The 144,179-nt window shown below is 41.9% G+C and overlaps 3 protein-coding genes and 3 non-coding genes across 8 annotated transcripts; 3 read left to right on the top strand and 3 right to left on the bottom strand.

The window, feature by feature from the left end:
* Positions 1 to 7,425: 7,425 nt before the first annotated feature.
* On the top strand, positions 7,426 to 10,295 carry LOC133461353 (nuclear factor 7, ovary-like). Its single transcript, XM_061742240.1, has one exon. It carries the CDS (start codon positions 7,563 to 7,565, stop codon positions 8,985 to 8,987), a length of 1,425 nt encoding a protein of 474 aa, XP_061598224.1. The 5' UTR covers positions 7,426 to 7,562; the 3' UTR covers positions 8,988 to 10,295.
* An 8,583-nt stretch (positions 10,296 to 18,878) lies between these two features.
* LOC133461352 (hepatic lectin-like) lies at positions 18,879 to 35,165 on the bottom strand. Of its 3 annotated transcripts, XR_009784185.1 has the most exons (8): positions 34,987 to 35,165; positions 34,585 to 34,695; positions 21,573 to 21,620; positions 20,731 to 20,859; positions 20,380 to 20,504; positions 20,046 to 20,161; positions 19,674 to 19,805; positions 18,879 to 19,555 (listed from the first exon to the last, which is right to left on the bottom strand). XR_009784185.1 is itself a non-coding variant. In XM_061742239.1 (7 exons), the coding sequence occupies exons 1-7, from the start codon at positions 35,129 to 35,131 to the stop codon at positions 19,399 to 19,401; spliced, it is 831 nt and encodes a 276-aa protein (XP_061598223.1). In that variant the 5' UTR covers positions 35,132 to 35,165; the 3' UTR covers positions 18,879 to 19,398. The 3 variants fall into 3 exon arrangements, 1 of the variants encoding a protein (XP_061598223.1); XR_009784186.1 differs by having other exon boundaries at positions 19,674 to 20,161; XM_061742239.1 differs by lacking the exon at positions 19,674 to 19,805.
* A 45,692-nt stretch (positions 35,166 to 80,857) lies between these two features.
* Positions 80,858 to 143,936, bottom strand: LOC133460963 (zinc finger protein 665-like). The gene is made up of 5 exons (XM_061741674.1): positions 143,910 to 143,936; positions 142,355 to 142,453; positions 122,991 to 124,684; positions 82,374 to 82,976; positions 80,858 to 81,061 (listed from the first exon to the last, which is right to left on the bottom strand). Exons 1-5 carry the CDS (start codon positions 143,934 to 143,936, stop codon positions 81,040 to 81,042), a joined length of 2,445 nt encoding a protein of 814 aa, XP_061597658.1. The 3' UTR covers positions 80,858 to 81,039.
* trnaw-cca (transfer RNA tryptophan (anticodon CCA)) lies at positions 113,400 to 113,471 on the top strand. Its single transcript has one exon. It is a non-coding gene; the product is annotated as a tRNA-Trp (tRNA).
* trnas-uga (transfer RNA serine (anticodon UGA)) lies at positions 113,829 to 113,910 on the top strand. Its single transcript has one exon. It is a non-coding gene; the product is annotated as a tRNA-Ser (tRNA).
* trnai-aau (transfer RNA isoleucine (anticodon AAU)) lies at positions 116,343 to 116,416 on the bottom strand. Its single transcript has one exon. It is a non-coding gene; the product is annotated as a tRNA-Ile (tRNA).
* Positions 143,937 to 144,179: the final 243 nt, after the last annotated feature.

The raw sequence follows: 144,179 nt of genomic DNA, 5'->3' as shown, positions 1-144,179 counted from the left end.
TAATTAAATGCTGAAATAATAAATATATTTTTTTGCTTAAAATGAATTATATTTTAATTAATTAATGACATATTGAATTCTAGTTTTAATTAATTAATGACACATTTAATTAATTAATGATATATTTCATTCCCATTTTAATTAATTAATGATGTATTTATTTATTTAATTTTGGCACAAAAAATCCTCCATAAATGTAAGCTCCTCCTGCTCTATTATACCCTCCTCTCTGTCACCGGATCTTGGGTTACTGAAAACTGGTTTTAAATAATAAATGATCAAATGAAATCACCAATGAATAAAAAAATAAATATAACAAAAATGCTTTCCAAAAAGAAGGAAAGAAATCCTCTACTTGATGTTTTGAAAACAATCTTATCATTTTTATTAAAAAAATAAAAATTAATTTTAAACTAATTTTAAGGAAAAATAAATAAAAAGATGTTTTTATGAAATAAAATGAACAAAAATGAGTTTTAAAAGAGAGATGTTGTTGCTCCGAATGCCAGAAGCAGAATGAGCCTCCTGGTGGCTCCGCCTTTTATACCCTCTGTTTTTAACCGTCTTTACCGGCTGTTTTACCAGCAACTTTACACAGAAATCATTTACTGTCTTAACCCCTTGAATACTGAATATGAAATAGAATTTTATTATTTTAAACCTTTTAACCTTGTTTTTAATAAAATGTATGTAATGTTTATTTTAATTATTTCAAAATAAAGAACTTTTAACCTTGAATAAGACTAAAAAAAATATTAATGCCATACCTTTTTTAAGATTAAAATCTTTTTAACCCTGTTTTTTAAATTAAATAAATCTAAGACTTGAATTTTAGATGAATGAGATTAAGGTTAGGGTTAGGAAAAGGAACCCGTCCCCCATAGACAGGAGGTGTCCGGTCTGTCCGGGCAGCTCCCAATGATGGTTGTTCACTCATTCATCACCATTAGGATTTATTTATATAAGGAAAAAATAATTAGGAAAATGAAAAGTTATTAATAATCAATAAAACAAATGTGTTCCAACTCAAATATGTTTGCCTCAACGCAACCTTTCGACTCGTTCAGTCTTCTTCAGGCAAAGGCACAAAGAAACAGTCTTAGAAACTATTAATGTAAGCTCCCCCTGCTCTATTTACACCCTCCTGCTCTCTGTCACTGGATCTTGGGTTACTGAAAATTGGTTTTAAATAATAACGTCTAGTAAAATGAAATGAAAACATTCTATTTTAAGGTTTTCTAAACCTAGACTTTTTTTCTTTTTTATTGAGACTTTTTTTGTTTGTATTTATCCAGATTTAAAAGAAAAAAAAATTAACTAAGTTTCAATGTATTCTTGAGTTTTAATGTATGAATTTGTTTTAACCATGAATGTGTAGGGTTAGGGTTAGGGTTGGTTATGTGAAGGAAAATAAACCAGTCCTTCCAGAGGAAGACCGGAAATGCACGGTCCATCCGACCGTATGCTACTCAGCCCCTCCTCTTCCTCAGGCTTATTTATAGTTTTTTTACTTTCTGACTTTCCCTTACGTCATTCTAATTAGTGTTTTTTTCTTGTCTTTATTTGTCCCATTATTTTTTCTTTCTCTTGGGTTTGGGCACGTCATTTCGGCTTATTTTAGCCTTCATCAGGTGTCTTTGCCTGTATTTCTTCTTTAATTTAGTTAGGCACCAACTGTTCTTTTCCCTCCATTTCTGTTATTGGGTTTGGGTTAAAAGAACCTTCTTCAGCTTGTAGGGTTTTGGAAGGTTTGAGTAGCTGAGAGGTCCATGCTTGGTTGCTGTGTTTCTTGCTCTCTTGTTTATAGGGGAGGGGGAGCGTCCAGTTGGTCCGGTAGAAAAAAATAAGATAATATAAAATAAAGAATAAAAGGAAGCCTGGTCATGGTGGCTTATTTTAGCCTTCCAGGTGTCTGTTGCAGTTAATCCTGTTTCAAACATCCCGGCATGACTCGCTGTGGGTGCTCTGATATATACAGGACTGTCTCAGAAAATTAGAATATTGTGATTTTCTGTAATGCAATTACAAAAACAAGAATGTCATACATTCTGGATTCATTACAAATCAACTGAAATATTGCAAGCCTTTTATTATTTTAATATTGCTGATCATGGTTTACAGCTTAAGAAAACTCAAATATCCTATCACAAAAAAATAGAATATTCTGGGATTCTTAATCTTAAACTGTAATCCATAATCAGTAATATTAAAATAATAAAAGGCTTGCAATATTTCAGTTGATTTGTAATGAATTCAGAATGTATGACTTTTTTGTTTTTTTAATTGCATTACAGAAAATAAAGAACTTCATCACAATATTCAAATTTTCTGACACAGTCCTGTATATATGTATATATATTAGGGCTGGGACTTTATCGCGTTAATTCAGTTAATTAATTAGAGAAACATAACGCAACAAAAAAAAACGCATTTAATCGCAATTTACTTTTGCACTCCAAACAGTGCAGAACGTTTCTCATTGCACGAGTTCCCTGTATAAATTACCCGTAATACTGATGCACAGAACTCAACACCAGAAACAACAATGGAAACCCAAACCGATGGGAAGTTGTTGCTGGTTCGGTGGACGGAAATTTTAGTTTTAAAAAACTAGAGTGAAAACCTGGATAAAAGAACAGTTGTGTACAAATTGTGCAAGAAAGAATTTGCCTACTCACAGACAAAAAAACATTTGTAAATCAGGTTATATTTGTGTGTGCATCAAAAATACATTTGTGTATCTTGTCCTACGCACGTGTGAATTGTTCTGTGCATGTGTGAAACTGTGTGTGTATTTGCAAATCGGTCTGTGCATTTGTAAAACTTGTCCTGTGCATTTGTGAATTATGAGACTGTTCTAGCTCCATATTTAGCTGCTTCCTTGAATTGTCCATCTCTCTCCTGGATGCGTCTTTTTTCCGTGGGCATTTCAAATTGTCTTCATTTTAACAAAACATACAAGATTAGATTGCTGTTTAATCACATTGAGTGAATTATTTGAATGGTGCATTATTTTCATCATGCATCTTGCATGATAAAACGAAATCAGCAGCTGGCTGTCAGATTATTTAGGCTCACTAAACGTCCCAAACTCAACATTGGATTTTAGAGGAGTTGATTGTGATCATTTGGTATACTGTGTAGGCTACATTTCAAGCTCACCTTTTCAGACCTGTCAGGGCGTCCCCCCCCCCCAACCCTCCCTTCTGCCTGTCTCTCAAGGAGGTGTCTGGTGGATCTGAATAAGTGACTCTGATGACTTTATTTTAGAAAAATTATCAAAATTACGAATAAAAAAGAAAATCATGTTGAAATATGAAATCATATTATTTTCCCCCTCCCTCGGAAGGGCAACATCAGCCAAGGACGGCATGAGGAAGGTTGCCAAGACACGTCTCTGCAGGCGTGTTTCATTGTGATCCCAGTGAGTTAAAAATATCTCAACCGGTGAAACTGGTTCAACCGTTGTTGCAGTTTCCTCCAAAACCTCATTAAGTGCTTTTGTCTTACTGCTTTCTCACTTATTTTTTTCTATTAATTTTGTTTTATCAATAATTTTGTGTCAAATGCCAAGTAATGTGTCATTTCATGCTTTTGCTCATTTAAAGAGATTTTTTTTTTCTGACATGGTTTTTTTATTTTTTATTATTTGTTTATTAACTCACACTCTTTACTTTCAGTTATGGATAAAACATGTAAATAGTGTTTTTATTTTGAAATTGAAACATGTTTTCCTGTTAATAAAAACAACTAAACGATTGTTTCTGGAACATTTATTCACGTTTTCATTTGTGTTTGGGACAGTAAAATGTTCTGAAACCTGTAAGTTTATACAAAACATATGCTTGGAGAGTAATTGCTGTGTTTTTTTACTCTCCTGTTTATAGGGGAGGGGAAGCGTCCGGTTGGTCCGGTAGAAAAAAGATAATATAAAATAAAGAATAAAAGGAAGCCTGGTCATGTTGGCTTATTTTAGCCTTTATTTTAGACTTTATCACGTTAATTACGATTAATTAATTAGAGAAAAACAACGCGACAAAAAAAAAACGAAACGCATTTAATCGCAATTTACTTTTGCACTCCAAACAGTGCGGAACGTTTCTCATTGCACGAGTTCCCTGTATAAGTTACCCGTAATACTGATGCACAGAACTCGACACGAGAAACAACAATGGAAACCCAAACCGATGGGAAGTCGTTGTTGGTTCGGTGGGCGGAAATTTTTGTTTTAAAAAACTACAGAGTGAAAACCTGGATAAAAGAACAGTTGTGTACAAACTGTGCAAGAAAGAATTTGCCTATCACCGCGGCCGGCTCTACGCAGGGGCAACTCAAACAGATGTCCTGCCCCCTCAAATCAAACATTTAGAAGTGAAAAATCCGCTGATAGAAACACACGTTAATCAAACCCTCTCTTCTCTCATGTCAGTGCAGTGTGTGTCCTCACACAGCCTGCTGTCAGGCCTCCATGCCTCCGTAAACATCCGATAGATGACAGTAGCAAATTAGGCCACGCCCACATTCCGGTGAAAACAAACATACATTATGTCGTTGCCGACCAATGATCGGCAACGTTACATGGAAAAAATTAAAGAAATAGGAGATGTATATTGTCCATACAGCCTCCCGGAGGAGAGGTGGGTAAACGAGCCCACTCAGTGGCCAGAGGTTCATACCCACATATTTATTGCTACCTCATTGAATCTATGTAATGTAATGTATGACATCTATCACTTTCTATATCAATATATATATACAGTATATGTGTGTGTGTGTGTGTGTGTGTGTGTATGTGTGTGTGTGTGTGTGTGTGTGTGTGTGTGTGTATAAAGTTGGAATACAATATTTTTTACCTCTTTCCATGAAATGATTGACAATGTAATTTATTCTTGATAGATAAAGATATATTCTGAAAATTGTATTGATCAATCTCATTGCACCTGCCCCAGTGAAGGAGATTCAGTTCTACACGGAGAAGACTAAAAGCAAGCAAGCAGTGAGGAGAAAGGAGAGGGCCATTCCAATGGCAAACCATGCCCCCACAACAGCAGTTCCTGGAAATGTTGTCTGCCACTGAAAAAATGCCAATTGGTCTAAACATTTTGCAGAGCCTTTTAAGCCAAAGTTATGGTTTCAAAATCCATCAGAATTCTCTGATGAGCAAGTGTTGGCGATCGAGCAGGCAGCATGTGCAAGATGGCATGAGGAAAGAGTGGGGAGGGTGACGGGTTCATCAGCGCACAAGGTGCTTCATACCTCTCTTGAGAATCCTTCATAAGCCCTGCTGAAAGAAATAATGAAGAAAGGATCTCCAAAAAACAACCTGAATGCTGATCCCATCATTTGGGGTAGAATTCATGAAAAGGCCATGAGTGTGAGGGCCCGTTCATCTTATTTTATTTTTTAAAAACGATATAATTTACATTAAAATGTATTTGAAATAGTTAAATGGATTCTCTTACTTATATTATAGAAATTTGGAGGGGTTTAAAACACATATAATTCATCGATATGGGGGTTAAAACAATTGTAAATTGAGTCATTTTTAAATAAAGCTCTCAGTTGACTGCTGGAGCTTGACGAGTGAACTCTCTCGGCCTTCTCACCCAGCAGAATCTGTGTGTTTATTTCAGCTACTTTTTTCTTTTATTTCTTTACTTTTTGGACATGAAGAAGACCATACTATAAGGTCGAAACGTCGTCCACCTTTTCTTTTTCTTTTCTTTTTTTAAGTACACCTTCCTAAGTAGTTGAATACAATTTGTGTCTTGTATTATTATTATTTTTTATCTTTTTAAGAAAACAAAGAAAAAAATCATAAAAATTGAAAATATTAAAAAACTGTTTCTTAATAGCCCATTATGGGGGACGCTGACTGGACTCCGGTCCACAGGGGGCGCTGGAGGAACCAGCAGAACCGGGACTGGGACGGCCCGTGCTCCTCCTGCCTTCTTTGATAGGCACGTTTATTGTTCTAATTCTAACCATAACCCTAACCCCCACCCCTAACCCTAACCCCTAACCCCAACCCCTAACCCTAACCCAAACCCTAACCCCAAACCCTAATCTAACCCAAACCATAACCCTAACCCCTAACCCAAACCCCAAACCCTAACCCTAACCCTAAGAGAAAACTAGGCTAAAATATGAGGATAATTAATCAGTTAGCCCACTGTGTCATCTTTATAATCCTGCAAAGTCTCTGCCTCACCTGTTGCTTTTTGCAGCCAACTCTGCAGAGATGTGCTTCCTTTAGCTGCTTCCTTGAATTGTCCGTCTCTCTCCTGGATGCGTCTTTTTTCCGTGGGCATTTCGAATTGTCTTCATTTTAACAAAACATACAAGATTAGATTGCTGTTTAATCACATTGAGTGAATTATTTGAATGGTGCATTATTTTCATCATGCATCTTGCTTGATAAAACGAAATCAGCAGCTGGCTGTCGGATTATTTAGGCTCACTAAACGTCCCAAACTCAACATTGGATTTTAGAGGAGTTGATTGTGATCATTTGGTATACTGTGTAGGCTACATTTCAAGCTCACCTTTTCAGACGTGTCAGGCCGTCCCCCCCCAACCCTCCCTTCTGCCCATCTCTCAAGGAGGTGTCTGGTGAATCTGAATAAGTGACTCTGATGACTTTATTTTAGAAAAATTATCAAAATTACGAATGAAAAAGAAAATCATGTTGAAATATGATATCATATTATTTTCCCTCGGAAGGGCAACATCAGCCAAGGACGGCATGAGGAAAGTTGCCAAGACACGTCTCTGCAGGCGTGTTTCATTGTGATCCCAGCGAGTTAAAAATATCTCAACCGGTGAAACCGGTTCAACCGTTGTTGCAGTTTCCTCCAAAACCTCATTAAATGCTTTTGTCTTACTGCTTTCTCACTTATTTTTTTCTATTCATTTTGTTTTATCAATAATTTTGTGTCAAATGCCAAGTAATGTGTCATTTCATGCTTTTGCTCATTTAAAGAGAACATTTTTTTTTCTGACCTGGATTTTTTTCTTTTTTTATTATTTGTTTATTAACTCACACTCTTTACTTTCAGTTATGGATAAAACATGTAAATAGTGTTTTTATTATGAAATTGAAACATGTTTTCCTGTTAAAAAAAAACAACTAAACGATTGTTTCTGGAACATTTATTCACGTTTTAATTTTGTGTTTGGGACAGTAAAATGTTCTGAAACCAGTAAGTTTATACAAAACATATGCTTGGAGAGTCAGACTGTTAATTACTGAAAAAAGAAACAATACAATAATACAGTATAAGTAAGAGACTATTTAAGTGTTTTTATGAACAGCTCCAGTGTCGCCTCCTACTCATAGGAATATTGAAATGTACCTGGTGACTCGTGAGAAGAACAGGTCTTTCAGGTTTAACTGAAAGATCATTGGAACATTTTTGACAGGACTGAACGGAGCTGAGACGCCATTTCAGGGTGGAGGTTATGAACTAAAAACCTGAAATAAAAGGACTTAAATCTGTGATACAGAGGGACATTTAACTGGTGAGTCTACCGATTGAAGGATATTTCAAAGATTTGAAAAAATGGATGAAAAAACTCTTTTTAAAAATTACCTGAGCTGCCACGTTTGTTTAGAGATTTTCAAAGATCCGGTGTCTCTGGGCTGCAGCCACAACTTCTGTTCAAGCTGCCTGAAAACGTTCTGGGAAGAAGCTAAAAACAGAAACTGTCCCATCTGTAAAAGAAAATCTTCTAAAGACCTTGTTGTGAGCTTTTCACTGAAGGAACTTGCCGACTCTTTTGCTGGAAAACAGGCAGGTGGATCGTCTGAGACTGAAAAAGAAGAAAAGAGGCTGGAGGAAGTTTGTAAGAAACACCCAGAAAAACCTCCACTGTTCTGTATAGACGAACAGAGAGCTGTGTGTTCTGTCTGTGAGCTTTTTCTGCACCAGAACCACAAAGTGGTTCCTGTAGAAGAAGCAGTCGGTGAGCTGAAGGAGCTGCTGAAATCTGACTTAAAGTCTCTGCAGGACAAGAGGAACAAATACAAACAAGTGGAGAAAACATATGATGATCTGGTTCAACACTCGGAGAAGCAGCTGCTGTCCACAGAGAAGCAGATCAGAGCAGAGTTCAACAAACTCCAGCAGTTCCTGAAGGAGGAAGAGGAGTCCAGACTGGCAGCTCTGAGGGAGGAAGAGGAGCAGAAGGGGAGGAGAATCAGCGGGGAGATAAAGAGGATCCAGGAGCAGATCTCCTCTCTGTCAGACAGCATCTCTGCTGTGGAAGAAGAGCTGCAGAAAGACAACATGACGTTCCTCAGCAGGTTTAAACCCACCCGGGACAGAGCCAGAGAGCAGAGCTCAGTGTCAGATCCACGGCTGCTCTCAGGAACTCTGGTAGACGAGGCCAAACACCTGGGAAACCTGGCCTTCAGAGTCTGGGAGAGGATGGGGGACCAGGTCCACTTCAGCCCGGTGGTTCTGGACCCAAACACTGCACACACCTGTCTCTATCTGTCTGCTGATCTGACCAGTGTGAGACGTGGAGATACAAAGCAGCAGCTTCCTGATAATCCTGAGAGAAATGTCAAGTATGCCGATGTTTTTGGTTCTGAGGGTTTTACCTCAGGGAAACACAGCTGGGAGGTGGAGGTGGGAGATTATCCCGGCTGGATTATAGGTTTGGTTAAAGACTCCGTTGACAGGAAGGGAGAGTTGCTTCCTTCACCTGAATATGGAATCTGGTGTTTATGGCATGGTGATGGAAAATACATCAATGGTGTTAGTGAGTTCATCACGATGAAGACGAGTCTCCGGAGGATCAGAGTCCAGCTGGACTATGACGGGGGGAAGGTTTCCTTCTACAACGCTGAAGACAAGAAACACATCTACACTTACAGAGACACTTTCACTGAGAAACTCTTCCCTTATTTTGGGATTGGAAAGTCTGGTGATGCAAAAACTTCTGAGATCAGAATCTGTCAGACAAAGAATAGATTAACCTGAGTTTTGATGGAATAACTTTTCCAAGATCGGATTATTTTAAGTAAAAAGTTCACATGTACAAACAAATGAATCTCAAAACTTTGAAAATACAACACATTTAAAACATTCAGCGTATTTGTTCAGCGATGAATAAGATACCAAAATATAAAGGTTTGTAAAGTTGTGATTCTGTTTATCCAAGTTTGTATTAATGTTATAAATGTGCTGGAATCACTGAGATTAGATTTTATGTTTTACTTTCAAACTTTACTGTTTAAATAAATGTAGTAAACAGTTAAATATGACTTAAAAATCCACCATGTTCCTAAATCTGAGAGCTATTTTTAATCAACCTGCTGATTTTATAACATTTGAAGAGGAAAAGTCAAATAAAATCATTCTGTGTAAATGTTTTAAGTGTTCAAATGTCAGAGTTTATAAGTTGCTCCTCAAGTTTCATTACAAAGATCAGAGTTTTTAAACAAACTGGAACTAAAAGATACTAAAACATGAAAAACTGTTTAAACGTCTAAAAACACAGCTGGTTCTCATGTGAGCAAATGTTTTATAATTGTTGCTTCATATCTTTTTAAACCTTTTTTAAATGTATCATGTATGTTAATTTCATAATTTTTGACTGTGGTTCTTAAAACCTTCATATATGAAACATTGATTTTGTTTAAGTTTCTTTCAATCAAACATCTGTGTTAACCTGGTAAACAAACATGATCATGATTTATTTTAATCATTTGATATCGTGACATAATAAACTGCATGTAATTTCTTTTAGGGGAAAATAAAACATTAATGAAGTGAATTGACTTCAGTTTAATGAGTCTGTAAAAACAGGGAGAGACAGGTTTCTATTTAAATGGTCATTTTCTTGATAACAGCTGAACTGTTAGGGTTTGGAACACCCTTCCTCCACCAAAGGGCGACAAAGCACCGCAGCTGATCCCTATCATCGTCCCCACATCTGACACCACTCAGCCTCGTCACCCAGTCTGCTCTTAAGCATGCCTCCCACAAGCTGCAGTGTCGGATTATTCTCTCCAGCTCAGTATGTATGCTGCCTGTTTTCTTGGTCTTCCATGGTCTCCTGTTCGTGGACCTCAGATTCAGAGAAACTTTATTCATCCCCGAGGGGCAATTCAGGACAACTGAGCAGCATCCGCTCAGCTGCCGGCCGGTCGACCACAACGAGCACCGACCCTCCCTTCCTGGGTCCTTTGGATTACTTTTTCCAGCCGTGAGTAGCCCTCCGGTCTGCGCCTTTTGTTTGGACTTTCCAGCCGCGTTTTTTCGGTCTGTGATTTTGTGTTTGTATTCCTTCCCTCCTTTTGGAGCGCCTTTTGTTAAATAAACTTTGTTATACCTGAACCTTGTACGTGTTGTCCTGCATTTCGGTCTGCCCTCCTTCCCTCGAGCCTAACATGAACACATTTTCTTGAAGTTAGAGAAACACGTGTAGCACGTAAAGCCAACGCAGCAACAATCCCAAGAATCAGAGAAGTAGAGGATTAATATTATAATACAGAATGAAAGCCAAACTGACAAAAAGAGACAAGTGAAACCTAGAAAGAGAGGAGTGACTGAAGAAGGTTGGAAACAGACAGAGCAGCAGAAAGAGTCTCCTCTCTCGTAGGACGTCTTTCACTCTTTCTGCTATCTCTCCAGCTTTCAGGCCGCTCGGAGACATGTTTCCATCAAACTATCACTGGTTACACACCAGCACAGGTGCTTTATAGGTAAAACCTGAGGGCGTGACCGGACAAGCGTGTCTTAAAGAAATAACCACGTACTTTGACAGCAGGGGGTTCATTCCCCGTACACATGAAATATGTAACGGAGTGGAGAGAGAGTCTCTTCACTCAGAGAACCAAGGTTACCAAGTAACCAAACGATCTAACTTGAGACGACATGGCGGGTCCTGGGTGGGATTTGTTGATGACAATACAGGGATGTCTGCGAGCTCCTCATCTTCAGAGTACTGGATGTCATAAATGTGCAAATTACAGAACCATAATCTACAACTGAGTAGTAAAGTAAATAAAATGTATGTAATGTTTATTTTAATTCTTTCAAAATAAAGAACTTTTAACCTTGAATAAGACTATAACAATATTAATGCCATACCTTTTTTAAGATTAAAATCTTTTTAACCCTGTTCTTAAATTAAATAAATCTAAGACTTGAATTTTAGATGAATGGGATTAAGGTTAGGGTTAGGAAAAGGAACCCGTCCCCCTTAGACAGGAGGTGTCCGGTCTGTCCGGGCAGCTCCCAATGACGGTGCTTCAGTCATCATTCATCACCATTAGGATTTTTTTTTATATAATGAAAAAATAATTAGGAAAATGAAAAAAGTGATTAATAAGCAATAAAACAAATGTGTGCCAACTCAAATATATGTGTGCCTCAACGCAACGTTTCGACTCGTTCAGTCTTCTTCAGGAAAGGGCACAAAGAAACACTGGATCAGAGCTGTGAAGCACGTCTGCACTGTCCGAGGAGCGAGAGCAGAATGAATATAATATATATTAATATAATAATATATCAACGTAAGCTCCTCCTGCTCTATTTATACCCTCCTCTCTGTCACTGGATCTTGGGTTATGTTGTGATCGAATTGATCACCCTGGGTTTGTTGATTGAGCTGGAAAAGTTAAATAAAGACACAAGACTGGGATACAATTAAATATTTTACCTCTGCAGAGGGAGACCAGCAGGGCAGGCTCCGCAGCCATCCTAACAGATCTGCCAGCTTTGCGTGTGTGAGGGATATTTATCACTCTTAGAGAAAGGGGGAGAGGGGTGGCCCAAGTTTATGGCTCGCGGCCCCCTCCTTATCTGTATCTGGTACAGCATGGTACTTTCAGTGAAAGTCAGAGGAATGCACATTACTTTCACATACAGAAACATTTAGTTAATCAGCACATGGAGTTTACATATTCAGTTTGATTTTAAATTATTTTTTATTCAACAAATTGATTAATAATCAAAAAAACTAATGTGTGCCAACTCAAATAAATGTCCATTTATACCCTCCTCTCTGTCACCGGATCTTGGGTTACTGAAAATTGGTTTTAACTAATAAATGTTCCAATTAAATCACCAATGAATAAAAAAATAAATATAACAAAAATGCTTTCCATTTTTATAAAAAATAAAAGGAATTTTAAACTAATTTTAAGGAAAAATAAATAAAAAAGATTTTTCTATGAAATAAAATAAAACAAAAAAGGAGTTTTAAAATCGAAAACAACTAAGGAAGTTGTGCCAAATGAAAAGGTTTGGAGCGTCTCTGGGTCTTCCTCAGGCTGGAAACAGTAAAACTGTGAACAGGTTTCTGGGGAGAGAGATGTTGTTGCTCTGAATGCCAGAAGCAGAATGAGCCTCCTGGTGGCTCCGCCTTTTATACCCTCTGTTTTTAACCGTCTTTACCGGCTCTTTTACCAGCAACTTTACACACAAATCATTTACTGTCTTACCCTTCAATACTGAGTGAAATAGAATGTTATTATTTTAAACCTTTTAACCTTGCTTTTAATAAAATGTATGTAATGTTTATTTTAATTCTTTCAAAATAGAACAAAATAGAAAATAGAACTAGCCTTGAATAAGACTATAAAAAATATTAATTAAATTAAATAAATCTAAGATGTTAGGATTTTGTGAAATTATTGAAGCCCAAAACTGTCTGGGCTCTCTCTTCAAAGTAATCTCATTCTGATTAAGAGCAAAAGGTTTAGATTAGATTAGAAGTTAAATACAAATACACATTGTTGTAGAGGAGACGGGGGAAAGGTGACACCTTAAGGTGATTTCCCCTTGATAGCAATACACATACAATTTGTTGAGAGACGACAATGGGCAGAAACAGATGTTTAGCATTGGGGGGTCTGGTCTGCGGTCTGGTTTGACACCTCAGATGGGAGACAGTTAAAGGAAATGTAGAGCTGGAAGTGACAAAGTTCGGGGTTTTTTTCCCGTAGCTGACTCCCTCCACCAATGAAATTCACTTGCAAAGAACATCCTCCTTTTCAGTATAAATTCAACTGGACTCATGAAAACGTCGTGCATTTCTCTCGGACCCACGCGGTCTGAAGAAGTGTACCCCGGCCGGAGACAAATGTATCTCCGGCCGGAAAAACCTTGTGCTTGACATGATTAAAAGTTGTTAACCTGTGATTCTTTCCACTAGTCTTTCTTGATTCACCAGACAAACGAACTGAATATCTTTCAAAGACTTGAATTTTAGACGAATGAGATTAAGGTTAGGGTTAGGAAAAGGAATCCGTCCCCCATAGACAGGAGGTGTCCGGTTTGTCCGGGCAGCTCCCAATGACGCTTGTTCAGTCGTCATTCATCACCATTAGGATTTATTTATATAATGAAAAAATAATTAGGAAAATGAAAAGTGATTAATAATCAAAAAAACAAATGTGTACCTCAACGCAACGTTTCGACTCGTTCAGTCTTCTTCAGGCAAAGGCACAAAGAAACAGTGTTAGAAACACTATTAATGTAAGCTTCTCCTGCTCTATTTACACCCTCCTGCTCTGTCACTGGATCTTGGGTTACTGAAAATTGGTTTTAAATAATAACGTCTAGTAAAATGAAATGAAAACATTCTATTTTAAGGTTTTCTAAACCTAGACTTTTTTTTCTTTTTTATTGAGACTTTTTTTGTTTGTATTTATCCAGATTTAAAAGAAAAAAAAATTAACTAAGTTTCAATGTATTCTTGAGTTTTAATGTATGAATTTGTTTTAACCATGAATGTGTAGGGTTAGGGTTAGGATTGGTTAGGTGAAGGAAAATAAACCAGTCCTCCAGGAAGAAGACCGGAAATGCACATGCCGACCGTATGCTACTCAGCCCCTCCTCTTCCTCAGGCTTATTTATAGTTTTTTTACTTTCTGACTTTCCCTTACGTCCTTCTAATTAGTGCTTTTTTCTTGTCTTTATTTGTCCCATTATTTTGTTCTTTCTCTTGGGTTTGTGCACGTCATTTCGGCTTATTTTAGCCTTCATCAGGTGTCTTTGCCTGTATTTCTTCTTTAATTTAGTTAGGCACCAACTGTTCTTTTCCCTCCATTTCTGTTATTGGGTTTGGGTTAAAAGAACCTTCTTCAGACTTGTAGGGTTTTGGAAAGTTTAAGTAGCTGAGAGGTCCATGCCTGGCTTCTGTGTTTTTTACTCTCCTGTTTGTAGGGGAGGGGGAGCGTCCGGTTGGTCCGGTAGAAAAAAAATAAGATAATATAAAATAAAGAATAAAAGGAAGCCTGGTTTTGGTGGCTTATTTTAGCCTTCCAGCTGTCTGTTGCAGTTAATCCTGTTTCCAACATCCCTGACTCGCTGTGGGTGCTCTGAGATATATATATATATATATATATATATATATATATATATATATATATATATATATATATATATATATATATATATATATATATATATATATATGTATTAGGGATGGGACTTTATCGTGTTAATTACGATTAATTAATTAGAGAAAAATAACGCAACAAAAAAAAAATTACGCATTTAATCGCAATTTACTTTTGCAGTCCAAACAGTGCAGAACGTTTCTCATTGCACGAGTTCCCGGTATAAGTTACCCGTAATACTGATGCACAGAACTCAACACCAGAAACAACAATGGAAACCCAAACCGATGGGAAGTCGTTGCTGGGTTCGGTGGGCGGAAATTTTAGTTTTAAAAAACTACCGAGTGGAAACCTGGATAAAAGCACAGTTGTGTACAAATTGTGCAAGAAAGAAATGGCCTATCACCGGAGCTCTTCCAGCCTCCGCTAGCACCTCAATGCAATCATATTCCTATTATTCATATTGCACTTTATGTTAATACTCAGTTATCAAAATAAACACAATTTTGTTGTTTAAGCTCATTTATGTGTCAATTCAATAATTCAGTCATATACCAAAATCAATTTAAATTGAAAAATGTTGCTTCTAGTGTCAAATATTGATATGTGATTCATTAATTACAAAGCCTCTCAATATTAATAATATTATCTATAAATATATATATTTATTAGGGTAGGGCAATGATTAAAATTTGTAATCGCGATTAATCGCATGATTTCCCTGATTTATCACGATTAATCACATTGTATGCAAAATCAAATAATGAATTCAAAAGTCGTGTAAAGTGCACTTTTATTTATAAAAGTATGAACAAAAGTGCCTTAACATTTGTTGTGAAAACATTTAACATCAGCACTTGTCAGTAACACATATCTAGTGTAAAACTGTAAAATAAAATACAGCTTATTGCCACTGCCAGGGCATTAATGTCATCCTGTTTTTTTATGAAAAATAAAAAAAAGTCTACAGTACAAAATCCTGATCCATGATCATGACATTAAAACAGGCCATTCCTGAGGAAACAGCAGAAACTTTTAACGGGGAGCAGCATTACCGTCCATATTCACCACCAAATGTCCCTGTTAGAAAGTGTGAAGCATAAAATCACTATTGAAATTTCCTTTACAGGGGTCGAATCCGCCGCCTGGGAGAACTTTAAAATGAAAATGTCCATGTAACCGTTCCGTAATTTTACCGCTCGCTCTCCATGTCTGTTTTAGCTTTCCGCATGTTTTTCCGCCAACTCTCTTCCGGTTCCGCAGCTGCTGGCAAAAGACTTTTCAAAACAAAAGCATGTGAGCAACATGCGTTAATGCGCCGACATTTTAAATATATGTCGACATTAATAAATGAATGAGTTAACGCAATAATAACGCATTAATTATTGCCCAGCCCTAATATTTATAGACAGCTGCTAGTATCTGGTGAAAATGGTTTATTGATGTTTCTGCGGAGAATACCCTCAATTTGCTTGAGGCCCTGGATTCCTCTAGTAACATTAAGGAATTCATCCATAATGGAGACCTCCGGATTCCAGTCTTCCGCTCCGCCTACTCCGAGGAAGGTGGGTTCTGTTGAGGCATTGTCACACCATTGTGACGTGAAGCTCCAGCTTCCTACCCCCTGCAGGGCTCACACCTTTGAACTGGCCTCACCACAGACTTGAACCACGGGAATGCCATATGACGAAGTTCCTCGCTATTGATATGAAGTCATTTGGCCACAGACTTGAATCACGAGAACACCCTATGGGGTAATTTACAACTTACTGACATTCAGGCCGAATATGTCAGGAATCGGGCGGGCGAGGTTTTCTTCCCCAGCCCGGCTGGTGCTGAGTGGCACTCTGAGCGCACACCTGCAGCTCGTCCGCCTCATCAGGAGGAGAGCTTAAAGAGCGGGGGCTGTGAGTTGTTGGGTGTGGGTTTGTCTTGTAACGTTGGTTAACTTTGGAAGGCGATTAGTTAGTGCTTTACTTATGTTCTGAGCCTGTTTATTTTCCAATTCCTGTGAGGAAGGTTTTTGTGTTCTTTTTATAAGTGAGGTTTTTTGTCGTTCCACTTTCTGTGGATTCCCTGTGGGGGTTCTTTTGGTTCAAGATTAAACCACGCCGTGATTTTTGGCTAAAATTACTCCTGTTTTGTGTCGTGCAATTGGGTTCGAAGAAAACGATCCATAACAGAATATCCGATAACGGCATTTGGCCAAAGATCACATCTGACTCTAAATTGCTTTTTGTCTCTCACCTTTGGCTCGTTTATTTCTTCCTTTTGTGCTTTGATCTTACTGTATAAAAGTCATGATTTCAAACCATTCGTGGTCGGCACACCAACCCAGACACGCTCTGCGTAGGTCTGCTCACCGCCGGCTTACTGAATAAAACTCACTACACCACAGCAGACTTCTGAACTGGATGTTATATTATTCTTCAACACTTCCTCTCCCTGGAGTACGACATAGACGGTCTGCTCGTGGAGATGAAGCATTTGGCTGGTATAAAAGCCTACTTTCCCTACCTGACTCTGCTTCCTTGGGGCAACTTGAAGCCCCACTATCATATGCTTAAAAAGCATGTCCCCTTGAAAACTTTCAGCAAGGATAACATAGTGAGGTTCAAGTAAGTGCTCCTCGCCTGTCCAAGGTTCCTGCCTTGGACAGGCGAGTGGCGGGATGTCAACCCGTCCCGATACAACGTCCTAAAGCAGGACCAAGGTTTTGTTCTGGGACTGCTGGACCAACACAGTCTCACTCCCGACTCGTCAAAAACTGACGCTTAAGTTTTTAAAATATATAAATACATCTCCCAAAAATGTCAGTTGTAGAATATATAGGAATTGTAAACGCATGCATGCAATGCATTAAACTAAAAATATATTTTTTAAAAAGGCTGCTGTTGGTGCCGAACATCCCCATTTCACTCTGGCCAAATCCGAAGTGGAAAAATGCTTCTTAATAACTGATAAACCATACATGATATACACTCACTGAAGAGAGATTGTGGGGAAAAAATGCAAATTTCTTGCTAGAAATGTCATCAAACCACACTTTTAAATTGAAGTATATGCATTTTTTATAAAGAGGAATGAGGAAATCGCTCGCAGTGATCACCTGCTCTGAGCGTCACATATAGCCGCAGACGGGATTACATTGGAGTCAATTGTATTCTACTTGCGTCTGAGAGAGACGCAGATGGATACCTTTTGCGTCAGTATGTGTCGCTAAAGGGTCCTCCTGACCAAGCATCGGTTTTTGACGAGTCAAGAGTGAGACTGTGTTGGCTGGACAGGGCCATCACGGCTGTGGACAATGACCCGGGATTGACATTCTTGCTGTCCCTGTCCTTGTTTGGACAACATGGAGGATGTGTTTTTTTTTTAATGATCTTAGGATAAAAAAAACATTAACAATTACATGGGATGCCTTGTTCTGCATAATTTAACGTATACACAGTGGGAACAGGAATGGCAATGCTTTAGACATCATACAGCCTCTTCATTACCCCTTTGCACTGCATAAAGACCAAAAGCCACATGAGACAGCCTGCGAAGAGCACAAGAAGCATTCACAGTAAAGGAAAATAGGAAGGAGGATAGGATGGAGGGCTGGGAGAGCAAAAGATGAGGATAGGGTGTGTGTGTGTGTGGGGGGGGGGGGGGGGGGTGAAACAAAGTGACTTTAGCACTGGCCTTGGTTTAGACAGGAGAAGGAGCAGCAGAGTCCTAGTATTTCTTTCTAACTTCTCCCACACTTCAACTCCCGTCTCCTGATTGTGGTACTCTTTCCATTGTCTTTGACACAAAAGTTTGTTTATATACGCATGTGTATATATATATATATATATATATATATATATATATATATATATATATATATATATATATATATAGATATAGATATAGAATAAGCAGTGCAGATTATGCATAGTGATGCTGCTTGATTCCACCTGTCTGTACTAATGTCTGTTGGATATCTGCAGACATCCAGCCTGCAGTCCCCCCTCTGACCACCTCAGTGTCTGAACCTGTTCATAAAGTCATCCCTGTAGTACAACCGTTGTGTCTGTGTCTCCTCTCTCTGTTCTTCATTCTCTCTGTCTGAAGTTGGACATTTTAGTGAACTCCAGAAACTCCAGTTTTCTTATTTCCTCTTTAGCTTTAGCTCAACCTAGAAGTTGGATTGTTGGTGTTTGGATCCAACTGGACCTGGAAAGTCTGAACGATCTGTTTCCAACATCCTGGTAGCAGACACTGCAGGACTCCCTCAGGTCTCTGTTCAGATCCTGACTGGTTGGAGGTGTTTTAGGACCACGAGGACCTGATCCATAACGGAGAAACTGGACGAGTGTCTGTGATGTTCTGGCTGATCATTTCCAGTTTCAACCTCAGAAACTTTCTAAGAAACTGAAAAAATAAAACAGATAACACACTTAAGTTGAAGACAAGATCTTTATTTACAAATCTTTGAAAACTACAAGTTAACATAATATAAACTTGATGTCAAACTGACAAAAAACACGTTAAAAAAAGATCCAGGTCTGTTTTCTCATCCTCATGTTCTTGTATTTCAGTATCTTTAATCTAAACACTTTCATGTTAAAAACAACTAAATTGTAACTTCAGACTTTGTGTCCAAAACATTTAATCCAACGACTATTGTCAAGTTTCCTTGTTTATTGATGTTTTTTTCTCTGTTCCTGAAATACACTTTGCATTTTGTTGATATCATTTCTGATGGTTTTTGGGAAAATGAAGCAAGAGGACAAATGTTTATGTACATTTAGCAGAATAAACAATTATTTTAACTGACAACTCTTAATTCCTCACACATCAAATTAAAACAACACATTACACAAAGTGAAGGAAAAACTGCATTTATACTTATTTACAATCATTCTATTTTACTTCAGTATTATCAAGTTCTCCTGTAGTTCTGATGACGGCTTCACTAGCCTGTACACATGATGAAGTTCAGAATAAACACATTTATAAATGACATGAAACACAATAAATGAAAGTGACCAAATGTTTTCTGAAGTTAATCAGGATTCAACAATGAAAACGTGTATTTTCTTCTCACAGATCCAGTTTTTATAGTAAGTGTGATATGAAAATGTCCATTTCCCTTCATTATTACAACACACTGCAGCATATTCAACTTGGTTATCCTGATGTGGAGACGATCCTGCAGCCCAGAACCTGTGAAGTATTAAAACAACATGTTCAACTGAGATGAAAATCAAGATTATTTTCATTTTCTGATAAAACTGACACTTTCTTTCATTGTTTTACACAAATGTTCACTGTTTAAAGGAACTTTTGTTCTGATTCCAGATGTTGGATGAGGTCTTCATTAAATCCTCCAACATGGTATCCATTCATTTATTCCAGTGAAAGCAGCTCCGTCTGCACATCTTCCACAAATCTCTTCTCTCCTGCTGATCACAAACTAAATACACTATTTAAAAACTATTGATAATGAAAGTTTGAAGTCTCTTTCATCACCCTTATTGTTGAGTTTTTATGAAAAAAATTAATCACAGATCTGCAGAAGAAGAGTTCACACAGCTGTTCATTCAAATAAATGTGTTAAAGAAATAAATACAGTTTTTAACATGTTCTGCTGTTTTACCTGTTAACAATTTGAAACAATGACTTTGATGAAATTATAAAAGAAACACTGTCTCACGTTGTTGTCACTGGTGATCCGTCCACCCATTTCCATTCATGTCCCTGTTCCCATGACCATTCAGCTTTCAGACCAATCCAGGAGTTTTTATTCGTGTTCAGTCGTCTCACAAAATCCTAAATGACGAGACAAAAGTATTTTCTGTCGTCATGAATCTGATATCTGTCTCAGTATCCTGATGATTGTGTTTAAAAACAATCTGAATGATTTAAAAATACATTTCTAACTGAAATCCATGAGGATGGAGACAGAAGCAGCACAGACTGACAGCAGGAGGAGAACACAAGTAACAGAAAACTGCAGTAACATCAGATAACTGATATCAAACACCCACCTGCTCCTCTTTGCTGTTAATGATCACCAGATCAGCTCCTCTTTCCTCACACTCCCTCCTGCTCTCTGACCAAGTTTTACTCTCCGGGAATCTTTTGTAAAAACTGGATCCAAATCTTCTCCATCCTTCAGAAAACACTTCTATTATATCTAGATTTCATGTTACTGAGCATCACATGTATGAGTGTTCTTTCAATATTCAGAAATCTCCTTCAGGTGTCACTTTTACCTTTCACATTATTTGTAAAAACATTTTAGCTCTAGCTTTCCATCTTATTTATTTTAATTAAATCACACTAATAGAAATAAGAAGTTATGGGGGCAAGTTTATTTGGTAATAAATCTTTCTTACCACCAAGGTAATCATCTTTGAGCTGATTATAAGTGTTATTCAGTTGGTCGTGTTTGGCCTCCAGCCGACTGTAACTGGTATTTAGTTGGTCGTGTTCCGTCTGCAGCTGGTTTTTGTCCAAAGTCATTTCTGGTTAGAAGTATAACATGAAAAACAACTCAGTAAAATATCAAAACTTGTTTCATCCTGTAGGTTAAATATGTGATAACATTTGTGGTGGTTGAGGAGCAGCTGGTAGAGAGACTGGATGGTGGAAGGCTGGTAAAAAACTAAAATAAAACTGGTCAAACAGACATTCTGTTGAAAAAAATGAATAGATTATAAAAAACAAAAATGGACACAAACTATTATTCATTACTGAAGTACAGAACATCTAAAACCTGAAGGGAAGTGGAGTCCTGAGGACCTGGATTTAAGAAAACTGATCTATGAAGGAGAATAATGGGAAAGCCGCAGCGTTGTAACTGAATACACTCGGTTTCAGCCTCCTGGACATGTGCTCGCCTACATGTGCGTGTGACCGCGCACACATTCAGAAAGTGAGAGAGGCAACAACTGAACTTATTTCTTTATTACTACCACTCACTTTCAGATCTTTTTTTACATTATCCTCTGATTGTCTATATTTCTCAAGTGTTTTCATCGTGTGGGAAACACAAACATCACATTTAAATGTGTCATTCAGTCCGTTTTCTGACTCTTTTTTCTGCTGTGTCTCTTTCGCTGGAGAAACTGCTCATAATTACCATGACACTTTGTTTAAAAAATTAATGAAAGTTGAAAGCATTTTAGGTGGTGATTGTGTAGCTTGAGTTTGTTGCTCATTTTAAAAGTTTTCTTACCGTTAAATCTGCTCTTCAGCTGGTTGACTTCCAAGGAGACTAAAAGAGCTGTAACACACAATCACTTTGCTTTAAATCAACAGAAATCATTTACTTTAAGGCTGTTATTAGATAATGCTGTACTGTTACAAACTGTAGTTATATATTTTTAATCAACAAGCGGTGCAGCGTAAAGTCAGTAAACCTGACGTGCTGTGGAAATTATTAGGAATGGACATTTTTATAACTGATTATTATCATCACTGGGATGTAAAGGTGTTTGTATGTATATATATATATATATATATATATATATATATATATTAGTGCTGGCCAACGATTATAATGTTTAATCTTAATTCATCCATGATTTCTGTAATTAACTATGCGATTAATTGCGATTAATTTATTCACACATTTTGTGCTGTTCTAAATTACCTCAAGGTATTTTTTAAAATGTTTTTAATACTGTTAACAACCTGAGAAAGGGCAAATATGCTGCTTTATGCCAATGTTTATTCAACTTTCCACAAAAAAGGCTTTTGACGTGAATGTAACATTCCTTCATAAATACAAACACAATGTAGTCCCCAACATTACACTTGTAAAGACTAACTTAAGATTCCTTGTTTTTTTAAGCAGCTAAATGTAAAACAATGAACCGTAGGCATCATAAACATATGGAGGAAAATAAAAGGCTCAAAAAATATCCCCTTCTCCTAAGCGGGATCAAAACAGGGAGATACAAAAACTAAATTACAAACAAATAAAGTGCACATGTAACAGCAGGGAGTAACTCAACCTATAAAGTGCAGCCATTTCCTCACCTGATCCTCAGTGCTCAGCCATAAACTTATGTGAATCGCAGTGTGCGTGTGCCCGTCTGTGCGTGTGTGTGTGTGTGCGCACGGGGGGGGGCATTATAGACCCTTTTTCAGCCTGTGTCACATGTAGTGGGGTCGTTTAAGGCTCAGTCATTTCAAATTGGTGTTAAAGTTTGGTTTTCACTTCCAAGTTGAAGTTTATAGTAGGGGGGCCTACTACTTTTGGCAATTTTGGAATGTTAATTTTTGTAAACTTATATATCTTGTTTCTTTATGTTCCCAGGATGCCAAAAAAACATGTTTACAATTTTTTTGGTCGGGTTTAGCATGTGTAATTAGCATAATCAGCCAATTAATTGCCAAAAACGGAAATGACGATAACGTCGCTTCTAGGTAACTTATAAAAGTGATCTAAGAGACAAAGTCCATGTTTGTGATGACCAGAAATTCAACTATTACCACTGTGAGGTCATACAACCTTTCTTAATTAGCATAATTAGCATAGATTATGCAAAAACTAAGTGGAAATCAGCAAATTGCTGTATTTATTATGTTTAGTAAGCCTCTCACAGACTCTTAAGGATTGTTATACTCCTATAAATAAATCATACACCATATGACTATGTAATAATTGTTATAATCACACCAAAACCATAAACAGCTACATGTTTTAGCTTTATGTTAATTATTAAACCGTTTATAAAATAACAAACATGACAAATGGTCACAGAATTATCAAATCATTTTAATATTTACACAATGATTTCAAACACATTCACATCAAAGGGTCTCCATCTTCATCATCATCATCATCATCAATTCCCAACAGTGCCTTACTGACATTATCACCGACCTCTTCATCTGCCCCACACATGCACAACTCAGAGCAGGTCAAATGTTGCGATCTACAAGAACAATGTGACATACACTTGGATTTCTTGCAGCCACATTTGATCAGTTGAGTAATTGTTCCTGGGGCTGGGGGATCCCTTGTCGTGACTGGGACCAGGTGATCTCCATCAGTCTCCCATCCATACTCGGTTGCTGCGGGAATCTGTGGGTTAGGGATGTGGTCCTGATCCCATACCATCGCCTGGTAATGTGCACAGGCAATTGCTTGGTGCAATGCTCTTTTTGTAGGTGGAAGCTTCCCTGACTCTAACTGTTTTCTTGTAAATAACCTCCATCTTAGCTCACTAACGTCCACAAGATTTGTTCCAGGCTCATATAGCTGGCAAACAAATGCTTCAATCTTTTTTTCAGTATCAAGACTGAGCTTTGTTGTAACTCCGAGAGCAGCAAATGCAGATATTACCTCCTCAGGACACCTGTTTAGGGCTTGCCAACAGGTTAACTTCCCCTTTCCAGCAAAATGACCTGTCTGGTCTGCTCCAGAGAAGGCATGGAAACCTGGTAAGGCTGAAGTCCTAGTTTTGCCCAGTGCCTGCCCTACTGGCTCTAGTGAGATGATGCGTTTTTTGTTCCCCACACCTGTGACAAAATAGCTGTCCTTGCAGAGCTGATGGTACCGTCGGATTGCAAGAACAAATACATCAGTGTCAGGGGACTCAATGTAGAGCTGTGTTGCTCCTCCTCGTGCAGCATCCAGGCTGTGCAGGATTATCCGTGTGTCGGCCTCTTCCTGTGAGCTGTGGAGATGTTTAACATCTATAGAGTTGGAGCTGACATCCTGCCTTGACGTGATTATGAAAACATTCGGTTTCCCCTGGAAGTGTTCAAGGGCTTTCTTAGCAAGGTAGACTGTCAGCTCATCCTTGGTGCTGGTCGGTGTGTTGTCTTCCACATGATAAGGGGTACAAGTCTTGCCACCCTGACGTCGCTTGCGTGTTGCCTCCTTCAGTGAACATACAATATCATAGCGGTCAAACACTACATGAATCTCACTATGGTCCTTGGTCTTCCTGTCCAGTGTGGCTATGAAGTGGTCAGCCCACTGGGAACATGTCTTGATCCATGGTGGCTTTCCCATTGCCTGTACAAGTGCCATTCCATCTATGACAGTTACACTCTTAGCTGGCAGGGGACAACTGTCAGTGATAGCATTCTGTGGTTGCTGATCAACACCAACATCACCAGTCATCTTCTCATTCGGCAGCCCCTCGAGAATGGTCATGAGCTTGCTCTTGTCTGTGCAGGGCCGCAGGTCACCAGTCACTGTAAAGAGGGCACGTGGTTTGGCAGTGAATTCGTGCTGGCCAATGGCTTCATTGAGATTGATCTCTGGCCGCGATCGAGCCACAATCAGCATTCAAGCAAACAGTGACCTGTCATCCTTCAATTCCACCACCTGGTCAGCGAGCTTGTGCTTCACCACTTTTCCTGCACTCTTCCACGTCTTCAGTTGAACCTTTTTCATTCTGGCCCAGACACTAACTTCATTTTTGTTAATCCGATCATTCACAAAAGCAACATAGTTCTGCTGGCCAATTTCTTCTTGGCTACATACATCTTTCTCCACATGGGGTGGCATCACAACTTTTATGATGATATTGGGTAGGTCTTTGCCATCATATGTGAAAGGATTCAAAGATGACTTGATCACATGCTTCAATCGAAGGACATTTTTCCTGCCTTGTCCAGACAGCCATAGACAGGTCATGGTGTTCCTTTCGTGTAGCTGTTTGTCTGCCTGCCATCAGGTGTGCTTCTTCAGCAAGCCTACTCATCTCTGGTGCTGTCAGGAAGAACTTATCCCTAGCACTGGCATTCTAGTTCGAGTAATCCCCCACAAGGCCTCCAGTGACCTTCATGATGCGATTGATGTGCTCAAGTGCATGATCAACACCAATGGCACAGAATCAATAATTCCATAACCATATCATAACTAAGCAATAATAATTAGTTACTGCTACATCTTATGCTACATATTGAGAACACTGACCCTTTGTATGAAGTTGAAATCAGAGTGTTGTTTTTACAATGTGGAATCGTTCGGTGGTGGAGTCTTTACTCTCTTTCACACTCTCTTTCACACGTGCATATTCAGATTATGAAAGGTGGTATGACTTCACAGTGGTAACAGTTGAATTCCTGGTCATTACAAACATGGATTTAGACTCTTAGAACATCTGTATATGTTACCTAGAAGCAAAGATACTGTCATTTCCGTTTTTGGCAATTAATTAGCTAATTATGCTAATTACACATGCTAAACTTGATCTAAAAAATTGTAAACATGTTTTTTTGGCATCCTGAGACCCCCAAGAATAAAGATATGCAAGTTTACAAAAATTAACATTCCAAAATCACCAGCATCAGAATCTGATGAGTAGGCCCCCCTACTATTAGGGTCTATAGAACAATTTGAGTCCGAGTGTCAAACACATAGATAAAAAATGGCCTCTAGGGGGCGCCGTAAAATATGTAAACTGCTACAACTTTTGATTAGATTATCCAATTTTAACATATGAGGTATGTATGGATTCAGAATTAAAAGGAGAAACAGGTATACCAAGCATTTGGTGACCAGATTAAAAATAAATACACTTTTAGCCCAATATATTAAATGGACACAAGCAAATTGTGCTTTTTTTGAAGATAAAGTCTGGGAATGTCCTCAAAGTTGCTATGAAACATGATTTTTAAAGTTATTGTAAATAAATGCTGTGTAATGACTCAACTGGCTTTAAGATTGGTGCTCAGAATATCCCTATAGCACAAAGATAGCTAGGATACCCATACACAAATATGGCTACATATATCCTACGTGATATGAAGCACCCAAATTGCAGGCCTTTTGTTATTGTTGCACTTCTTAATTATTTTACTGTTTTCATACATATAGATAATACTGTGATTTTTCAAAAATAAGGTTATGGTAGAGTTATGCCATCTACTGCCACAAGAGCGCAGACTAGCAGACACATTTCCCTTCATTTGAAAACACGCAAGAAGACTAAACTGAGAATGCAGTACTTCAAACATCATGCAGAGCTTTATGGAAAAGCTTTCATTGTGCTGGAAAGCCGGAGCGGGAATTTGGAAGAGTTTTTTCGTCACGAGTCTTCTCCATACCTACCTGCATTATCATGTGAAGGGTCCCTCAACTCCTGTACCAAGTCAGATTTGTTGTTTTACATCCTGGGAAATCCTATGAGTGGAGAATTATCTGACAATGAGGAGATAGTTGCACCAGATCTTTATGATTTCATTGTTATTGACGGTGGAGCACTTATCCATTCAGTGCCTGGTGTTGTGCTCGCCCATATGCCCATCTGAACTCCTGGAGTTTATGGCCCTGCTGCTATCTTCTCGCTCAGGCCAATTTATGACCCTGGTGGCCTGGTTCGAGATGGCCTGTATGTGACCCACGATACGGCCCCAGATCAAAGCAGGACAGGAAAGTTTCTGCCAGGGAAACAGACTCCCTGGGGATTTACGACACCCCCTGGGGGAAGCCGGATGCAGCGGAGCCCCAAAACCAGACCTCAAAATGGTACTGCTTCTTTGAACCCCCCCTTTTCCGCTTTAATGTGCCTCATAAAATGGCGACTGTGCCATGAACTACAATTCCAGCATGCCTTGCGGGATGGGGCGGCGCCTACAAGCGGCGCGCATCCAATCACAAACGAGGCACCGCTGACGTCATCGCAGCGCGCGGAGATACAAAACTCCGTGCTGCACCGAGACTTTCTCTCTTCTCTTCTCAACTTCATCTCATCGGCGCTGGATCTTTGGCTCCACCAAAAGATCCCACCTCTCTCTCCCCCCGGGCTGGGGGGAGGCAGGAGGCCCGCACCGGACCGGGCCCTGCGGGGTCCGGCCGTTGAAGCCGCGGTTCCCCGGGAGGCTCCGATTTCTCACTAAACTCTGTTCCTCTTTAAGTTTCTGCAGATCCGAGCTTCCGACGCCCACGCGCTCCCGGCAACCAGATCGGGACACAGCTGCGATTGAGTGCTCAGACTGAACCCCCCCTCCCCGCTCCGAGCCCCTGTCTGCGAACCGGCGCAGGGATCGGGGACGGACGGCCGGCGTCTCGCCCGGCGTGAGCTCTCCCGGGGCCCGGACGGCCGCGCGTCGGCGACCGGCGCAGAGAGGGAAGCACGGCAGGAGAGACCGGTCCCCCCGCCGCGCCTAGGAATGCGTGTGAGCCTCCGTTTTGGTCCGGAACCACGGCCCGGCACGAGGCGGCCCCGCCGCTGTCTAATCCGTTTCAGGGGAAGGGACGGGACGCGATAGCCTGACTGCGAAACCCCAGCAGGACCGCGAACCCAGTCGACAAACCCGCAGGCACCCGATTCCGGATCCCAGAGGAGACGTGAGCCCGCGTAGCAGTGATCAGTAGGATTTAAGAGTGTTCAGAACTGTGTGTGAGATTGTGAGACCTGGGTTATCAGTAACTTAAGAGTGTTACAGAGCTAAATCTGTGTTCAGAGCTGAGATTACATCATCATTGTTATCATTATCATGGTTGATTATTTGGTAGTCGTTGTTTTCTGCCGTAGGCACGTTTTAAATGCTGCGTTCGCCATCCGGTCCGATTGCACGTGGCCCAGAGGGCGCGCCCATCTTTAAAAGACCACAGGAGCCCCGTTTGAACTGTAGATGTTCTGTATCTTCGTTATTATTGCTTGATTTCTTTTTTGTTTTCATTCCATGCATTTAACGTTTATGTTTCATTTTATTGATTGTTGTTTTTCTTGTTAGTTAATGGTTTTATAATAATGTCGTGTGCCATCAGATTTATTCGGGTATTTATTTACATCCCTTTGATACCCGTATGTAAATAAATTCTGATTGATTCTTAATGAGTGGTTGTGTTATTTCATGCAAGATTTGGTCACAAATTGATTTGTTTAAGCAGAGCCTAGTGTTCGGATATCACGCCTTCACTTCATCCTGTAAGTGGTAGTAGGATTTGCTGTTATGCAGGATAAACCATAATCATATGAGACTGATTTTCTGCTGTTTTAGTTATCGAATCCCACCGGAAGTAAGGCCCGGCGGTGGTGCCCCGAGAATTATCATTTTGATAATATGATTTGATAAATAGTCAACTTTATTAATTATTAATAATTATTAATAATATTCATTAATAGCCTTGAATAACTAATCAGCCAAGCTACCCCGAGTCGCACAACACTGGCACGACTGTCCAAGGGAAGACCTTTGAGTCCTACTTTGACGAGGTCTTCTGCCCAAGAGTTCAACGTGACTTGAAAAGATCAACACGAGTGGACATCGTCTGGGACCAGTATCGTGCTTTGACAATCAAAGGAGGAACAAGAGAAAAACGAGGGACATGCACCTGACAACGCATCTCTGGCACTGCCAAAGTCCCAAGAGATTGGCAGGCATTTCTGGCAAATGGGGATAATAAGACAGAACTGTTTTCATTCCTTTCAACTGTGCTCGTAACAAATGGACAGTTCCCAGATGACAAAGATGTCTTCATAACAGCAGATGATTGCGTCCACCATGTTGGAAACAGTCCTCCAATGGATCGCTGCAACCACGATGAAGTTGACTCTCGTGTCCTAGTGCATCTTCTCCATGCCCTCCATACAGCATCAGTTGGGATGGTCTATACTGGAGACACAGATGTTGTCGTAATCCTGCTGAGTAATTTCCATCATATCAAGGCTTTGAATGCAACTGCAGAAATCTGGATCTGCTTCAAAACTGGAAAGACATCAAGAATGATTTACCTGAACACTCATTCCACAAAACTGGGCACAGAAACATGTAAAGCCATGTCTTTCATCCACGCATTCACTGGATCAGACAGCACATCTTCTTCAGGCAGCACAAGTTCAGGGGTAAGCGATCCTGCTGCTGCAATTGATGCACGAAGTTCCTCACTTGACAGAGGAGTTCGCAACTATCGTTGAGACCATTCCCAACCTCTCCAAGGCTGAAAGAAGTTGCAATAAACTTTGTCTGTAGGCTGTACTCCAGTGAATCAAATGAGGAAAATGATGTTGATCTTCTTCGAATGAGACTATTCTCACAGAAGACAAGGGATGTTGAAATAATTCCCCCAACAATGGATGCTTTGTATCTACATCTCAACAGGAGTGTCTTCCAAGCAAGCATCTGGACGACAGCCCACATGTAAGTATGCACCTGTATAGATTTGAGTATTGTACTATATAATCACAAAAAAATTATGCATTTATTTATTTATTCTTTCATTTAGGTTAACAATGCCTGTCAAAAACCCCACTGACCATGGGTGGAAAGAAGAGGACAGCAAACTTCTTCCCATTTGGACTACGCTACTACTTGCCAAAGACGTATTCCAACTAGATGTTAAGTGCGGTTGTAGAAGTACTTGTACAAGTCGACCTGCCAGTTCTCGGTGCAAGTGCATGAAGGCAAAGTTAAAGTGCACACATCTGTGCAAGTGCACATGTCAGAACTTCTAAGACTGACATAGAATAAATCAAAGAAGTAAACCATAGTTATCATTGTAGAGTTAAGTTCTCGGAATATATGTTAGCCCTATGGTCCTCTGTTCATTTTTGAATGCCAGAAAAACTATTGTTTCTCTTCTTATTGTTATTGATTTACTTTCTTCCAGATATAAAGTTCTTTAGTGGAAATTTCTTGTGTATAAAATGATGGCGTGATGGCTTGATTGATTGGTTGGTTGATTGGTTGGTTGGTTGGTTGGTTGGTTGGTTGATTAATTGGTTGGTTGGTTGGTTGGTTGGTTGAAAAAAGTTGGGACTCCTGATCCTAAATCCATACATACAAAGATTATGGCTGTTACTACATTTTGGGCATAGAATAGAAGAGTGAGGAGCATTTCAATTTCAGTTTAATCGCCACACAGTATTGACTTAATGAAATAACATTAAAAAGTAAAATTCCTTAGCAACTGTAAGGATATTTTCAGACTTTATCTTTAAAAAAGCATCATTTCGCTTGTGTCCATTTCATATTTTGGGCTAAAACTGTATTTATTTTTAATCTGGTCGCCAAATGCTTAGTATACCAGTTTCTCCTTTTAATTCTGAATGCATACATACCTCATATGTTAAATTTGGTTAATCTAATCAAAAGTTGTAGCAGTTTACATATTGTGCAGCGCCCCCCTAGAGGCCATTTTTTATCTGTGTGTTTGACAAATTACATATGCATCCAACCCCACTAATGATGTTGCGCGCGCAGCCTGGCCACAGAAGTGGCGTTGTTCTCCAGCAGTTCTGACTGAAACCATGGATGTATTATTTATTAACAAACTGTTCCCAGCTTCAACATGTCTGGTTGTTGCGTATACGGTTGTACGAATCGCTATTCCACCGGCGGACTAAAGTTTTATAGGATTCTGACAGGATCACGGCCATTTCAGAGCAACCGGTGCTCCTGCGGCGGCTCGTACCTTCAGGGACAGCGGGACATCGAAGTCTCAGGCCCGCAGGAACTTGAGGAGGAAGCAGTCGGAGAAGCCGGCGGGGTCCCCGGACCCGGGGGGGTTCCCGGGGACCCCTCCGGACCCGGGGACCCCGCACACCCGCTCTGCCCGCCACCGCCGGCTCTCCAGGGCCGGCCGGAGCCGCTCCGGACGCTCCGGCAGCCGCTCCGGGAGCTCGGGGATCCGCTGGCCGCTCATGACCCTCTCAGTCCGGGTTTGAGGTGACGGGGGAGGGACCGCCCCGGGACGACAACCCATTTGGCCACTTGCTAACGTCTTCAACCCACTCATTCACTCACCCACCCACCCTTTGATGCATGACCCATGATATATTGAGTTAAAAAAATGTTACTAAGTGTTTTTATGTGTTTTTAGACATAAAAATAAGAACGGATTTGGTTCTGTTTTTATACACCAACTTTTCAAGGAGTTATGAACATGTCCACTCAGGTGGACAGCATGTGTTTGTGGATTTTAACTAAAATAATACAAAATCAACAAAGATCAAGTGATATAACATTCAATGTTTATTGAACTATGCAGAAACAATCAAATATACTTTTCAAAATATTTGAAAAGTATTTATTTATTTTTTTTATTTTTTTTTGGAGAGGTTTAGGCTTTGCGGTCCGGGGTAGGGTTAAAATTTATGGTAAAGCTTTAGGTTGGATTTAGGGTTTAGTTTTAAGTTTAGGGTTTGGGGTGAGGGTTAGGGTTAGGGTTAGGATTAGGGTTAAGGTTAAGGTTAGGATTTGGGCTATGGGTTAGGTTAGGGTTAGGATTAAGGGTTAGGGTTAGGATTTGGGCTAAGGGTTAGGGTTAAGGGTTTGAGATAGGGTTAGGATTTCTGGCTAAGGGTTAGGTTAAGGGTCAGGGTTATGGTTAAGGTTAGGGGTTAGGATTTGGGCTAAGGGTTAGGTTAAGGGTTAGGATTTGGGCTAAGGGTTAGGTTAAGGGTTAGGATTTGGGCTAAGGGTTAGGGTAAGGGTTAGGTGTTAGGGTTAGGATTTGGGCTAAGGGTTAGGTTTAAGGGTTAGGGTTAAAGGTTCGGGTTAGGGTTAGGATTTGGGATAAGGGTTAGGGTTAAGGGTTAGGGTTAGGATTTGGGCTAAGGGTTAGGTTAAGGGTTAGGTTAAGGGTTAAGTGTTAGGGTTAGGATTTGGGCTAAGGGTTAGGTTAAGGGTTAGGTTAAGGGTTAAGGGTTAGGGTTAGGATTTGGGCTAAGGGTTAGGTTAAGGGTTAGGGTTAAGGGTTAGTTTTAGGGGTTAGGGGTTAGGGTTTAGGGTCCGCTGTCTTCTGTTGCCTAGCTGCGCGTGCATACGTTCTACGTCATCATTGTTTACAAACAGAAAAAGGGTCTATAGAGTTTTATGTTTTATGTAAAGGGCTTTGCGTTGCATTTTTTATTTTGTAAGAAAAGCGCTTAACAAATAAAGTTTGATTTGATCGTGCTCTCTGTTCGTGTGTTTGGCTGCAAGTGGTAGGCTATTTGAGACTCGACGTACTTGGATGGCAATTCATTTCAAATCGACATGCAAATAACTTTAGTCTTGTCCAGCGAACCATCTGCATCTTTTTGAAAGTGAACTAGCCGTTCAAAAGTCCCTTTTCATTCTCCATCTTTCAATCCACCATACGTTTCCTCAGGCTACGGGTGCCGACGAGCGCCAGAAATGTTGCGCCTTTTTTTTTTTAATCGTGCGTTAAAAAAATTGTCGGCGTTAAGAGCATTAACTCAACGCGTCGTTAACTCGTTAACTTGGACAGCCCTAATATATATATATATATATATATATATGTATATATATATACATATATATGTATATATGTATATATATATACATATACACATATATTGTTGTCTGGGGGAATTTCCACTTGATCTGTCTCTCAAGGCAAACTGGTTCTAGAGGAAGGATCAGTTTATTGTGGTTTTTCTGACTCTGATGGTTATTTGAAGATCAACAGCTCGATGTTCGTCCCCCAGACAAGCGGTTCTGCGGCTGCTGCTTGGAACCAAGGGAGTATGCACGGTTTAGTTATAAGTGTGAATTGTTGTGGTGTACGAACGTGTCACACCACCTCATCAGCTTCATGTCATCCACCATTTTAGCTGCACTGAGGCCTCATATGTGGTCAAGTTTTCTTTGCAGCTTGCATGACTTTCCGGCATCATTTGCAGATTGATGGCTTGGTTTAGATTTCAGATCGTTCCTGACCAGGGGCCTCATTTAAAATGGACTGTGTAGGATTCATACTAAAAGTGCACGTACACTCAAAAGCCGAAAATGCCGGGCTCAAAAAAAAATCCGGATCAATAAAACCATGTGCACGCAGATTTGCACGCAATTTTCGGTTTATAAATCACAATCCAGCTGGAAGGCTGCGCTGTCCCCGTCTTTTCAAAATCTTGTTTTTGTCCCCCCCACTTTTTACAGTTTAAAAACTAACGGTAGGATCAGCCATTAATAAACGTCTGTGCGAAGACGATGTGAGAACCATATGTCTATGGCGAGAATGGCCTGGCAGCCCCGCACCCCCTCCTCCCCTCCCGTCTCCCCTCAGAGCTGCTCAAGGCTGATTTATGGTTCCGCGTCACCAACACAGAGCCTACGGCGTAGGTGCGCGTCACCGCGTACCCTACGCCGTAGGCTCTGCGTCGTTTTAACGCGGGACTATAATTTAGGCTTAAACCCGCACCTAAAGGTTTCACGCGCGCGTAAAACTCATTATATATATAAAAAAATCTGTGTCCCTTGAAATTTCAAATGAGCCCCTCATTTCCCCAAGGGAAATGAGAGGCTCCGTGGAGTCCCTAAACGCTCTACGAATCCCCTCATTTGTTCTGTCCTAAAGTGGTGGGTGAAGGAGGTTCCCGGCGTGTCACCGCGGCTGCAGCAGCAGCAGCAGCAGCAGCAGCACCAGAGTCCTGACTGTCGCTGAGCTTCACACACAGAGGGTGACGATCAGCGCTATTTTATTTTAAGTCTGATATATTTTGTGATATGTGATGACATTATTAAGAGTATGACATGAATCTGGCTTCATTTCACCACCTCACAGCCTGCGTCGCCAGTTCCCCGTGTCTTAAGTAAATTCTTACGGGAGGGTCCTGGTTGCCGTAAAGATAAGCAGATTTTTCGGTTAGTTTTTTCTTTTTAGATCCGAGGCTTTGCGTAGATGGCTTTCAGGTGCTTTTTCTGCGCAAGCAAGCTTTATAGATGAGGCCCCGGGTCTTCTTCTCTTTGCTCCGACCTTCTGTCCGCCTTCAAAAAGTGTTTCGTCTTCTCTCTCTGGATGGAGTTAACCCTGCTGATCAACTCTCTGCCCGTCCACCACAATCCTTCTGCCTTGAACCTCTGGACTTTGTTTGCCCCACTGATGGACTGCCAGGTTTTGATACTGTTTCTGTCTCAATCAATAGAATCACTTAATCTACGAACTACTGTACCTTGGTTCGCCTCAGTCTCTTATTTCCATCATTACTTTGATTCAGTCAAAGAAACTCTGAAAGCTGCAGAGCTGAACAGAGAACAGACACTAATCTGTCCTTTTAACACTTTTGTTCCAGTTTTTTCCACCTGATGGTTTGAGTGTCTCCCAATGACCTGGCAAGTGCTACGTGTACAGTCTTTCTCTATTTGCTTTTTAATCTCATCCCTAAAAGGTCCATGGGAAACGTCATCATGTAATTGCTTCAGATTTAAACTGAAATTTCTAATAGATAAGGAACCAAACAAATGCTGTAAAAAAGCATCAATTTATTTCACTTTAAGTGCATTTATTGTGGGATAAAACACATCAGACATATTAAGATACAAATACTCACAGCGTATGATGAATCCAACCAGAACCAGAAGATAAAACACTCCCAGAAACACTTTGAAAACTCTGAAACTCTTTCTTTTCACAGCTCGGAGCTTCTTCTGGTTGTTTTTTTCTACAAAAGCAAAAAACAGAATCCACCAATAAGCTCTTGTGAAGCTTTGTCTTGTTATTAAACCAATGTAGAACATCTGTAAGTTTTAAATCACATTTGAAAGTAATACAAACTTTTTTAAATAAGTCTTTGAATAATCTTGTTCACGTTGTAGTTACAGAAACTGAAATGGATGATGATTTCATCTGTTAGTGGTAATGACTGATAATGGTTTATGTTTTAAAACAATTCACCAGAAACTACATTTTAGCATCAAGTTTTACTGAGACAAGTTCATGAGTTGCTGCTTACCAGTTTGTTGTAAGTCCAGATCAGAGAGTTGGTTTCCTTCGTCCAACGTCTGTATTTCACATTGATCTTTGTCTCTTCCATATCTATGAACCTCTTTACTGAATTTTACCCTCAAATCTGGTGCAGTTTGAATTTCTGTTGACATCTTGAGAGGCAATCTGTAACTGACCTGACTACACTTGTTTCTTTGTTGGTTAGTTCACTTTAATAGAAAACCGTCAGGAAGTAACAGCATAAAAACCACAACCACCTCTAAAATGTTTCATGCATCACCTTCTGTGAGCAGTGGGAGGAAACCTGCAAACTATCGACTGGAAAAAAGTTTCATGAAGTTTATATTTTTGTGACTTTTACAATGTTTGTACCTTAGTTAAATTCTGAGAGTTAAGTATTTGGTAATTGACAAATATATAAGTCAGTTTAAGATTGTATTGTTCTTTTCTAAGAGCAAGGAACAAGTAAAAGTGTGTGAGAAAGCAGATTCAGCTGCAACACCTGCTTTAACAGAGAGATGCTCAAACATCAGCTCAACGTGTTTCTATATAAAAACACAAATACAAGACGTGAAGGTCCAAGCTTCAGTCTACTGTTTTAGATACTTTACACAAACTAGACCTGCTCCAAGTTTAGGACTCGTTTACACACGTCCTGACAGTCATTTATGTGGCATATAATTTTCTATATTGATTAAATTTGTATCCGTGTTCATGTTTCATTTGGAACAACTAGAAGACATTGTAGTCATTTTAAACTAGGGCTTGAGTACAATTTACCTTGCAATTGTCACGACAAAATCACAAATATATTAACTTTGGTTCACCCACCACCGTAATCACAGTTACTCTGCTGAGAATAGTCAGTCATGATGAGCTTGTTCAAGTGAAATGCTGCATAAACAGACATTTATTTCTGAAGCTGAATGGTGAAATCCATCCATATTGATTTTAAACCTGCAACCTTGCACTCTTCCAACTGATCCATCACAATCACACTGCACCCTCTACTGGACATAAAAGGAAATTACAGTAGAAAAAAAAACATCCTTGCATTTCATTTACTATAATAAAAAGAGAAAAGTAAAAAAAAAAACACGTACATAAAAAACTGAAAAACACAAGTATTACATGGACAATTACAATTACCATCATAACAAGACATATTGTCTCTAAAACACGAGTTAATGGGTGTTAATCCACACATTTCATCATATGTTCATCATTTAAGTTATTATCTTATCAAAATGTTTGCACTTTATAAAGCAAATTGTGATTTTATCTGTGAAAAGTGTTATTACAATAAAGTTTACTTCCTGTTTCCAGGTCACTGATGCTACTAAACGGTAAACGGTTATTCCGGGTTTGTGTTTGTTTCACATGGAATGTTCCCATGATGCATTCCTTTTTATAAAATTGTTAAATCTATGAACTTTTGGAATATAAACACATTTCAAACACTAACACCGTTCTTATATATCGTACAACAATGAGTGTGTATATAAATGGAGCCTAGAATGATCAAAGAGAGCAACATCTCATGCCGGTGTCCAGCTGGGGGAAGAACGCGCCACCATGAGAAGTATTTCCTGCCATAAACACACCATAAATACCACTGGGAGTTATTAGTTATGTTGTGGGTGGAAGGTTCTGAACGTGGTCAGTTGTCCAGTTTAATCTCAGTGCAGTGACCAGCCGAGGATAGCGTAGAAATGATAGCATAGCAAGACACATAGCAGCTAAAAAGAGGAAAAAAGAGATGCACGTTGTTACATGTCAGTGGTTGACATTTCCCCCAGTTTGTGTTTCTGTTCTGCCCCGCCTGTCTTCCATCTGCCCTGATTGTTCACACCTGTGTCTCGTTACCCCCTTGTGAATATCTGGTATTGTCTTTCCCTTGCTCCTTGTGGTTCCGTACTGTTTCCTTCCTCCATGTGTCCTGCCAAGTTTTCGGGTTTTGCTCTGGTGTTTTTTGTTAATCCTGCTCTGCAGCGTTTTTGGTTCTTGCCTTTTCTTAAATAAACCCTGTTTTTTCTGAACTCCTGCCTCGCTCTCCTGCATTTGGGTCCTCAACCACACCAGCCTGACAGAACAGAACCACCAGTATGGACCCAGCGGGAGAGAGTTTTGCCTTCTGGGACATCGTGTACCGGGAGGCGGAACTCTCTATTCCTGGTTGGCGGCACCCGGAGGAGCTGGAATCCCCGGACGAGCTGGAATCCCCCTTCTGGGGAACACGCCTGGCTCGGGGAGGGCCCAGGAGCATTCAGGCTCTGGAGCCGGCGTCGGCGCCAGCCCCAGCTAGCCCCTGCTCCGGTGATGGTCTCAGACCCCCCGCAGCCAGCGCCCCGGACCCGGGTTCTCCCTCAGCCAGCGCCTCATATCCTGTGTTCCCCGCCAAGTCAAAGTTCCCCGCCAAGTCGTCCAAGTTCCCCACCAAGTCAAGGTTCAAGCCCCACGCCAAGTCGTCCAAGCCTAGGCCTCGAGGACGACCCCCCGAGCTGTCTCGCCGGTCTGCCCGGTCCCGAGGACGGCCCCCGGAACTTTGGCCATGTGTTGCCTTTTTTTAAATAAACACTTTTTGCATAATACCTGCCACTCGCTCTCCTGCATCTGGGTCCTCATCCAACCACTCCGTGACATTCTGCACGACTTTAAGGCCTTAACAGCGGACAGAAAGAATAAAATGAAATTCAAACTGCGCCACATGATCTATGAGGAAACCTGCCAACAGGCAAAAGAGCAGCAGGGCTAATGTTTTGTTTATAAAAATTGTTCTCCCATGTTTTTTTTTTCAGGAAGTTCATGAATGTTAAAATGTTGAAAAATAGTTCTATGTTCAACACTTAATGCTTCCTTTTTTCATGGATGAACTGAATGATTAAAGCAGCACAATGTAACTTTCAGCTTTTGTTGATTTTGGCTCCTTTGGACAAAAGCGGTAGTGCTTTACCAGAAAGAAACTACATTTCCCATGAGCACCAGCGCGTACTGCCGAATAATTCCTGTCCCCGTCACATGCATTTGTTTTGAGAGAAGACGGGACATACTTTCAAAACTACTTTTCTGTTTCACCAAGTGAACAGACGGAACGCAAAAAAAAGATGTTAAACTGCTGGAAAGGAACTGGAATTTACCTGGATAGAATAGACTTTATTGTCATTGTGCTCAGGTTACAATGAGATTGGTTGGGATGTTCCCACCAAAGTGCAAAGGAAGCAAAAATAAGAGGAATAAATAAGTATGAAAAGTACAGAATAAAAACATAAAAGCAATACAAACAATGTCTGGATAAAGTGCAACAAACTGTGACCTAGACATCACTCCCACATCATTCAAAAAAAATACACCTGTTCTGTTTTGTTATGTTTGGTTGTGTATTATTTAACAGTCTGATGGCACAGGGATAGTAGGTATTTTTGAGTCTGTTTGTCCGCTGATTCAGGACTCTGTACCTCCTGCCGGAGGGCAGCAGGTCAAAAAGACTGTGCCCGGGATGAGATGGGTCCTGCAAAATCATTTTTGCCCTTTTCAGCCCCTGAGACGCTGCAATGTCATTTAGAGAGGGCAGGGGGTGGCCGACGATCTTCTGGGCCGCTTTTATGACCCCCTGCAGAGCTGTCTTGTTCTTCACAGTGAGGCCGGCATACCACACTGTGATGCCAAGAGTCAGCACACTCTTCACTGTCGACCGGTAGAAGCACCGCATGAGCTCGGGCTGCACGTTGCACTTCCTGAGCAATCTCAGGAAATGCAGTCTCTGCTGGGCTTTGCTGACCACCGCTGCTGTGTTGGTGTGCCATGTCAGGTCATCAGACACATGGACTCCCAGGAACCAGAAGGAGAAACTCTGTCCACTCACACCCCGTTGATCTGCAGCGGGACGTGGTCAGCTCTCTTCTTCCTCCAGTCCATTAACATCTCCTTGGTTTTGCTAGTGTTCAGCAAGAGGTTGTTCGCTGAACACCAGGTCACCAGGTCACCAGTCTCTGGACCTCCTCCCTGTACGCTGTCTCGTCACCACCAGAGATGAGACCCACCACTGTTGTGTCATCGGCGAACTTGACAATGACGTTGGAGTGGTGGAGGGGGGCACAATCGTGTGTGTACAAAGTGAACAGGAAGGGGCTGAGCACGCAGCCCTGGGGAGAGTCAGTGCTGAGTGTTCGAGCGGGTGAAATGGAGATTTAATTCCTCGGCCAGTGAGGCGTCTGCACTAGCAGCCTCCGATGTCCTGCTCTTGTTGTTGGTCAGATGTTGTAAGCCCTGCCACACTTGCCTTGGGTTGCCGTCTGCCAGATGGTTTCCCACCTTCCTCTTATAGTCCCTTTTGGCTGCCTTAATGCCCCTCTTTAGGTTTGCTCTGGCTACGCTGTAGGCGTCCTGGTCACCAGTTTTGAAGGCAGAATTTCGGGCCCTCAGCAGGGACCGCACTTCTACTGTCATCCAGGGTTTCTGGTTGTGAAACACACTGATCTGTTTATTCACTGTGACGTTGTCAATGCAGGTCTTAATAAAAACAAAACAGTTTCAGTGTATTCATTTAATACATCGTTAGTAGCTCCAGCTCATCCATCTTGTTGACAACAGATCTGGCGTTGATCAAAAAAATGCTAGGGAGCGCCGGTCTGAAGGGTTGCTTCCGTAGCCTGGCTAGTATGCCCGCTCTGCAGCCACGCTTCTGCCTCCGCTCCCTACGCTGTCGGCGCCGCCTCTTCGGTGGGACAATAAACCATGGAGAGCCCGGTGGTCTCGCTATGTCCGGCGGTATGTGGTGAGATTGAAACCCACTTGTGATGTTGATGCGACACGCTAACCCGATGCTTTGCAACTCCGCACGGGTATATCTGAGTCCATACGTTGTATCACACACACATACATGCCCACAGATCCACACATACAAAATGCAGATCCACACATACAAAATGCAGATCCACGCATACAAAGTGCACTGAGGTCGGGAGCTCCGAGCCGCCGCGTCCATGCACGCCGCCATCCTAAAGCCATACTGAACACTAACTAGAGGTTTACTAAACACTAACTAGAGTTTTACTAAACACTAACTATAGCCTGGTTCCCAATGCGGGGACAGCGCGCCGCATCCCCGGGGCAGATCCGGCTGAAATGCCGGTGGTCTTTCCCCGGGAGCCTCTGCTACCAGTCCGCAGCGATCTCGGGCTAAATTTTCCTGGTTCCCGGCTGCTTTGGGAGCTGGGATTTCTGGACTCCGTCCCAGGTCGGATCAGCTTCACCCTCCGAGATTTTCAGCGATATCTGTCGGTTACTGTGATGGCTGGAGGAGTCTTTGCAGCCAGTTCATCAGCCAGCTCGTCAGGCTGATGAATGGCACCTGGTGGGGTGTGGCTTGGCCGGAGCAGAAAGGCTCAGCACTGGAACATTCAGGGTCGCTCGAGACTCCGGCTGGGGTGGAAGTCCGGCTCCACCTGTGGACTTTTTTGTTTCTTTGTTTTGTTTTGTCTTGGTTGGAGTGGTTTTTAAGCTAATTAATACATTCTTTTTGTTAAAATTGCAAAACTCAGTTGTCTCTCCACCTTTTGTCCAGTTCCTGGAACATGGAACGTGACAGTTACAAACCCCGGTACCGGATCCCCGACATGCGTGTGTGTGTGTTTCGCGGCACGAAAGACGGGACCCGCGCCGGGGAGAGACGGGACCAGCACGGTGGAGATCCACACAACGGGTATGAAAAGTCGTCATTTATTGTTGTGCTTGCCTGCCACTCTGATGGACAGAAACGCCTATGGTGATTTTTAAAAGAAAAACTTTGCAGAAGACGTTTCCAGCCGGAGTCATTATAAAGGCGAATGAAAAGGGGTGGCTGGATGAAGGGATGATGATCAAGTGGCTGAGACAGGTCTATGTGCGGCGACCCAGTGTTTTTTTTCACATATCATGCGAGGGTTAACGTGTCTGCTGGGACTGTTGTTCGGGCTTTTGCAAAAGCCGGCATTTCCGAGGGGCCGCACGGCACAGAAAGTGACTGACACCGAGGAAATTCGGACTGGCACAGCTGAATTAGCGGAACTTTTTAATGTAGAAACAGAGGATGAGGACTTTGAAGGGTTTGATAAATGTAAAAACTGAAATAAAGTACAATCAAACAAAGTTTTGCTCCCGCTCTATTTTTAAATAAGCACACTTGCGTGGTTGTGTGTGTGTGTTCTGCAGCGCACGTGTGTGTTTTGCCGCGCCCGTGTGTGCAGCTTCGTGTCTGTAGACTGCGCCTTTTGCGTTGGTGCGCCGTATGTGTGTTTTAAAACCAAAAATTACACACAAAACTGAGGGTGCGCCTTTTCACACGGTGCGCCGTATGGTCGTGAAAATACGGTAAGGCACTATCAGGTCTTGCAAATATCGCTGAGCTAAACTGTTTTGGGTTTTGTACGCAAGTAGTAAAATTCTGAATTTTACAGGTAGCCATTGGAGCGACGCTAACACTGGAGAGACGTGGTCTCTCCTGCTGATTCCTGTCAGTACTCGTGCTGCTGCATTTTGGATCAGCTGGAGCCTATTCAGCAAATTACTTGGACATCCTGCTAATAACACATTACAGTAATCTAGTCTTGAAGATAGAAACGCATTAATTAGTGTTTACACGTCACTCTGCAAGAGGACGTTCCTAATCTTTGTGACATTATGGAGATGGAAAATGCTATTTTACAAACGTGATTATTATAGGCATGAGACTATCAGGAATAAAGACATGAGAGATGATCCCAGTTTAGGAGATTTAATATATCGTTAGCATGCAAGTGGGTAAAACATACATCAGGCAGGAGTGACACCGAGTAAAAGCTGCATAGTATTTTTGAAGATCACCAAATGATGAAGACTAAACACTAGGATTCTCATAAACAGCCCCGGTGACCCCAGAGCTGAGCTTTCAAAGACAAAACATGCGTCTGCTGCTCTGTACCCAGGCTAAGGCTAATGTTTCCATCACACACAGCTGATTTATTGATCTGTGGATCGGACAGAAGCAGGCAGGTCTTCATCGTTGTCATAGTTCACCTCATCATTATCATCTTCATCCCTGTTCACCTGTGGAAACAACAGAGTTCATGGGTCATGAGCAGGGGCGATTTTAGCATCAGAACTTTGGGGGGGCTCAGCCTCCCCAAAGTTCACAGACCACAGAACCCCTAGGGGGGTCCGGGGTCATGCCCCCCCGGAAGAAAAATTTGTAGATTTTAAGTAAAAATGGATCAATCTGGTGCACTTTGAGGTCAACATGAAGAGACTAGATCTATGAAGACCTATACACATCAATATCTTCTTTACTGTTCTGTGGTTTTACAGCGATGAAAAAATAATTGTTTCCCTATATATATTCTGCATACAGGTTATGGTAGAATTTTGCTTGCATAAATAATACCAAAATCACTTCAGGGGAGACTCAAGTAAAGTAACATTTGGCTTTGTAGGCAAAACAAAAGTAAAATTAAATCGAATCAAATGGAACTTCCTAACTTATTGGCTGGAATAATATTCCGACAAGATAATAATATACTTTTTGGATTCACTCAAAATCTTGTGTGTGAATCAGCTTATATAGCAATCAATCATACACATTTTCTACAAATCTGACTGGTTAGAAGTTGGTAGGCTTCAAAATAGGGAAAGAAAGAAAGAAAGAAAGAAAGAAAGAAAGAAAGAAAGAAAGAAAGAAAGAAAGAAAGAAAGAAAGAAAGAAAGAAAGAAAGAAAGAAAGAAAGAAAGAAAGAAAGAAAGAAAGAAAGAAAGAAAGAAAGAAAGAAAGAAAGAAAACCCTAAGAACATAGAGGGGGGAACTCACACACAGCGCATTGAGTGTAATCAGAAACTGCTAGTAATGACCACCAGAGGGGGGGGGGGGGGGGGGGGGGGGGGGAAATAAAAAATTGTCTCTCTATTTTTTTGGGGGGCTGAGACTTCTTTTGGGGGGGCTCAAGCCCCCCCAAAAAGGGCCTAGTGGCGCCCCTGGTCATGAGACAACACTGCTCCTCCCTCCTTGTCTTGTGTCTCCCGTCTCTTGTGAGGCTGCTCTGCTGTTTCTGGTTAGGAGGTGTGTTACCGTGGCAACGGCTGACACACCTGAGCAGTTACCGGGGCAACGGCTGACACACCTGATATATACACACACACACACACACACACACACACACACACACACACACACACACACACGTACGTTGCGCCTCGCCCATATGAACTCTGAACTTATAAATGTATGAACATTTTGTGAATGTGTATATTCAACTTTGAAACTGCTCAGCCGAAAATCGGCTGTAATGTGCCTCCTAAAATGGCCGCCTTGCCATGAACTACAACCCCCAGCATGCCTTGCGTGGGGGGGGCGGCACCTACAAGCGGCGCACATCCAATCGCAAAAGAGGCACTGATGAAGTCACCGCAGCGCGCGTAGGATCAAAACCCTGCAGCTGCTCCTTTTTCGCTCTCTTCCCCACAACATCTCGTCCTGGAACAGCTGGATCTTTGGCTCCGGGCCAAGATCCCATCTTTCTCTCCCCCCCGGGCTGGGGGGAGGCAGGAGGACGGGGCCCGCGGGGTCCGGCCGTTGAAGCGGCGGTCTCCGGGAGGCTCCGGCTCCCACTAAACTCTGTCCTCTTTAAGTTTTACAGATCCGAGCTCACGACGCCCACGCGCTCCCAGCCATCAGATTGGGACACCGCTGTGACTGAACGCTCCGACTGAAGCCCCCTTCCCCGCTCCGAGCCCCTGTCTGCTGATCGCGCAGGAATCGGCACGGTCTCCTGGTCGGACGGCCGGTGTCTCGCCCGGTTGTGAGCTTTCCCGGGGCCCGGACGGCCGCGCGTCGGCGACCAGCGAGCAGGGAAGCACGGCAAGGAATGACCGGTCCCTCCGCCGCGCCTAGGAATGCGTGAGAGCCTCCGTTGGTCCGGAAGCACGGCCCGGCACGAGGCGGCCCCGCCGCTGTCTAATCCGTTTCAGGGGAAGGGACGGAACGCGAGAGCAGTGCCGATCCTGGCTCCCAGGGGGCCCTAAGCAGGAATTCCCGCGGCGATTTGGGCCAATTTGGGCACGATTTGGACTGATTTTGGCCAGTGTTTTTGCAGGGTTTCTCTCACCTTAAAAACAGTTAAAATCCATATTCAGAGTAGGTAGACAAACACATCAGAATGAGGTAGAAACATTTATTGAATATTACACCAAAACTCCAGAGAATGTGGTGCAAATCTTTCTCAGCAAACTTTCTTTTTTTTTTTTTTTTTTGCTTCTGGGGAGGTTCCTGGAACAACATATTCTGAGATTGGAGTATGTGGCCAAATACAGATATATGTAATACTGAGGCTCTCGGTCATAGTTTGAGAACCACTGACACTGACATAAATAATAAACTGTTAACCTCTAATATCTGTTCACAGTGCACAGAGAACACCCCAGATAATTATATGCATGCTTTATGGTTCTGTACACCGGTACAGAGGTTCTGGAAGGAGATTTGTGAGGATTTATCCACATGGATCAACTACAGAATCCCAGTGTGCCCCACGGTATGTATATTAGGTCACCTGGGAGACACTCAAATAGATCCTAATTGGACACACCGGGTTCTCACTGCCTTATGTATCGCAAAGAAAACCATTCTAGTAAATTGGAATCAAAAATCCAGTTTATGTATCAACCATTTTAGGAATCTTTTATCAGACCATATTAGTAGTGAGATAATGTCTGCCTCCACTGAACAACACTCGGCTGAATTGCACTCTCTGTGGTCCCCGATTATTGGCCTTGTTACCTAGTGGGGGCGGGGGGGTGATCTCGTAGCCCTTGGGGTTGGGGGTCGGCTTGGGGGGTCTGGGGCGCGGGCCTCTGGTGGCCCCTGGGGGGCGGTGGGTGGGGCCGCGGGGTCCTGTCCCTGGCCGGTGGGGGCCTTGGGGGCCTGTGGGGGGGGGTACCTCATGGCGGTGGGGGGGGTGGCTGGGGAGGGCTCGGGCGGGGGGCTGTGGCTTGGGCGTCTCCGGGCCTCCCAGGGGGGGCTGGGCCGTGGACGTGGGGGTCCCACCCGGAGGGCCCGGTCCTGCCTGGGTGGGGGGTGGCTGTCTGCGCTGGGGGGGCATTGCTGCCTTGGTCCTCCGTCGCTGGGCGGGGGCCAAGTGCCCCTGCGGATGTGGGGACTCCGTGACCCTTGGGGTGTCCGCCGGGGTGGCCTCGGGGGGGGGTGGGGCCGGGTCCGGAGATCGGGCCTCCCCTGACCGGGGGGTGCACGGGCGGGCGCGGCGGCGGGGTGGCACCATTCCCAGGTATAGAAAAAAAAAATAAATAAATAAAAAAAAAATAAATAAATAAAAAATAAAAAATAAATAAACTGTTAATAAGCCTACAGGCTGACTGCACATAGCTCTTAAAATAAAGTAGTAACAGTAAACAAATACAAATAAAATAACACAGCTCCGAAACATGAAATTAGCTTTTTCAGCTACAAAAATTGTAAACACAAGCCTAAAGGCTATGAATGTCTCAGGACAGTAGAGTATATCTATCTCTCTCTCTCTATATATATATATTAAAAAAAACTCACAGCTGTGTGAATAGCTAAACTTTGGTTCTCTATAGCATGCATGGACTTTTCTGCATCAGGCCCACACGATTCATGTGTAGAACATAAATGTTTACACTGGAAAGGTTTTTTCCTCAGTGTGGGTATGTTTTTGCCTCTTTAGGTCAGATGACTTAATGAATGAAAATGTTTACATTTTGAAAGGTTTTTCTTTTTCAGGTCAGATGACTCATGGCTGCATTAAACTCTAGTCACAACGTTTACAGTGGAAAGACTTCTCTCCAGTGTGGATAGTTCGGACACCAGTCTATCTGGAATGCCTGGAATAAATTGTGAAAAATGTCACAGTTAAGCAAATGCACACACATTTATATATACAATCCTAATTGTCTTAATCTGTTATTAATTAAAGTGTGAAAAACATTTGGATGTTTGAGTCAAAAACCCACCTCAAAATGTTGCTCTTCTGCACTTTCTGGAGGCAAAATCATCAATGAGGTCATCATAGGACAGACCGTTTCCCACTTCATGATTTATGCTCATGATGGCCAGACCACTCAAACGTTCCTGTGACATGGTGGATCTCAGGTAGGTTTTGTTTAGCTTTAATTTTGAGAAGCTCCTCTCTGCTGATGCTACAGTTACTGGTAGGGTGACTGCAGTTCTTAGGGCTATCCAAAGGTTAGGATAAATATCATCCAGGTTTTTCTCACTGAGAAATGAAAGTAGCTGAAAGGCAGTCATGTCTTTTGATGGCAGATCTGGTAGATCCTGAATCTCTTGTGCGAGGTCCCGTCCACTGATGTCACAGTCATCTTGAAAGCTTAGGGACTTTTCAAGTTCCATGCAGTGGGCCTTTAAAGATTCACTGGACATCTCAGAGGCAGCTGTGAAGTTCAGCAGCACCCCATATTTGTCTCTCACCTGGTTGAGTGTTTCAAATCTCTCACCCATGGATGTCACAGCAGAGTCGACCACCTTGTTGAAGAAGTTGACTTCCAGTTTTTTCAGTGCATGAGTGAATGGTTCATCAGGAGCCTCATAGCTGAGATGCCTCTTGGTGCTTTTTAGTCGCTTCGCTTTCAGCACAGCGGCGACATTCATTTCTTCACAAAGATCTTTGGCTGTCGTCTGGGCGCAAGTGAATCCGTTTTGCCGGTATGCAGAGAGGGAAGCCTTTGCTTTTGAAATTGAACTCATTGCCACATCGAGCTGCATCAAGGCTTTCTGGAGATGCTTGTTCACAGTGTGTGTCATGAACAGTATGTCATACCATACGACACAGCAAATCAAGAAACGGTAGGACCCAACTTCTTCTGCAAGGGCTTGTGCCTCGATCTTGGCTGCAGAATCACTGGTGGTCTCTCTGGCTTCCAGTAACGCCTCCCGGACCTCAGAAGCCTGATACCTGACTGCCTCCACACTTTTGATCCTACTCTCCCACCTGGTGTCACTCCAAGACTTCACAGTTATCTTCACATGTTTCTTCAAAACACTCCATCTTTGTGTGCCAGCTGCAAAGAAGGTGAAGATCTTTTGCAGGTACCCAAAGAAACCATTTGCATCTTCTGAAGATTTGGCAGCATCTGCAATTACAAGGTTTAGTGTATGTGCTCCACAAGGCACAAATACAGCTCTGGGGTTGATTCGGAGCAGTCTGGCTTGTACTCCTTGGTGCCTGCCCTTCATGTTAGCTCCATTGTCATAGGACTGGCCTCTGCAATCTGCAAAAGGAATCTTCAGCTCCTCCAGTCTGTTTAGGATGACATTAGAGAGATTCAAGCCTGTGGTTTCCACCACATTCACAAAGCCGAGGAAGTGCTCCTTGATCTGTGGCTTCATGTCTGTCTTTTCCTCTTTTTCCTTTTTTTCAGGAATGCTGACAATTCTCAGAATAATAGACATCTGCTCCTGGTGGCTAATGTCTGGTGTACAGTCCAAGATAATGGAGAAGTATTTTGATTGTCTTATTTGAGCCACAATTGTCTCCAGTATTTTCCCACTCACAATCTGGATGAGCTCATTTTGTATTCTGCACCCAAGGTAATGATTGTGCGTCTTTCCATCTTTAATTTTGCCCAGATGGGTTTGTAGAACAGGGTCAACTGCTGCCATTAACTCAACCTCTTTCAAAAAGTTTCCATTATCTGGCTGGTATAATTGTTGTGATGAACCCCTGAATGCAATGTTTCTTTGGGCCAGAGACTGGGTGATAACTAGTAACCTTTTAAGGACATCTCGCCATCTCTTTCTTTCAGCCTCCAGAAGTGTTATTTGAATATGGTCAAGTGTCTTTCCCTGACGTAGGCGTGTATCAAGTTCTCTCCACTTGATCATGTTATTTATGTGCTCAGAACTTCCCTCATGGCTTTGTAGAACAGAATTTATGCTTGACCAGTCATTCACACCCCGATTTATTATGTTGTAGTCTTTTGTAGAAAAGAGCTTACAGCAAAAGCAATACACTGCATTGTTTTTAGTGGAGTATGAAAGCCAACACCGAGTCACTTGTTCCCCATTTGCCAGTCGTCGCTTTAATAAGCCTGTATGAAATGCTCTTTTTGGCTCTTTTTGGTGTCTGGGGTAAGTAAAATCTGGTCCTGGATTGATTGGACCTCTGCGCACTAATTCAGTCCTAGTAGCGTCTGTTAAGACTGGGGGCCAATCTGCTGGGTCAGTTGATGGCGTGACAACTGGATCTGAGGCAGTGGCCGTGGATGCCTCTGTGGCATTTCCCTCTGCCTCTTCTGCAACACTAATATCTGACTCAGAGTCAGGACTGCTGTCATGTGATGCATGCTGTATAGACTCTGCCTCTTCACTCACAGGCTCTACATCCTCTCTCAGATCAGGGTCTGTGCCTCCCTCTGTCTCTGCAACACTAATATCTGACTCAGAGTCAGGACTGCTGTCATCTGATGCATGCTGTACAGACTGTGCCTCTTCTTCACTCACATGCTCTGCCTCACCATCACTCACATCTGACTCACTTGTATCTGGCTGTGGCTGTTTTGTGGCTTTAGTCACAAACTTAAGCATAGCTCCTGGAAATTATAGATACAAAAAGAGAGCGACAAACAAACAATAAGATAACTGAACTGTTAAAAGGAACCCTGGCTATTAAGACATGTAGTCCCTAATTAGCCACAATTGTTCTCTTATACTAAAATATGTTGTTAGAAACACATAAAATAATCTAATTGCTTTAAAAATCTACAATGTTTATCACATATTTTGACCTGCGGGAGGCGCCATGTTTTACTTGCGCAATGCATTCTGGGGGCGATGACGTAGAGCGGTGGCTCTGGGAAGATAAGCCGCGTTAGTTTAACTGGGACAGGTATCCAAAACATAGATGAGCAGCATCTCCCGGCCGTGGAGGCTGACGAGGGAGCCCATAAGACGTCTCGGTTCAGGCAAACTGGATCAAAGTTCTGTGATGCACGGGAGATCTGCAAAAATGATCAAAGTCGTGCGCATCTTACCAGTGCATTAGGCTACGGCGTCAACGGCGTAGGCTCCTGCGTAGACGGCGTAGGCTATGCCGTCTACGCAGGAGCCTACGTAGCCGTAGTCGGCGTAGCCGTGGCTCTATGAGCCTGCAGCGCTCCGCCATCCGCTCTCCGCTCTCCGCTCTCGCCGGGATGGAGCAGCGGTGGGGAGGATGCAGGTTTGGGTGGGCATAGCCCACCCTTGCCCCCCCTAAAAACCGGCCTCGGTGCTGGTTTACCGTTTGATGACAGACCAGAGGCTGAGGGGACTGGCCCGGGACTTTGACGAAACGGGAGGCGCAGACTTCGCTTCAAATAGGCAAGAACATCTTTATTTTATTTAATGACGCCAGATCCAGCTGGGGTTTTTATTGTAGCATCGGCTATCTGCTAGTTGAAACGTGTGATCTGTTAGTCTGTCTGAGTTTTATGGTGTTTGTATAGTTCATGCTTTATGGTGCGGCACTTTTTTTTTATTTTATTTTACTTTTTTGTAGGTGCGCCGTCACCTTAATGTTCAGCTGTGTTTTCATCTGTGTTTCTGGTGCGCCGTCACCTGTTTAGCTGTGTTTTGATCTGTTTCTGGGTGTCAAAACAGTGGACGGGGGTTAGCAGGAACCACCGTCTGACGTCACTACCCAGAATGTAAACAACAATGGCGACCTACATGTTAAATTATATTTTCAAATTTTATAAAAACGAAGACATCAAAAAGGTTTTTTATATCACATTGTTATAATTGATACCAACATTTATCTTTTAAGACCTACATGTCTTAATAGCCAGGGTTCCTTTTAAATCCACTACCCCCACCCGCTCTGCCCGGGCCCACTCCACACACACACACACACACACACACACACACACACACACACACACACACACACACACACACACACACACACACACACACACACACACACACACACACACACTTGGCATAGTAACAGAATGCAAGCTAATTTTATGCAAATTTGAAATTTATAATATAATATATTATAATATATTATATATATATATATATATATATATATATATTATATTATTATATATTAGCTAGGTTAATCCAAGTATAAAAATATCCGCCTAGGATAAAAACTGTATATGGCCCACTGGGATAGGTACCCCAAGGCTCTGGTCATAGTCATACAGATACAACTAACAAAGTTACAGCAAAACGACAAAAAATCATGCTGTAGATTGTGCATGATTTTCTTGTGTACAACACTGTGGCAAGTTCACCACAACAATGGGGAATTCCACCCATTTTCATTCATACCTCCATGGTGTCCCCCCACAGATTGGAGGTATGTCACTGTTTTATTATTATTTCCACAATTCAACTTCCAAAGTTCCACACCACCACACAACATCATTCTCTAAGCCAATATCTACCGTATCTTAATTACATGATGACATAGTAAAATATAAGAAAATGGTGGAATTCCTCTTTAAAAACAAAAACACGACATTGACGTTACTAGTCTGCAACACTGCAAGTTGCATGGAAGTCACGTTGGCTGGTTACCTGACTGTTGTTGACGCAGCTCATCATTCCGTTGCTTCTTTTACTTTTTTTCGCACCCTGAAGGATATATCCTTTTCATTTTGTTTTCTTTTTAGCGCCGGCTCGGTCGCCGGCTCGTAAACGTAAACAAACAGCTGCTGCACCGTGCACGTGAGATTGAACGTCAAGTTACGTTTTTGGATTCACAACGCACCACTGCGCAAATACCGTAGCAGCAGCTGTGGCGAGGGGTCTGTCTGTAGTACTCAGATAGTGGGAGGATCCTATAGTACGTTCTTTGCCTAAACTCCGCAAATTCGCTCAGGCAATTGGGGGCCCCTGGCCGTCGGGGGCCTTACGCAATGTGCGTACTCTGCGTATAGGAAGGGGCGGGGCTGCGCGAGAGCCTGACTGGGAAGTTCCCCAGCAGGACCGCGACCCGCAGTCGACAAAGCCCGCAGGCACCCGATCCGGATCCCGAGGAGACGTGAGCTCATGAGCCCCGGTGATCAGTAGGACTTAAGAGCGGTTCAGAACTGTGTGAAGTCGTGATCCCTGGTTATCAGTAAATTGGAGCGTTTCAGAGCTAAATCTGTGTTCCGAACTGAGATTACTGCATACGCCATCATCATTGTTATCATTATCGTGTTGATTATTTGGTAGTCGTTGTTTTCTGCCATAGGCACGTTTTAAATGCTGCGTTCACCATCCGGTCCGATTGCACGTGGCGAGGGCGCGTCCATCTTTAAATACCACAGAGTCCTGCCGTCTTTAAACACCGCAGCCATCTTTGTGCAGCCACAATGTTTTAAACCGTAGATGTTCGTTGATATCATCTTTATTATTGCTTTGATTTCTTTTTCATTCCATGCATTTAAGTTCCATTTCATTTTTATTGATTGTTGTTTTTCTTAATTAATGGTTTTATAATGATGTAGTGTGCCATCAGGATTTATTTGGGTATTTATTTACATCTGCTTTGATACCCGTATGTAAATAAATTCTGATTGATTTTTAATGAGTGGGTTCTGTTGTTTCATGCAATTTGGTCACATTCCGATTGTTTGAGCAGAGCCAGTGCTCGAATCTCACCCTTCAATTATATTATACTATACTTAAACCTTAATCATCTGAGACTAATTTTCTGCTGTTAAGTTATCATTTTTCCCTGGATTAAGGCCCCGGGGTGGTGCCCCATACGAGAAATATTATCATTTTGATAATTCAATTTGATAAATAGTCAACTTCATTAATTATTACTAATTATTAATAAAATTATTAATAGCCTTCGATAACTGATCAGCTTAGCTACCTGTGTGGCACAACACACACACACACACACACATATATATATATAAAAAATATCAAATATTAGTGAAGATACTCACATTCTGCTGCATTGGCAACTGAACACCTGGAACAAAGAATGTTAAATTCTTAGTTGACAAGATAACACATTTATTATCTTTATTATGTCATCATTATTAATAATAATATAACTTCTGATTAACTTGTTCATTAATAAGTCACTTATGTTACATTTCCAGTGATGCTGGAGGGAAGAAATAGTTTCTACTTCCTCTTTTCTCTACATGTGCAGCTTTGACGTCTTCTCTTCAAGTCTAGTTTAGATCATTTTATCCTGCAGTAGTTCTTTCAAAACCAGCAGTTGAAATCCAACATCTCAGACTCTCACTGACTCTCAGATCCAAAGGACGTCGCCCACCAGTCTCCCGCCATTTTCACAAACAATAACATCCTAAACTGCTTTATTCCAGTTTGAGAAAATGCTGTTTGTTGATTTTGTTTCAGAGTTTAACTCAATCTAACTTCAGAAATTAAATAACAACCTGACAGGCAGGTCAAACACACCTGTTTGATTTTTGGGATTGTTCCTTTTCACTTTCATCCTGTAAATGATAAACATCACGATGCTGACCAGAACCACCATCAGCCCCCTGACCACCCATCCAATGATCAATCCGGTATTGATCAGACTGGAATCTGGAATCAAATGATTCAACAAAATGGCCAGAAAGTCAATATTAACACTTTAACTGGTTAAAAGTGTAAAGTCTGAATGATGACATCCAGTTTTTATTATCTCTATGATTTCAGGGTCTTACCTGTAAAGTCCAGCGTGTATTCAGCATCTATCTTCACTCTCCTTCAACAACCTGGCAGGTGAATCTTCTCTTGGAGTCTCTCTGATGTTTCACCATCAGATCAGAAACACAGTTGTTCTGTCCTCCAGACACAAACCCATCCCCTTCACCAAGCAGCACACTTCCTGTCTCATCCACCCAGATGATGCTGTTCTGCTCACAGGGACCGAAGTAACTGTTTCTCAACAGAGAACAGCGTAATGTCACATCTCCATCCCTTCCTGGATCCACATCTGGTGGAGATGGAGAGACTGGAAGGAGACAAAAAATTGTTATTTCAGCCACTTGAATACGAGAAACTCCTAATTTTACTGATCCACTTTTACTGAGTGATTCTCTGACGGAAACATCAAATATTTCAACGTGTAAATAAACGTCAGGTGTTTGTGGTCCAGTTCCTCTGAGAGGATCCATCAAGTTGAGGATGATCACAATTTAAAATTGTATTACTTGCGTATAAAGCCCAAAACGGCTTAGCTCCGCATTATTTGAAAGACCTGATAGTGCCTTATGTTCCTGGCAGAGCTCTCCGTTCTCAGAGTGCAGGTTTACTCGTAGTTCCTAGAGTATCTAAATGTAGATTTGGAGGGCGGGCGTTCTGCTATCAGGCACCATTACTATGGAACCAACTTCCAATCTGGGTTAAGGAGGCTGACACCACCTCCACCTTTAAAACTAAACTTAAAACCTTTCTGTTTAGTAAAGCCTATAGTTAGTGTTTAGTAAACCTCAAGTCAGTAGTCATAGTTGCAGCTATAGAACAAGACTATAATAGTTAGTCTCAAACATAGCTTCATGGTAGATATGCTGCTATAGGCCTATGCTGCAGGGGGCACCGACATGATCCGCTGGGCGGTGCCTCTCACCCTTCTTCTCCTCTCCTCTTCCCTTCCTCTTTTCTCCATTTCCATTTTTATTTATTATAAATATCTCATAGCTATCATTTTTGTCCATCGTTCCTGTAGTTTCTTGTGCCGGCCCCCCTTTTTTCTCTTTTGTGCATGTTTGCAGGCCGGAGCCTCGGGAGCTGCGTTCTGGCCTGCGGTCCCGGCACCCCCCCTCCTCTGGTCATCCCGTTGCTGCTTCCACCTGCCTGCTGTGCTGCTGACGTCCCCGACCCCCCAGTCTGGCCCTCGGCCGCAGGGTCCCCCCTTATGATCCAGGTCCTGGTCCAGGTTTCTTCCTCCTAAAGGGGAGTTTTTCTTGCCACTGTTTAGCTTAAGGCTTTTATCCCACTATGGGAGTTTTTACCTGCCATTGTTTATGTAATAACTGCTCGGCGGTTTATGTTCATGTTCTGGGTCTCTGGAAAGCGTCTAGAGACAACATCTGTTGTATTAGACGCTATATAAATAAAATTGAATTGAATTGAATCCCAAACAGACCAGACGTTCATGTCGCTGACAAATCCACACAAGCTTCTAACAGCGTTTCACTCAGAGTTGATGAGGAGGATTCAAACTGACAGTGTGGATGTTATTAAGTCAAAACACTCACCTGTTAAAACAATCAGATACACAGATGCTTGGGAGTAACCACGATCATTTTTAATCCCACGGGTGTAAGAACCAGCATCTTCAGCAGTGATGTTGTTGATGATCAGAGAGCAGTTTCTGCTCAAACTCATCCTGTCAACTCCAGGTGACGTCTTCACAGTATTTCCATTTTGAACCTTGATGTCTTCCTCTGGATTTTGAATCTTGTAATAAATCCAGTCAACATTAGAACATGGGTAATATGAAGAATCAATGTTAGATGGTAAAACGACGTCATCTCCAGCTCTGTGATGGAGAACGATTTCATCACTGATTCCCGCTGCAGAGAAAAACACTTCACACATCAACCTGACCCAAGAAACATATTTAACCTGCATATTTATGTTTGTCAGCACAGAGAAGAGACTTCAACACATACAATTTCTCGTGAAACATTCAGAGTTATGTAATGTTGTCTTTAACTGGTGTTGTAACAAAGATGAGTTTTATTAAAGAAAACACATTTAGTGAAAAAGCAACGTTCAACGGTACACGACAACTTCAGAGTGGTTTTGACAGTCTTTTTAAATCAAATTAAACCCTAAAACAGGAGTCAGAGTTGATCTTTACCTTCAAAGTGAAGCAGTAAAGTGATGAAGAGCTGCAGTCGTGGTGTCATTCTGTCTCTGCTGGATGAAATGATGCTTCTCTGCTGCAGGTCTGTACGTGAAGAAGGAACTTCCTGTTTCTGGGTGACTTAACCACTAAAACCATCATCAAAGTATCCCCTCAGCCCCTGACGTGTCTTTGTTCGCTGGAATACGTGACAACGAGCCAAAGTTACAGGAAACAACCCGGAATTGTTTAAAAGTGAACATGCAAAGGTGTTTCTGTTGAATATTTACTTTCTTACACTTCAGTTGACCCTGAAGGTGGATTTGTTGTAGAAGAGTGATAGATTTGGTTTCCAATAAAATAATAATAATTTTAAAAAAGAGCAAAACTTTCTTGTTTGAACGAACTGAAATCAGTGACCTGAGGGCGTGAACTTGGTTCTCCAATGACCCGGTCTTTCACTGAAAAACGTAAAAATAACCACATGTTCTGGTGGTTTTCTCTGCTGCAGGTGTGTGATGCTGTTATTTCCTCTTTGTGGGTCACAAAAGACTAAAACTGTCTTTGGAAAAACACAGAAACAAATGAAATGTCTGTAAAAGCAGCATTTAAAAGATCCTTGTTTTTAAGTTTAATTGTATTAGACTGAACATTCAGTTTTTGTCTTTTCTTTGTTGCAGTTCAACTTAAAATATGTTCTTGTTGTTTCTGAGACGTCATTGTTCACCTGGGAAACAAAACATGTACCTTTTCATGTTTGTCCTGTTAGAGGTTTATTTGAAGATGAACTTGTATTTCGTGATGTTTGTATTTCGTGATGTTTGTGCTAGTATTGCACTGGTACAGCTAGTACCAGTGCAATACCAGTTTAATACAAGCTTAAAACCAATTCAGTACCAGTGCGACACCAGTTAAATACCTGTACAATACCAGTCCAGTACCAGTGGAGTACCATTGCAGTACCAGTTATGTACCAGCGCAACACCAGTGCAATAACAGTCCAGTACCAGTGCAATGCCAATTTAACCCCAGTGCAATACCAGTGAAATACCAGTTTAATGCCAGTTCAGTACCAGTGCAATACCAGGGCAATACCAGAACTCAGCTAAACAGTCTTAACAGTCACACTCATGAAAGCCGGGAGGTGGTCCTGCCCTGACAGGAACCACCAGTGTAGAATCTCATAGAAAAATCCTTCAGACCTTTAAACTATTTCATAACATCCTAACACCAGGAACAAGTTTGTAGAAAGATGGTAATGCTGCAGAGAAGAGGTCCGTCCACTAGGTGGTGCTGCAGAGCGATTGTTCTGGTCCTGAACCTCACAACATCTAAAGATGGAGCTTCTTTAAAGCCTGAATTATGGTTCTGCGCTACACCAACGCAGAGCACACACCGTTGCCGTGACGCCGTCCTGACAAAACATCCGTCTGCTGCTCTGTACCCAGGCTAATGCTAATGTTTCCATCACACACAGCTGATTTATTGATCCATGGGTTGGACAGAAGCAGGCAGGTCTTCATCGTTGTCATAGTTCACCACATCATCATCATCATCTTCATCCCTGTTCACCTGTGGAAACATCAGAGTTCATGTGTCATGAGACAACACTGCTCATAGACACTGACTGTCCGAGTTCTGTGATTTGGTATGGAGATTGTGAAGGGGGTGCTGAAGAGAACATATTGGGCAGGACTTCAGAGCAGTCATTAGAGAGGACAGGCAGTTTGTGTGCCCAGTTGAACTCAGTAAAGTAATGGCTGAAGCCAGTGGCGGTTTTAGACCCTTTTTGGTGGGGCTGAAGCCCCCCCAAAATTTGATCTCAGCCCCCCCAAAATTAAGAGGACATTTTTCCTTTTCCAACGATACCAATATTGTGTTTGTACAATTTAAAACTGCATTATTTTGGGGATGATGCAGCCGCCCCTCTCTGCCTGCAGTCACTGCACTGTGTCCAGCAAACACAGAGACAGGCACGGGAAACAGCCAATCAGCGGTGAAGGCTGTGCATGCTCTGTGCTCACACAAACAGAGGAGGGGAGAATAAGTTTAGCCGGGTAGAGAAGCTCCGGAGAGGATATCTATGTTTCCAAGGTAAGTTAAGGGAGCAGACTCTCCCGAAATTGTAATAAACATCCCAGTCCTCTACAACTCACAACTACTAGTAACTGTGTGCCCAGTAACGTTATGTAACGTGTCTGTTAATCACCTGAAACAAGGTTGCTGATAATATTGACATGAAAATAGTCCGTGATAGTAGAAGTGATCGGATTTGATGTCTTTCTTCACTGGAAATCGTCATATGTGTAACATGGGCACTTTCTGGACAGTCGCTGCGGATTAAATGGTGACTTTTTCATTATTTTAATAATCAACCTAAGCTTGACCCCGTCACACATGTGTTGCTAAAACAACACATGTGTGGCTGTTTTAGCAACATATCTGTTGAGCATGTGCAAAACTGCTTAAAAAGGCCTTATAGTGCCTGGGTGCCTCTGTTTTACACTTGTAAATGATTTAGTCTGCATTTATTGCACGTTTCACTCACGTTTGGTGTTTTTATCAACACGGCAACACATCTGTGGACGTTCGGCGACGGATGTGTTGATTTTTACGTAACACTAATTTCTGGCCGGTCTGAACGGTGAATGTTTTACTGTTTGTATTCTCTTCATTTTAATCCACTGTAAACTGCACATTGATGAAATACTGATCAGATTTGATGTCTTTCTTCACTGGAAATCGTCATATGTGTAACATGGGCACTTTCTGGACAGTCGCTGCAGATTAAATGTTGACTCTTTCATTATTTTATTAAGCAACCTTTTAGTCTTTAAGATCTTATTTATGCTCTTCAAAAGAAGACTGCAAATTACTGCTCCCTTGTATTTTTTTCCCATAGTTCACTAACGCTTTCAGCTAGGAGGCTGAAATTCTAGACTTTGCATCAGCAGGTGATTGTCATCCACTGTCCCCAGTTTCAGATTCGTGTGACCTTCGCAAGTGCCATAGGTCACCATGTCTGGTGTCTTTTTGGGGCTTTTTTTGTGTGTTTTCTGATTAATTCACCAACGCTTTCAGCTAGGAGGCTGAAATTCTAGACTCTGTATCAGCAGGTGAGTGTCATCCACTATAATAATTATAGACCTGTTAGCATCCTCCCTGCCACCTCAAATGTGATTGAGAAACGGGTACTTACCCAACTTACCGACCATCTAAATTTAGGTCATACTCCACTACACCCCGCACAATTTGGTTTCCGGAAACATCACTCGACGGAGACAGCCATTAATCTTTTTTTTAGAGAAAACCAGGCATTATCTGGACAGGACGTCATATGTTGGAGCGGTTTTTTTAGATCTAAAAAGGGCATTTGACACGGTAAATCATACGGTTCTGATAGACAAACTTTCTTCTTTTAACTTCTCAGAAAAGGCCACCATGTGGGTAAAATCTTACTTAGAGGACAGAAAACAGTCTGTGGCAGTGGAAGGGACTAAATCCCCACACCTTAAGTGTAAAATGGGGGTCCCACAAGGGTCGATACTAGGGCCACTGCTCTTTTCGCTCTATATCAATGATATGCCACTTGCGTGCAAAAATACTCATCTACAACTTTATGCAGACGATGCAGTAATATTAACATCTTCGAAATCTGTCCAAGAGGCCGCCAATATTTTAACAACAGAATTATCCCACATCTATAGTTGGCTCAAGAAATCATGTCTCACCCTAAACACCAAGAAAACGGTCTGCATGTACTTCTCAAAAACACCGAAGGTCATATCCCACTCTGGTATTTTCTTAGGAGGAGAGGAGCTTGAAGTCGTAAAGGAGTTCAAGTATTTAGGAGTCATCCTAGACTTTACCCTCTCCTTCAAGAGACACGTAAACAAAATTACAAAAACAGTGAAATTTAACCTCGCAAATTTTAAATCAATTAGACCCTCATTAACAACTGAGGCAGCCAGAGTCTTTATGCACGCAATGGTGTTATCCCATATTGAATATGGCTTCACGAACTGGTCTTTTACCAACAAAACCATGCTCAACCAGGCGGAATCTTTGTATAAGAGAGCGATAAAAATACTGGACAAAAAACCCGTAACACATCATCACTGTCAGATACTTAAAAGATATCAACTCCTTAGTTTTGACAACCTCACTACTTTTAAATATGCCTGTGCTACATTCAAGATCCTAAAAGGTTTAGCACCGCCCCCACTGTCTGTCTACATAAGACAAAAACGAAAACGCTAGCCATACAACCAGGGCAACCTCCAGAGGTGATTGCATAATCCCATTCAGACGCACTGCACATTATAGTATTAATGGTATATTTATAGTGTATTAATGGTGTATTTATAGTGTATAGTGTATGCACAGGGGCAGACCGTACTGTCAGTCGAGGGTAGAACTCTGGAACTCATTACCTGTCGTAGTAAGGGACTGCAACACATTTGCCACATTCAAGAACAGCTTAAAGAAATGGCTATTAAGTAAACAGGACTGTAACCATGACCCTCGGTAAAGATTCATTTGTCACCTTGTCACTTTACTGCATAATAACATCATAGTGTTAATAATGCACTTTGCCACTTTATTTAAACACTGACAATCTGATTGTAAACAAGAGGTGATGCTTCATGCCATCACCTCTTGGTTTGCTATTTTTTTATGTAAATGATTACTCAGCTGACTAGTAATTATCTACCTCTTCTTACTTTTTCCTTTTTTTTTTCCTACCCTCTCACCCCTCCCCAGTTATGTTGTACTTCATGTCCTTTTTTTTCCTTTCTCTTCTCCTTCCGGCCCCATCTCCACAATCTGTTTACTCTACAACTGGCATAGAACCTTAAATTCCACAACCGAATAATACATGTGATCTGGTTTTGCATTGCTGCAGCCCATTCCATCTTCACTCTCCCCTCCCCTTCCATCCTCAGAGACTCACCTTGTGATACAAAGTCTAGAATTTCGCCCTCCTAGCTCAAAGCATTAGTGAACTATGGAAAAAAGAAACAGAAAATGTGCTTCACAGGCCTGAAAAGTAACACACAGTGACCTTTGACACTTCCGAAGGTCGCACGGATCCGAAACATGGCACAGTTGATGAGACTCGCCTGCTGATACAGAATCTAGAATCTCAGCCCCCTAGCTCAAAGCTTTAGTGAACTTTGCAAAAAAAATGCTTACTGGTGATGCAGACGGCTGACGTCATTGGTGACTGATTTTATTTTGTCGCCTTGTGTATTCACACCTGTGCCCACTCTGCTGAGTGGCTGCTCGCTGAAAAAAGGTTCACGAGTTGAACGTTTTACACATATGATTCAGAAGAAGGTTTTACCCTGAAATGTCACAAAGCTCTGTAGAGTAATTTCGGGGTAAAACCTTCTTCTGAATCGTATGTGTAAAACATCCCAAGGTCCCTGGTCTCCTGGTCGGGTCCGACTTGGGGTCTGTGGGGGACTGCGGGACCCTCTCCCAGGCCGGGGTCCCCTCCAGTGCAGAATCTGCCGTCGCACTCCCTCTTCTGCACCCACTCCGTTGCCTGAAAAGCATGAAGGATACAAAGTGAATTAGTGACATGAACACCGATCCTGGTCAGAACTTCTATATTCTTCCAGGCTTACTGTTAATGTCCTGTGTCTGTGTGTGTGTGTGTGTGTGTGTGTGTGTGTGTGTGTGTGTGTGTGTGTGTGTGTGTGTGTGTGTGTGTGTGTGTGTGTGTGTGTGTGTGTGTGTGTGTGTGTGTGTGTGTAATAGACAGAAAGAGAGCACTGACTTCTATTGAATTGTGCTACACTGTTAGAGAAAAGTGCTTACTGTTATTCCTTCACAGTCCTGGGTCTCTGAGTCCGGTCCCTGGTGTCCGACTCCGGGTCTCTGTGGGGGACTGCGGGACCCTCCCCAGGCCGGGGTCCCTCCATGGTACACGGCCCCAGCGTCCTCTTCTCTCCCACCAGCCCACACACACAAAGTGTGAAACATTGTTCCATATAAAAGAAACTAAACTTTGTCGTCTGAGAAATCAGAAATCACCACAATCTTTCTTTAAAAAAGTACAAAGACACTGAGGCAGTTAAAATTAAAAACACTTTAATATAACTAATACACAAAAACACACAAAAATTATGTACAAAATGTATAAAAGACACAGTCCAATTTGGATGTTGGTTCACTCATCCAACCAATCCAGTGTTGCTCCTTCTCCAGCAAACGACTTCCTTTTAACGCCGTAGTTGAAAAAAAGCTCTTCATCAACTGAAATGTCCCTTGTGGGCTTAAAAAGGATGATGTCCCTCTCCCCTTCCGCGAACTTCATCCTCACGTGGAAGGGCTTCAAGTTTATCCGCTTCTTTTTGGAGTGGTTGATCCTCCTCCCGACCGTGTCCACCTCGGGATGACACTCGCACGGGAAGGTCTGCGCGTCGATGCAGAAGTCCGGGCCAAAAAACATGTATCCCATCTCATCAGACAACTCCTTTAACATCTTCTGTCCCTCGGCTTTTGTGATCCTCTTCCCATGGTAGTCACAGAGGACGGAGCCTTCGGGAAACACTTTCAGTTTTTCTTAACAGGTCAATACTTACTGTGTATGCAGACGGCTGATGTCATTAGTGACCGATTTTATTTTGCTGCCATGGGCGTTAACAAAGAACTTGTCCTTGTTGTCCGTACTGTTTACGATGTGCTCAGCCCGGATCCACACGTAATATGCGTCAAGCATCTGCAAAGAAAATAAATAATCTTATAAAAAAATGTATCATTTATCATATGTGTCACGTTAATTACTGCCTTTAGCTATCTTAATGGCCCTCCTTCAGCTGCTGCTGCTGCCTGATTCAGCAGAAACACTGTATTCTTGTGTTTGTAACACAGAACATCTACAGCCTGCTCTCACCCTCTGCCTCTAGTTCCCCACAGCCTGCTTTGAGTTTGTTTATGTGGTAAGACGCACTTAAGTGCTTATTTGTGAGTGCGCAGCCTTGACCAATGGCGTGCGTCGCCGGCCTATTTAAGGAGAGGTGATGGCGAACCCGGAAACAAAGCGTGACTCTTCGCCCCCGCCCACTGCGGGTTCCGGTCGGTTCCTGTCTCGTTCCTCATCCACCTGTGGCTTTGGCCGGCTCGTGTCAGAAGCGGATCTTGTGGCAAGAATTTATGCAACTGGTACGTAGTCGGCTGGTTACGGCATGCTGTGACGGCACTCTTTGGTTACTTTTGTCTAATTTACTGCCGACCTGCATCTGATCACTTTTTCTAGCACGTCCGTTGTTCAGCGTCCTTTCAGTCGGTCGCAGCTGCGCCTTCTGAGGATGATTGGCTCGCTGGGAGCGTCTGCAGCGCAGACGACTCGTGAAATGCAGAGAGCTGCTTTAGAATGATTAAGAAGCCTTACATCGCCTGGTATGTGTCTTTTTTTTATGAATCCCGGTATTGCTGCAGTTATTAGTGGCATCAATTAAGTGTTGTGTACGTCCCCAGGTGTTGCTGGTTTTTGCCCCCACTGCCGTTCTTGCCAGCGTTCTTATCTACGGGAAAAACACAGAGCCGTGGTCTGGCTGGACTGACGCGGCCGCTCATGTGAAGAGGCTGCAAGACCATCGAGCATCCAAGACTTTTTGATATACTAAGTTTTTAGCAATTGTGCGTGTGTGTGAGAGAGAGTGTGTGTGTGGGTGTGTTTGGAGCGTGGTGTGAGGGATATTCTTCTTTTGGGTTAATTTGTGTTCTTTTTGTTGCCCCTGCTTTAAACCTATTGGCAGGAGGTCCATTTATAACTGCAGATAACCAATAAGGTTTTTTTGGGCCGGGCTTATTGTGTTTTCTTTTTCTTTCCATACCTGTTATTTGTTTTGGGGCTCGAGAGCTTGTTGAGTTCATACGTCGTGTGGTTGGTAACCACATTGGTTAATTTCTTTATTTTTCCATTACTTTTGTGCTGTTTACATTTGGTTTTGTATGTTTGTCCTTGATTGTTCATCTCCTAATACCCTTTATTTTGGTTTCTTTGCTTTCCAGGTGCTGAGCGTCCACGGCGGGGTGGCAAGCCAATCCTTTGGGTGATGGTGCTTTATTTTCCGTGTGTGTGAATTTCACGTATGCTTAGTTTTCCTTAGTTTGCTGTGCCTCTTGATTTATATTATCCTACGTTTGCAGTTCTTGGTTTATTTAACTTACTTTCTTTTGGTTTATAGTTAGTGTGACACGTGTGTCTGCATGGTGTGAATCTCTGGACCATTGATCCGTTTCTCTGGTAACCCCCCCTGCTGGTGGGCCTCAGCCCTGTCCTTAGCGAGGATCCCCTCATCCCTGCCCCAACATACGGGGGTGTGATTGTATTATATATTGTATTGTTTTAAAAAGAATCCTGGTTTTTTTACAGACATTAAATAAAATAAGAATTTGTATTTTCACAACCGTTTGTCTCTGGTGTATTGGTCATCCCAGAATCTCACGTGCGCCCTTAAACTGTGTAAGGCCACACAGGCTAGGTAGCCTCAACAATTACTATTAAGTCAAATTCAATATCAACCACCATCAGGGGACTATTTAAAGCAAAACATTATCTTTATTTTATTAATTTATTGATTTTCAAATAAAATAGATGAGATAAGCACTAATCTACAAAACATAAGATCCCTATTTGGCTATGTTGGTCTTAATTATCACTTCTAAAACAGGAAAAATAAGCAACAACAATGTAGGTTATATTTTTCTTCAAAGGAGGATTATAAATCACTTCAAATTTGTATCAGGCCTACTAAATGATATTACTGGATCAACATTAGCCTACCGGTATATACAGTGTTGAGTCCCATCAGTTTCAGTCCCACAGGTGTTCAATATCCCCCACTACTCCATTTCCACTTCAGCAAGGAAAACTTCAACTTCAGTTGGTGTCGCAAAACGTTTACGCTCTCCTTGAAATCTGATCTGCAGCTTAGCGGGGTAGCGGCTGGTATATTCAATACTTTTCTCTCGGAGTTTTTTCTTGACGTCTTTGAACTGGATCATCCTGCGCTGGATCTCCACGCTGTAGTCTGGATAGAAGGAGATGCGCTTGTTGTCCAGGTACACCGCACCCTTCTCTCTGGATAAACGGAGCACCTTCTCCTTTTCCCTGTAGTTAAGGAATTTAGCGATGATGGGTCTGATCCGGTCCGAGGGTCTTCCCAAGCGGTGAGCTCTCTCCAGGGTGATCGGGGAGGTGAAGCGGTCGTTCCCCAGCAGGTGCGGGATGATGCGCTCCAGATATCCAACCATGTCGTTCCCCTCAGATTTCTCCGGCACGTTTATAATCTTTATATTTGATCTTCTGTTTCGGTTCTCCAGGTCACCTGATTTTTCTTTTAGAAAAGCGATCTCCTTTTCCATCTTTTCCATTTGAGAGCAAGTGTCTGTTAAATTATCCTCATTTGCACTAATTCGGGTCTCCATTCCGTCAACCCGTTCGGCCAAAGTTGACATTGACAATTCAATTTTAGACAATGAGGTTTGAATGTCTGTTGTCTTTTTGTCTATATGACAAGTAAGATCTATTTTGATTTCCCGAATTGCTCTCAACAATGAGTCCAGTGTCAGCTGTTCCTGATCAGCAGCCATCACGCCGTGGGGGAAATCTCAGTCGATAGTTCGTATGACACCACCCACGACTTCCTATGTCTTCATATTGTTGTATACAGTTCTTAAACTTTGAGTTTTACCCCTTCAGATGAGAGAAAAAGGTCCAATAAATGGGGAAAGTTCATTTCCCTTTCGGAGCTGAGTTAGTAAAAGTAAAATAGTGGTGATTGTTGGGGACCGGGAGCTCACGGACACACGTCCACCCTCACTGATTACATCCCCCAAAAAAACTCCTCTGCCATAACTTTTGAAAGGTTTGACACAAAGAGTCGTGGGTGGTGTCATCGGACTCGGTATTGAGTCCTTGATTATAATTTTTGAAAATTAGCCCCGCCCCTTCTTCTGATTGGCTGTCCCTATTTTCTGCTATAACTTTTGAATGGTTTGACATAGAGAGTCATGGGTGGTGTCATTTCTGATATGCTTATGGGGGCGGTGGCCGTGAGTGCGAGGGCCCGTTCATCGCTGCTTGCAGCTTTAATTGTATTTGTTTTCGTAATTCTTAAGATCCTTTGTAACCAAGATAATTTAAAAACTTGAATCAATTGTAATTGGATTATGTAGACTTTGTGTTTGAGATGGAATTAATTGATTTGACTTGATGTAAACCACTCCCACAACAATCTTTCTAGGTCTGTTTTCATTGCTGAGCTCTGCCAGGGGAAACTGAAGCCTGCTCGTATGGTTGTACTCAGACTGTTTGAGTTTGAAGCCACAACCACAGGTATCCTTGCAAAAATACACGATGCGCTGCAGAGTGATGACCCTCTCATCCTGACTGATGCCCAGGGAAATGAGATTGTGGACTCTGAAGGGACAAGAGGTACTAATTGAAAAAATGAATGATGACATAATAAATAAAAATACTTTGTTTGATCAACTATATGCCCCATCTACTACAATACTGTGCTCTCTTTGTCTATTAACTTTTTGACCCACAAAGTATTCTGTTTTGCTGCAAATGTGTCTACATTATATCTGTTAAATGATTTGTCTTCCTCTCTTGCTAGGCTCCAAACATTGGAAGCAAAATGCAAAAAAGTTTCTTGCTGTCCCAGAGCAGATCTTCCATGAGTTCCAGCAAGGAACAAAGGGAAAGAAACCGAGGTAAACATTTTAGTTACTGCCTATTAATATTTGTCTTTCATTTTGTTTTTATTAACATCTCTCTTAGAAAAAGGGTTATCTGAAGAGAACTGGTGAATATTGTCTGATTTCTTTTTTGTCCCTCCTTGTAGTCATAAAGATATGGACTCCACCAGTCTGCAGGAGGTCCAGGATAAAATAAAAGAAGTGATCTTGGCTGCTCAAGGACTGAGTGAAGTCACCACAGTCATGAAGGACCTGTCAACACATGCCAGCAACACCAGGGGCCCATGCTGGTTCTGACCCACACCATGAACACACATGAAGGATGCCAAAGGTCTGTAACATCATTTTCTGTTTGATCTATATTAAAGTCTACCTTTAAACAGGATCAAATTGAATGTCGAAGTGAATCAAGCATTAATTCACTTTTGCATGTTAAAGTGAAACTGTCCCTTGCCAAACTTTTAAACATATGTAATATATAGGTAAAGAGAAGATAATATATTGAACTCTAATCTTGCATGTGTATTGTCCTTTTTATTTTCTTCATCAAACAGGGCTAATGGAAGAACCTGTGATGGCCGTGTGCTGCAAAAGCTTTGTTGGCTGCAAAAACTGCGTTGACCAGTGGATGCTGACGTCCGACCAGTGCCTCAAATGCAGGGCAGAGGAGTTCTCTGTCAATGCACACAGGCTGATCGGTCTGGACAATGTTCTCTCCATACTGGGTGGTGTAATTAAGATGTGATTGATTTAAGCTTGATTACCTCTGTTACAGTACGTCTGGCTAATTGCCTTGTTCAAAGCCAGTTGGGATTTTGCACTTGTTCAATGGCTGTAGAGGATACAGAATATTTTTATTATACATTTTTTGTATTTCATGTTGCACTTTAGAAATATGTTCACTGGGTGGAGAACATAGTTAATGTTTAACATTGCTATTGTAGCAAGTGTTCAATTTTGTTGCAACATCTTAAGCCTTAGAGGTTAAAGGAAAATAATAAAATATACATTATATCCACAACCAACTTGTCTTTATTTGACATGTTCTTTTTTTTTTATATATATATATTATATAATATTTAATATATAATATTTCACAACAATTCATCTGCAGAAGGGTTTTTAAACTATTGTTAAATTGTCGTTTTCTTTAGCCCTGTTTCTTTTTTTTTTTTTTTTTTCTTTATTATCATTCTCACATCTTACATTACACAGCTGGTGTACAATTGGTTTACTATTATTGTCAGGGAGAAAGAAAAACATCAGCATGTCAAAACATAGCTGTTGCCCTATAGTTGTGTAATGTTGAAAGAAACAAATCCTGCGTATATTTATATTTTTTAAGGTAAAAAGAACAAACAGAACTAACCAAAGACAAACATACACACCAAAAAAAAAAAAAAAAAAAAGGGAACAATGATGAATCAAAACGGGATGTATGGGCTTGTAACAGCGACTTAATTCAGTTGCAGGGAGACCAAACTACGATATTATAAGGGTTTGATATACACACACATAGAATTATGTACGTATAAAACACATGAAACCTGGCAGTCCTTCAAACCAACAGAGAAATGACAGAGAAAGTAAGTGAGTGGAGACAAGTAATTCAGTTTCTAGATAATTGTGACTTTTGTATATAGGACACCCATTTTGACCATGACCTTGTGAATTTATCCATTTGTAGCCGAAGTGAGAAAGTAATCCTTTCCTTTCCATTTTATATATTTCATTGACAATATCAGTCCATTCCTCCATCGTGGGGGGGTCAGGATGCAGTATTTGACATGTTCATGCATATTGTTGCGTAATGTTTATCAGATACAGCAATGCATCCTGAAAAGGTACAAAGTTATAGTTTACCACGTTGTCTAATAAAACTGAAATATCAGGGTACTCCTCAGCGAAATGTGGTTCTGCTGATATTTTGTCCTCCTCAGTTGAGACCATGGATGTATTATAGAATCAACAATTCAAAAGTAATGGCTGATTTTGATTATTTAATTTTTCAATTTTTTTTTATTTATTGTTACTTTTGAAGTTTCAAGTGATTTCAGTGAGAATTGTGGGTTTTTCCTTCTTTAACTGAGGGGTACCAACAATTTTGTCCACGTGTGTATGTACCAACATTTTACTTTAATGCATGTCCTCTAATTACAGTATGTTTTACTAACTCATTGTGCAGGTGATTTGTAGAATGTGTTAGTTATTTAATTGAAGGTGGTTTCTGTTTCTCTGATTCAACAGGTTCACACCTGTTGAGCTTGCATTCCTGGCCGAATACATGAAGACCATGGCCCCGGTGGAGAAGGCCCTGGATGTCCTGCAGGGCGAGAAGACCAACAATCACAATACTCAAGAATAAGCTCCAAAACCTCCACTTTTCCACCAAGTTCTGTAGGCCTTTAATTGATGCCAACTAATATGAATCCTTTATTTTTATTACAGAAAAGACTTCGAGTTATTTACAATACGCATTACAGAGAAAACACCAACAGATTATTTATTGAATCAAGATTAACTGAAACTCGATGATTTGGTTCAGTTACAGACACTCACAATCATGTAACAGCTAAATGTAAATTATTAACAGAAAACGTACAATACATGTTTACTTTCAGTTCAAATAATGAAGATAGTCGAGGAAAATTTAATTTTAAACATTTATTTGCCCGAACAACGTTAAAGCAGATGAGTGTTTCTGTTGTTGGAATTAAGTTATGGAATTAATTACATTATGATTTAAAGGGCTGTATAAACATATCTCAGTTTAAATATAAATTGAAAGAGAAAAAAATAGCAATGTATGGATGAAATAGTCAAAATGTATAATATATGCGTATGGAGACAGACAATCTATCTTTGATTTTTTTGTTTTTCTTTCTTTGTGATGTTAACTAAGTAATTGTGCAGAAATCTGTTATTATTGTTCAGTGTTGTTTTGAGGGAGGGGCAGGTAGAATAAGATTTTCTTCTCCCTGCTCCTTTCTGGTTATGGAATAAGCTTTTGATTGTGTTGTCATTTTACTTGTTTGTTTCTTTTGTTTGCATATTTCCATGATCGGAATATAAAAAATGAAATGAAATGAAATGCTCTACTAAAAGGCATTGAGAAGCGTTTCGGACACGTCCTCACACAACCAGAGCTGATCGCTGCTGCAATTCTCGTGCCCAAATTCAAGACCAGCTGGACAAGTGACGACTACACCCTGAGACTCGGTAAGTGCTGCTTTTTTTAACAATAATACGGGTGGGTGGGGTACATTCATGGCTGAAACTGTTGGCACCCTTCAGGATTATTTATTTATTTTTGAAGTTTTTTAAATAACCATATCAGGCTTTTATTATCCAAAGCAGCTGAAATGCAATGCGTTGTACAATTTGTTGTAATGTCAGTGTTTTTGTCTTTTCCCCATATTCATTAGACCTTGACTACATCACTGGCGCCCCCCAGGGGTGCGTCCTCTCACCACTGCTCTTCTCCCTCTACACCAGGGGTCGGCAACCCGCGGCTCTAGAGCCGCATGCGGCTCTTTAGCGCCGCCCTAGTGGCTCCTGGAGCTTTTTCAAAAATGTTTGACCTTTTATTCTTTTTTTTCTCTTTTTTCCTTTTTTCTTTTTTTCCTTTTTTCGATTTTTATCTTCTTTTTTCCTTTTCTTTTTTTTCCCTTTTTTTTCTTTTTTTCTTTTTATTCTTCTTTTTTCCTTTTTTTCCTTTTTTCTTCCTTTTTCCTTTCCTTTTTAATCTCGACATTACGACTTTTTTCTCGTCATTTCGACTTTTTTCTCGATATTTTGACTTTTTTCTGATATTTTGACTATTTCCTCAACATTTCGACTTTTTTCTCAACATTGACTTTTTTCTCCAAATTTTGATTTTTTTCTCGACATTTCCACTTTTTTCTCAACATTTCGACTTTTTCTCGAAATTTTGACTTTTTTCTCAACATTTCGACTTTTTTCTCAACATTTCGACTTTTTTCTCGACATTTCGACTTTTTTCTTGACATTCCGCCTTTCGCCATTTGTCTTCATTCTAAGGCTTATACAAGACTTTTCATTTTTTGCGGCTCCAGACATTTGTTTTTTGTGTTTTTGGTCCAATATGGCTCTTTCAACATTTTGGGTTGCCGACCCCTGCTCTACACTAACGACTGCACCTCAGGGGACTCGTCTGTGAAGCTCCTGAAGTAACGGACGACACCACCGTCATCGGCCTGATCCGGGAAGGTGACGAGTCCGCGTACAGACGGGAGGTGGAACAGCTGGTCCACTGGTGCAGTCGGAACCACCTGAGCTGAACCCGCTCAAGACTGTGGAGTTGACAGTGGACTTCAGAAAAAACCCACCGCCACTCCCCCCCCCACCATCCTCAACAGCACCGTCTCCTCCACAGACTCCTTCAAGTTCCTGGGGTCCACCATCTCCCGGGACCTGAAGTGGACCTGAAGTGGACCTGAAGTGGACCTGAAGTGGACCTGAAGTGGATCTGAAGTGGATCTGAAGTGGACCTGAAGTGGACCACCCACATCAACTCCGTCAGGAAGAAGCTCAGCAGAGGTTGTACTTCCTACGCCAGCTTAGGAAGTTTAACCTCCACAGCAGCTGCTGATCACCTTTCACTCTGCCATCATCCAGTCTGTTCTCTGCTCTTCCATCTCTGTCTGGTTTGGATCAGCCACCAAACTGGACAGACACAGACTGCAACGGACAATCAGGACTGCAGAGAGGATAGTTGGGACTAACCTCCCATCTAAAACTGAGAGAGATACTTCATTTTCAGATGCTACAAACAATTTACAAAGCAACACAGGCGGCATTACCAGTAAATGTTCAGAAATTGTTCACTCTTAGTCAAGGTCCTCACAGCATGCGCAGCTTGCTGCAGTTTAAACAGAAAAAGATAAGGACAACGATGAGAAGCCATAGTTTGTCAGTAGCTGGTGTGAAAATGTGGAATAGCCTAAACAATGAATTAAAGTTAGCAAGAAATTTAACTGTTTTCAAACATGAGTTAAAGAAGCTGTTATGGAAGGAATATCAAAACTAGGTACAGGAATGGCAATGTCTGGCTATGTGTACAAAACAATGGCAATGTGGGAAATTCAGCACTGGAACACCTGGCATGGAAACAAAACATGGAAACAAAACAAAGTCACTATAAAATGTGTGTGTGTGACATTGAGCTCTATCACAGCACAGCAGATATCACGACCAAGCAGAACATAAAATCAAGAATGGAGATTCTGAACTGGTCAGTAAATGCTATTGACAAGATTTTTTCTACACGGCGTGCTGGGACAGGAGAACCGGCCTGTCCAGATGGGACATTCTTGGCGGGATACACTATGGACAGTTGGAATAAATGGAAAGTAGTGTGTCTTGGGGTGTTGGATATAGAAGACGTGGAGGACGTCTATATATTCACGGGCATGACGGTGGGCCTGGTGATCCTAGGGCTTGGCGGGGTCTGGATGCTACAAAAGTTGAGAAAAGTGAGAGCTGATCAGGCAAAGCTGCTCTCTGGCCTCGCTGACATCCAGGAGAGACTGACCAGTGTATGGTCGGAGGTGTCCAAAGCTCGGGAGGAGATGAAGTCAGTACGAGCGGAGGGGGCAAAGGCTGTGGCGGCTAGAGAGCCAGAGGACAGCGACTAATCAAAATCTGCATTGACACACGCACCTCCATTGCAAAGTGGATTGCATGCAAAAAGAGGCTTGGACATAAAAATAACTGAACAGTGGACACAGTAGTAAATCACAGGAATGGTGATCAGGATGAGTGGACTGGACACGTGTACAAACATACATGCTATCTGGACTGTGAAGGATGAAATTAGACAAATTGCTATGTGGTAAACTATGTATCTTACTGAATTCTGTTGTTGATGTGATCATGAATCTTACATAGAACGGGGCGGGACTTTGATAAGCGTCAGCTTCTCCCGTACCCTTTTCGTCATGTGCTGAGTATGCAATGTATAATGTTCTGGAGATGAAATGTGTCTATATAAACATGCCGAAATAAACGAAATAATAATAATAATCTATCGACGACCTGTACCGGTCCAGGACCAGGAAACGGGCAGGTTGAATCTCTGCAGACCCCTCAGACCCAGGACCAGGACCAGACCCCTCACACCCGGGACACAGCCTGTTCCAACTCCTCCCCTCTGGACGGCGCTACAGAGCTCTGCGCGCCAGAACCTCCAGACACAAAGGCAGTTTCTTCCCACAAGCGGTTGCTCTGATGAAGTATCACAACTAACAGTCTCAGAGTAACCAAACACGTGCAAAAATAAATAAATAAATCATCTAGCACCCTCTTTAATAATCATGTCTGCCTCACTCTGCTGCACCTCTCACTTTTGTATTTCTCTTGTATAATTTTTCTGTTAAAATTGTAAATAGGTTATACTTATTCTATTTTTATTCAGATTGTTACCAGTTTTAAATTAAAAATTTTAAATTACCAGAGTCAAATTCCTTGTTGGACAATGTTCGAACCTGGCCAAATCTGATTATTATTATTATTATTATTGTTATTAATTAATTATTATTATTATTATTACTATAGCGAAAATACCACAGTTTTTAATGCTGACCTTGTCATTTTCTTTAGTGTTTATCAGCTACACCTTTAGATTGGGCCATGAAAATATTGTCAGACATTAAACCGGTCCGCGGTTCAGAAAAGGTTGGGGACCACTGGCTTAAGGTACCAGGTACACGCCTCATATTGTTGTTTGTTTCCCAGTGTTTTTAAAAAAACGCTACGAACAAGATGTTGGAGTGCAGAGAAGAGCTCCTGATGGAGATAGAAACTAAATTATTTGCACTAAAAGTAAAAAACAAACTGTACAGAGCAGTGGCAGCTGGTGATAAAAAATTTTGGGGGGGGGGGGGCGCACTGGCGAGTGGGGATTAGAGTTAGGATCAGTGTTGTGCTAGTTACTGAAAAATAGTAACTAGTTATTATTATTTACTTCGTTAAAAAGTAACTCAGTTAGTAACTCAGTTACTTAGACCAAAACGTAAAGCGTTACTATGAAAAGTAACTTTTTAGTTACTTTAAATAAAAACATCATTTTAAATGTTCATTTAATGTCCCCCTAGCCTTCATTTCAGCAGGTTCTGTATGGATTTACATCGTGCATCGTGTTCTGCATTCTGATTGGCTAAACAGTCTCCCCACTTCTTCACTTCCTGTGTCAATAACGTTGGTTGCTTAGCAACAAGCTGAGAACGGCCAATGAGCTTCAGCAGCAGCTCAAGTATGGAGCTAGAACAGTCTCATAATTGACAAATGCACAGGACAAGTTTTACAAATGCACAGACCGATTTGCAAATACACGCACCATTTTACACGTGCACAGAACAATTCACACGTGCGTAGGACAAGATACACAAATGTATTTTTGATGCACACACAAATATAACCTGATTAACAAACGTTTTTTTGTCTGTGAGCTGCGCTGGATTTGTGTGTGAGTTTTGAGACTCCCCTGACGTGACTCGATCCACAAATACGTTTTTTTTAACACGGACGGATCTGCAACCAATCAGATGTCTTCATTTGTTTCAGCCAATCATAAGAGCGCACCCCACGTGGGGGACGCAGAGCAGTGGATAAAACACGATTTACTCTAAACCAATCAGATTAAAGGGGCGGATACACCTGCTGTTTCAACTGCGTTAGCGCCGTTCGCTTAGAAAAGTGATTCTTATTTCGAGTTGGTGGAGTAGAGATAAATAAACAGCAACAGGAGATAAAAGATAAATAAACAGGATGGAGAGGAGAAGATCACTGCTCTGATTTTCTTGTGATCTCGGTAAAGAAAACAGCGCGATCGGAGATGGTTTATCTTTTGTTTCCTCCCAGGGCTCTTTGGTAGTCTGGTTGAGAAGGTCGTTTCTTTTGTTTGTTATTTAGGCCTAGGTTTACCCCGAAGAGAAGCTTCATTTTTCGTTTTGTCATTTTGTTTCGGTTGTGCTCACCCAGTTAGCACGGATTTTAACTTTTTTATTGAAAACCTTGAGCTGTGCAAAAATAAATACAGCCTTTTTGTTGTAAACTGTTTTTGTTGTCTCTCGCTGCCTCATTTTTATGTTGCGCCTCTGTTCCCCTAGTCTGGGACGTAACAGTGTCTTGGCCCGCCGATTTCAGTGCATGGCAGTGTCCGTAGTGTAGTGGTTATCAAGTTCTCTTAACACGCGAAAGGGCCCCTGTTCAAAACTGGGTAGAAACATGTATGAATTTGCAATAGCATAATTTGGACTTGGAAAACCACTCCAGTCTCTACTTGGTGCTCAGGACAGGAAGGCTGAGCACCTCTTTCTCATATTGGGTCTCATGCAGAAATTAAATTTGTTGCAGTTCCACAACTGACCAAAAGTCAGTCATTCTCCATTCACCTACACTTTAAAATGTGCAACTTTAGAACAAAAAAACATTAACTACCTGAGTTTAGAAAAAAAACGTTTTTTCTAGATTGTTTTCACACCCATGACATCTCTGTGGTGGATGATTTTATTATACCACAACAGCACAATTTATATAAAGCCATACTGTAGCAGGGCGAGTGCTACCCGGGGCCGACCGAAGGATGGAGAGACACGGAGTTTCGTGCAGAACCCTGTTTATTCACGAAACATCACCCAGTGCACAAGCACCTCAGCATACCCGCAGCTCCTCCGACCTCTTTGCTGCTGTCCAGCTCTGCCTTATAAGGCAGGCAGGGTGGAGAGCGGCAGCCACTCAGGCGGATGGGACACAGGTGCGCGTGTCCCATCAACCTCTCCCCCCTGCCACACATACGTTTATTTCTAATATGATTCATATGAAGATAACTTTAAAGCCAATGTGCAAAGACTCGAAGAAAAGGAAGAGATAAAATATTTCTCAGAGAATGAGTCTTTCAGAGCAGCCAGGAGAAAACCTGCATTATCCATCTTGCTGTCAAGACTTGTAGCAGAATGTTTTACAGGATTTATTTTGTTATGCCCGCCGACTTTGCAGGTCAAAGCATGTCAGTTTCTGTAGTGTAGCGGTTATCACGTTAGCCTAACACGTGAAACGTCCCGTTTGAAACTTGGTGGAAACGTGAGACTTTACAGTGTTATTATTTGGACTTGGAAAACCACTCGTCCTCTTCTTGGTGCTCAGGACAGGAAGGCTGACCATCTCTTTCTTGCATTGGGTCTCATGCAGAAATTAATTTTGTTGCAGTTCCACAACTGTCAAAAAGAAAGTCATTCACCTACACTTTAAAATGTCCAACTTTACAGGAAAAAAGAAAGATTAACTGCCTGCTATAAAAAAAGGGAAAAATTGTTTTTTCACACCCATGACATCTCTGTGGTGGAAGATTTTTTATTCTACCACAATCGGAAAACTTATATACCGGTAAAGCCATACATTTATTTCTAATATGATTGATATTGTGCCACAGGGTTCAGTTTCAGTTAAAGAGTCATTAATGATTGTCGAAGGACAATCATTAATAATTTATGAAGTAGATTATTTATCAAATTGAATTATCAAAATTACTTAATCAAAACTTAACAGCAAAAATCAATCTCAAGGTAGATTATTCTTCAGAATAATAGTGAAGGGAGGAGTTTGAACCTTGCAAAAACAGTTGTGACAAATATGCGTAAAATAAGCACAAACAACTTCTCTCATTCAAATTAATCCGAATTTATTTTCACAAGTGTCAAGAAGATGGTAAAACAACACTTCGGATAAACTCTGATGGCTACACTACCCAAAAACAACAACTAACTAAACATGAACACAAAACTTCAGATTACCTCTGTGTGTGTGTGGGGGGGGGGGGGGGGCTTAGTAGGAGCAGAATGAGGGGAGAAAACAATAAACAAACACACTCAACTAATGAGCACAGTTGTGACAGGATCACCAGTCCGGCTTACAACGTAAAACTAACTTTTAATTCAATTCAATTTTTCAATTCAATTTTATTTATATAGCGTCTAATACAACAGAGTTGTCTCTAGACGCTTTACAGAGACCCATACCCAGAACATGACCCCCGAGCAGATATTACATAAACAATGGCAGGTAAAAAACTCCCCTAGTGGGAGAAAAACCTTAAGCCAAACAGTGGCAAGGAAAAACTCCCCTTTAGGAGGGAAGAAACCTTGAGCAGGACCAGGCTCATCAGGGGGGACCCTCCTGCCGAGGGCCAGACTGGTGGGTCAGGGACGGCAACAGCACAGCAGGCAGGTGGAAGCAGCAACGGGATGACCGGGGGTGGGGACCGCAGGCCAGCACACAGCTCCCGAAGCTCCGGCCCAATCAGCAAGTCCCAGGTTGGGGTGCAGGGTCAGGAAAAGACTTGTGCTCCGTAATGCAAGCTACAAGCCACCCATGGCCACCTGCAGGACAAAAGAGAGAAAAGGGAGGAGAAGGGGGGGGCAGCAACGGGATGACCAGGGGTGGGGACCGCAGGCCAGCACACAGCTCCCGAAGCTCCGGCCCAATCAGCAAGTCCCAGGTTGGGGTGCAGGGTCAGGGAAAGACTTGTGCTCCGTAATGCAAGCTACAAGCCACCCACGACCACCTGCAGGTTCCGGTGTCCGGCAAAGGATGCTGCAACATGGACAAAAGAGAGAAAAGGGAGGAGAAGGGGGGGCCAGCACAAGAAACTACAGGAGCGACTCTGACACACTAAAGTTTACACTACCTAGAGATTTACCAACACCAGCTAGAGGTTTACTAAACACTAACTATAGGCTTTACTAAACAGAAAGGTTTTAAGTTTAGTTTTAAAGGTGGAGGTGGAGTCAGCCTCCTTAACCCAGATTGGAAGTTGGTTCCAAAGTAATGGTGCCTGATAGCAGAACGCCCGCCCTCCAAATCTACATTTAGATACTCTAGGAACTACGAGTAAACCTGCACTCTGAGAACGGAGAGCTCTGACAGGAACATAAGGCACTATCAGGTCTTGCAAATAATGCGGAGCTAAGCCGTTTTGGGCTTTATACGCAAGTAATACAATTTTAAATTGGATTCTGAATTTTACGGGTAACCAATGGAGCGACGCTAACACTGGAGAGACGTGGTCTCTCCTGCTGATTCCTGTCAGTACTCGTGCTGCTGCATTTTGGATCAGCTGGAGCCTATTCAGCAAATTACTTGGACATCCTGCTAACAACACATTACAGTAATCTAGTCTAGAAGATACAAACGCATGGACTAGTTTTTCTGCATCACTCTGTGAGAGGATTTTCCTAATCTTTGCAATATTACGGAGATGGAAAAAGGCTATTTTACAAACCTGATTGACATATGGTTTAAACGACAAATCCTGATCGAAAATAACACCAAGATTTCTCACAGTTGCACTGGAAGCCATCGCAACACCATCTAATCCCTTCCTAAGATGCTCTGGACCAAGAATGATAACCTCTGTTTTATCTGAATTTAGAAGCAGGAAATTTCTGGACATCCAGTCCTTGATGTCCCTAAGACATGCCTGAAGTTTAACTAACGGTTCTGTTTCATCCGGCTTCATAGACAAATAGAGCTGCGTATCATCAGCATAACAATGAAAGTGTATGCCGTGATTCTGGATTATACTTCCCAACGGCTGCATGTATAAACTGAACAAGATTGGCCCTAGCACTGAACCCTGCGGAACACCATAACAGACCCTTGACTGTTCTGAAGAAACCTCATGTACATGAACAAACTGGAACCTGTCAGATAGATATGATTTAAACCAACATAGAGCTGTCCCTTTAATCCCAACAACATGCTCTAACCTGTGCAGTAAAATGCCATGATCTATAGTGTCAAAAGCAGCACTGAGGTCCAGTAGAACCAGTATGGACACTAATCCCTTATCTGAGGCCATAAGGAGGTCATTCGTGACTCGAACAAGTGCTGTCTCTGTGCTATGATGCATTCTGAACCCTGACTGAAAGACTTCAAACAGATCATTTCTATACAAATAGTCACATAACTGGCTTGAAACTGCCTTTTCCAGAATTTTAGACACAAATGGAAGGTTGGAAATTGGTCTATAATTAGCTAAGGTGTCTGGGTCAAGAGAAGGTTTTTTAAGTAAAGGTTTAATTACTGCGACTTTGAAAACCTGTGGTACATATCCTAAACTTAGGGATAGGTTAATTTGGTCCAGTATTGTCGTACCAATAAGAGAAAAAACATGTTTGAATAGACGAGTCGGGATGGGGTCTAACATACATGTGGTTGACTTAGCTCTATTAACGAGTGAAGTCAGCTCAGGGAGGTCTATAGGATCAAAACAGTCTAGAGACAAGTCAGAGCCTAGGGAAGTCGCTAAAGCTGAAGAAACACCTACAACCGGCTGGTTGATTTCTTCTCTAATTCTCGCGATTTTACTGTTGAAGAAGCCCATAAAGTCCTCACTACTGAGAGCTGCAGGAATGCACGGCTCAACAGAGTTGTGACTCTTTGTCAGCCTGGCTACAGTGCTGAACAGAAAACGTGGGTTACTTTTGTTATCCTCTATCAGCGTTGAATAATAAGCTGTTCTGGCTTTGCGAATGGCTTTTTTATATACTATTAGAATATCTTTCCATTCACGATGAGAGTCTACAGACCTACAAGAGTACCACTTCCTTTCCATTTTACGCACGTTTTGTTTCAACATGCGGATATCTGAATTGTACCAGGGAGTTAAGCTCCTGTGGCTAGAAACCCTCCTTTTCAAAGGAGCAACTTCATCTAAAGCTGAATGCAACAAATCAGCAGTGTTACTAGCAAGGAAATCAACATCTGCAGAGGTAGAACCCAGGTCACTGGCCTCGACTACATCACTATTTCGCACTGTCGTAAGATAAGCAATGGCCTCCCTAAATTTAACAATAACTTCATCAGACAAACATCTGCTAAAATAATACCTCCTATTTTGCACTTCAACATCAACAAAATTAAATTCAAACGTTATTAAGTAATGGTCGGATAAAAGGGAGTTTACAGGTGACACCAACAGACCATCAGTTTCAACACCGTAGGTGAGAACGAGATCGAGAGTATGATTAAAACAGTGCGTCGGTTTATCCACTTTTTGTGAGATACCCATTGATTCTAGAAGAGAATCGAAGGCTAATTTAAGATTATCGCTTTCAACATCCATATGAATGTTAAAATCACCCACTATGATGAATTTATCTGTGCTGATCAATAATCCAGAAAGGAAATCTGAAAATTCAGACAAAAACTCCAGATACGCACCAGCAGGGGGCCGGTACACTACCACTAACACAACTGGCTTCTCTGATTTCCGGCTCGGAAATTTCAGACCAAGCATGAGGCTTTCAAATGTATTATAGTTGCACTTGGGTTCAATTTTTGTTTGGAGACCGGAGTTATAAATTGCTGCGACTCCTCCGCCTCGGCCCGTGCTTCTAGGAATGTGATGATTAAAGTAGCCGGGCGGAGTTGATTCATTCAAACTAACATACTCTTCCTCCTGTAACCATGTTTCTGTTAAGCAGAAAATATCACTCCTGCTCTCTGTAATTATATCATTTACTAACAGAGACTTAGAGCTTAATGATCGTATATTTAGTAGTCCGCATCTAATTTTTCGGTCTGTAATTGGTACCAAATGTGCATTGGTTTTAATTTTTACAAGGTTATCTTGGTTAACGCCTCTATAACGCTGCACCTGGTGAACTTTTGGAGGGCGGGGAACTGCAACCACTTCTATTTTGCTAGGCACCTGGCCAGAGTCGCCAATATCATGTAATCCTACAGTTTTAGAGTCGCTAATTACATAATGCAATCCTACAGTTTTGTTGGCAGGCGTTGGTCCTTGAGAAGCAACAGATGTGTCGCTGAGCCCTTTAAGACTACCCTTCCTCCGAACCGTCACCCAGCTGCCCTGCCTGGCCGGCTGCCGGGGAGCTGCAGGGGAGCGGTTACGCTCAGCTGCTACGGGCCGGTCCGCAGAGGATTCTATCGGACTATGGTCTAGTTGGCCAAACCGGACCTCTAACTGACTAAGCCTCGCCTCCAGCCCTGTTAAACTACAGCTCTGCATCCTGGCCTGGACCCTGCATTGTCAGGGGGAGTGTCTAATAACATTGGCCAGATTTCTAGACATGAGAGCTGCACCATCCCGGGTGGGATGAATGCCGTCCCTTCTAATCAGACCGGGCTTTCCCCAGAATGTCTCCCAGTTGTCAATAAAGTCCACGTCGTTTTCTGAACACCACTGAGACAACCAGCGGCGGAGCGAGAGCATGCGACTAAACATGTCATCGCTGGTCAGATTGGGGAGGGGGCCAGAAAAACCTACGGAGTCTGACATGGTTTTGGCGAAGTTACACACCGAGACAATATTCATTCTGGTTACTTCCGACTGGCGAAGACGGGAGTCATTAGCTCCGACATTGATGATAACTTTACCATATTTACGATTACCCTTTGCCAGTAGCTTCAAATTTGCTTCTATGTCGCCCGCTCTGGCCCCCGGGATGCACCTAACTAAGGTCTCTGGAGTCGGCTTCACATGTCTGACTATGGAGTCTCCAATCACCAGGGTCGGTTTCTCAACAGATGTGTCGCTAAGTGGGGAAAATCTGTTAGACACATGAAGCGGGTGGTGGTGTTCCGTGAGCCCTTTAAGACTAGTCTTCCTCCGAACCGTCACCCAGCTGCCCTGCCTGGCCGGCTGCTCGGGAGCTGCAGGGGAGCGGTTACGCTCAGCTGCTACGGGCCGGTCCGCCGCTAGCTTAGCCTGGTTAGCTGAGGAGGCTCTCGGACTATGGTTTAGTTGGCCGAACCGGACCTCTAACTGACTGAGCCTCGCCTCCAGCCCTGCAAATAAACTACACTTTAAGCACTTACCGTCTTCACTAAAGGAGGCAGAGGAATAACTAAACATTTCACACACTGAGCAGGAAAGAGGTGAAGCGGTGGGAGCCGGAGCGGCCATGCTAAGATGCTAACGGAGGCTAACGGACAGAAAATGTATCGGTGATTGGTGACAGTGAAAGTTACGGAAGAGAAAATGAGCGAGTGTTGAAATAAAGACAGTAATGTACCAGATATAGTGCTATTTTACCAGAAAACAGTCTAAGTTTTAGATAAAAAGTCGGGAGAGATCTGAGCCTGCAACGCCGTGAAACGGCAGCAGCACAGACCGCAAACACCAGGAAGTGACGCGATGCGTGACGCAATACGTTACCCAATCAGCCAATCTTTTAAAATTTAAAATTTTAAAATGTGTTACTAAGTTTCTCTGCCCAGACACAGAACAGCCTCTTACGTGAATCTTTGTAAATGAAGAGAAAGTGGTTTGATCCGGCTGGTCAGTGTTTCTTGATGAAACAAAGAGTAGTTACGCTCAGCAGGGGATCCTGATAAAGAGCTGCTCTCTCTTTCTCTCTCTCTCCTGGTCCAGATGAGGACCAGTGTGGATGAGGGGAATACATGGGCACAGCAGCTGGGCCTCCTTCAGCTCCAGGTCGGTCCAAAGGCGTTCGCGTCGAGGCCTGCAGGGTCCCTGGTTCGGCTCTTCTTTGGGCTCAGAAAACTTGCGGCCACTCGCTGCAAAACAGACAGAGCAGAGGAGAAGAGAGCTTTTCCTTTTATAGCTGGCCCAGGAAGTGAAGGCCCCCCCCTGTGGCTTGGGGTCTGTGTCCAATCAGGGGCCGTTCCTTATCACTGCAGGGCCTTAGATGCAAATCCTGGTTGAGCTTTGCGTCCATGGGGTTTCCTTTGTTCCAAACCATGCGGTCAGGTAACATAAACTCGAGGCTGGTCTCAGCCTGAGGCCCCAGAACTGGGCCTCAAAGCTGACCCAAGGCCTCAACTGTTCATATAATCACACAATCCATAGTTCATATGGGGCTGTGGCCCAACAAATATTTCTCATATCTTTTCTCATCATTTGTATTGTGTTGGTCGATCAGGACGGCTGAATTCCTCATTCTGCGCTGGGTGAGGGGATGGTGGGGTGGACTGGACTTGTGGGTGTATATGTACGTGGAAATGTGTGTATCTGTCTATTATATATGTACATATTTATGCTTTAATGCATCTAGAAATATTTGTGTGAGAATGCCCGTAATGAATAAGATTGTACACAGTAAATAATGTACGCTTTTATGTATAGATGAATACAGGGACTCATGGTAAATAGTGTTTATATAGAGGGACATGTAACTGCAAATGGCAATAATCACCCAGGTATCCGCAAATTAATACTCATGTATACCACAATATGTTTACACCGAGTAAAATTATTAATATTAATTTGTGTAACTTCTCAATACATCAAGATTTTTGACATCTGACGTCTATGTGAAAACATGGCATTGAGTTCAAGGGGTAGGAGAAGTTTTTTTTTTTTACTTCTTCTTACTTCTTTTTGAACATGTCAAAACTGCTACTGCTTCAAAAAAAAAAAAAACTTGCATTCATTGTTAAAGTATGTTCGAGCATGTCTGTTACTTACACTACCATCATGTTCAAAATAAAGACTTTTGAATTGAATTCTTTTACTTCATTTTCTAAATCTGGTTATAACTGAACAGCTCTTACAGCTGTAAGAATCTGCTGCTTTTTAAATAAAATATTTAAAATCTTTCCCACAATCGAACCACCAGAATTATTTCTTTCAAACTAAAACAACTAAATTGGTGCCTTTTAACTGAACTCTCAAAATAAATGATATAAGCACTGATCACAAATGTACAATTTTTATTCAGTGTGAATACGTTGATGACTCGTTAGAGCACCTTGCCGGGCAAAAGCCGCTCCACACTGATCACATCTGTAAGGCTTGAATCCAGTGTGAATACGTTGGTGTCTCGTCAAATGACCTTGACGGGCAAAAGCCACTCCACACTGACCACACCTGTAAGGCTTGTCTCCAGTGTGAATACGTTGATGTCTCTTTAGAGTACCTTGCTCGGCAAAAGCCACTCCGCACTGATCACATCTGTAAGGCTTGTCTCCAGTGTGAATACGTTGGTGACTCGTTAGGTTACTTTGCTCTGCAAAAGCTGCTCCACACTGATCACACCAGTAAGGCTTGAATCCAGTGTGAATACGTTGGTGACTCGTCAAATCACCTTTCCGGGAAAAAGCAACTCCGCACTGATCACATCTGTAAGGCTTGTCTCCAGTGTGAATACGTTGATGTCTCGTTAAAACACCTTGCTGGGCAAAAGCGACTCCACACTGATTACATCTGTAAGGCTTGTCTCCAGTGTGAATACGTTGGTGACTCGTTAGAGCACCTGGCCAGGCAAAAGCCGCCCCACACTGATCACACCTGTAAGGCTTGTCTCCAGTGTGAATACGTTGGTGAGTCGTTAGGTTACCTTGCTGGGCAAAAGCCACTCCACACTGATCACACCTGTAGGGCTTGTCTCCAGTGTGAATACGTTGGTGACTCTGTAGATGACCTCGTCGGGTAAAAGCCGCACCACACTGATCACATCTGTATGGTTTCTCAGTGTGAGTTCTCTTATGGATCTTCAAGTTTGATGAAGTGGTGAAGACTTTCTCGCAATCATCACAGCAGTATCTTTTGGGTCTTCCTTTATGATTCTGTAACAGAGAAGATGACTTACATTATCTTGGATGCATTATCAAAAGCCTTTTCAGTTACAAAAACATTTTTATCTGTGAGCTGAGCTGGATTTGCGTGCGACTTTTGAGACTCCCCTGACGTGACTCGATTCACAAATGCATTTTTTTTTTAACACGGAAGGATCTGCAACCAATCAGATATCTTCCTTTGTTTCAGCCAATCATAAGAGCGCACCCTACGTGGGGGACGATTTACTCGTAAACCAATCAGATTAAAGGGCGGATACACCTGCTGTTTGAGCTGCGTTGTGCCGTTGGCTTACAAAAGTAATTCAATATTTCGAGTTGGAGTGAAGCTTGAGTTTTGGTTCTGAGTCAAAACGACCCTGTGCCTACGGCGTGTGGTACGCGTCGATGCAGACCACACGCCGTCACCTACGTCACCTCCCGAAAATTGTAACTACGCGTCGAGGCGACACAGGTCACACGCAGACGGAGAGGGCTCTGATTGGTTCGCTTGGAATAAACGCACTTCCGGTTTCCGGTTTGAAGCAGTCGTGAACTTTCAGCGCTCTTTTCTTCTTGTATATGGGATTTTTTTTGTTTTGGTTTTTTGCACAATAGTTGTCCTTATCTCTTTGATTCACTGTGACCGGAAAAAGTCGGATAAACCATTCAGGAAAAGATTGCAAACTACCGGTCACGGGGGGTACTGAACCGCGACGAAATGGAGTGACGCCGAAGTCCGAAGGGTTCATGACGGCATCACGATGACGGCGTGTGCTCTGCGTTGGTTTGATGCAGAACCAGAATTCAGGCTTTAAAGATAAATAAACAAGACAACACGGGATGGAGAGGAGATCACTGCTCTGCTTTTCTTGTGATCTCGGTAAAGAAAACAGCGCGATCGGAGATGGTTTATCGGGCCGTTCAACCAGAGCCGCCGGGAGGCTGGAGAGCTCCAAGTCCTGCCGATGCAGCAAATGATGATGAGAAACAGCGGAGATATTTATGTATGTATCACCACCCACTCGCCCCCACTAGGTAATGAAGCCTATAATCGGGGACCAAAGAGAATGCAGTTCTGCCGAATGATGTTTAGTGGAGCCAGACATTATCTCATTAATGATATGTTTTAACAGAAGATTCCTTAATTGATTAATACATATTGGATTTTTGTTTCCAGTTCATTAGAATGGTTTTCTTTGCGATACATAAGGCAGGGAGAACCAAGTAAGCCCAGTTAGACCCCATGTGGATGTCTCCCAAGTGACCTCGTATGCAAAGTGTGGGGCACACTGGAATTCTGTAATTGAGCCATGTGGATAAATCCTCACATATCTCCATCCAGAGCTTCTGTACCGATGCACAAAACCATAAAGCATGTATGTAATTATCAGGGCTGTTCTCTGTACACTGTGACCAGATATTAGAGGTTGCAAAACCCATCTGGAACATTCTTTTTCCTGTATAATGTATTCTGTAAAGAACTTTGTACTGTATAAATTGCAAGTTTGGATTCTTCGTCATAATGAAATTATTTAAACATATTTGTGACCAAGAGATTTGGTTATTGTTAAGAGAGAGGTCAGCCGCCCTTTTGAAAATCGGAAGAGAGACTATCTATTTTGGACATTAACCTGTAGCGTTTCAATAGTAATTTTGGGGTGTTTAGATTAAGTAACTATTTTCTTAGCGGGAAGTTGCAGGTCCAGTTGGTTGAGTTTATTTATTTTTTTTATTATTATGGACTTAAGTTTTTGGTATTCTAAAACTTTGTTACTGCTAATTCCATATTGAACAGTGAGTGTGTTAAATTGTACAAAATGTCCACTTATGATTATATGTTGTAGATACTTTATTCCTTGGTCTCTCCATTGAGTAAAGTTGACCCTCTTTTTATCATTTTTCAGAATGTCTTGGTTGTTCCAGATGGCTGTGCGATCACATGGAAAAATTGAGACTTGGGCTATTTTAAGGAATTCCCACCAGGCTGTCAGAGTTGAGCTAATATTAATGCTTTTAAAGCATTCATGATGTGTAATATTTTGACTGATAAATGGTAGATCTGAGATTTCCAAATCATTGCAAAACACTTCTGAATCCAGCCATTGACTATCTAGTAAGTGGTTTTTGCACCATTTTAAGATTTACTGTAACTTATTAATTAAGAAATAATACTGGAAGTTGGGTAAGTCTAAGCCTCCACAGTCTTTGGATTTTTGTAATGTCTTTAAGCTAATACGTGGTGTTTTATTTTTCCACAGGAATTTTGACACGTTTGAATCCAGTCACTTAAACTAAGAAGGAGGGGGTTTGGATGGTATCATTGTAAAAATATATTTATTTTTGGTAAAACCATCATTTCGATGATGACAATTCTCAATCAGTCCATCAGTGAAATGGAAAGAGAGTTCCATCGGGTAAGATCATCCTCTATTTTTCTTAAGAACTGAACAAAATTTATTTTTATTAACTCTGACAGTCTATGGGAGATGTTTATGCCTAGATATCTAATGTTTCCTGATTGTAATTTAGTAGTGGCTGTATTCTGGAAATTGCAGTTGATGCACAAAACTGTGGATTTGGACCAGTTGATAGAGTAGTCAGACAGAGATGAAAATCCATCTATAAGTGCAATTGTCTGTGATAGGGAGGTTTGTGAGTTCTGGAGGAAGATTAGTACATCATCAGCATAAAGACTTATTTTGTGATATAATGTTTTGCATTGTATGCCTTTAATATTTTGGTTTTGCCTAAAAGCAGCTGCTAAGGGCTCAATAAATAGTGAGGGAGAAAGAGGACAACCCTGCCTGGTACCTCTTTGCAAGTTAAAGCTTGTTCAAATTTGATTGTTTGTCCTTACATATGCCTTGGGGGAGCTATATAATATCTTTATCCAGATGATAAAAGATTTGCCAAATCCAAATTTGTGTGTAGCGCCCTGCTATAAATGATATGCTGTTTGAGTGTGCAGATATTCAGTATATGATGAGATACTGCTGTTTAAATGAGTCCCATGGTCAGATCGGGAAAATATTTAGCCAATCAATTAAAAATAAACAAAGAAAAAACAACCATAACATCCATTAAGGACCAGTCAGGGGAAGTTACACATGATCCCTGTTTAATAAATTCAATCTTTAGAGACTTTTACTATAAATTATACTCGTCACAAATTGAACCATCTGATCAATCCATTAATGAGTTTCTTGGAGAAATTAACCTGCCAAAGTTACATCAGGAACAGGTTACGAATTTAGATTCACCGCTCTCAATAGGAGAACTCCATGAAGCTCTTCAACATATGCCCAATAATAAAGCTCCGGGCCCAGATGGTTTCCCAGCTGAATTTTATAAGGAATTCTGGAGCATATTAGCACCAACATTTTATAAAATGATTCTAAATATTAGGGAGAATAAAAGCTTACCCTTAAATATGAACTCTGCCAATATTAGTCTTTTATTAAAACCGGATAAAGATCCCTTGCTCCCATCGAGCTACCGCCCAATTTCATTGATAAATGTAGACCTTAAAATAATTAGCAAGGCCCTTACCGAACGTCTGAAAAGAGTCACCCCTTCTATTATACATCCGGATCAAACAGGCTTCATTAAAGGTAGACATTCCTCTACTAATATTCGCAGATTATTAAATATTATAGATTATTCCAGTATCAATAAACAGGAAACTACTATTATATCCTTAGACGCGGAAAAAGCATTTGATAAGGTAAATTGGAAGTTTCTATTGGCAACCTTACATAAATTTGGATTTGGTGAATCTTTCATTGACTGGATAAAAATATTATACAGCTCTCCCAAGGCACGTGTAAGGACAAATGATCAAATCTCTACAAGTTTTACCTTGCAAAGAGGCACTAGACAGGGTTGCCCTCTATCTCCCTCATTATTTGCAATATTTATCGAACCTTTAGCAGCAGCTATTAGACAAAATCCAAATATTAAAAAGGTATACAATGCAAAATAGTAGAGCACAAAATAAGTCTTTATGCGGATGACGTACTCCTCTTCCTCCAGAACTCACGATCTTCACTATCACAGACAATCGCACTTATAGAGGGATTTTCATCTCTGTCTGATTATTCTATTAATTGGTCTAAATCCACTGTTTTGTGCGTTAACTGCAATTTTAGGAATATATCCAATACTCAATTACAATCAGGGAACATTAGATATTTAGGCATAAACATCTCCCCTAGGCTGTCAGAGTTAATAAAATTAAATTATGTTCAGCTTGTAAAGAAAATAGAAGATGATCTTTCTAGATGGAGCTCTCTCCCCATTTCACTCATGGGTAGAATAGCCACCATTAAAATGATGGTCTTACCAAAAGTAAATTATTTTTTCTCAATGATACCATGCAAACCCCCTCTTTCCTGGTTTAAATCATTGGACTCAGGTGTTTCAAAATTTCTGTGGAAAAATAAAACTCCACGCATTAGTTTAAAGACATTGCAAAAATCTAAAGAGTATGGAGGTTTAGAGCTACCTAATTTTCAGTATTACTTCCTTGCCAATAAATTACAGTATATTGTAAAATGGTCAAAAGATCATCCTTTAGATAGTCAATGGCTGGACTCAGAGCAAGTGTTTTGCAACGAACTAGAAATCTCAGAGTTACCATTTATTAGTCAAAGTATCAAACGTCATCAATGTTTCAAAAGCATTAATATTAGCACAACTTTATCAGCTTGGTGGGAATTTCTTAAAGTAGCTAAAATTTCACTTTTTCCATGTGACCGTACACCCATATGGAACAACCCAGACATCGTGAAAAATGATAAAAAGATGGTTAACTTCGTTCAATGGAGAGATCAAGGAATATGGTATTTACAGCACGTAATTGTAGGAGGACAGTTTGTACCTTTCAATACACTTATGGTTCAATACGGAGTTAGCAGGAGTACATTTTTAGAGTATCAACAACTTAAGGCCATAATAAATAAAACATAAAAAATTAGACAATTAGACTTACAACTTCCCGCTAAGATAATAGATTTATTGTATCTAAGCACTTTAAAGTTGTTATCAAAACTTTACAGGTTAGTGTCTAAACTGGACGATTCAGTCTCTCTCCCGATCTCCAAGTAGGAGGCGGATCTCTCTCTGAATACCGACCAGTTTTCTTGGTCACAAATATGCTTAAATACGTTTACTATGACTAAAAACCCAAACTTACAACTTATACAGTACAAAGTTCTTCATAGAATACATTATACTGGACAAAGGATGTTCCAGATGGGCTTTGTCACCTCTAATATCTGTTCACAGTGCACAGAGAACACCCCAGATAATTATATTATATTTTATGGTTCTGTACACCGGTACAGAGGTTCTGGAAGGAGATTTGTGAGGATTTATCCACATGGATCAACTACAGAATCCCAGTGTGCCCCACGGTATGTATATTAGGTCACCTGGGAGACACTCAAATAGATCCTAATTGGACACACCGGGTTCTCACTGCTTTATGTATCGCAAAGAAAAGCATTCTAGTAAATTGGAAACAAAAATCCAGTTTATGTATCAACCATTTTAGGAATCTTTTATCAGATCATATTAGTAGTGAGATAATGTCTGCCTCCACTGAACAACACTCGGCTGAATTGCACTCTCTGTGGTCCCCGATTATTGGCTTCGTTACCTAGTGGGGGCGGGGGGGGTGATCTCGTAGCCCTTGGGGTTGGGGGTCGGCTTGGGGGGTCTGGGGCGCGGGCCTCTGGTGGCCCCTGGGGGTCGGTGGGGGGGGCCGCGGGGCCCTGTCCCTGGCCGGTGGGGGCCTGTGGGGGGGGTTGCCTCATGGCGGTGGGGGGGGTGGCTGGGGAGGGCTTGGGCGTCTCCGGGCCTCCCGGGGGGGGCTGGGCCGTGGACGTGGGGGTCCCACCCGGAGGGCCCGGCCCTGCCTGGGTGGGGGGTGGCTGTCTGCGCTGTGCCTTGGTCCTCCTCGCTGGGCGGGGGCCAAGTGCCCCTGCGGATGTGGGGACTCCGTGACCCTTGGGGTGTCCGCCGGGGTGGCCTCGGGGGGGAGTGGGGCCGGGGCCGGGGATCGGGCCTCCCCTGACCGGGGGGTGCACGGGCGGGCGCGACGGCGGGGTGGCACCATTCCCAGGTATCTATGTCTTATGTTGTCAGTATGAATGGGAGGATGTTGGACCGTTTCCCCCTCCGTCTGGGGGCTCCGGCGGCGCCGGGGGTGCCCGTGGAGGTACGGTGGGGCCCTGGCCCGGCTCGGAGGGCCGGCCCCCGTCTACTGGATGGCCGGTGGGGGGACGCGGGTGTCTTATCAGGGCCGGCTTTGCTGGTCCTGCTTCCTGGCTTCGGCCTCCGCTCCCCCTCTTTCCCCCCCTACACGATTCATACGCACATAGGCGAAGGGCGGGGGGTCCGGGTCGTGGGGGGCACCGTCCCGCGTGGCCCGGCACTCCCCGCCTCACGGTTTTAACAGCAAAATAGACACTGCACATTCAACACTTAATACATTTGACAAGGACACGTAGTTCGGGAGGGGGGGGGGTCGGTGTCAATCGATACTTGGCCCTCCCTCCTCCCTGTTTTTATGGCATTAATCACATGCACTCAACACCAGGGGCGGGAGGGGGTCCCACATCACCCGCGTTCCCTCACCGGCCTGGGACAGGTGGGTCGGGTTACCCGGGCCTGGCGGGGCCCGCCGTGCAGCCTGGGGTGCCTTCTGGCGGTGCTGGACCCCCCCGGGGAGGGGGAAACGGTGCGTGATTGTATGTCTGTGTCGGTGAGAATGCGGTATGGAAGGGTCCTGCCATGGAGGATTTGAGCCTCCATTGGCAGGACATCAAAACTTAATAATTTATCAATATTATATTATACAAAGATGGTTATTATTAGTAGTAGTAGTAGTAGTAGTAGTAGTAGTAGTATTATTATTATGAATAGTATATCATATTATTATTAGTATAGATATCGGATAGTTGAATGGATGAATGAATGGGATGCCTGGGTCTGGGGCCCTCCGTTGTCGGGCCTGCACGGGTGTCGCCTTGTTGGGGGGTTCCCTCTCTCCGGGCCCGTCTCCGGTCCCCCCCGCTGCCTCTGCGGCGGGGCGCCCCTCTGGTCTTGGAGGGCCACTTTCGTGGGGGACGGGTGCGCCAGCCCGCGTCGGCGGCCGGGGCGGCTCTGTCTCTCCGGGCAGGCTGGCCCCCTGCCGGGTGGGGGTCGTTGGCCTGAAGGGTGAGGGCCTCCTGGCCGCGTGTCCGGCCCGGCCCGGACCGGGGGGCCGGGGATTGCCTGGGTCGCTTCTACCCGCCGCCGCCCCCACGGCGCGGGTAGAAGCAGCCAGGGACCCCGCCCGCGGGCCCCCTCGGCCGCCGCCGGGGGGGGGGGGCCTCGCAGGCGGTGGGTTGCCTCCCTCCTACTTTTCCTCTCTGTGGGGTTGCCGGTGGCCTGGGTTCCGGGCTCTTCCGTGTCGGCCTCTGGTCTCGCGGGGTTGCTCCCCCCCTCTATAGATACACTTCAGGTGGAGCTTTGTTTGGTTTATTACACACACACACACACACACACACACACACACACACACACACACACACACACACACACACACACACACACACACACACACACACACACACACACACACACACACACACACACACACACACACACACACACACACACACACACACACACACACACACACACACACACACACACACACACACACACACACACACACACGTTCACCTGCATGCTGGCTCTCTAGTTTTTGGGTTTAGGTAGCGGTAGCGATAGCTTAGCTCAGATTGCGATTAGATCTCAAGATTTAGGTCGATTGCAGTTATTGTTTTGGTTGGCTCCGTGCCGGTTTCCTGCTTTGTTTGTGGTTTTTTGTTGCAGATCTCCAGTGCTTGACGTGTGTCTCCGTGTATTCCTGCTTCCTGGATTGGCAGTGGATGTCGTCACCCCCCCCCCCCAAAAAAAAACCACTGGGTTTGTATGTGTATATTTATGTATGTGTACGCATATGTGTGCGTATATATATGTATATATATTAAATATAGTAATAATGCACATATATATACTTTTGATTTCTACCGTCATGGTATCAATCATTAATATGTGTGCAGACAAGGTAAAAAAAAAAAAAATAAATAAATGAGTCCCATGGTGAATTAAGTGTAAACTAATGGAGAGAAAAATAAGTACCTTTTCATTTGGGTAAAGTAGTGAAATGTTCCAGGTTTTCAATGGTCTGTGAATGTCTCATGATGTTTCGGGTTTGTCATTTGATTAGCCAGGTATCAATCTGGTGTTTAGCCAATCTGTGCCTGTCAGAGATGGGTGTAATCTACCTACCGGATTCGAAGGGGGCGGGGCTAGGAAAAGACGAGAAAGAGACGTGAGACTGGAGGCTGGTGACGGTGATGAGACGAGGAAAAGAGAAAACGACAATTAAAAGCATTTGGAGGTTTAATGAGACCGTTTAAAATTACTGGGTTATTGACATCTTAAGCCGGAGGGTCTGTTTTGAGTGTTATTGGTACCCATTGAGTACGTGAGCAAGTTCAGAGTTGATAGAGCCGGGAGAGTGAACCGCTTGTCCGAGATGCCATTATCGTGCTTGTAGAGCTAATGTTAGCCGCGCCTTGGCTAACTGGGAGGATACCGCGTGTGTGTGTGAGGAAGAAATATTGTGCGCCGAGTTTCCTGAGTGAGTATGAGCATTCTTGGTCGGGTAACAATATGGAAATTTATGAGAATGAACAGTGAGTTTATTAGCGTTGTAAAACTTTATGCGTAGTGCGTCTACACCCAGCACGCCTGCCTGCTGCTGAGCTGCTGTTGCTGTAGAGGGCGCTCAGGATCCACGCTGTCGCCAGGAGGACCGCTGCTGCCGCTGCTGCTGCTGCCGCTGCTGCTGCTGCCGCTGCTGCTGCTGCTGCTGCTGCTGCTGCCGCTGCTGCTGCTGCCGCCGCCGCCGCCGCCGCCGCCGCCGCCGCTGCTGCTGCTGCTGCTGCTGCTGCTGCTGCTGCTGCTGCTGCTGCTGCTGCTGCTGCTGCTGCTGCTGCTGCTGCTGCTGCTGCTGCTGCTGCTGCATGGGGATGTGACGGCGGAGTTCGGGTTCTTCATCAGGGTTTTCCACTCTACTCTTCTGAGTGAGGGCTTGGGGGACTGTGGTTATCCGTGAGTACTGGGAAACACTTTCACAAGGATACGAGCTCCAACTCAACAAGCGCGCCAACGATATGGTACCATAACTGACTTACAAAACCCCGGGGTATTCATTTTATTTAGCTTTTTATTTATCATTGAGCTCAAGGGTCACCAGGTTGAATCAAAGGGGTGATGCCGGATGTTTTTTTTTGCTTGTGTAAATAAACACGTATTCCTGTTGAACATCTGCAGTCATAAATGTTTATTTAAGTGTGGTGTTATCAGGACTGTAGTGTGTTAAAGCTACATGCATGGGAGTGTTTATTATGACAATGTAGCTAGTGGATCAGCTAACCAGGCCTCTCTGCACCCTAGTGAGAGTCATACGTTCTAAGGTTAATTAAACTCAGTTAAACTGTCATATTTTCGTGGGCTCCCTCCAATTCAGCTCCCATGCATCAGGGCTCACTAACTATAAAGGGATTTTGCCGTGACTAAGCTGAAATAGAATAGAATTGGTTGGGAGGGCTACATGTGTAAAGTGTCCAATATAAATTTCCAACGATTACCCAATTGAATGCTCTTTCTGCCTCTAGAGATATAACTGTAGATTCCTGTTTATTGATATTCGAATGATCTATAATATTGAGTAGTTTACGAGTACTAGTAGAAGAGTGTCTACCCTTAATAAAACCTGTTTGATCCGGGTGTATAATAGAAGGGGTAATTATTTTCAGACGTTTGGAAAGAGCTTTGCTGATTATTTTGAGATCTACATTTATAAAGAGATATTGGGCGGTAGCTCGATGGGAGCATAGGATCCATATCTGGTTTCATCCATCCAATTTTCGCCACTTATCCGGAACAGAGTCGCGGGGGCAGCAGTCTCAACAGGGATGCCCAGACTTCCTTCACTCCAGACACTTCCTCCAGCTCTTCCGAGGGGAGTCCGAGGCGTTCCCAGGCCAGCCGAGAGACATAGTCTCCCCAGCGGGTCCTGGGTCTTCCCCGGGGTCTCCTCCCGGTGGGACATGCCTGGAACACCTCCCTAGGGAGGCGTCCAGGAGGATCCGATACAGATGCACAAGCCACCTCAGCTGACTCCTCTCAATGTGAAGGAGTAGCGGCTCGACTCCGAGCTCCTCCCGGGTGACCGAACTCCTCACCCTATCTCTAAGGGAGCGTCCAGCCACCCTGCGGAGGAAACTCATCTCTAAGGGAGCGTCCAGCCACCCTGCGGAGGAAACGCATCTCTAAGGGAGCGTCCAGCCACCCTGCGGAGGAAACTCATCTCTAAGGGAGCGTCCAGCCACCCTGCGGAGGAAACTCATCTCTAAGGGAGCGTCCAGCCACCCTGCGGAGGAAACTCATCTCGGCCGCTTGTATCCGTGATCTTGTCCTTTCGGTCACTACCCAAAGTTCATGACCATAGGTGAGGGTAGGTGCGTAGATTGACCGGTAAATTGAGAGCGTCACCTTTCGACTCAGCTCCTTCTTCACCACGACGGTCCGGGACACCGACCCCGAGATACTTGAACTCCTCCACCTGATGGCAGGACTTCTCCACGCCACCCTTTCGCGATGGAGAACCATGGCCTCGGTCTTGGAGGTGCCGATTCTCATCCCTGATGCGTCGCACTCGGCCTCAAACCGCCCCAGCAAATGCTGAAGGTCCCGGTCCGATGAAGCCAACAGGACAACGTCATCTGCAAAAAGCAAAGACGAAATCCTGTGGTTCCCGAAAGATGGCATGAGTAAGTCCTTGAGTCTTGTTAAAGACAAGAAAGCCCTTAAACTGTTTTCTTTACTTGAAAGATATGATTTAATATGAGATGGCCCTTGTGAGTTATTTTTCATTTTATTTTTTTTATTTCATTTTTATTTTATGTTGTACAATAATTAGATTCTCAGTGTATATTTTGTAATACTGATGTTGCTCAACCCAAGGCAAAAGTTTGTAATTCTGATATGTGCCTTGTTTGTTTGTATCTATGTTTCAATAAAAAAAAAAAATTCTGTTGTCAAACTAAGTTGAGGATTAAAGTGAAGATTGTGTATGAATTATCAGGAAACATCAAGATGAGAATATGTTTTCAGATAGAAAGTTTGGGCAAGTTAACCTGCATGAGGACCTTTCTCCAGCAGAGAGCAGCAGAATCTGGGCAAAGGAAACGGCGCCAGCGACCTCCGTCGTCACTTGTGTCCAGCTGATATCAGACCGGGAACAGCGCCACTCGCGGCCACAGCCAGAACTGCAGGTCGCGTACGCGTTCACTGTCTTTTTGAGAACACGCACGTCCACGCGCCAAATGAACGCAGGACACGCGTGACGACAACGACGTGTACGCGTTCTGAACTGCAAGTAGAACTGAGCCCTAACTGATGACGGTTGGATTCTTCCTGATGTTGGTCCTCAAAGGCCTTCAAGAAAGCAGCTCAGCGTGAAGTCAAGACACTAAACTGTAGAGGTGTAACAATATATCGTGCCACGAAATTTTGCCATAGAAAAACATTACAATACGTGTCGTGGAGGTGACAAAGTGTATCGCGATATTGGGTTATTAATATTAATCTGTTGTGTTGACTAGTAATGCGCATCCGACCGCGCCTCGACCCGCGGACCAAAATCTTGCTCCGCTCAGAAGAAAATAGTCCCGTTTTGCGGCCCCGATCACGGGACTCTTGCAGGGTTTTGAGCTCTGAACTTTTACTGATGTAAGGCTGGTGTAGAGTTAAGCCTTACCTTATTAAATTAAACCTTTTTTGGGTCGTGAGTAGGATATAAACGGGGACAACTTCTGCTGAGCTCCAGTGTACTTTAATGTCCCTCAACAGTGTAGGATTTTAGAACATCAACACAGCACCTAATGCTGTATCATTCCGCCCAATCTAAAACAGACTAATCACTACAGATAAACTGACTAGTGTAATTATAGTTCCTGATTTACAGAATATAAAGAATATATTTATAAAATAATGAACCCTGAATTACCAAAATAACCTTCTTAACAAAAATAAATCTCCTCTTACACTTATAAGGTGAGCATGAATCAATCTGTTTTATCATGTAAAATTGTATATATTTATTTACTTTTATTTATTTATTTAATTTTAGTTAAATTTCTGTAAAAGAAAAAAGTCAAATCATACATGAGAGAAACTATTCATTTTGTGGCAAAATATTTGTACTTGTATGAAACTGAAGATGCATAATGCAAACCTGACATTTACTTTTAGTACAGTTTGTGGAAAATGGTTGGCCTGGCTTTCTCTTTAAAACTTAAACAGTTATAAAGCATTACAAACTGTAACAATAGGGCAAATTCACAGCATTGTTTTGTATTCTGTGTCTTTCAAATAAAAGTCATATGTTCCTCATTCAAGGTTGTTAAAAAAAATACTGCTATAATATCGTATCGTATCGTATCGCGAGATTAGTGTATCGTTACACCCCTACTAAACTGTGGTGTTTGTTTCAAGATAACGGAGCCTGGAAGCAGGTTTACCTTCCTCTTCCTCAGCTTGGAGTCGTTGAGCTCCTCCTTGACGGTAATCTCCTGCTTGGGCGGCAGAAGTTCCAGCTCCCTCTCCTTGGCTTCTCTCAGCAGCTGCTCGGCGGTGATCTGCACCTCGGCAGGAGCTTCGTTCTTCACCTGAAACACCACAAACACCCTGAAATATCTCTGCAGGAGCTTTGTTCTCCACCTGAAACACCACAAACACCCTGAAATATCTCTGCAGGAGCTTTGTTCTTCACCTGAAACACCACAAACACCCTGAAATATCTCTGCAGGAGCTTTGTTCTTCACCTGAAACACCACAAACACCCTGAAATATCTCTGCAGGAGCTTTGTTCTTCTCCTGAAACACCACAAACACCCTGAAATCTTTCTCCACCCACTTTTATGCTCCCTGTGTCTTTTCAGAATCCAAAGAATTGAAAGGACAATCAGGATCTTGTGTTTCATGCCGTCATCCTGAGTCAAAAAAAGCAGTAGTGCCAAGTAATGTAGCAAAACCAAAGCTGGAGTTATGATGGGAGACATTCCTTGGTTTGAGGATTTGAAACACTTAGCGCCGCTCCTTTTAAGAGTTCCACCTCCGACCAAACGGGACAGCTAATCACAACAATGTTCATGCTGCTGCTGTAAGACAACGGAAACCTCCAACCTCAGTATGTGTTATATGTCCTTGAATAATGTTTGATGGGTGATGTTTCATAATATCCTTGAATAATGTTTGAGGTTTTTTATCTGTGCTGTATTTATTTGTTCCAAGGGACTGCAGATGCAAATGATCCTAAGGCTAACTCTGGTGCAATGCATCACATGTTTACATTTATGTTTTTAATTGCACATGGTCCCTCTCAAATAAGATTTAAGTAAGTAAGTAAACTCTCTGGTCCTGGTCTGGGTTTAGGGGGTCTTGACTCCAAGTTTACCGACGACTGATATGTTTTCTATGCTGTTGACTGCACATTAGTGCCCCCCCCACCAACTTTGAAACATGTTTTCTCCAGATTTCAGGCAGAAGAACCCGGATGTGATCAAAGTTCTGCTGAAACAAAAACTAACCAAACTAAACTAAGGTGAAACTAATATATGACCTAGTCTTATTAAGACTAGGTCATATATTAGTTTCACCTTTTAAGTTGAATTATTGAAATAAATGAACTTTTACACCATATTCTAGTTGAATTATTGAAATAAATTAACTTTTACACCATATTCTAGTTGAATTATTGAAATAAATTAACTTTTACACCTTATTCTAGTGGAATTTTTGAAATAAATTAACTTTTACACCATATTCTAGTTGAATTTTTGAAATAAATTAACTTTTACACCTTATTCTAGTTGAATTATTGAAATAAATTCGTTTTTACACGATATTCTAGTTGAATTATTGAAATAAATTAACTTTTACACCATATTCTAGTTGAATTATTGAAATAAATTAACTTTTACACCATATTCTTCACCTGTATATTCTACATCTGGGCTGATGTGGACATACATACATACATACATACATACATACATACATACATACATACATAGGAGGATATTTCAGTTACTATATGGTTTTTCTGTCTCTACAGTCATGAAAGTTCAACGCTATTAAAGCACTTTAAACTTTAAATCAAAGCATTTAGTTTTTTCATATAAAATAAACACATTTTTATGCAGTTTAGAAGTTTTGGGGCTTTTTTTTTTGCTCCTGCGCTGCTGAAATCAGGGCGTCCCTTATTTCTATTTGTGAAAGGTGGAAACCCTAGTGTGGATTAAACTAATTAAACTGAATTAATCCATCAATAAGAACTGATTCCACTAATTCATATGAATGTGAGCCCGACACCAGCCCCAGTTTGACACAGAAACAGTTTAAAACGCTAAGACTTCATGACTAAAACCCGTGCCCTGTCCAAACCCTGCTTAGCTTAGCTTAGCTTAGCTTAGCTTAGCTTCCCTAAGCTCCGGGTTTCGTACCTTCGCCACCTCGGGGATCCGCTGCTTCCCTGCCGCGGTGGACGCCATGATCCTCGGTGTGTCGGGGGTTCGAGCCCCGGAATATCAAACCTGAGCGGGTCAAACAGCAGCTTTTAACGATACATGGTGGTCTTTATATCTATATCTTTCTATATTTATATCTATGTATCGCAGCAGCTCCACGGGGCGTCCACGTTTATATGTCTATGGTTTGTAGAGCAACATTTGCTAATAAAGTTTTTTAAATAAAGGCTCCATAACCCGGAAGTGCTGCCGCCATGATTTCCAACGGAGTCCTATGGAAGCGTCGCCTCTGTTTTATCCACTGCTCTGGTTCAGACCAGAGAAACTCCCGTTACATTGAAGACTGGAACATTTTGGAAGAATGGAGAAGGAGAAAGACCAGGACCAGGACCAGGACCAGGTCCAGGACTCCGGAGAAGAAGAAGAGGTGAGGCCGCATAAAAATGTGTTTATTTTATACGAAAAAACTAAATGTTTTGATTTAAAGTTTAAAGTGCTTTAATAGCGTTGAACTTTCATGACTGTAGAGACAGAAAAACCATATAGTAACTGAAATATCCTCCTATGTATGTATGTATGTATGTATGTATGTATGTATGTATGTATGTATGTATGTATGTATGTATGTATGTATGTATGTATGTATGTATGTATGTATGTATGTATGTATGTATGTATGTATGTATGTATGTATGTATGTATGTATGTCCACATCAGCCCAGATGTAGAATATACAGGTGAAGAATATGGTGTAAAAGTTAATTTATTTCAATAATTCAACTAGAATATGGTGTAAAAGTTAATTTATTTCAATAATTCAACTAGAATATGGTGTAAAAGTTAATTTATTTCAATAATTCAACTAGAATATGGTGTAAAAGTTAATTTATTTCAATAATTCAACTAGAATATGGTGTAAAAGTTAATTTATTTCAATAATTCAACTAGAATATCGTGTTAAAGTTAATTTATTTCAATAATTCTACTTAAAAGGTGAAACTAATATATTACCTAGTCTTATTAGCAAAGCAAGATATGTTAAACCTTTATTTGTTATAATTTTGATGATGGAATTGTCTATTGATTTCATAAAATATTCTCATTTATTTTTTATTTCGGGTTTTCATAAACTGTGAACCATAATTACCAAAATGATAACAAATAAAGGCTTGAAATATTTCACTTTGAATGTAGTGGGAAATAATATATTTGTTTCACCTTTTAGTTAAATTTACTACGAATGACGTTTTGCAATATATTCAAATGTTCCGACCTTCATCTGTATATTATGACATCAATAAATAAGAGCATAATAAATGTCCGTATTGGTTCAATACGGAACGCAACTTTTAATTCCCAACCCCGACCTGGAGGTGAAGCCCGAGTCCTCCCCGCAGAGGTGGAAAAAGTACAAAAATATTGTACTTAAGTAAAAGTACAAATTTTCTGCTTGAAAATTACTTAAGTAAAAGTAAAAAGTACCCATTAAGAACATTAATTAAGTAAAAGTATAAAAGTACCTCAACTTAAATATAATAAAGTACCAAAAGTACATGGTGTAGGAACAAAAAAGGCCGCTGAGGCCGCTTGCTGACGCGTCACTCAAAAAAGGTAAAAATAAAAGTCCGTTGAATTGGTGCTTAAACTGATCCAGGTTTATTGTAACAGAAATATCACTTGGCAGCAATCGATTATTATAGTGCAAAAATAAAATAACAAACAATGAATATTTACGTGGCTGAAGCAAAGCAAAAACGGTGACGGTCAACAAAAAATATATCAGCCTACAATATGAACGCTTTGTCTTCCACCCGCCACCACACACAATCAAAACCAACCAACCAACCAATTAAAGCCACACCTATAAGCTCCAACGTGATGACGTAACACAAGTATAATTTCAACTTACCCATAACTTAAACTTAAAGTACCATTATAATTAAGCAAATCAAGAATGTTATTTTTAGCTGCTACAATACCGGCCCCTAATTATTATGCCTCAAACAATAATAATTACCAAACTAACAATAACAATAAGTAAAGCATACAACAACAGACACACACATAAGTACATTTCAATATTAAACAATCTATAATGGAGATCTTCTTTCTTCTTTGCACCCAGTCAGTGAATAAGAGGAATCTTCATCTTCACTCTAAATCAGTAAAGAGTCCATAGTGTATGTACTGTGGTGTAGTGTATGCAGGGGCAAAAATCAAAAAAATCAAAATAAACACCATGTCCATCTGGGCTTTTCAAAGTTCTTCTGCCTCCAGCAAAAGACTAATCTTGGTGATCGGCCTGTTCAGGAATCCAGTCTTGGTCTTTATCCGAACATGGCGTACGAGTCCCTTTTTGTCCAAGATGGTCTCTGCAATGTTTCCAGTCAACCAGGTGTTTCGAGGTGCTGATTCATCCATTATGACCACGATGTCTCCTGCGGCTGCTCCACGCTTAGGTCGACCTTGTGTGGTGATGATGTTTCCAACATCAAGCTCAGCCAATTCCTGAGCTTCTTCTCTCTTCGTTTTGATTTTTTTACATTTCTCAATAGATGGCAGGCCTTTGACACCAAGATCTTCAAGCTCCTTCTTTAGAATAGCGACTTCAGCTTTAATGGAACGGCAGTCTCCGAGCAGCTTCTTATAGTTTCTTTTCCCCCCACACAGGGCAATGTAGCGTTTGAGTCTAACAACTGATTTGGGATCACCCTTCTGCTCTCTGGCACCAGCATCTCTTTTTCCTGTTTTCCTCCTATTTTTCTTTTTGCTGTCTTTCTTTTCCTCCAAAGAAGATGAATCCGAGTTCGAATCATTATTTCTCTTTTCTTCTGAGGCTTTGTTTCCTTTTTCACTGTCAGATGTGTCACTGTTATCCGTGTTGTCATTCTTTACTGACTTGTCTTCATCACTCTCATTGCTTTCCCCTTCTGGTGCTTTCTTTTCTTTGCTTGCTTTACCAATTTGTGTCTTTGTAGCAGGTACTTTCTTTTTCATAATTTGCTTTGGACTGTCGTCGTTATTCTCATCCTCTTCTTCTGGTTTGTTAGTGTCCTCATCTGTAGACTTTTCTTCGTTTTCATGCTCCGTTTCACACTCCTCTGGCATTGCTGCACTGCAAAGTTGTCCTCCAACTCTCAACACATTGTTTTCCAGGATGGGGTTGAGTTTGAGAATGTGGCTGGTCCGCTTGATGTTCATTCCTTTCCTGACACACGAGATTTCATCTGCAAATCCTTTTCTCTGACAAAAGCAGATTATCTCCATTTCAGCAGCCGCCAGTTCCTCCATGGTGAGACGAGGGTTTTCCTGAGTCTTGAGATTTCTTGTGTTCCTTTTTTGAAGGTTTCTCTGATGGATGTTATCAGAGTGAAGTTGAGCATGAGCACCAGTGTTTTGTTTCCTCTTTCTGCTGAGATGCAGAAGAAGTCCTTTTAGTCTGAGCACCCATGCCACAGCTGTTTTCAGATGAGTCCATGATGAGAAATGGTGGATGAAGTGCGTTACTGGATCCACTGTGTCATTTGTTACCCGAGTGGCATTTGCAGTAATGCTCCTGACTTCAGTGTCTTGAGGTGAGATTTTTTTCAATCCATCAGGATTTTGAGGCCAATCCTCCTGAGGCTGAAGAAGAAATTGAGGTCCATTCAGCCATGTTTCTTTTTTAAGAAAAGTTGCGACTCTTAAACCTCTGGAAGCCATGTCTGCTGGATTGGTAGCAGTGTTGACATTTCTCCACTGTTGTGCGTCTGAGACTTTGTGAGTCTCTTCTTCTTTATCTTCTCGGACACACTCGGGAAAGTCATTCCTGAGCTGTTGCTCCCGCAGTCCATCCAGTTTCACAACTGATATCCTGTTCATGCTGACTATTGATTGGTCCTGAGCATCATCAGTCCTTTTTCCTAGTGGTCCATTTACTGTCCACCCGAACATAGTTTTTACAGCATAAGGTCCGTTTTCCACACTGCGTCCAAACTTTCAGCAAACATATACGGAAGGAATAAACATACCGCTTCTCATGGCTGTGATGCGCCGCCGGTTTCCAAGACTTTCTCCTTTTCCTTTTACGCAGCAGTCGGCATTGTTGTCAGCGGTCGGCTACTCCTCGCAGCTGATTGTCAGAGAACAGATGATTGACACGTGAGCGGAGCCGTGAGGAGCTGCTGCTGTGTCAAAACTCCAAGATCCAAAGTGTTCATAGATGCGGATATTTTTTGTTGACTAAATGTAGGAACAAAAAAGGCCGCTGAGGCCGCTTGCTGACGCGTCACTCAAAAAAGGTAAAAATAAAAGTCCGTTGAATTGGTGCTTAAACTGATCCAGGTTTATTGTAACAGAAATATCACTTGGCAGCAATCGATTATTATAGTGCAAAAATAAAATAACAAACAATGAATATTTACGTGGCTGAAGCAAAGCAAAAACGGTGACGGTCAACAAAAAATATATCAGCCTACAATATGAACGCTTTGTCTTCCACCCGCCACCACACAATCAAACCAACCAACCAACAAATCAAAGCCACACCTATAAGCCCCAACGTGATGACGTAACACAAGTATAATTTCAACTTACCCATAACTTAAACTTAAAGTACCATTACAATTAAGCAAATCAAGAATGTTATTTTTAGCTGCTACACATGGTGTAAAATGTACTTAAGTACAAAAGTAAAAAGTACAAAGTACAAAGTACAAAATTATTTTCAAAAGGATTGTAATGAAATGAAGAATCCAAGAATTTGCTTACAACTCTAAATAATGGTGATATTATTCTGACCCCTTTAGTGTTTGTTTCCATTACCCCATTTTAATTTCTCCCTTTGCTCATCACTGCTGCTGTAGCCCATTGGCCCCACTGACAGGTCCACCCCCAGCCTGTATATGCAGTGACAACATTAAGCAACCCCAGCTGATAAAGGATGAGACTTTTGAACTTTTAAATGCCAAAACCACCTTAGAAGGGGTGGAATCAAAGAATGGTGCGCATGGACATGCGTCGGCTGCCGCTCAAGGCTGAGCATAAACATCAGTTGAGGGCTGCAACTCCTCTTTTTAAACTGGAATATCCTGGCTTGAGTGCTGTTGTCAGTGACATAAGTATTTGAAATTAACATGATTTTTAAATGTCTGTTGACATATCGGGGTCATTTTATGATTCGTTTTATTATTGCTCTTACATACAGCTCCTTTAACTGACTGAACATTGTAACGTAGGCCATAAAACAATAAAAATGCATTAAAGCGCTCAGGGTTTTTTATCATTTCAAATGATAAATCAAACTTGTAGCTGAAAGACTTTGCAGATGTGCCCCCTCTAGATATTTGAGCAGAACATTCATTGCAAACAGCCATTCTTGTATTATTCTGTGCCACTCTAAAATACTTCCACACTGCTGACATGTTTGCACCACTTCACTCCACGCTCTTCCACGTTTGATTTCGTCATCTAAACGCACCTGTAATAGATTGATTTATGTTGTTTTGGTTCCACCTGCTGGTGAATGTTAGTTAAATTCTTATGTGGTTAGTTTTTGGTTGGCCAACTATTTATGTGGTGCGCAACCATTACGGGAGCGTTATGTGGTTAGTTTTTGGTTGGCCAACGATTTATGTGGTGCGCAACAGTTACGGCGCGGCCAGTCTATTTATATTACAACGCCGTTATTTATTGTTCGGTTTTTTTCCCACTTATTCCGCCGAACACCGAAGGTGTTTTTTTGCCATTTTCGGCCGAACAATTTCGGTTACCGAACAATCGGTGCATCACGAAAAGTTAATGAAAATACGGGACAAATCGCCTCCCGTATTAGTTCAATACGGGACGCAACATTTTTTCTCTCAAATAAAGGACGATTCCGTATTTTACGGGACGGGTGGCGACCCTAATCCAGACTTCTGGCAGAGTTTAGTTTAGTTAATGGCCATATGCACGCATATTTGTTTTCTTCGTCTCCGGCCTCCAAACACACTGGATGACAAGAGGGCTCACTCTGTGCATCGGTCTTAGCACCTGGGCGCGTTGGTTCCTTAGCGGAAAAAAATGAACGGAGTGAACCATCTTGTCAATCATTCAGACTCTTTGTACCTGTGGGGGGAGGCGGAGCCACGGGCTGAACTGAGGGAATCCTTGTTAGTTTATTTTCCTCCGCTTAGTAATATGCTTAAAATCAGCGGGTTCTCTCGTCTGATCTGAGGTCGTAGGCGAAAAAAAAGGAGAGCGCGGGTGGAGAGGAGAGGGGCGGTGGCGGCCCGGGGGCCGGCCGTCTCTCTCCCTCCAGCCCGCGGCGCGGCGAGGGGACCCGGAGCTCCGTCACCCCACGCGTCCGCCGCCAAGATCCCCCAGTGGGTGGGAGCGTGTGTCCGCCTCCGCCGGCCTTCGCAGGCGCAGTGGTGCGCGGTCAGCGCGGAGACCTGAGTCCACCGGCAGCCGCGCCCACCGTGCAAGCGGGGGGCTCGACGGAGACGGCACTCCCTGTACCTCTCACCCCCGTGGGTGAGAGCTGCTGTTTGGGGGGAGGGCGGTTTCTGCGAGGGGTGCGGAGGTCCCCGGGCGGGTCCCGCACGTCGCGACCGGGCGTCCCGACGGTCTGCACTTGGGGGCACGAAGGCTCGAACCCCCCGTTTGCTTGTTTTATTTGTTTTGCATATTTAAAAGTTCTCCAATGTCAAATAAAGGTTTAATTATTACATTTGAAAGGGTGTACTTGCATTATTATGATATATTAACATTACACAAGTGCTTATTTTGGTCTAGACAATGTCGACAATAATATCGTTTATCGTCAATAATTTGTGGGACAATATATCTTCCAGTAAAATTTGTTATCGTCCCAGGCCTATCCCTTGGCACAAATAAATACAGCGCGGATAAAAAACCTCAAACATTATTCAAGGATATTATCAAACATCACCCATCAAACATTATTCAAGGACATATAACACATACTGAGGTTGGAGGTTTCCGTTGTCTTACAGCAGCAGCATGAACATTGTTGTGATTAGCTGTCCCGTTTGGTCGGAGGTGGAACTCTTAAAAGGAGCGGCGCTAAGTGTTTCAAATCCTCAAACCAAGGAATGTCTCCCATCATAACTCCAGCTTTGGTTTTGCTAGATTACTTGACACTACTGCTTTTTTTGACTCAGGATGACGGCATGAAACACAAGATCCTGATTGTCCTTTCAATTCTTTGGATTCTGAAAAGACACAGGGAGCATAAAAGTGGGTGGAGAAAGATTTCAGGGTGTTTGTGGTGTTTCAGGTGAAGAACAAAGCTCCTGCAGAGATATTTCAGGGTGTTTGTGGTGTTTCAGGTGAAGAACAAAGCTCCTGCAGAGATATTTCAGGGTGTTTGTGGTGTTTCAGGTGAAGAACGAAGCTCCTGCCGAGGTGCAGATCACCAACGAGCAGCTGCTGAGAGAAGCCAAGGAGAGGGAGCTGGAACTTCTGCCGCCCAAGCAGGAGATTACCGTCAAGGAGGAGCTCAACGACTCCAAGCTGAGGAAGAGGAAGGTAAACCTGCTTCCAGGCTCCGTTATCTTGAAACAAACACCACAGTTTAGTGTCTTGACTTCACGCTGAGCTGCTTTCTTGAAGGCCTTTGAGGACCAACATCAGGAAGAATCCAACCGTCATCAGTTAGGGCTCAGTTCTACTTGCAGTTCAGAACGCGTACGCATCGTTGTCGTCACGCGTATCCTGCGTTCATTTGGCGCGTGGACGTGCACGTTCTCAAAAAGACAGTGAACGCGTACGCGACCTGCAGTTCTGGCTGTGGCCGCGAGTGGCGCTGTTCCCGGTCTGATACCAGCTGGACACAAGTAACGACGGAGGTCGCTGGGGCCGTTTCCTTTGCCCAGATTCTGCTGCTCTCTGCTGGAGAAAGGTCCCCATGCAGGTTAACTTGCCCAAACTTTCTATCTGAAAACATATTCTCTTGATGTTTCCTGCTAATTCATACACAATCTTCACTTTAATCCTCAACTTAGTTTGACAACAGAATGTTTTTTTTTTATTGAAACATAGATGCAAACAAACAAGGCACATATCAGAATTACAAACTTTTGCCTTGGGTTGAGCCGCGTCGAGCCGCGCCGAGCCGGGCTGAGGCGAGACTAATGGAAAAGTGGCATTAGAGAGGAGTTTCCTCCGCAGGGCGGCTGGACGCTCCCTTAGAGATAGGGTGAGGAGTTCGGTCACCCGGGAGGAGCTCGGAGTCGAGCTGCTGCTCCTTCACATTGAGAGGAGTCAGCTGAGGTGGCTTGGGCATCTGTACCGGATCCTCCTCGACGCCTCCCTAGGGAGGTGTTCCAGGCATGTCCCTCCTCCCTAGGGAGGTGTTCCAGGCATGTCCCACCGGGAGGAGACCCCGGGGAAGACCCAGGACACGCTGGAGAGACTTTGTCTCTCGGCTGGCCTGGGAACGCCTCGGACTCCCCTCGGAAGAGCTGGAGGAAGTGTCTGGGGTGAAGGAAGTCTGGGCATCTCTGTTGAGACTGCTGCTCCCGCGACCCGGTTCTGGATAAGCGGCGAAAAATGGATGGATGGATGAAACCAGATAAGGATCCTATGCTCTCAACGAGCTAATGCCCAATATCTCTTTATAAATGTAGATCTCAAAATAATCAGCAAAGCTCTTTCCAAACGTCTGAAAATAATTACACCTTCTATTATACACCCGGATCAAACAGGTTTTATTAAGGGTAGACACTCTTCTACTAGTACTCGTAAACTACTCAATATTATAGATCATTCGAATATCAATAAACAGGAATCTACAATTATATCTCTAGAGGCAAAAAGAGCATTCCATTGGGTAATCGTTGGAAATTTCTATTGGCAACTTTACACAAATTTGGATTTGGCATTTGGATCTTTTATCTTTCTTCTGGATAAAGATATTATATATCTCTCTCAAGGCATGTGTAAGGACAAATTTGAACAAGCTTTAACTTGCAAAGAGGTACCAGACAGGGTTGTCCTCTTTCTCCCTCACTATTTACATATACAGGTATTGAGCACTTAGCAGCTGCTATTAGGAAAAACCTAAATATTAAAGGTAAAGGTAAATACAATGTAAAACATCGATCCATCCATTTTCTATACCCGCTTTATCCTTTGTAGGGTCACGGGGGTCTGCTGGAGCCTATCCCAGGCGAGAGGCAGGGGGTTACACCCTGGACAGGTCGCCAGTCCATCGCAGGGCCACATATATACAAACAACCATGCACACTCACACTCACACCTCTGGGCAATTTAGAATGATCAATTTACCTAGCATGCATGTTTTTGGACTGTGTGAGGAAACCGGAGTACCCGGAGAGAACATGCAAACTCCACACAGAAAGACCCTGCTGGGCCTGGGAGTCGAACCCGGGACCTTCTTGCTGTGAGGCAACAGTGCTAACCACTAAGCCACCGTGCTGCCCAAATGTAAAACATTATATCACAAAATAAGTCTTTATGCTGATGATGTACTAATCTTCCTCCAGAACTCACAAACCTCACTATCATAGACAATTGCACTTATAGATGGATTTTCATCTCTGTCTGACTACTCTATCAGCTGGTCCAAATCCACAGTTTTGTGCATCAACTGCAATTTCCAGAATACAGCAACTACTAAATTACAATCAGGAAACATTAGATATCTAGGCATAAACATCTCCCCTAGACTGTCAGAGTTGTCGTGTCAAAATTCCTGTGGAAAAATAAAACACCACGTATTAGCTTAAAGACATTACAAAAATCCAAAGACTGTGAAGGCTTAGACTTACCCAACTTCCAGTATTATTTCTTAGTTAATAAGTTACACTATATCTTAAAATGGTGCAAAAACCACTTACTAGATAGTCAATGGCTGGATTCAGAACAAGTATTTTGCAATGATTTGGAAATCGCAGATCTACCATTTATCAGTCAAAATATTAGACATCATAAATGCTTTAAAATCATTAATATTAGCTCAACTCTGACAGCCATGTGGGACTTCCTTAAAATAGCCAAAGTCTCAATTTTTCCATGTGATCGCACACCCATCTGGAACAATCAAGAAAATGTAAAGATGGTAAACTTTACTCAATGAAGAGACCAAGGAATAAAGTATCTACAACGTATATATAATCATAAGTGGACATTTTGTACCATTTAACACACTCACTGTTCAATATGGAATTAGCAGTAACACATTTTTAGAATACCAACAACTTAAGTCCATAATAATAAAAAAATAAACTCAACCAACTGGATCTGCAACTTCCCGCTAAGAAAATAGTTACTTAATCTAAACACCCCAAAATTACTATCGAAACACTACAGGTTAATGTCCAAAATAGATAGTCTCTCTTCCGATTTCCAAAAGGGCGGCTGACCTCTCTCTTAACAATAACCAAATCTCTTAGTCACAAATATGTTTAAATAATTTCATTATGACGAAGAATCCAAACTTGCAACTTATACAGTACAAAGTTCTTTACAGAATACATTATACAGGACAAAGGATGTTCCAGATGGGTTTTGCAACCTCTAATATCTGGTCACAGTGCACAGAGAACAGCCCTGATAATCATATACATGCTTCATGGTTTTGTGCACGGGTACAGAAGTTCTGGATGGAGATGTGAGGATTTATCCACATGGCTCAATTACAGTGTGCCCCACACTATGCATACAAGGTCACCTGGGAGACATCCACATGGAATCTAACCTGGCTCACTTGGTTCTCACTGCTTTATGTATCGCAAAGAAAACCATCAATTAAGGAATCTTCTGTTAAATCATATCAGTAATGAGATAATGTCTGGCTCCACTAAACATTATTTGGCAGAACTGCATTCTCTCTGGTCCACGATTATAGGCTTCATTACCTAGTGTGGGTGGTGATACATACATAAATATCTCCGCTGTTTCTCATCATCATTTGCTGCATCGGCAGGACTTGGAGCTCTCCAGCCTCCCGGCGGCTCTGGTTGAACGGCCCGATAAACCATCTCCGATCGCGCTGTTTTCTTTACCAAGATCACAAGAAAAGCAGAGCAGTGATCTCCTCTCCATCCTGTGTTGTCTTGTTTATTTATCTTTAAAGCCTGAATTCTGGTTCTGCGTCAAACCAACGCAGAGCACACGCCGTCACCGTGATGCCGTCATGAACCCTTCCGACTTCGGCGTCACTCCATTTCGTCGCGGTTCAGTACCCCCCGTGACCGGTAGTTTGCAATCTTTTCCTGAATGGTTTATCCGACTTTTTCCGGTCACAGTGAATCAAAGAGATAAGGACAACTATTGTGCAAAAAACCAAAACAAAAAAAATCCCATATACAAGAAGAAAAGAGCGCTGAAAGTTCACGACTGCTTCAAACCGGAAACCGGAAATGCGTTTCTTCCAAGCGAACCAATCACAGCCCTCTCCGTCTGCGTGTGGCCTGTGTCGCCTCGACGTGTAGTTACAATTTTCGGGAGGTGACGTCAGTGACTGCGTGTGGTCTGCATCGACGCGTACCACACGCCGTAGGCACAGGGTCGTTTTGACTCAGAACCATAACTCAAGCTTCACTCCACCAACTCGAAATATTGAATTACTTTTGTAAGCCAACGGCACAACGCAGCTCAAACAGCAGGTGTATCCGCCCTTTAATCTGATTGGTTTACGAGTAAATCGTCCCCCACGTAGGGTGCGCTCTTATGACTGGCTGAAACAAAGGAAGATATCTGATTGATTGCAGATCCTTCCGTGTAAAAAAAAAAAAAATGCATTTGTGAATCGAGTCACGTCAGGGGAGTCTCAAAAGTCGCACGCAAATCCAGCTCAGCTCACAGATAAAAATGTTTTTGTAACTGAAAAGGCTTTTGATAATGCATCCAAGATAATGTAAGTCATCTTCTCTTTTACAGAATCATAAAGGAAGACCCAAAAGATACTGCTGTGATGATTGCGAGAAAGTCTTCACCACTTCATCAAACCTGAAGATCCATAAGAAAACTCACACTGGTGATAAACCATACAGATGTGATCAGTGTGGTGCGGCTTTTACCCATAAAAGTAACCTAACGAGACACCGACATATTCACACTGGAGACAAGCCTTACAGGTGTGATCAGTGTGGATCGGCTTTTACCCGGCAAGGTGATCTAACGAGTCACCAACGTATTCACACTGGAAACAAGCCTTACAGATGTGATCAGTGTGGTGCGGCTTTTGCCCAGCAAAGAAACCTAACGACTCACCAACGTATTCACACTGGAGACAAGCCTTACAGGTGTGATCAGTGTGGGGCGGCTTTTGCCTGGCCAGGTGCTCTAACGAGTCACCAACGTATTCACACTGGAGACAAGCCTTACAGATGTAATCAGTGTGGAGTCGCTTTTGCCCAGCAAGGTGTTCTAACGAGACATCAACGTATTCACACTGGAGACAAGCCTTACAGATGTGATCAGTGCGGAGTGGCTTTTGCCCGGAAAGGTGATTTGACGAGTCACCAACGTATTCACACTGGATTCAAGCCTTACTGGTGTGATCAGTGTGGAGCGGCTTTTGCAGAGCAAGGTGTCCTAACGAGACATCAACGTATTCACACTGGAGACAAGCCTTACAGGTGTGATCAGTGTAGAATTGCTTTTGCCCAGCAAGGTCATTTGACGAGTCACCAACGTATTCACACTGGAGACAAGCCTTACAGGTGTGATCAGTGTGGAATTGCTTTTGCACAGCGAGGTAATTTGACGAGACATCAACGTATTCACACTGGATAAAAAGTGTACATTTGTGATCAGTGCTGATATCATTTATTTTGAGAGTTCAGTTAAAAGGCACCAATTTAGTTTAGTTAATTTAGTTTGAAAGAAATAATTCTGGTGGTTCGATTGTGGGAAACATTTTGAATATTTTTTTTAAAAAGCAGCAGATTCTTACAACTGTAAGAGCTGTTCAGTTATAACCAGATTTAGGAAATGAAGTAGAATTCAATTCAAAAGTCTTTATTTTGAACATGATGGTAGTGTAAGTAACAGACATGCTTGAACATACTTGAACAATGAATGCAAGAGATTTTTTATTTTTGAAGCAGCAGCAGTTTTGACATGTTGAAAAAGAAGTAAGAAGAAGTAAAAAAACTTCTCTTATCCCTTGGACTCAATACCATGTTTCACATAGACCCTTGTTATTAGATGTCAAAAATCTTGATGTATTGAGAAGTTACACAAATTCATATTAACAATTTTACACAGTGTAAACATATTGTGGTATACATGAGTATAAATTTGCAGATACCTGAGTGATTATTGCCATTTGCAGTTACATGTCCCTCTATATAAACACTATTTACCCTGTATTCATCTATACATAAAAGCATACATTATTTACCGTGTACAATCTTATTCATTACGGGCATTCTCACACAAATTTTTCTAGATGCATTAAAGCATAAATATGTACATATATAATAGACAGATGCACACATTTCCACGTACATATACACCCACAAGTCCAGTCCACCATCCCCTCACCCAGCGCAGAATGAGGAAGTCAGCCGTCCCGATCGGCCAGCACAATACAAATGATTAGAAAAGATATGAGAAATATTTGTTGGGCCACAGTCCGATATGAACTATGGATTGTGTGATTATATGAACAGTTGAGGCCTTGGGTCAGCTTTAAGGCCCAGTTCTGGGGCCTCAGGCTGAGACCAGCCTCGAGTTTATGATACCTGACCCATGGTTTGGAACAAAGGAAACCCCATGGACGCAAAGCTAAACCAGGATTTGCATCTAAGGCCCTGCAGGGATAAGGAACGGCCCCTGATTGGACACAGACCCCAAGCCAGAGGGGGGGCCTTGACTTCCTGGGCCAGCTATAAAAGGAAAAGCTCTCTTCTCCTCTGCTCTGTCCGTTTCGCAGCGAGTAGCCGCAAGTTTTCTGAGCCCAAAGAGGAGCCAACCAGGGACCCTGCAGGCCTCGACGTGAACGCCTTTGGACCGACCTGGAGCTGAAGGAGGCCCAGCTGCTGTGCCCATGTATTCCCCTCATCCACACTGGTCCTCATCTGGACCAGGAGAGAGAGAGAGACGCTCTTTATCAGGATCCCCTGCTGAGCGTAACTACTCTTTGTTTCATCAAGAAACACTGACCGGCCGGATCGAACCACTTTCTCTTCATTTACAAAGATTCACGTAAGTGGCTGTTCTGTGTCTGGGCAGAGAAACTTAGTAACACATTTTAAAAGTTAGTTTTACGTTGTGAGCCGGACTGGTGATCCCGTCACAACTGTGCTCATTAGTTGAGTGTGTTTGTTTATCTTATTGTCTTCTCCCCTCATTCTGCTCCTACTAATTTGAATGAGAGAAGTTGTTTGTGCTTATTTTACGCATATTTGTCACAATTACTGGTTGCAATGGCCTGTGTTCGGACTCCCTCCTCCTTTACTATTATTCTGAAGAATAATCTACATTGAGACTGATTTTTGCTGTTTAGTTATCATTTTCCTGATTACATCAGGTGGTGCCCTGTTTTGATTAAGTAATTTTGATAATTCAATTTGATAAATAATCTCCTTTATTAATTATTATTGCCACGGCTGCCCCAAGAGGCACGCCTCCTCCATAGCTATGCAATAGCAATGGAGGAGGCGTGCCTCTGGCGCAGAGAAAACACGAAAAGTTAAAACTTAGACACGTGTGCCTTAAGCCCGAATCGAGTGGTATGACTTTTATTAGCGATTGGTGCACACGTTTTTGTGCAACGTGCAAAAACGTGCGCTTTAGAAAGTTGTTGGCCCTGAATTTAACTACAGTCCTGTCAATTTTCAGAGCGATGGCACAAATAGTTTTTGCACGAAGTGCAAGAACATTTCCAAATTTCCAAACTAATGGGGAGATTTTCACATGTATGTTTATGGCGCAGAATGTCATAGTGTGGATGGGATGAGGTTAAAAAAAAAAAGCCAAAATTCACCTTTTTTCTGAGTCACCTAACTTTCTCATACTTGCACGTACAAAATGTCATTCAGACTTCAAAACGGAGGAAAACTTCTCTCTCTCCTAACCTGACACTTTTCAAGATATGATCACTCAAGCGAGGACTGGAAATCACTTTTTGTCAAATCCAGAGTGGAGCTGTCATTTGCTAGAGTGGGAGAGACAGTAAAAAAAATGACCTTAATTTTTATTTGTAACTCGAGGTCACGGCCAAACCGTAAAAAGGAGACAAATAATTTTTGGTCATAATGTAGACATAGATGTTGGGATTCATAAAATTTGACTTTGACAGGCCGGGTATGGACAACATTTAAACGGGGGGGGGGGGGGGGCCGGGGGGGGGGGGTTTAAAGCGGCGCAAATTCCTGCCTCGGTCTCCATTGACTGTAATGTAATCAAAAGTTTTCTTCAAAAAATTCTCACTTTGTTTTCGCACTGCCGTTACTCAGACATTTTAAGGAATATCTGAATAAAATTAAGATTGTCAGAATCTGCCGGGTACTGTGTCTCTCACGATGTCTTTGTTTTTCTGCTAGGAGCTACGGTTTTCTCACAAATCGGAGTTATTTGAGAACTTGTCACAAAATCTGGGTTTTTCTCACAGCCAAACCGGAAGGTTCTAAGTCGAGGTTCTTGTTGCCGGGGTAACCAGAATTCAGCTGCTGACTCATTCAGCCAAAGATCCTCTATACAGTTATACAGACCGTGTCAGAAAAGGCTCTGTGGCGCAATGGTAGTGCGTCTGACTCCAGATCAGAAGGTTGTGTGTTCAACTCACATCAGGGTCATAATGAACTTTCAGTTTTTTTATTTATCCATCCTCACGAGTTCACCAACCAGACTAACTTCAGCTGCAACAGAAAACTTTGATATGTACCTGGAATTGTTCAAGTCTGCATAATCACCTTACTTGATGAAAGGAGGAACAAAAGATAATCTTTAAAAGAACCAATTTCATTTGTTTATCAGGAGACACAAGGCAAGTTTATTTGTATACCACATTTCATGTACAATTTAAATTGATTTAATAGCAACATTTAAAAAAAATGAAGATAAAAATATGTGTCAAAGTGATAAAGTAAAATCATCCAGTTTTAAAAAGTCTCTAAATTGTTTGATTCTGCAGATTCCCACATATAGGAGTGGTTGTTGTGGCCGAGTGGTTAAGGCGATGGACTTGAAATCCATTGGGGATTCCCCGCGCAGGTTCAAATCCTGCCAACAACGATTAATATTTGAATGGGGAAAAAAAGGTTTGTTAAATCTTGGATATCTTAACCTCAGACAAAACTGGGATTTAAAACTCATCCATCAGGGGCCGAGTGTACGTGCGCCACTTTCGACGTTTACGGTTGGATGTTCAAAAAGTGATTGAATGTGAAAAGTTGTGGTCCTTCATGCACACATTAATTCTGGCGTATGCACATTTCTGAGGTTTTGTCTTATGGCGACACTCACTGGGGATGCAGTGAAGTCCAACATATGAGGAAAAGTGACTTCAACAACAAGTTCACTACCACACATGAAGGGCACGACAGTCCCCACATCACCCATTAAGTTACACAGGAGTCGAAATGCAACAATTTCACAATTAACCACATGGTCTGAACATAAAACTAAAGGTTGATGCAAAACAATGTATACCGCAAATCACACTGGGAGGTATGTATATATATATATATATATATATATATATGTATGTATGTATGTATGTATGTATGTATGTATGTATGTATGTATGTATGTATGTATGTATGTATGTATGTATGTATGTATGTATGTATATATGTATATATATATATATATATATATATATATGTGTATGTATGTATGTGTATATATATATATATATATATATATATATATATATATATATATATATATATATATATATATATATATATATATATATATATATACGTACATAGTGCAGATCAATAACCTGGTGGTTAGTGTACGGAGACTCCTGTAGCGCCTCCCAGAGGGCAGGAGGGCAAACAGCCTGTGTGCTGGGTGGTAGGAGTCCTTGATGATGTTGGTTTCTCTCCTGAGACAACACTTCCCGTGGATAGTGTTCATGGCAGGAAGTGAAGCTTTGGCGATGCGCTGGGCGGTTTTCCTCTGCAGGGCCTTCCGGTCAGCGCTAGAGCAGTTCCCGTACCAGACTGTGATACAGTTGGTAAGGATGCTCTCGATGGGGCAGTGGTAGAAGTTCACCTGCACGTCTGAAGAGAGCTGGTGTTTCCTCAGAGTCCTCAAGAAGAAGAGGCGCTGGTGAGCCTTCCTGACCAGGTTGGAGCAGTTTGTTGTCCAGGAGAAGGTCCTGTGAAATGTGGATCCCCAGGAATTTGAAGCTGGTCACACGTTCCACTGCCAAACCGTTGATGTGGATGGATGGATGGATGAGTGACAGCATTCTTCCTGAAGTCCACAATCAGTTCTTTGGTTTTTGAGGTGCTGAGCCTCATGTTATTGTCCCCGCACCTGCAGCCAGGTGGTCCACCTCCTTCCTGTAGGCCGACTCATCATTGATTCTGATGAGCCCAATCACGGTGGTGTCGTCCGCAAACTTGATGATGGTGTTGGAGCTTGTACAGGTCTGCAGTCGTGGGTGAAGAGGGAGAAGAGGAATGGACTCAACACGCAGCCTTGTGGTACGCCAGTGTTGATGGTGAGTGTGGAGGAGCAGTGGTGCTCTAACCGGACATGTTGTAGCCTGTTGGTCAGAAAGTCCAGTAGCCAGTTGCAGATGGGAGCTGTGATGCCCAGGGGCCTCATTTATAAAAGAGTGTGTAGGATTCATACTAAAAGTGCACGTAAACCCAAAAGCCGAAAATGGCGGGCGCAAAAAAAAATCCGGATTTATAAAACCGTGTGCACGCACACTTGCACGCAATGTTCGCTTTATAAATCACAGTCCAGCTGGAAGGTTGGCAGGTGAATTCGCCTAATATCCCGCCCTCTACACGCCCACTTTTTACCATAAATGGGCAATGCAAAGTAGTATTTACATATGTTTGGGCCTGCTAAGCATGCGCAGTGGCTTCCTGCGGCCTGTTTGGCGTCAGAATGAATGAGACGTGTCGAGCCACCGTGCCACTAAATTTCACGGAGACTGAGATGGAGATGTTATTGATGAGGTAAATCACATTATTTGGTGGTCACAGTAAAAGTAGAAAAAGAATATAAATAGTATAAAATAAAGCAAGTGAGTGGCAGCATGCCGTTGCAGCGCTAAACGCCGTGAGTGCCCCAGCGCAATTTCCACTTGGGACAGGAAGGACATGTCCCCCCCACTTTTCAAAATCATGTTTTTGTCCCCCCCACTTTTTACAGTTTAAAAACTAACGGTAGCCTTTTTTATTGTTGGATGATAATTTTTTATCACTGACACATATTACTATCCTCATTTTTCAAATGTTTTAATGTAAAGCACTTTGAATTGTACATGGAATGTCTATTCCAAATAAACTTCCCCCCGGTTTATAAATTTATTAAATTCCTTATTTTTAAAAGTAATCTTTATTTCCTCATTTCATCAAGGCAGGTGATCCTGCAGACGTGAATAATTCTTGGTCCACATAAAGTTAACAATGAAACATACGATCTTTAAAACCTGAAACTTTGTAAGATACCCAGAGTTTAACTGGTAACCAGTTTGGCCAGTATGGGGATCGAACCCATGACCCTGGCGTTATTAGCACCACGCTCTGACCTTCTGAGCTAACCGGCCTTCATGGGACATGGTTGTTTTTCGTATATATCTAGGTATGTGTATGTTGTGTATGTTAGCGCCTGTTAGATAACGCCAGCAGAACAACTGTGTCACTAACATGATAGTGCTGGTTAGCACCAGAGAAGAAGCCCTTGTTCTTTGTTGGTTTTTAGAGTTGAGGGAAAAAAGCAGAGAAATGTACTGAATGCCTCAGAGCAACCGTATGGTTTTACCCTGTCTTCCGCTGAAATAAAGTCCACGTCTTATGCACCAAGTCATCCCAGTGAGTGCTGTAACAATTTGGATATGATTAATGGACATTGTTTCACGGCGAAAGACCTTTACAACTCGGGAGAAAAACACTGTAACGCCGGACACGTGTGAGAGCAAGCTAACTGAGGAAGCGCTAGCTTAAGGTAGCAGATACATGCCTCATTTTGTTGTTTTTTCCCAGTGTTTTTTAAAAAAACGCTACAAACAATATGTCGGAGTGCAAAGAAGAGCTCCTAATGGAGATATAAACTAAATTATTTGCACTAACAGTAAAAAAAAAACTGTACAGAGCAGTGGCAGCTGGTGATAAAATCATTTTGGGGGGGCGCACTGGCGAGTGGGGATTAGGGTTGCCACCTTTCAGAAATAGAAATAAGGGACGCCCTGATTTCAGCAGCGCAGGAGCCAAAAAAAAGCCCCAAAACTTCTAAACTGCATAAAAATGTGTTTATTTTATTTGAAAAAACGTGTTCTTTAATAGCATTGAACTTGCATGACTGTACAGACAGCCAACCATATAGCAGCTGAAATAGCTGCCTATGCTATGTATGTCCACATCAGCCCAGATGTAGAATATTGCTACAGGTGAAGAATATGGTGTAAAAGTTAACTTATTTCAATAATTCAACTAGAATTTGTTGTAAAAGTTAATTTATTTCAATAATTCAACTAGAATTTGTTGTAAAAGTTAATTTATTTCAATAATTCAACTAGAATATGGTGTAACAGTTAATTTATTTCAATAATTCAACTAGAATATGGTGTAAAAGTTAATTTATTTCAATAATTCAACTTAAAAGGTGAAACTAATATATTACCTAGTCTTATTACATGCAAAGCAAGATATGTTGAACCTTTATTTGTTAAAATTTTGATGATGGAATTGTTTATTGATTTCATAAAATATTCTCCAATTTATTTTTTATTTGGGGTTTTCAAACTGTGAGCCATGATCAGAGAGCAGCGTCTTGCTGCTGCAGGTAACTGCTGGACGCAGATGCGTGACGGACACTGGCTGATTTATGGTTCCGCGTTGCACCAACGCAGAGCTTACGGCATATAATGCGCCGCGTACTCAACGCCGTAGGCTACGCCGTCGATTTAACGCGGAACCATAAATCAGGCTTAACGCGGGCGCATTTGTCAGTTTTCTTTTCGTCTTTTCAACTGAGCACGCAAACACAAACTGAGGGTGCAATGCTTGCTTATGCACCCTCGTTGAACCGGGCCTGGCATAATATGTGTCCGTATTGGTTCAATACGGAACTTTTAATTCCAATTCCCAAGCCCTACCTGGAGGTGAAGCCCGAGTCCTCCCCGCAGCGCTGTCTGGCACACACATAGAAAGATCTGGGCACAGACGCAGCAGGTCCTGTTGTCCCGCCACAAAGATTTTGCTGGCCTTAATGTTTCCTGTGTTTTATTTTGTTCATTATTGTTAAATTTAGTGTTGATGTGTGTGTGACAGACGGGGCGTTAATGAAAATACGGGAAAAATCGCGTCCCGTATTAGTTCAATACGGGACGCAACATTTTTTTCTCAAATAAAGGACAATTCCGTATTTTACGAGACGGGTGGCAACCAGGGTTAGGATCAGTGTTGTGCTAGTTACTGAAAATAGTAACTAGTTACCGTTATTAGTTACTGTGAGTTTAATCAATCTTTAAACTTGTTTTGTCCTTAAGAAACTGTCACATGCTCTGTTAACAGAAGTCACAGCAGCCACTTCCTGATCTGTCTACTGTAGTGTGATTGACTCAATCACACGTTATCACTTCAACCCATTGTCTACTGTTCACTGCCATATATGGTCATTTCCTGTCAAGTTTCTTAATAAAAGCATCATGCAGAGGGGAAGCATTTAGGAAGCATTTTGCTGTCAGGGGCTCTGCCCAGCCCCCGGGTCTGGCAGTCAGAAGGCGCGCCGATTTTTTCCAGTGGCCAACCGCGGTACTGCAACCAAAAATCCCATGCGGCCCAGAAAGCTTTTTTCCCATAGACCGCAATAGTAAAAGAGAAGCCTCTAAAACTGTTCACAGGACACCTCCAGCTGCAATCCCCGGCAATTACTAATCTTTGTATTCTATATTTTTAAATCATGGACTTTATATCCGTCAAAAATGTTTTATAACGGCCAGAAAAGTAAAAGAAAAGTCTCTTTCTGGGCGTGACGTCACGGCTGACGTCACAGCCGTGTCCGAGCATTCCACGGATGTTTTATATTAATATATATTATATAATTATATTATATTAATACATTAATAATATATGTAATGCTATACATGTAATAATATACATTAATTAATATATTATATTAATACATATTATATTAATATTCGCGTCATTGCCCCGGGGCATGATGGGAGGCCCCAGAGCATCATGGGAGGTGACTCAACTGCGCATGCTCTATGGGCCGCTGTATGCGGAAGTAAACCCGGAAGTGAGAGATTTTTTCGGCGGATGCGCTGGCTGAGCAGAATGCATTGAAATGAATGGGCGGCCATTTTTGACGTCCGATCCAGTTCTATTAATACATCCATGGCTCTGCCCCTGTTGCGTTGCTCTTCCCCTTCTGCAGAAGTGTGTTAAAAGACCATTCAAGCCAGTCTCTGTCTTTCCTCGTTACAAATTTATGTAATGTTGATTTAGACCTAACAGTTACTTCATTAAAAAGTAACTCAGTTAGTAACTGAGTTAGACCAAAAAGTAATGTGTTACTATGAAAAGTAACTTTTTAGTTACTTTAAATAAAAACATTATTTTAAATGTTCCCATTTCATGCCCCTCTAGCCTTCATTTCAGCAGGTACTGTATGGATTTGCATTGTGCATCGTGTTCTGCATTCTGATTGGCTAAACAGTCTCCCCGCTTTTTCACTTCCTGTGTCAATAACGTTGGTCGCTTAGCAACAAGCTGAGAACGGCCAATGAGCTTCAGCAGCAGCTCAAGAACCTTTGATGAATCGTTCATTACAGTCTCAGATATAATCCATGGTAGCACGTCGGTTTATAAGAATCTTTTTGCCCAGAATGAAAAAAGAGCGTCAACAACGACCCATAACTATTTTCTTCTCTGGAAAAAACACACCTGCACCGCGGCTTTAGGAGAAAAAGACGCTACAGGGTCGGGATGCAGCGGCTCAGAAGAGCAGTGGAATACGTGCGAGGCGGTGCTGATCTCCGCAATTTGAAGCCTTCTATAATAATTATAAAAGGAATTTCACTTATCACGGGTTCTTTTTGTAACATAAACCCTGTGAAAAACCAGGGATTGTTGTAATGACAATATCTCCACGTTGAGAAACTCGCCTTTTCTTGGCTCGCCATGACCATGATGTTTTTGAACGCATGGCCGCTACGTTTCCTCTGGTCTTCGCATGTGGGGGAAAAAAGCTTCACTGTAGCCAGAAATAACGGAGTAACGCACCGTTTGGTAACGGTAATTGCGTTACTGAATTTAAAAAGTAATGCGTTAGAGTATTAGTTACTGCAAAACTAACGGCGTTACTTAGTCCACACTGGTTAGGATTAGGGTTCTTTTCCTCTGGCGAACGCCTCGTGAAATTATTATTTTGTAATGAAACAACCAAATTTAGTTTTTCTGCTGCCATTGTCTCCTGTCCGTTTGTAGCGAGTGACAGATGCAATCGCACGTCTACACCGTCAGGGGCGTGACTTTGATTGACAGCTCATGAATCAATCAGATTGGATGAAGAATGACAGAAAACACGCTGATTGGCCACGGAGGAGAGTCTTTGAGTAACCAATTAGAGACCAGCATGAAGTCACATGGAAGAAAAGTTTAAGAACATAAATAAACACTCATTTGGCCGGCGCCCCTCGCCATTGAAACCTCTGTATTTCTGTCTGCACAAAAAACAACTCTGAATAAACCCAGTATGGGATGGGAAGGCTTGAAAAATTAAAAGTCAGACACATTTTATGAGTGCACAGATGTGATAATTACTTTTTTTTTATGTAATTTATGTGTACTGTGTCTATATTTTTTCTTGTAATTTTATTGGGGGCGGCGCCCTAGCGCCCCTGATTGACAAGCCGCCACTGCTCGTGAGGATGGATAAATAAAAAAGCTGAAAGTTCATTATGACCCTGATGTGAGTTGATCACATAACCTTCTGATCTGGAGTCGGACGCGCTGCCATTGCACCACAGAGCCTTTTCTGATGTGGTCTGAGGTTGTTTAATTAACACAAATCTAATCATTGAGGGCAAACTATGGAAACAGGATTTGGAAGTAGATCAAAGTATGTGTATTTATATATATAAATATATATATGATTGTCGAAGGACAATCATTAATAATTAATAAAGTAGATTATCAAATTGAATTATCAAAATTACTTAATCAAAACGGGGCACCACCTGATTTAATCAAGAAAAAGATAACTAAACTAATAAACAGCAAAAATCAGTCTCAAGGTAGATTATTCTTCAGAATAATAGTGAAGGGAGGAGTTTGAACAAAGGCCTTGGCAACAACAGTTGTGACAAATAAGCACAAACAACTTCTCTCATTCAAATTAATCAGAATTTATTTACACAAGTGTCAAGAAGATGATAAAATAACACTTCGGATAAATTCTGATGGCTAAACTACCCAAAAACAACAACTAACTAAACATGTACACAAAACTTCAGATTACCTGAAGGGGGGGTGGGGGTGGTAGTAGGAGCAGAATGAGGGGAGAAAACAACAAGATAAACAAACACACTCAACTAATGAGCACAGTTGTGACGGGATCACCAGTCCGGCTCACAACGTAAAACTAACTTTCAAAATGTGTTACTAAGTTTCTCTGCCCAGACAAAGAACAGCCTCTTACGTGAATCTTTGTAAATGAAGAGAAAGTGGTTTGATCCGGCCGGTCAGTGTTTCTTGAAACAAAGAGTAGTTACGCTCAGCAGGGGATCCTGATATAGAGCGTCTCTCTCTCCCTCCCGGTCCAAATGAGGACCAGTGTGGATGAGGGGAATACATGGGCACAGCAGTTGGGCCTCCTTCAGCTCCAGGTCGGTCCAAAGGCGTTCACGTCGAGGCCTGCAGGGACCCTGGTTCGGCTCCTCTTTGGGCTCAGAAAACTTGCGTGCCACTCGCTGCAAAACGGACAGAGCAGAGGAGAAGAGAGCTTTTCCTTTTATAGCTGGCCCAGGAAGTCAAGGCCCCCCCTGTGGCTTGGGGTCTGTGTCCAATCAGGGGATGTTCCTTATCACTGCAGGGCTTAGATGCAAATCCTGGTTGAGCTTTGCGTCCATGGGGTTTCCTTTGTTCCAAACCATGCGGTCAGGTATCATAAACTCGAGGCTGGTCTCAGCCTGAGGCCCCAGAACTGGGCCTTAAAGCTGACCCAAGGCCTCAACTGTTCATATAATCACACAATCCATAGTTCATATGGGACTGTGGCCCAACAAATATTTCTCATATCTTTTCTCATCATTTGTATTGTGCTGGCCGATCGAGATGGCTGACTTCCTCATTCTGCGCTGGGTGAGAGGATGGACTGGACTTGTGGGTGTATATGTACGTGGAAATGTGTGTATCTGTCTATTATTTTACACACACACACACACACACACACACACACACACACACACACACACACACACACACACACACACACACACACACACACACACACACACACACACACACACACACACACACACACACACACACACACACGAGAATGCCCGTAATGAATAAGATTGTACACAGTAAATAATGAATGCTTTTATGTATAGATGAATACAGGGTAAATAGTGTTTATATAGTAGAGGGACATGTAACTGCAAATGGCAATAATCACCCAGGTATCTGCAAATTTATACTTATGTATACCACAATATGTTTACACTGTGTAAAATTGTTAATATGAATTTGTGACATCTAATAACAAGGGTCTATGTGAAAACATGGTATTGAGTTCAAGGGGTAAGAGAAGTTTTTTTTACTTCCTACTTATTTTCAACATGTCAAAACTGCTGCTGCTTCAAACAAAAAAGAATCTATTGCATTCATTGTTCAAGTATGTTTGAGCATGTCTGTTACTTGCACTACCATCATGTTCAAAATAAAGACTTTTGAACTGAATACTTCATTTTCTAAATCTGGTTATAACTGAACAGCTCTTACACTTGTAAGAATCTGCTGCTTTTTAAAAAAAATATTCAAAATGTTTCCCACAATCTAACCACAAGAATTATTTCTTTCAAACTAAATTAACTAAACTACATTGGTGCCTTTTAACTGAACTCTCAAAATAAATGATATCAGCACTGATCACAGATGTACACTTTTTATCCAGTGTGAATACGTTGATGTCTCGTCATTTGATCTTGCCGGGCAAAAGCCACTCCACACTGATCACATCTGTAAGGTTTGTCTCCAGTGTGAATACGTTGGTGACTCGTCAAATGACCTCGCTGGGCAAAAGCAACTCCACACTGATTACAGTTGTAAGGCTTCTCTCCAGTGTGACTACGTTGGTGTCTCGTTAGAGCACCTTGCTGGGCAAAAGCCGCTCCACACTGATCACACCTGTAAGGCTTGTCTCCAGTGTGAATACGTTGGTGTCTCGTTAGGGCACCTTGCTCGGCAAAAGCTGCTCCACACTGATCGCATCTGTAAGGCTTGTTTCCAGTGTGAATACGTTGGTGAGTCGTTAGGCTACTTTGATGGGCAAAAGCTGCTCCACACTGATCACACCTGTAAGGCTTGTTTCCAGTGTGAATACGTTGGTGACTCGTCAAATGACCTTTCCGGGCAAAAACCGCTCCACACTGATCACACCTGTAAGGCTTGTCTCCAGTGTGAATACGTTGGTGAGTCGTCAAATCACCTTGCCGGATAAAATCCGCTCCACACTGATCACACCTGTAAGGCTTTCCCCCAGTGTGAATACGTTGGTGACTTGTTAGAGCATCTTGCCGGGCAAAACCCGTTCCACACTGATCACACCTGTAAGGCTTGTCTCCAGTGTGAATACGTTGGTGACTCGTCAAATGACCTCGCTGGGCAAAAGCAACTCCACACTGATCACAGTTGTAAGGCTTCTCTCCAGTGTGAATACGTTGGTGTCTCGTTAGAGCACCTTGCTGGGCAAAAGCCGCTCCACACTGATCACACCTGTAAGGCTTGTCTCCAGTGTGAATACGTTGGTGTCTCGTTAGAGCACCTTGCTCGGCAAAAGCTGCTCCACACTGATCGCATCTGTAAGGCTTGTTTCCAGTGTGAATACGTTGGTGAGTCGTTAGGCTACTTTGATGGGCAAAAGCTGCTCCACACTGATCACACCTGTAAGGCTTTTCCCCAGTGTGAATACGTTGGTGACTCGTCAAATGACCTTTCCGGGCAAAAACCGCTCCACACTGATCACACCTGTAAGGCTTGTCTCCAGTGTGAATACGTTGGTGAGTCGTCAAATCACCTTGCCGGATAAAATCTGCTCCACACTGATCACACCTGTAAGGCTTTCCCCCAGTGTGAATACGTTGGTGTCGCTTTAGATCACCTTGCTGGGCAAAAGCCGTTCCACACTGATCACAGCTGTAAGGCTTGTCTCCAGTGTGAATACGTTGGTGACTTGTCAGATGACCTTGCTGGGCAAAAGCTTCCCCACACTGATCACATCTGTAAGGCTTGTCTCCAGTGTGAATACGTTGGTGTCGCTTTAGTCCACCTTGCTGGGCAAAAGCCGTTCCACACTGATCACAGCTGTAAGGCTTGTCTCCAGTGTGAATGCGTTGGTGTCTCGTTAGAGCACCTTGCTCGGCAAAAGCCGCCCCACACTGATCACAGCTGTAAGGCTTGTCTCCAGTGTGAATATGTTGGTGTCTCGTTAGGTTACTTTTATGGGTAAAAGCCGCTCCACACTGATCACAGCTGTATGGTTTATCACCATTGTGAGTTTTCTTATGGATCTTCAGGTTTGATGAAGTGGTGAAGACTTGTTCGCAATCATCACAGCAGTGTCTTTTGGATCTTCCTTTATGATTCTGTAACAGAGAAGATGACTTACATTATCTTGGCTGCATTATCAAAAGCCTTTTCAGTTTCAAGTATGGAGCTAGAACAGTCTCATAATTCACAAATGCACAGGACAAGATTCACAAATTCAAAGACCGATTCACAAATTCACAGAACAATTCACACGTGCGTAGGACAAGATACACATGTATTTTTGATGCACACACAAATATAACCTGATTTGCAAACTTTTTTTTGTCCGTAGGCTACGCTGGATTTGCGTGTGACTTTTGAGACTCCCCTGATGTGACTTGAATCACAAATCTGTTTTTTTAAACACGGAAGGATCTGCAACAAATCAGATATCTTCCTTTGTTTCAGCCAATCATAAGAGCGCACCCCATGTGGGGGACGATTTACTCGTAAACCAATCAGATTAAAGGGGCGGATACACCTGCTGTTTGAGTTGCGTCGCGCCGTTGGCTTAGAAAAGTGATTCAATATTTCGAGTTGGTGGAGTAAAGATAAATAAACAAGACAGCAACAAGGGATGGAGAGGAGATCACTGCTCTGCTTTTTTTATGATCTCGGTAAAGAAAACAGCGCGATCGGAGATGGTTTGTCGAGCCGTTCAACCAGAGCCGCCGGGACACTGGAGAGCTCCAAGTCCTGCCGATGCAGCAAATGATAATGAGAAACAGTGAAGATATTTATGTATGTATCACCACCCACCCGACCCTACTAGGTAATGAAGCCTATAATCGGGGACCAGAGAGAATGCAGTTCTGCCGAATGATGTTTAGTGGAGGCAGACATTATCTCATTACTGATTTGATTTAAATGGGACCTATTATGAAAAACACGTTTTTTCTTTTGTTAACATATATAAAGTGGTCTCCCTTCACCCTGCCAACACAGAGGAGGAGTAAATAAACCAAATTCTGCAGTGTCCGTTCACCCCGCCCGGAGGATCCTTCCAGTGTCATGTCACTTTTACGAGCCGCTCAGATTCTGCACCTGTCGTTATGTAACGACAGGATTCATTTCCATAGGTCGGCCTCCACTGCGTGAAACTACGCCCACAACTATCTCCGCTGGCCGGAGCTTCCGCCATTGTTTAGAAGCGGTGGCTGAGTTGTCGGAGGAGGCTCAGTTCTCGCGAGGAGGCTGAGTTCTCGCGAGATGTGGTAGGAGCACGAGGCAGCAGCATTCAATGTCGAGCTGAAAAATACATTTCGGTTATCATACAAATAGCAAGAATACATTAGCGAAAACTTATTTGACCGAGAGGTTATATACGTATAAATAATCTGGATCAGGTAGAAACCTTAGATTCTCTGGAGGAGTATATCATATCATTGTCCAAGAGATCCCGAGATGAAAAATCACCTGGAGCCATATCACCCCCAGGTAACACCACCACAGACCACCACTCCATCGACACCCGGTTGAATAGCTTTGAGAACCGTCTGTCCCTCCTTGAGGTCTTGCACAGGGAGATACAAGCACTGCAGACCTCCCTGGAATTCAGCCAACGGCAGGTTGAATTGCTCGCGGCTGAAAACCGGGATTTAAAAGAGTCTGTAAAAAATCTAACAGAGGGGATGAGCCAGCTTAAAAAGGGAAAATAAATCCATGAAAGAGGCTGCTTTAGACCTTCAGGCCCACAGCATGAGGGACAACCTAGTGTTTGCTGGGATTCCAGAGAAGTCTGATGAAGATCCTGAACAAACCGTCCAGGATTTCATCCAAACCCACTTGAAACTACCAGAAGATCTGGCGAACTCCATCACGTTTCACCGCGTCCATCGCCTAGGAGGAAGAAGATCGGAAGCCCAGAGACTTAGACCCTTTGTTGCCAAATTTGAACACTATAAGCAGAAGGAACAGGTGAGAAGCCGGGGACCACAGCTACGCGTATTGCCGTTCTCCGTGAACGACTAGTTCCCCCGGGAGATCCTGGACCATCGCCGAGTCCTCTTCCAGGTCCGGAAGAAGCTCATTACGGAGGGAGCTCGTGCTGTCATCACCGTGGACAAGCTGTACGTGAACGGACAACTGTATCGCGACCCCAACATCACTCCTTGGCTCTGCTAAAAGATGAGTACAAATTTACTTTCTTCTTTTCTCTTTCTTTCTCACTAAATGGTGATTAGATTAGATACAGCTTCATAAAAACTTCAGCACATATTATTGTATTAATAATTCTTGCTCTGCTAGTCTCAGTAAGTCATAGGCACACATTGGTGATCGTTTCTTTTTCTTTCTCTTTCTTCTCTATTTTTTCATTATGATTAGAATTATTTCTCTCCCCCCCACCTCACCCCAATTTCCCATTCCTTTTATAAATGTTCCCTTTTCTCTTCTTACCCTCTATGTCTCACTCTGCTGCACTTTCTGTTTGGTACAACTACACATATTATACATTTAGAATAACATGGCACACACATATGCAACAGTTCCTCATGCAACATTACTATTTACATATAATGTTACTTTCAATGATTGGATTATGGATAAATTAAAGTTCGTCACTTGGAATGTAAATGGTGCCGGGACAGATTAAAGAGATTAAAACTTCTAAATCAGATACAAACCCTGCAGGCAGACATTGTCCTACTACAAGCAACCCACCTAGTTAAAGCTTCAGCAGATACATTGGCCATGGCAGTTTCCGTTTTTTTCTCAGCCTGTTACAACTCCAGTCAAAGTGGGGTAGCGATTCTCATTAATACGAGAGTAAATTTTACTGTAAAGGACACACACATTGACTCAGAGGGTAGATATTTAATATTAGTCTTGCAAATTCAAAGCCTGAATTTATGTATTTCTAATGTATATGGTCCAAAGGTTGATGACTCCTCGTTTTTTCACTCCTTTCTCACCTCACTTTCTGCTCACCTAGACAACACACTCATCGTCGTAGGAGACCTCAACATGGTTCTGGACCCTGGAGTGGACAGGCTCAGTAAGGCAGGCGGATACAGGAGTTGGCAGTCAGCAAGTATTGTCAAGCAATATATCAATGATCTGGGTCTTTGCGATACATAGCGTTCTCTCCACCCAATCCTTAGGGACTACACTTTTTTCTCAGCTGTTCATCACTCACATTCTAGGTTAGATTATTATTTATTATTATTATTAGTCAGTAGCTCTCTGATGAGAGATATCTCAGAATCCCAAATTCACCCAATTAATATTAGCGATCACGCACCAGTTTCTTTCACTCTGGGGAAGAGGGGGAACGTACCATCCTCCAAAAATTGGAGATTTAATACATCATTGCTCAAAGACCCCGACTTTATTAATTTTTTTAAGAAAGAATGGGACATATTTTTGCAAAATAATGATCAGCCCAGAAATATCAGCGAGCGTTCTATGGGAAGCAGGAAAAGCAGTAATGCGAGGCAAAATAATTGCCTTTTCCTCAAATAAGAAAAGGAAAGATAACTTAAAAACAAAATAATTAGAATGTGAAATAAAAATGCTAGAGGAGGCCTTCCAGACCTCTGCAGATGAACATATCCTTAATAGAATAAGGAAAACTAAAATAGAATTAAATAAAATAATTGACGCATAAATGCAGTTTCTAGTACTTAGGCCCAATCCCAATTCAACTTCACTCGCCCTTCTTTTCTCCACTCGCACTTTTTTTCTTCCCTAACCCCTAAAAAAGAAGGGGGAGATTTTAGGGCACTTGAAATCTAGGGCACTTGGCCCAGGTGCCTGTCCCAATTCTCCCCCTACCCCTCGTTTCCATCCCTACCCTGATCAGGAAGCTGAGAGCCAAAAGCTGTTTTAATTTCAGCTGTAGCGCTGTTATGGCACTTTATTAAGTTTTGATATTTTTTTCCAGGTATAAAAGGTAGCCTTTAAGATCCGCAACCGGGGCTCAGTTTATCCAAATAACGCCTGTTAAGAAGTTTGCTCCGAAATTTCGAGATGTCTGTCTGCCGGCTCCGGAGCTTGGGTCCGCGTTAAATCGACGCAGAGCCTACGGCGTAGGGTACGGCGTATGGCGCGCGTCGCCGCGTACATAGACGCAGACCTTACGCTGTAGGCTCTGCGTTGGTGTAACGCGGAACCATAAATCCCTTTATTCTGGCTTGGTCTTCGGCAACTTTATCTGAAAGTGTGTAAATTACCCAGATAACAGCTGGATTACTTTGTGGTTTCTGAAAACTATTATATCAGAAACATCCAAAACAAATCTCACGGGTCACAGGATTATTTCTCTCTATTTCTCTGAGACGAGTCTACCCGTTTGCCTTCGGTCGGCGAGTCAAATCTACGCAGAGCCTACGGCGTGGCTTACGTAGGCTACGGCGTAGCTTACGGCGTAGCTTACGTAGCCTACGGCGTAACCTAACAGCCTTTACTCCTGCGCGATCTTAGCGAACAACGGACAAAAAAAAGGATTATGTACATTCACTGAGTGAATATTATGAAAGTAAAATATTGGTTTGCAATTAGAAATTTAATCAAAACGCATTTTTATGCAGAAACTAACTCAAAATATTGATTTTAGTCACAAAAAAATAAGAAATGTCAGCCACGAAGCCGCTCGCGAAGTCAGCATCTGAAAACCCTCCTTTTGAAGGGGCTATTCTCAGCCCCTAGCCCTCGTTATGCCCCCTCCCCCTAGGTGAAAAGAGGAATTGGGACACCACTACCTTCACGGGAACACGCAAAAGTTAGGGTTAGTGAAGAAAACGAGGGCGAGGGATTCAATTGGCACGCAGCCAAAGGCTCCGCCTTGGAAAACTTTGCACACGCTAACAGATCGGGAAAATATTTAGCCAATCAATTAAAAATAAACAAAGAAAAAAACAACCATAACATCTATTAAGGACCAGTCAGGGGATGTTACACATGATCCCTGTTTAATAAATTCAGTTTTTAGAGACTTCTACTATAAACTATACTCGTCACAAATTGAACCATCTGACCAATTCATCAATGAGTTTCTTGGAGAAATTAATCTGCCAAAGTTAGATCAGGAACAGGTTACGAATTTAGACTCACCGCTCTCAATAGGAGAACTTCATGAAGTTCTTCAACATATGCCCAATAATAAAGCTCCGGGCCCAGACGGCTTCCCAGCCGATTTCTATAAGGAATTCTGGAGCATATTAGCGCCAACATTTTATAACCTCTTCCCACACTTGTAAAAGTTGCCAAAAACACCTATCCAAGGCGTACCCAAAGTAAATTGAAAGCTATTCTTGAACCGTTTGACGTACATGGATGGTTCTGGTCTCTTTTGAAAGGTAACACTCTGAAGTTTTTTTCTTCACCTTTCAGAATCACTGTAACTGCTACTAGAATTGAGTAATCTAACTTTGAACACACTGAAATAGAAGGTTTTTTCTTTCCGCCTTAAATTTGTTTGTAATTACATGTCTGCATATGAGTGAATACTTGGCTTATTAGCTGGAAAACACAATGGGATCACAGCCTGAAGCCTTATCTAGTGCAACATCAAAATTGATAAAAATGGCACAGAAAATGAGTTACACTTGTTTTTGTCAGACTATGTCTAGGCGTTTCCAAGAATGGCCATTTGGAGACGCTCAGTTTTGCTCACTGGTTTTTGCTCACTTTGCTCAAAGTTTTCAGATTACGCTCAGCGCTCATGCTGCAGGTTTTTTTTTTTTTTTTTTTTTTTTTTTAAATTATATTTTTATTTTTTTTTAGCATTTTAAAGACATACGGGACAAAGACAACAAAGAAAAATCAAGACAAAAAGAACAAAAGAAGAAATGGTTACCGAAAGTAAAAGGACAACTTGTAAATCAAATACATAAATAATCAAATCAAATAAACGATGGTCATAGTGCATATGTGTCTCTTTATGTACACAGAATCCTGGCATGGCCAGCCATGCTGGATGAATGTCAGAGGTCCATGAGCGGTTGCCATATTCTGAGAAAAACATCTCCCTTATTTTTTAGCGTGTATGTGCGTTGTTCCAGACGCAAAGTGTCATTCAAGGTTTGTTTAAACAGGTTAAATGTAGGGGGTTTGTGCTGGTTCCAGTTGAGTAGGATGCATTTCTTCGCTATGTAGGATATCATAGCAATCCTCTTCGTGTGTGTGGGGTCCAGTGTCTTGTCCCGTTCTGTACCAAAAAGGTAACGTATTGGTGTACAGTCTAGAGGGGTCTGTACAACCTTGACAGTTAAGTCATGCACAGCCTCCCAAAAGTGCTGTAATTTTCTGCATTCCCAAAAGATGTGCATAGTTGACCCTATGCATGCTTTGCAGCGATGACATCTAGGGGATGAGTTAGGAAACATCTTACTTAGCCAGAGTGGCATAAAGTACATCCTGTGCATAAATTTATAATTCTGTTCAATTATCTTATTACAAGACAGTGAAATAAAGATATTCCGACACATACTATCCCACTGATCCTCACTGAGGTCACATCCCAAGTCCTTTTGCCAGATATTTTTGAGTGAGGTCCGAGAAGAGCTACGAGGGTGTAATGGAACACTGTAAATCACAGAAATTTTACCTTTTACTGATTTGGAGTTCACCAAGATCTCCTCTAGGTCCGTTAACCCCAAAGATAGTCTATGGGCTCAAATTAATGCCATAAGTATTTTGTATCTGTAAATAAACTTTGTACTTGTAGAAATATTTTGTGCGTGTTCAAAAAATATTTGTACTTGCAAAAAATATTTGTACTTGTAGAAATATTTTGTGCGTGTAAAAAAAATATTTGTACTTGTAGAAATATTTTGTGCATGTGCAAAAAATATTTGTACCGGCAAAAAATATTTGCACTTGCAAAAAAAATGTGTACTTGTAGATACAAAGCTACAAACTTTTTTTGCAAAAGCTACAAACTTTTTACAAAGCTACAAACTTTTTTTACCAAAGCTACAAACTTTTTTTACAACTACGAGTTTTGGCAGTGTTTTGACGTGCCAAAACTAACAGCCAATCAGCGATCTTTGGCACGGGTTTCAAAGGGTTTCTGGAGAGCCAATCAGATCATTGCATCGCCTACTGACGTCGCCGCCATATTGGATGTGGCAAGACTGGGCTGCAAACTAATACAAGTAAATGGACTTATTTTCATAAAGCACCTTTCTACAAAGAACTTTACATTTTACGTCTCATTTATTCATTCACACACGCACTAATATACTTGGGAAACAATTAGGCACCAAATATAATATATTTAATTTTCTCAGACGGCAAAAATTAAGAACTTTATTGATCCCACATAGGAGTAACTCATGTTATATCAGCTATAGAGAACAAGGTAGTGCCGAAAAACAATATATATCCCCCCTCACAAAAATAAGAAAAATACAGAAACATATTCTCTCATTAACAAAGCATATTTTACATCTTTACACATTACATTACATTTTATGTTATTGTTATTTTATTGTCTGAAAAATGGTTCAAATATGTTATTTTGTTATTTGAATTTTTTTTTATTCGTTTTGTTGATAAAAAAAAATATGTCTCTATTTCTGTGAGGGAGGATATATATTGTTTTTCGGCACTACCTTGTTCTCTATAGCTGATATGAATTACTCCTGTGTGGGATAAATAAAGTTCTTATTTTTGCCGTCTGAGAAAATTAAATATATTATATTTGGTGCCTAACTGTTTCCCAAGTATATTAGTGCGTGTGTGAATGAATAAATGAGACGTAAAATGTAAATGTAAAGTACAAATATTTTTTTCACACGCACAAAATATTTCTACAAGTACAAAGTTTATTTACAGATACAAAATACTTATGGCATTAATTTGAGCCCATAATAGTCGACCCTCCCCTTTCAGAGTGGTAATTAAGGGGCGTAATTGCAAATATTTATAAAAATCTTGTTTCGGGATTTCAAATTCTGATCTTATATCTGGAAAGGATTTGAGTGTGCTTTTGGTGAACAGGTGTCGGAACTGATTTATACCGTTCTCCTTCCACTTTGCAAACAGGGATTTTCCAATCAATGGTGGCAGATCTGGGTTTAACGATAAAGGGGCAAGCCTAGAAATTCTGTCTGAGACTCCACAGAACTTTTTCACATCTTGCCACGCCCTAAGAGTGTTACAAACTACATAGGTTCTTGTTACCAGGTTTAGTGTGTTTATATTGTTGATAAACGGTAGCGAGGTTATGGGTGTAGGGAGACAGAGTTCTTCTTCTATGTCAATCCAGTGAGCATTATCACGTTTTTGTACCCAACCAATCAGGCCCTTCGTCTGGGCAGCCCAGTAGTACATCTGAAAATCTGGCAGTCCCAGCCCACCCTTCTTTCTGGACTTTGTTAGAGTTTTAAAAGCTATCCTAGGAGAAGAGTTTTTCCAGATAAAGGATGTCAGCATTTTATTTGCGGACTTAAAGAACGATTTATTTAAATAGCAGGGCAGTGACTGAAATAAATAGCTGAAACATGGTAATATTAGGGCTGGGCGATATATCGAGTATAGCCGATGTATCTCGGCTTCTACTCTGTGCGATGTACAAAATGACTCTATCGTGCATATTCGAGTATAAATTTTCATTGCATTTAGCTTTTAGCCGCGGGCATTAAATTACAGGCTTTTATTGCTCTCTCGTCTCGTCTCTCCTTCTCTGAGACATAAAACAAGCGCACCCTGTTACACATGTCAGTCACGTGTTGTCGTGTGTGCATTATCATTGGCCCCACGACCAGCTCCTGGTGGCGCTGCTGGCCGCCGGTCACTTCCCCGCTTTAACTTTCCCAAACTCGGCCTGTTTGCGCCGTGAGCTCATCTGCGTGGTTGCTACGCGCGGCGGACTCTTTTCAAAGCTAAACGGTTTAGTAAAGACGGGAGGGGATGTTTTCTCCTCGCACGACGCGAACGGCTCTGTGGAGAACTGAAGAGCCGCTTAGCGCGACACGCGCAGCCGAGCCTTTAGGCTGATTTATGGTCCCGCGTTACACCAACGCAGAGCCTACGGCGTAAGTGCGCGTCGCCGCGTACTCTACGCCGTAGGTTCTGCGTTGATTTAACGCGGACCATAATTCAGGATTTTCTCTTCCAGAACTGAGAAACATTAGTGTTGCTTAAATGTGGCCACATGAAATCAATCACTATCATTGAAACAAAGTCAAACAAGACTATATTACGTCATATTTCCAACAATAAGTGAAAGTGATGCAAAGTAAAGGAGGAGAGGATGAAACATTGCAGTCCCTGCACCTACAATTTAATATAAAGGTGCTCTAAGGGGCCCCTGCTGCTCAGAGCAGCTCATCCTGGTGAAACCAGGTAAAACCTGGTCATCCTGGTAAAACCAGGACCAGAACATGTTCTTAGAAGATGTTCTTCAGACAGGGAGTCAGAGATGCAACGTGCAGTTTCTATTTTGAAATTACACTTTTTATGTTTGTGCCACTCACTGCTTAGTAACTGTTTAATAAATACAGTTTTGGTAAATTTGACTTATTCCCCCTTTTTGCGTGAAAGTTTAAAAAGGGCATATATTAATGCAGTATGAACAAGAATGTTTTAATTTAGACATATAGAATCATCATACTGGTGTGATTGTAGGCATCAAAGTGTTAATTCAAGGCTAAGGCAAAATATCGAGATGTATATCGTGTATCGTGACATGGCCTAAAAATATCGAGATAATAAAAGGCCATATCGCCCAGCCCTAGGTAATATGTTCATTTTAATTACATTAATTCGCCCGAGAAATGAAATGGGGAGCATAGTCCAATGTTCTAACTCGTCCTTAATCTTTTTAAGTAATGGGACAAAATTTAACTGATAAAGATCTTTGAGTTTGGGAGGCATATTTATACCGAGATACTTAAAGCCATTCTGAGCCCAGGTGAAAGGTGAGACGGTCTTGAGTTTGTGAGAGATTGGGGAGTTCAATAGTAAAGCGTTGGATTTTGTCAGATTTATTTTATAGCCTGATATCATTCCAAATTTGGTGATGAGGTCTGAAACTGCTGGGATCGATCTCTCCGGCTTGGTCAGGTATAAAATTATATCATCAGCATACAGTGAAATTATAATATTTGTTTTCCCGATATCAATACCGATAATCTTTTCACTGGCCCGTACGGCTTCTGCTAGTGGTTCAATCGCCATGTTGAATAAAAACGGGGATAGAGGGCATCCCTGCCGACAGCCTCTGTATAAACCAAATTTTTCAGTGAGGGTGCCGTTAATGCATATTTGAGCTTGCGGGTTGCTATACATAGCCCTAATCCACCCAATGCACTTCTCACCTAGATTAAATTTCTCCAGGACGGCAAATAGATATGACCACTCGACCCTATCAAACGCTTTTTCTGCATCAAGAGATACCAGTAGGGCTGGTTTGTTGTATAGGGCCGAGTGGTCAATCACATTAAGTAACCTTCGAACATTGTCAGAGGCGTAGCGTGCCTTCACAAAGCCAAATTGGTCAGCCTTGATGAACTGGGGTAGGAGGTCCTCAAGCCTGTGTGCAATTAATTTCGATATTATCTTAAAGTCAACTGGAAGTAGTGAAATTGGGCGAAATGAGGTGCATTCAGCAATGTCTTTGTCCTTCTTATGTATTAGTGTAATTATCGCCGTCTTCATGGACTCAGGAAGGGTTCCATTTTCAAAAAAAATCTGTGAGCATGGGCATAAAGAGGGGCTCAATTTGCCAGAAGGCCTTATAGAACTCTACCGAATATCCATCCAAACCTGGAGTTTTTCCGGATGGCATTGACTTAATTGCGTGTAGCACCTCATCTGAGGTGAATGGAGCACTCAGCTGTTCCTTCTCGCCCTCCGAGATAGAGGATAAAGATAAATCATCCAGGAATGCATGGATGTCCGTTTCGGAGGGATTCTCTGACGTGTAAAGCTGTTTATAAAAGTCAAAAAATAAGGACTGTATTGTTTGTGTATTATATTTCAATTGGCCTGTCGCATTACGTATGCATTTTATTGTTCTATCTGCGCGTTCTTTTTTAAGTTGATAGGCTAGAAGCCTGCTGGGCTTATTACCGTATTCGTGATATCGCTGTCTAGTGAAGAACATGAGTTTTTTAACATGTTCAGTTTGGACGAGATTAAGACTAGTTCTGACTGCATTTAGTTTCTTCATATTTTCATCCGTAGGCGATTGTTTGTGGGATTGTTCCAGATTGATTAACTCCTTCTTAAGTTGTTCTGTTTGTTGAACGATAGTTCTTTTCTTTGCAGATGTGTAAGAGATCAGTTGACCCCTGATTACAGCTTTAGCTGCATCCCACATTATTGCTGAAGAAACAGGGGAGGCTGCGTTGTCCTGTCTGTACTGTTCCAGCCACCTTCTAATATTATTGCAGGCTTCGATACTTGTGAAAAGTGAAGAGTTAAATCTCCAATGTTTAGTCTGGTGCATCTGTTGAGGGAGGGATAGCTTAAAATGGACTGGAGAATGATCTGATATAAGAATGGGCCCTATATCACACAAAATGATGGATGAGAGATGTTCCTGGGGTAAAAGAAAAAAAGTCTAATCGAGAATATGATTTGTGCCTAGCCGAATAGAAAGTGTAATCTCTCACTGTGGGGTTAAGTTCCCTCCACACATCAACAAGACCTACATCATTCGAGGCTAACCTCAAAGTCTTTGATGCATTAGGATTGGACAATGTGGGTGAGGATTTATCCAGATTACCGTCCATACAGCAGTTGATGTCTCCAGAGATAATTCCAAAGTCTGTGTTATATTGGTTAAATAAGGTGATCATATCTAACATGAATTTAGGGCGATCTTCATTAGGTGCGTATATGTTAAGCAGTGTTAGTTCTCGCCCATATAGCATACCTTGGATTAGTATATGCCTACCCTCGTAGTCGGTATGTTGGTCTTTAAAAATGAAAGGCAGATTTTTGTGAATCAGTATTGCCGTTCCTCTTTTATTGCCAGTGAAGCTAGAGAAATATACCTGCCCAACCCAGTCTCTCTTAAGTTTTTTGTGCTCCTCATTGGACGGATGTGTTTCTTGTAGAAAGGCCACTGCTATTTTTTCCTTTTTCAAAAATGTAAGAACTCTTTTCTGCTTAATTGGGTGACCAAGGCATTAAACGTTATTACGTTAAGCGTGCTAGACATACCAAGATTGACCGTACTTGACCATGGTAAAACAAAAAGACAAATAATAAAAAACTAACATACTGTTAAAGGAAAAAAAAACATGCTGCAGGTTTTTATAGAGACCCCGTGGTGTCATACGTCGTCGTGTTCAGGATCTCATTGGCTATAGAATGTGCCTGTCATCAGCATGATTGGCTGCAATTGGCTCATTTTTTCATGACAAAAGGGGGGCATGAGCCTATTTCCAACACAGACGGTCATTGGCTGTTGATGGCTGTGGACGGCCAGAGGAATGGTCCGATTGGTCCAAATAGGTGTCAATCAGAACCAGAATTAAAAATGAATGAAAGTTGAAAATGTGGCACATCAAGTGGCTAATTTCTAATGATGCAGCGGCTGTTTGTGGATATTTACTGTTATAATGATGTATTTTGGACTAAATACTTTACTGGATTGGATATACTGAGCCTTCCTGAATGTAACAAGACCGTTTTTGTGGGAATATTTTTCAACATATGATTTCTATGAAGATAAATAGATGAGTTGCATCGTTTGCACAAATCTTTGTTTGTTTGTTTGTGGTGTCGATATATAACAGCTGCTTTGATTATATCCTGAAATGGTTTATATGGCTGTAATCACAAGAATCTTAGCTTTCCAAAGATATGTGGCATGAATAACTCACTCAAATTTAACTGTGTAAATGACCTAGTTATGTAAATTAGGTCAGATGGCCCGAGTGCGGGCTCCCTCCCAACATGAGGATAAAATGATCTTAAATGCTAGGGAGAATAAAAGCTTTAATTTATTTACCCTTAAATATGAATTCTGCTAATATTAGTCTTTTATAAAAACCGGACAAAGTTCCCTTGCTCCCATTGAGCTACCGCCCAATATCATTGATAAATGTGGACCTTAAAATAATTAGCAAGGTTCTTACCAAATGTCTGAAAAGAGTCACCCCTTCTATTATACAACCGGATCAAACAGGTTTCATTAAAGGTAGACATTCTTCTACTAATATTTGTAGATTATTAAATATTATAGATTATTCAAGTATCAATAAACAGGAAACTACTATTATATCCTGAGACGCTGAAAAAGCATTCGATCGGGTAAATTGAAAGTTTCTATTGGCAACTCTACATAAATTTGGATTTGGCGAATCTTTCATTGCCTGGATAAAAATATTATACAGCTCTCCCAAGGCACGTGTAAGGACAAATGATCAAATCTCTACAAGTCTTAACTTGCAAACAGGCACTAGACAGGGTTGCACTCTCTCTCCCTCACTATTTGCAATATTTATTGAACCTTTAGCAGCAGCCGTGAGACAAATCAAAATATTAAAAAAGGTATACAATGCAAAGTATTAGAGCACAAAATAAGTCTTTATGCGAATTACGTACTCCTCTTCCTCCAGAACTCACGTACTTCACTATCACAGACAATTGCACTCATAGAGGGATTTTCATCTCTGTCTGATTATTCCATTAATTGGTCTAAATCTACTGTTTTGTGTGTTAACTGCAATTTTAGGAATATAACCAATACTCAATTACAATCAGGGAACATTAGATATTTAGGTATAAACATCTCCCCTAGGCTGTCAGAGTTAATAAAATTAAATTATGTTCAGCTTTTAAAGAAAATTGAAGATGATCTTTCCAGATGGAGCTCTCTCCCCATTTCACTCATGGGAAGAATTGCCACCATTAAAATGATGGTTTTACCAAAAGTAAATTATTTTTTCTCAATGATACCATTCAAAACCACTCTTTCCTGGTTTAAATCATTGGACTCATATGTATCAAAATATATGTGGAAAAATAAAACACCAGGTATTAGTTTAAAGACATTGCAAAAATCCAAAGAATGTAGAGGTTTAGAGTTACCTAATTTCCAGTATTACTTTATAGCCAATAAACTACAGTATATTGTAAAATGGTAAAAAAAAAAAAAATCACCCTTTAGATAGTCAATGGCTGGACTCAGAGCAAGTGTTTTGCACAGGGGTGGAAAGTAACAAATTACATTTGCTCACGTTACTGTAATTGAATACTTTTTATGAGTAATTTGTAATTTTCTAAGTAGTTTTTGAAATATGTAATTTTTACTTTTACTCGAGTACATTTTGACCCAAGTATTTTACTTTGCTACCTCTGAACCCCCTCACGTTACTGAGTACAAAATTTATGGTGAAAAAATTAAATGTGGGCAGAAACCAGCCACAAAAACCACAAAAACCCTTGGCCAAAATTGGAAGACTTATTCGCGTTCAAACGCACAAAAGGTAACAACATTATAATGCAGTGTAAAATGTGCCTGCCCGGCAGAACGGAGCTTTCAGCATTCAAGACATCAACATCTAATACGAAAGCATGTGGTGGTAAGTGAGTGCATGTCTTTTTGTTTCTTACATCCCAAACGGTTTATTTGTTGTTTGGTTTTAAAATCCCAGATAACACAGTGCTGCCAACTTTCCCAGAAACGTAGGTGTGAGATTTGGCGGGGACGGGTGGCTGTTTTATTAAATATTAATCTGTTTATTAATTGCATTAAATTAATTTTTCGCACTCCATCAACACATGACCAGATGTCTTTTTCATCACCTGGTAACGTCACGACTTCGTTGAGCATTGTCGCGCATAACGGGACATGTAACAGACGCCATGCTCATCAAACCGCTGCTCCACCAGCTGACCGAGAGGTCCGCACCGAGTTAATGAGAACCGAGCCGCGGCTTCACAAGGCTCAGCCAGCCGCTGTAGCATGACTGGTAGCTGTTAGCACAGAGCTCAGAGCTTCTGTGAGCTAAGATGCTTTCACCACACGTGACAATGATCCGTCGTTTGATTTTTCAGCTCGCGTTAGTTTTCACTCAGGTCCAAACAGTTGATCAGTGAGTGTCACGTTGTCATGGCAACTGACCGAAAAAAGAGGCGTTTCTCAGATAAAAAGAAAGAGAGAGAGAGAGAGAGAGAGAGAGAGAGAGAGAGAGAGAGAGAGAGAGAGAGAGAGAGAGAGAGAGAGAGAGAGAGAGAGCGCCTTAATAAGGCTACACCAGATAGTGGTCCTTTTTAGTGCAAACAGTTGTTTTTATTTATGTGATTGGTTGAACAGCATTTCAAGTGTCTTGAGCAATTCAATTCAATTTTATTTATATAGCGTCTAATACAACAGATGTTGTCTCTAGACGCTTTCCAGAGAACCAGAACATGAACATGAACATAAATATAAACATAAGCAGTCTCACTCTAATTTGGCTGCTGTTAAAACATGTTATATAATAATACATGATTATGGTAATGTATTTAGATTTCCATTTAACTTTAAACATTTAGGCAAGGCTTTATGGAATCATGTCTTCTAAATTCTACTGCTTCATTAATGAATCTGTTACCTATACGTAGGGCTCCATCAGTTAAGGTTAGGGGCAGGCCGGTGCGCCGCCGGAGTCACCCTACCACTGGGCCACAAGTTTTCTGGGGGAAATTTTTGTATGCATTTGTTTTATCCTCTTTATCGGGCCGATAATGGCTCTATCGGTTTTGATCGGAGATCAGAAAATAATAGTTCAGAGCGGCCGATCTGATGACGTTTACAACAACAAACGCCGCTTGCGCGTACGTTCCCACATATCGGATTGGTCTGCTGGGGCAGCAACATCACAGCTGCAGACAGAAGGAGGCTGGAAAAAACCATCAAAAGGGCCGGCTCTGTCGTGGGCTGCTCTCTGGACACAGTACAGGTGGTGGGAGAGAGGAGGATGATGGCTAAGCTGTCATCCATGATGGAGAAGGACTCCCACCCCATGAAGGACCATCAGAGCGCTGGAGAGCTCCTTCAGCGACAGGCTCCTTCACCCTAAATGTGTGAAGGAGCTACAGAAGGTCCTTCCTCCCTGCAGCTGTGAGACTACACAACCAGCACTGCTCACAGTAGACCACAACCATAACAACCTGACAATAAATATACATACCGGAAAATAATGTGCAATATCATTCTCTGCAACGTGCAATTATGTAAATAACATTGTAAATATTCATCTGTTATTTTTTATTCTTTATATACTAGTATTTCTTATTATTTATTTTTCTTCTCCTTCTTATTATTGTATATACCAGTTTCCTGTTTGTAGTGTGTTATTATTACTGTGTGATAACTATTTCTATTGATGCCTCTTTGCTGCCGTAATCTGCAAATGTCCCCTCTGTGGGACTATTAAAGGATTTATTATCTTATTTCTTATCTTATCTCAGACCGAGCTGTCCTGAGGGGGCGTCGGCCTCGCCGGTATGAGAGTTTTACAATGTCTGAAAAGGACAACAAATTTGCAGTTTGCAAGGTGTGTGGAGAGAAGACACCCCGGGGAGGAATGTTATAAAAGAATTTCAACACAACAAAGCTGATACGACATTTCAAAGTTTTTCATACGAAGGAGTATATTGAGTTGTCAAAGTTGGCTGCTGCTAAGGCAGAGAAAGAAAAGGAGGTGCAGCCACACCGCCAACTCCTCTGAACATAACAGAGACATGTAAACGACAGCAAGAAAAATAAAGAACTACATCGTAAGGTAATGAATTCATATGCTTTGCTCATCAGCCGCTTTCTGTTGTAGAAGACATCAGGTTTAAACACGTTAGCTTAGATCCGCGGTGTAAATATTTCACTGATGAAATCCTATCAGAGTTTTAACAAACTATTTACAGTCCAAAGCCGTGTCAGTCGCTTCACGAGTGACATGTGGAGTTCTAGTGGCAAGAGTTTTGCTTCACATGCGAAAGTTTCCTCACATGCGGCGGATGCTACCGCTAAAGCTTTCACAAAGCTTAATAATTCAACTCAAGCTTTCTGTTTTAAATTCAACTTTTAGAGAGTGACATGTCTGCTGTTGTCTGTGTTGCTGCACATGTTGTACATAATTATTACCACAGGAAAGCTTAAGCTAGTAAGCTACACTTACTCTTTGTAAGCCGAGTCTAAATCGTCTCTAAGAGTCTCTAGATCAGGGGTGTCCAAAGTCGGTCCTCGAGGGCCGGTGTCCTGCATGTTTTAGATGTGTCCCTTTTTTTAATCAATCCATGATACAATGAGCTTGGTCATCAACAGAACTATCCAGACTTTGATGACAAGGTGGTGACGGCCGTTAATTAGAATCAGGTGCGTTGATGCAGGAAACAACTAAAACATTCAGGACTGTGGCCCTCGATCCCGACTTTGGACACCCCTGATCTAGAGGGGGAAATATTGCTTCAGCCTGAAATAAAACAGTTAATTCATGATACTTTCTCATCTCCTAAGTTTTATACCTAATAATAAAATGTCAGTGTTGTGTACGTGAGACAACAATATTGGAGAATTTATGGATTTCACACTGTAATCGGTGATCGGCCTTCAAAATCCTGATCGGTGCATCTCTAATTATTGGTATTACTATTTTCTATTTGACAGTTTCTTTCCTGATCCGTAGATCTGAGGAATTCCTCTTAAATGTGTTTGTTAACATTGATAATTGAAATGAATCAAAATTGATAAAGAACAAAAATGTGGTGATGTCCTCCATCTCTGGACCTGCACCCCCCTGGCTCTGTGGGCCTACTGATGGCCGGTGTCTCTTGGACCTTACCTTGGTGTCAGTGTTACGGGCCTCAGGTCCTGAGACCGCTGCAACAACATTGGAGCTTTGCCTCACGGAGTTGAATCCACCTAACTCTCCTCTGGAAACCTGGGAAGCAGAATTGAAACGTCAGGAGGGAGCCGGCAGTCTTTCTTCCCCGGAAAGCTTGGTCTGATTTATTTTGGAGGCCGCCTCTCTCTTCTATTGACTGTAAACTTTTGAAAGAAGGGTTGATAATTCCTGTCAGCCAATGCAATCAGTGTTTAAATGTGTATGAATGTTGGTGGTGGTCGGAGGGGCTGTTTGGCGCAGTATGGCAGCCACGCTTCCATCAGTCTGCAGGGCAGCTGTGGCTACAAAACGTAGCTACCACCACCGTTGAGAATGTGTATGAATGATTAATAGTTTAAGTGTAGCACTTTGAGATTCATTGAATGTAAAGTGCATTACAAGTTTAATGTATTATTACGTGCATATTCTCCAAAGGTAAACAGTCGCCAGAGCATACTGAGTGCACGGACGCCAGTGAGCATTAAACCAGTTTAAAAACAAATATAAAGACATGATTTTCACAAGGTACAAAGAGGAAGGGGTTTAGCGCCTTTAGGGGCCTGATATAACACTATTGGGTAGACTGGTTTATATTTATGTACAGAAATGGGCTGCTAATTATAAGAGTGAATATAATATATATATATATATATATATATATATATATATGTATGTGTATATATACACACACATACATACACATAGAATTATATATATATATATATATATATATATATATATATATATATATATATATATATATATATATATATATATATATATATATATATATAAAATGTACATACATACATACATACCGGTAGATATAGAGCAGATGGAGTTAATATAGAGATAGTATGGTGTAAATAGGTATATATATATAAATATTTATATGGGCGTGTGTGTACAAATATATAGAAATACTCAACTGTGTGTATGTATGTATGTATGTATAGGTAAGTGTGTGAGTATAATTATAGTATAGTTAGTTATCATAAATACATGTTAATAAATGATTAGTGAATGGGGGTATAGAATTAAATATGTAACACTTCTTCCTACTGCTTTTTGCACATGTAAATTAAGATAGTAAGTGTTAAAGTATGAAATTCTTTGTTTTGTTATCTTATTTTCTCTTTAATTGTTGTTTTTTACATGTACAAAATAAAAATAAAAAATAAATAAAAGTTCTCTATCTCTTGGTGATGAATATGGTTTGGGTTACAAAATAATCCTGAAGGAAGAAGATGGCATAAAAATAAGTGTAGATTAAATTTTCAAAAACTACGTATGAGTGATGCTGGTGCTCTGTTTGAAACCAGACGGGTCATTGTCTCGGTTTCTTTGTTTCGGGCCATGTGGTCAACTGGAAGACAATGTGGTCTTACATTTGATGTTAGACCTCAGAGTTGAAGTTACACCTTTACCATGTTCAACACGTGGCTGCAGCTCAACACTTGCAACATTGTTAGACTCACTAAATAAACTTTAAAGGTTTCAAACAAAAACTTACCTGGTCCTGGTCCTGGTCCGTTTGCATTCTTCCAAAATGTTCCAATCTTCAGTGTAACGGGAGTTTCTCTGGTCTGAACCAGAGCAGTGGATAAAACAGAGGAGACGCTTCCATAGGACTCCGTTGGAAATCATGGCGGCAGCACTTCCGGGTTATGGAGCCTTTATTTAAAAAACTTTATTAGCAAATGTTGCTCTACAAACCATAGACATATAAACTAGGACGCCCCGTGGAGCTGCTGCGATACATAGATATAAATATATAAAGATA

Source organism: Cololabis saira, chromosome 15 (assembly GCF_033807715.1).
Source record: "Cololabis saira isolate AMF1-May2022 chromosome 15, fColSai1.1, whole genome shotgun sequence".
NCBI classification, from domain to species: Eukaryota; Metazoa; Chordata; class Actinopteri; order Beloniformes; family Belonidae; genus Cololabis; species Cololabis saira.
This window is presented reverse-complemented; position numbering and strand designations above follow the sequence as displayed.

What these genes read in the sequence shown, in the direction of transcription:
- LOC133461353 (XM_061742240.1), top strand. Translation starts at nt 7,563, where the DNA reads ATGGATGAAAAAACTCTTTTTAAAAATTACCTGAGCTGCCACGTTTGT.
- LOC133461352 (XM_061742239.1), bottom strand. Translation starts at nt 35,131, where the DNA reads ATGTCAACAGAAATTCAAACTGCACCAGATTTGAGGGTAAAATTCAGT. An exon ending in TTAACAGCAAAGAGGAGCAG is followed by an intron (nt 20,162 to 20,379) that starts GTGGGTGTTTGA and finishes CTCGTCATTTAG; the next exon opens with GATTTTGTGAGACGACTGAA. An exon ending in GGATCACCAGTGACAACAAC is followed by an intron (nt 19,556 to 20,045) that starts GTGAGACAGTGT and finishes AATACTTCACAG; the next exon opens with GTTCTGGGCTGCAGGATCGT.
- LOC133460963 (XM_061741674.1), bottom strand. Translation starts at nt 143,936, where the DNA reads ATGCAAACGGACCAGGACCAGGACCAG. An exon ending in CGGACCAGGACCAGGACCAG is followed by an intron (nt 142,454 to 143,909) that starts GTAAGTTTTTGT and finishes TCTGCTTCCCAG; the next exon opens with GTTTCCAGAGGAGAGTTAGG. An exon ending in CATCAACGTATTCACACTGG is followed by an intron (nt 82,977 to 122,990) that starts ATAAAAAGTGTA and finishes GAGAACTCACAC; the next exon opens with TGAGAAACCATACAGATGTG.